General features: G+C 34.5%; 4 protein-coding genes across 6 annotated transcripts; 1 reads left to right on the forward strand and 3 right to left on the reverse strand.

Moving 5' to 3' along the window:
- Positions 1–2,617: 2,617 nt before the first annotated feature.
- On the reverse strand, positions 2,618–33,024 carry LOC133331396 (carbohydrate sulfotransferase 11). Of its 2 annotated transcripts, XM_061539823.1 has the most exons (8): positions 32,878–33,024; positions 19,617–19,745; positions 14,850–14,997; positions 5,739–5,805; positions 5,532–5,676; positions 4,996–5,151; positions 4,592–4,920; positions 2,618–2,781 (listed from the first exon to the last, which is right to left on the reverse strand). In XM_061539823.1, exons 1-8 carry the CDS (start codon positions 33,007–33,009, stop codon positions 2,664–2,666), a joined length of 1,224 nt encoding a protein of 407 aa, XP_061395807.1. In that variant the 5' UTR covers positions 33,010–33,024; the 3' UTR covers positions 2,618–2,663. The 2 variants fall into 2 exon arrangements, with proteins under 2 accessions (XP_061395807.1, XP_061395873.1); XM_061539889.1 differs by lacking the exon at positions 19,617–19,745.
- Positions 33,025–51,426: 18,402 nt separating this feature from the next.
- Positions 51,427–52,631, reverse strand: LOC133331112 (adenine phosphoribosyltransferase). Its single transcript, XM_061539544.1, has 3 exons — positions 52,544–52,631; positions 52,244–52,481; positions 51,427–51,792 (listed from the first exon to the last, which is right to left on the reverse strand). The coding sequence occupies exons 1-3, from the start codon at positions 52,624–52,626 to the stop codon at positions 51,577–51,579; spliced, it is 537 nt and encodes a 178-aa protein (XP_061395528.1). The 5' UTR covers positions 52,627–52,631; the 3' UTR covers positions 51,427–51,576.
- A 7,059-nt stretch (positions 52,632–59,690) lies between these two features.
- Positions 59,691–94,304, forward strand: LOC133331220 (LHFPL tetraspan subfamily member 3 protein). 2 transcript variants are annotated; one of them, XM_061539723.1, is made up of 6 exons: positions 59,691–59,734; positions 86,529–86,700; positions 91,403–91,536; positions 91,626–91,752; positions 93,799–94,041; positions 94,107–94,304. In XM_061539723.1, the coding sequence occupies exons 2-6, from the start codon at positions 86,559–86,561 to the stop codon at positions 94,289–94,291; spliced, it is 831 nt and encodes a 276-aa protein (XP_061395707.1). In that variant the 5' UTR covers positions 59,691–59,734; positions 86,529–86,558; the 3' UTR covers positions 94,292–94,304. The 2 variants fall into 2 exon arrangements, with proteins under 2 accessions (XP_061395707.1, XP_061395639.1); XM_061539655.1 differs by lacking the exon at positions 59,691–59,734 and adding an exon at positions 63,745–63,753.
- A 17,034-nt stretch (positions 94,305–111,338) lies between these two features.
- On the reverse strand, positions 111,339–125,590 carry LOC133331008 (scavenger receptor class B member 1; the record flags this gene model as incomplete). The annotated part of the gene is made up of 7 exons (XM_061539446.1): positions 111,339–111,911; positions 111,987–112,240; positions 114,216–114,471; positions 114,528–114,731; positions 115,374–115,512; positions 125,257–125,414; positions 125,495–125,590. Coding segments are annotated over 7 exons (1,680 nt in total), but the record flags the coding sequence as incomplete, so codon positions are not given.
- Positions 125,591–132,084: the final 6,494 nt, after the last annotated feature.

The raw sequence follows: 132,084 nt of genomic DNA on the forward strand, positions 1-132,084 counted from the left end.
GATACGGTTCAACTTACATCTATCTAGTCGCTCTTCCTCGTTCGCCACCTTAACCATTAATAGTCGATTTCCCTCTAAGTCTTATCAATAGACTTCTCTAGTTAGAATTTGTTATATTTACTTCAATTCCACAATAGAAAAAAAATCGAAATATACTTAGCTAATATGCAATTTCAATAATTCGTTGTGCTCTGTCATGAGCAATCACTTAGGTCCAACAAGAATTGTTCGTCGACCAGAGACTAAATTAGTTGTAAATAGTAAAGAATAACTTCATCGTGTATTCTTTTTGTCAAAATAGTCGAAAAATAGATAATCTCAAATTGAATTATATCCGCTCCTGCTCAATAAAACTGAACTACTATACCTATTCGGATTGTAGGGGAGAGTTCGCTCTCTTCTACTATATCTCCTGGAAGCCACATTCGCTTAGTTCGGATGCAGAGAGGCGCTTTCCAATGCTGTGGTCGTAGTTGTTGATCACGGCCTTGCTGTAGCTTTCTTGCCCATCGCAACATCACTTGCTTTTTAACTCTCGTTGATTAAACTTGCTTTCGAACTCTCGTAGAGTAAACTCTTGCATTATCGTTCTCGTAGAATAAACATCTCTCGCTATCGTCGTTAACGCACGCAAAGGTAAAGTCTTGTTTCTACGAAACCCATTAACTTTACAATAAAGATTGAAAATATTTACTAAACTATCTTTCGTTTTTCTTTTCTTTATTTTTGGGGTTTCACTGCTACACGGTATCACGCCAACACTATACATCATGCCGATGAACCCCTTTTTGTATATGTGAGATTGACTAGTGTATGACAAACTCTTCAATCACTATTCCAAAAAATGAATTTTAAGTCGTAAATTATTTTTTTTGTTCCGTCACAATATACTTCAATATATTTAGAAATATAAAAATTATTTAATAATTTTTGCCACTGAACACATGACATGCGCACATTTCGAAGGACCCTTACGAATTTGGATATATCCTAATACTTTTCGTTCTAAAAGCGTTAAAAATGCAACTCTTACTAACACACAAATTACTAATAACAATCTACCAATAATAAATAATAAATTTTCTAAATAAAACACGTACTATTTGTAATATAAATTACATACATAAATTCTAAATTTATTGCACTAATCTGTTCCGTCACAGGGAACTTCAATATATTTAGAAATATAAAAATTATTTAATAATTTTTGCCACTGAACACATGACATGCGCACATTTCGAAGGAAGATATTTTCATTTAAATTTTGAAAGCTGAATACTGTCAAAGGTAAATTTATGAAAATTTTGAAAACATATGACTGCATGAGACCACCTTGTATAATTATGCCATGACCCTGATTTGCAACCAAAAATTATTTTTAAGCATATTCATTGATTTCTAATTGTGTTTTTTGCTACACAATCAATTAAAGTGTTGATTTTATAAGTATTTTGCCAACTCTAATTAGTTTTGTGAGTTTTTTTTCTAAAGGAAAACCCAAGTTTAAGAGCGTTCATGATACCTACTTCTCTCTATGAGGATTGATTCTACTTGCGCAGTTTATTATTCATGATGGAAGGAAAATGAAAAGAGAAATCTTCCTAACGGATTTGGTATTCATGATTGATCTGTATATTTTAGAAATAAAGTAAAAAAAACGTAATTTATTTTAGTTTTCATAATTTCTTTTTTTATTCATCTACATTCGTGTTTCATTCTTTTACATTACCAATTTAATAAATAAATTAATTAAAAAATAACAATAGTCATATATAAATACATATAAATAACTGGGATTTTCTAGTACATTTTCAATTCAATTTCAAGGTAAGTAAAAAGCGCTATGCGTGATATTTCGTAAATTAATTGTTTTACTTTATTATCTTCTTCTTCTTAAAATGTTAATTTCTACAATTGTTTATTTCATTATTTATTGACGCTTAATAAATATTATTGTAACCATTTGTTGTATTATGTCTTCTGCATGTTTTTTTCTGGGTTTCGACCTTCTATTTGTCACATTTTCATTGTCTACAATTTATTTTCAATTTTCGATATTTGGTTTTAGTATTTTTTTGTTTGTATTGCAATAGTTCGAAAATAGCTAGCATTTGAGATTCGAAAGCTTTTATTTTCGATTAACGCACTACATTTGTTAAATAATATATAAATAATTTAACTACAGTATATGTGTGTATATATATCGATAGAGAGAAATGCATATAAAACTAGCGTTGTTTTAATGGACGATAGCAGTACTTTTTGATCGGGTTTATTCGGATTATATGCTTTAAATGCTAAACGAATCCATATCCAATATTGAATAGGTTGGGCGCCAAAAACATTCTTACGATACCACATGATATCGTTGTTATCGACGCATGTGTCATGTTTCTCAAGAAAATCATATAATGTGAACAACCCTTTTAAAGTGTCATCTGATTAGAGAGCGCGAGAGAGATAGATGTGTTAGCAAAACTATTTGTTTGTTTCCTGGATATTTTTATTTTTATTTGCAAATCCTTTAATAATTCCTCTCTTTAATCAATTGAGAGAAGCGTGTGATATTCACTCTCTTCCAGAGAAGTGTGTTGTAGTCTTTTGTTTTTTTTTTGTAATTTGTGATGCGAGGAAATAGCTAATGCAACGTCTCTTTATATTTTTCAAGGCGCAGAAGGTTTTCCCAATAATAACACGGACTGTTCCGGAGTATCTTCCTCATTCGAGCGGGCTATATTAAAATATGATGTCGCACTATAATTGAAGAGTTCAAAATCGTATCTGTAATGGTAAAAAAAGAAATAAGAAATCTTTAGTTTGATAATACTTTTCAGATGCCTCAAAATAAAATACACATTGACCGAATTTCGGAAGAATCCAAACGTGAAGTTGGGTTGAACGTTGTTTACATCAAAATATAAAGTTATTAGTTGTGTAGTTCCGGAACGAACTAATTCAAAGGAACTATTCCGAAGCAGAACGATTGGTAATTAGGTCCGGTTCTTTCGTTCATTTAGTACCTTTTGATGTAATCTCTCATCTAGATCGTCCCGACCGATCTTCATAGACCGAATGAACTCGCGTGACCGATTGAACTTATTAGTTGTGTAGTTCCGAAACTAATTCAAAGGAACTTTTCCGAAGCAGAACAATTGGTAGTTAGATCCGGCTCTTTCGTTCATCTAGTACCTTTCGATGTAATCTCTCATCTAGATCGTCCCGACCGATCTTCATTGACCGAATGAAATCGCGTGACCGATTGAACTTTGTGGATTGAATTGAAAAATATCGAACCGTTTTAGACATTCGGAAGTGGTGCTATGGAATAATCCAGAAGGGTCAGAATCCCAAAAATTTCCCAAAAACCTATACATCCGGAATTATCAATAACCTACCATTTCCTTATTGTATAACCTTCATATAGAGGAACGATATTACTTAACTTCATATATTGGTCGGGAGTCGAGTACATCGCTAAATGATTCAATCTGTTGATAACCACATACATGGTTTCGAAGCCTGACAAGGTAAAGGTGCCACCAGAGGAGAATAATAGACCTAATTTCATATTTGCCTCCAGTAGCAAAGGCTTTCAAGGCATTATTTTTACTCAGCATCAGGGTTCGTTATTCAGTAGCAAATCATCATCGTAGGTTCCGTAAGCAATACAGTAATCGGCAGCAAAACCAGAACAATCAGTTTCTTCTGGTTTTGCTGCCGATTACTGTATCCATCCAAAATTAAATGCGAATCGTATTAAATCTATTCTCCGAAAATGGGGTATCATTTAAAGCACTGGTTCCGTGCCATATCTTTATGGGACAGTAGGATAAGCGAGTTTTGGATTATCTATCACGAAGGCTGGAAATATGCAAAACTATTTCGCAAATGAAGTCGGGTGGAGGGGAATCATACAGGCAACATCATTATTATCACCAGTAGCAACGAATTCAGAGGCATTACTTCTACCCAGCGTTAGGGATAGTTATCGCAACAACACTGCCCAACCCTGTCTTATGTCATCCTCAAATAATAGAACAGACCCTGATTTTTTTGAACCATCATTCCTTATCGTTTGAGGACATTGAGAATACTTTCTTCCAGACAACTCTAGCGAATAATAGTGTAAGTAGAGTGAACAGCGTATTCTCTAAGCTGAACTGATACATTCGGAAATATCAGACACAAAACCTATGGTCCCCCTTTTTAACACATGGGCTCGAAGATAAACTAGGGACGCAGAGAAAGAAACCTCGTTGACGTCTTAGAATTTGATTGTTCGTTCTGTAAATAGCTACGCGGTGTCTATATGGTTCACGGACAATATAATGAAACTCCGGTTGTTCCATCATATGATATTTACCTAAACTTGGTATTTACCGCAACATACAGAATATTGGGTGGTAATTGGGGGACTATACCAAAACATCATAGGTGTAGTAAAAATGCATATGCAAAATCTATATCAAAATATGGCGGTATCTTTCCGATTTAGATTTAAAACGTCAAAAGTTTATTAATATGGAAAAATCGGTTTCCGCACTAATATGCATTGTATCGAAAAATCGTTTTTAATTTATAAAATATTTACCTATAATAATCATACAGTCCATCGATCTCTGTTCTCGTTAATTTCGAATAGAATTGTTGCAATAGGTCCAATGTATTCTTCCCCTTTCCGGGATTTTGCCATTCGGGCGCTATTATTTGTTTCAGACCAGTCTTTTCGATCAAATATAATTGATCCTCTTCCAGGGTTTCAAATTTCAATATGACATCGAAATGTATGAGGCACGGTGTACAAAATCGAGTATACGAAACAAAATGCATGTCCAGATAATTGTCATGCTTGATTTGATCCAATAGCCAGCGTACGAATTCTTGGAATGTTGGATATTTCGGTGGCTTTAATTGTAGACTCTGAAAAACAGCGAAAGAAGTAAATTAATGCAACATAATTATTGATTTTATTTTGCACATTGTCTTATTACTAACCTTTTTCCTGTATGTTCGCACTATTTTCCGACCGAACTTATCGTGCAGTGAATGTGGTATGGCATACACGAATTTATCGCGATAAGCGCTCAATAGCCTCTCAAAAGGATGGCGAGCTATTAAAAAGGTCACAGAATTGTTTTGGGCCTCGTGTAGCTGTAGTATGTTGGCGTGGCGAGGACAAAGAGGAATCGAAAAAGATGAAAATAAAAAAAGGAAATTGTAATAAAGTGTAATTAAGAGATAATTTACTTTCGAGTACTTTTTACATTCACAATATTAATGAACTGTCAAAGGGCATTTAAGGGCGCATCAAAAATAAAGGGCAACGGAATGTAGAACAGGCAGAGATTGAATGTAAGGATAAAATAAACAATTTGTTATCGGATTGTCAATCAAAAAAAAAAAAAAAAAAAAAACGATAAAGAAAATATTTAAATAAAATGTGATATGGAAATAAGTGAACCTTTGTGTCTTTTAATTTATGGAAAAAAGAAGTCGATTTTAACTTTTGAAAAAGCTATTTCCCAACTCACCTCATCTAAAGTAACCCGTGGGTAACGTTCACGTGCTAAGTGCAAAAATATCTCTTTGGTTTTGCGCAAAAATTCTGGCGAATATCCGGCCAGTACATTAAAATTATACATCCATGAGGAGGAGGCAGCTTTGAAAACGTTACACCTGGGGAGACACAAACGAAAATTTTAGATTAGAAAATATTTAATAGGGATGGGCTAACTTACCATATTATATGATGTTTTTTATTGACCAAAAATTCCCATGGATTGGGTTTATGCCAGGAATCATTACCTGCAATTAAGAAATGGATAAAAATTAATGGTGGAATGTATACAAATTAAAATAAAGAATTAAATAAATACAATCAATAATCTCCCGTAGATGGAGGCTAAAATCCAGTCTATAGAAAACCGAAGTGTGTAGCTTCCAACTCCTGCATATTGATGCGAAACTAAAATTTTTCCTCAATGAGTATGTTCTCTCCGATAACTTCAATCCAAAATACCTGGGCCAAATCCTTGACAGAACCGTTTTGTTTAAGACACGCCTACATATAACAGCCCAACAAATCTAATTAAATCAACATAATCTAGAAAATCACTGGGAGGAATTGTTTGGCAACGGTCAACAACCGATAACGGAGAATCGAAATGGCGCCCAGTTGACAACAGGAATACTAATATCAACACCGACATAATGGTTTCCAAGTCTTTAATACTATATAGCGGCCTTTAAAACTACCTAAGAAACTATATAGCGGGATTGTTTACCAATGACCGATCTATTCCTTTTGAACAGGTCAACGTGGTCTCCTTGTCTACGCCGCAAATAATAGAAAACCAGTAAGGAAAGTAGTAAAGTCGGACTGGGCCGACTATGTGATACCCTTCGCCACTTTGGGTATATTGTGCATATATGTCCTAACAATTGCATGTCTATGATCCCTCTTTCCCCAACCTATCCTAACTTCAATTTCATTCGAGCAGATTTAGAGCCGTCTGCGTAAAATGGGGAAAATTTATGAAAAACGATTTATAGCAAAATTGTTACAGGCTATTCGGTACGCCGTGTTGTTAAAAATATAATCTATATGTGGAAGCTATATCTAAATCTGAACCGATTTCCACGAAACTTGGCACACATCATTCTAGACCTAATTCATTATGCTGCACCAAATTTTGTGCAAATCGAAAGATATTAAGGGTCTTTGGTACACCATCTACCTTAAATCGGACGAAAATATATAGGGAGCTATATCTAAATCTGAACCGATTTTCACGAAACTTAGCACACATCATTCTAGACCTAATTCATTATGCTGTACCAAATTTTGTGCAATTCGAAAGATATTAAGGGTCTTTGGTACACCATCTACGTTAAATCGGACGAAAATATATATGGGATCTATATCTAAATCTGAACCGACTTTCACGAAACTTAGCACTCATTATTCTAGGCCTAATTCATTACGCTGCTCCAAATGTCGTGCAAATCGAATGATATTAAGGGACTTTGTTACACCATTTACCTTAAATCGGACGAAAATATATATGGGAGCTATATTTAAATCTGAACCGATTTCCACGAAACTTTGCGCACATCATTCTATACCTAATTCATTATGCTGTGCCAAATTTCGTGCAAATCAAATGATATTAAGGGACTTTGGTACACCATTTACCTTAAATCGGAAGAAGCAATATATATAAGAGCTATATCTAAATCTGAACCTATTTTATCGAAACTTGACACACACAATTCTGGACCTAATTTAAGATATAGAGGGACTTTGGTTCCCCATTTGGCTTAAATCGGACGAAAATATATATGGGAGCTATATATAAATCTGAACCGATTTTTCCCAATATCAATAAGGTTTGTTCTTGGGCCAAATAAGTGACTTGTGCCAAATTTCATCCAAATCGGGTCGTAAATGCGACCTGTATTTTGTTTAAAATTAAAATCTACAGACAGACGACGGACAGACGGACATGCATAAATCGACTCAGAAAGTGATGGTATGCATATTATCAAAAGGAACCATGTGTCTATCTCGTTTCCTGACTACTGTTCAACTTTACATCCCATATCGTGGGGTAACTGATGGTAGAAATCTCTTTCCATTCAGTTCAGCGGGAACTTAATTTTAGCCACCCATGTGGTGAACGGTGTGCGGATATTTTTTTTTTATATTCTCCAAAAACTCACAGGATCAGCAACGTATGTAATTTATCGTAGACACCATGATCGTATACTCATCCGCATACATTATGATCTATATTTATTGCGGTATTTACTTGCGGTACTATTGCGGAATATAGAAAAGTAGAACTCTCCGAAGAAGAGAGAGTTTCACACAACATATTTTCGAATTCCTGTTTCTGAATTGCATTGATTATTCAACCCTTCCAATGGACGGAAGTTATCTATGTCATCAAAATATTTAGAAAGATCGAAAGCCTTCAATTCGTCAAGAGTCACAATGACTATTCGATTGCGCCGTTCAAAAAGTATGTTGGCAACTTACCACAAATTGGGGGCTCATGATGAACACTCCACTCCTGGTTTATCCTAAGCACCTGGAGTCAATGCATTGGAAAATATCTGCAAAATCTTCTTTCGTAACTTGTGGTGGTAATTCCTCGACTAAGAAACTTCTTCTCTATACTGTCGGTTGAAGGGTACCCTCCATTCTCGGTTTCAAAAAATTGAATTTTTGTTTTCTGTTTAATTCGAATCTAAACTAATTCAATAATTTCAAATTTCTAGTGAAATTCTCAACAAGTGTGCTTCTCAAACAGAGTTACATGAGACTTTCGTATATGTATCTATATTCCCCAAGGATTAACATGGATTCAAAATATCACAAAATTCTTATATGAGAAACATCATCTCAGAGTTCAATGAACAAAAATATTTTACTGCAAGCATTTACTAGTTTTTACTACGATAACAGTATTTCCTTTATGACATCGAAAAACTAGTAAAAAACTAGTAGTTTCATGCAGTACGGGAGTAGACCAAATATTATAGCATGGATAAGCCTATGCATGTTTCCATACAGAATAAGAAATCACGGATTTGTGTCATATTAAATATTAAATATCTTATTAAATATCTTATTAATATTTTATTTCCACATACATGCACATACATTTGCATTCATTCATTGTTTTCTGAATAAGGAAGTACAGTTAAAACTCGCTAATCCGGATAATTGATTGCAGACCCCAATCCGGATTACCGAGATTTCCGGATTATCGAGTTTTATTAATTGGTTTAAATTTATATTAATTTGGTGATAATTTAATTATTTTTATGTTTTTATTAAAAATGAGAATTATTCATTTCAAAAATATGAACTTTGAATATAATAGGTACCATTTTCAATTAAATTTGCAACGATTTTTTCTTAAAATAAAAAGTAACGTATCTTTACAATCCGGATTTTTGAGTCAAATAGGTCAATCAATCCGGATTATAGGATACGCAATGGGTTGTGAAATGCAGTCCTGATTACCGAATAATCCGGATTGTCGAGGTCCGGATTATCAAGTTTATACTGTATTTTAATTCGCTTCGTTCATTGCATCCGAATTTGGGTTAGTTCTTTCAATTTACATTCAGTGTGTAACACATTCACATACTTGTCGCAAAACATATGTATGCATACAGCAACAAACACTCACACATAAATGTGACAAAGAAGAAAAAAAAAAAACACGTAGCTGTATATACATTTCATTCTCATCGTATTCATAAATCCTTTTGCGGATTTAAATGAACAGGATATTTGCATAAGGCCAATATGATGCCTGGCTATGATAATGATGACGATGTTACAGTTTTGTTGCAAAACTATGCCTTCCATATATGTGGACGACAGCAAGGACAAGTGTGTGTGTGTGTAGATTTGTCTGTGCAATGTAACGACAATGTGTAAATATGTGAAATGTAAGTAAGGATGCTCGTTTGCAAATTCAATATCCTCTATTATTGACACATTAAACTTGTCCCCATATAGCAGCTGCATACTCGGTCGTATGCGAGTATACACGGTCGAGTAAATTGAATCTGTGTATTTCCGATGTTATCGTGAATGCTTTCGCAATTGGTAACTAGGGCTGTGGGAACATTTAACCTGTACACAAGAGACAGTTAATTATATTATTGAATGAATTGTAGCTGCATGGTATGGCATGGCATGTTGTGTAAGGTAGGTCACAAACCAACTAACTTATGGCAGGTGGTTGAGATTTCGTATGCAGATGGTAACGGTTGGTGGAGGTGCATACATACGAGGAAATATCATATTTCAGGAAAAGACTAAAACAAATGTAATAAATAAGGAATGGTGTTTGATATACATGGATGACTTCAGGCCTATAAACGATTATTTTAAGAACATATTTTTTTCAAATAATACTTTTCAAGGATTTTGGGAATATATACATACCTGAAAATTTGAAATGAATATTAGGGTTCTGACTTAGATTTGAAAAATAAATATAAATATTTTTCAAGGAATATCGGGACTACAAGCGTGGATTTTTTAATATTTGTTATGAACTGTGAACATTTTTTTTTGAGAACAATCGATGCACAATTTTTATACCCTACACAACTATGTTGTCAGGGTATTATAGCTTTGTGCAGGCCCAAGACCCATCTTTAAGTATACATACACTTTAAGTATATCATATCTCGACCAGCTGAGTCGATTTAGACATGTGTGTCCGTCCGTCTGTCCATTATAATTTGTAAACACGAAATTTTGCATGTAGGATGGGTTCTGGCCAATGATGATCCCTATTGTTTTTGGTAAAGATCGGTTAATATTTAGGGGATGAAATGGACCAACAACTTTATTTTTGTTTGATTTTCTGGTCGCTCCAGAGGCCGCAATTATGGTCCAAACATCGCGGGCCAAAGAATAAGCATGCCTGTTTTGATAAAGATCGGTCAATATTTAGTGAGTCAAATGGACCCTGCCTTTTGTGTGAAAAATTACAAAATTTGTATTCTATAGCGTATATATTTACTCCTGAAGGACATAGACCAGAGAAGTTGATAGTATATCCAAGAGAAGTGTATGACCTTTAAATTGATACAAATTATATTGTCGAATGTTCTCGTATGTGGGAGTTACACTTAAACATGTGCAGGTGCTTACGTATTCAGATATTATTTAATAACCTATTACCACACTAGAGGGCGGAAATATAGCGCTGATCGTTTTTAAATTTTGCATGAGGTTTCAGTTATGGTCAAGGACAACGCCTATAATTTTCGGTGATGATCAGATTATAATATTGGGATGAAGTAGACCAAAAACGTAATTTTTTGTGTTTTTTGAGCCGATACCAATAATAGGCCGAACATCACTACACAGACCACGGTGAAGGGAATCTGGACAGTTTATTAGAATGGCTGTACTGAATATGAATAGTAATATTCGGAAAATATGTCAGTGTAAGAAAAAGGTGCTGTTGACCTCTAATCGGGCCAGATTGATTAAATATCACGAAATATTGCCCAGGCTTGGAATAAACATCCGCAGAAAATTAGAGTTCCGTGGTAGCTGTGTAGGTTATCGTTTGGTCGGCCCCGTCCGACTATACTGCTCCGCTCATTGGTTTTAGATATTTCTACAAGGATATTCAGAAGTACAGATTTTGTAAGGAATGATTTTCAAGGACCTCCAGAATTATTGGTGTTTTAAATAATATATTTTATGGATGCATAGATTTTTAAATAATCTTTTATACTACTATCAGAAGCATAGTGTTGGTAACGACTATTTTTTCGAGGAATAGCACAAGCGTCGATTTTGTCGATTTTGCATTTGGTTTTCTAGATATTGTATTTTAATTTTTCCGAAAGAATGTACTGTATCTCCCGAATGCAAGGATATACCGATGTCAAATTTTGTGCATATCCTATTTACGATAGTTGCATTAAATCTGTGAACAGAAATTTGTTCTAAGTTTGCGGAAAAAAATCGGTGTTCAAAGGGTTAAAGAAAATGTTAAGGACCATCGGAAGCTCAGATTTTTTAAAGAATATTTTTCTCAAAGTTTATCAGAAGCGTAGATATTTTAGAATTCTGTCCAAAAAACATCAGAAGCGTGGTTTTTTAAAGAATATTTTTACAAGGACAATCAGAAGCGTAGTTTTTTAAACGACTTTCAAAAGCGGAATTTTGATATGGAATATTTTTAAGGACAACCAGAAGTGTTGATTTATAGAGAATATTTTTTCAAAGAAAATATCATGTGTAGTTTTTTAAATGAAATTTGTTCAAGGTCTATCAGAAGGACAAACTTAAATTTTTAACCCTTTATGGCCAATGTTGCCCACAGGCAACAAAATGTTTTAGAGCTTATATTTATTATACATCTAGTAGATATACATTCTTTGGATTTCCTATGTCAAGACCTGGTTATTGACTACACACATCATAAAATCTAACAAAATCAAATTGTTGGTAAAGTTATGAGCTTTTTAATATAGAGAAGATTGAAAATATGTGTACAGTACTAATTTGTGTATACAGTCCAAATTATTTAAATCGCTTCGTATTCGTACGAATTCTGCCATCATACATATTTTTGATTCTTGTAAAACAGAATATAGAGAATAATTTAAAATGATTTTTTCGTCGATTTTTCATTTGGTCTTCTTGATATTGGGCCTTTTTTCAGAAAGAATGTAATGTATCTCCCGAATGCAAGGATGTAGTGATGTCAAATTTTGTCCATATCCTATCTAGGATAGTTGCATTAAATCTGCGAACAGAAAATTGTTCTATGATTACTGAAAAAATTGGGTCTCAAAGGGTTAAAGAAGCTTAGTTGTTTGCAGAAAATTAGTTTCAAGGGCTAATAGAAGCAATTTAAAAATATATATTTTAAGGACTATAGGAAGTTAGTTTTTATACCCTTCACCACACTGTGGTACAGGGTATTATGTCTTTGTGCATATGTTTGTAACAGGCAAAAGGAAACGAGATAGACACATGGTTCCTTTTGAGAATATGCATAGAATCACTTTCTGAGTCGATTTATGCATGTCCGTCCGTCTGTCCGTCTGTAAATGTTAAATTGTATACAAAGTACAGGTCGCATTTATGATCCAATTTAGATGAAATTTGGCACAAGTCACTTATTTGGCCCAAGGACGAAGCCTATTGAAATTGGGAAAAATCGGTTCAGATATAGATATATCTCCCATATATATTTTCGTCCGATTTAAGGTAAATGGGGTACCAAAAACCATCTATATCTCTCGATTGGCACGAAATTTAGCACAGAGTACTGAATTAGGTCCAGAATGATTTGTGCCAAGTTTCGAGAAAATCGGTTCAGATTTAAATATAGCTCCCATATATCAAAGTCTCTACATATCATTCGATATGCATGAAATTTGGCACAGAGTATTAAATTAGGTGCAGAATTATGTGTGCCAAGTTTCGAGAAAATCGGTTGAGCTTTAGATATAGCTCCCATATATAGTTTCGTCCGATTTAAGGTAAATGGTGCACCAAAGTCCTTATATATCATTCGATTTGCACGAAACTTGGCATAGGGTACTGAATTAGGTCCAGAATAATGTGTGCTAAGTTTCGTGAAAATCGGTTCAGATTTAGATATAGCTCCCATATATATTTTCGTTCGATTTAATGTAAATCGGTCTTCAAAGTCCCTATATATCTTTCGATTTGCACGAAGTGTGGCATAAAGTACTGAATTAGATCAAGAATGACGTGTGCCAAGTTTCGAGGAAAGCGGTTCAGATTTATATATAGCTCCCATATATATTTTCGTCCGATTTAAGGTAAATGGGTCTCCAAAGTCCCTATATATCTTTCGATTTGCACGAAGGTTGCCATAGGGTACTGAATTGGATCCAGAATGATGTGTTAAAATCGGTTCAGATTTAGATATAGCTCGCATATATATTTTCGTCCGATTTAATGTAAATTGTGCACTAAAGAACCAAAGGTTGGCCGACCCGCACACAATTTTGTACAATGTACTGAAGTTACTATAACCTTTCGTGTGTCAAGTTTTCTTGAAATTGGTTCAGATTTACATATAACCTCTATATATACTTTCGTCCGATTTTAAGTAAATGGTGTACTAAAGACCCATAGCTAGGCCGATTGGCAAAACGTACTGAAATTAATTAAATTAATATCGGCCAAGTTTCCTTTAAATCGGTTTAGATATAGATACAGAATAGCTTCCATATATAATTTCGACCTATTTTTGTTGATTGTAAACCAAATAATCAATGGGTGCTTGATTGATATTACATTTTAAACAGTGAAGCATAAACAGTGAAGTTAGCTTAAAGTCTATTTACAAAATATGGAATAGATTGCAGAATGGCATGTGTAAGGATTGATGTTAGTCGGTTTACTTTTATATAAAGATCGCATTTTTAAGTTCGTTCAATTTCATGTCAATGTTCCTTCAAAAAGACGACATCTGTAAAGATACATATGTAGAATATCCCCAAAGTGGTGAAGGGTTTCATATAGTCGGCCCAGTCCGACTTTACTACTTTCCTTACTGGTTTTAAATAATTTTGTTCAAGGATTGTCAGAGAAGCATAGATGATTATAGAACATGTTTTAAAGGACTATTAGAAATTTAGATGTTTTAAGGAATAATTATAAAGATTATAAATAGCGTAGATTTTTAGCGCTTATTTGTAAAAGGACTTATAGAAGCGTAAATTTCTTGAATGTATTTTTACAGGGACTATAAGAAACGTACATTTTACGGAGTATATACTTACATCAGAGTGTTTTTTAAAGAATGTTTTTTTTTTAAGAAATTACAGAAATGTACATTTTTAAGGACTACTTTTATTTACTATCGGAACTGTAGATTTTTAAAGAATATTTTTTCCAAGCACTATCAGAAGCTTTTTTTTTGTAAATAATTTTGAAGGACTATCAGCAGCTTAAGATGGATTTTAAAAATATATATTGTTAGGCAACTGTCATAGCATGGCTCGTTTAATTTTGTTATAACCTTTTTAGAGGGCTACCATAATGTGCTAAAGTAATGTATTGAAGATCTTTTTGTCAGATACTTGATATGCTTTAAAATATTTCATAAAATTAACTTCTGTGTTTAATTAAGTAATCAGTGGAAGGATTTTTTAATTAAACACAGTTCAAATCGTTATTTAATTCCCTATAATTAAATTAAATTTTATATATATATATAAGTCAACAACAAATGTCCCACTTAATCTTTCATTCATTACATTCGATATGCAATTATTTATTCAGAGTGCATTAAGTGCTTTAGCGTACTTACCCACCACATCCAAACCCAGTTCCGAACATTTCTCCGACAGAAATTTGCGCCTTCTCTCCATGCGCCTCTCCACTTTGAGCATATCACTTTCGGATAGCGATTGTATTGCTTCATCCGGAATTAGTGGTAAATGTGTTTCATTGATGTACTAGCTCGGCAGAGATCAAGATAATGACAAATAACAACAATAAAAACAACAACAGCAATAAATTAAATAAAATAAAAGAGAAGAAAATTGCAATTAAATTACTTTTCAATTCAATTAATAAGTGCCATTCAAATAGCGACGATGGCAGGGTATATTTGTGTGTGTGTGAGTGTTGGGGGTACTGGGGAGAACTTAATAACATACACCTACTATGGTGGATTGGGAGGGAGAGACACAGATGAATACAAACAACCGTAGAATACATTAAATAAATTATTGTTTTAATAACAATTAAAACTAACAATGACAAGAACAACAACATCGATAAAAGTAATTAACAATTTAAGATACATGCAATGTGGACTCAAATCTCCCATCCTTCCCATCGGAGAATGGATATTGAAACCACAGGAAGTAAACATGGAAGACAGTCCCGGAATGTGTACACCAATAGGAAGTTAAATATTTGTGTGAAATTTCGCAATGCAATGGAGTGGTTAAGTAAGTTGAATAGACAGGGTACGGAGGGCAATCTAAATTGTATTAATGTAGAATAAATGACAACAATTAAAATCGAATTTCCAAATAAAATGAAAATAAAACAGCAAGTATTTAAGTCGTTATGGTTTAACATAACTATCTTTAAGAGGTATTGGAGTGGGATTTTCCAAAGAAAAGTTATCAAAGGACTTGCAGCTTTTAATTTAATTTTTACTTTATTAATTTTAATTAATTTAATTAATTTTTACTTTATAGAAAATCATACGCGTATATTTTTTTGAAAAATATTTGCCAATAGACAGATGAGTAGATTTTAAAATTAATTATTTTTAAGGACTTTAGGGCTTTAAATTCTTTAAGATTTTGTTTTCAAGGACAATTAGTAGCTTCGATTTAAAAAAAATATTATTTTAAGCTTATATTTTTTAAAGAATGTTATTCAAGGACAATCAAAAGCGTATATTTTTTTAAAAATGTACTTTAAAATTTTATAAGGAACATACATTTTTAAAATAATATTTTTAAAGGTTTTTCAATGGCCTTTTCAAGAATATTTTCTCAAGGACTATAAGGGGACCTTGGTATTTTAAGATTATTTATTCATGGACTATCAGAAGCATACATTTTTTTAAAGTCTCCCAGAAGCGTAGTGTTTTTCAAATGCTATTGGAAGCGTAGATTTTGTTAAAGAAGGAATATCAGGAGCGTAGATTTTTTAAATAAAATTTTGCAAGGACTATTAGGATCATGGGGTTCTTAAAAATATTTTTCAAAGACTATAAGGAGGGGCCTTGGTTTTTTTAAGAATATTTATTCAAGTGCTATCAGAAGCATAAATTTATTTAAGGACTATCAGGAGCGTAGATTTTTAAATAAAATTTTGCAATGACTATTAGGATCTTTGGGTTCTTAAAAATATTTTCCAATGTCTATTAGTAGGGACCTTGGTTTTTTTAAGGACTATCAGAAGTATCGTTTTTTTAAGAATATGTTTCAAAGACTTTCAGAACCGTAGATTTTTAAAAATTGTTTATGTTTTCAAGGACTATGAATAACGTAGATTTTTTCAAAAAATATTTTTTCAAGGACTATCAATAAGGTAAATTAAAAAAAAATTCAGGGACTATCTATAGCGAAACTTTTTTTAAGTATTATCAGAGGCGTAGGTTTTTACAATAACATTTTTATAATATATTTTTAGATATTTTTAAAAAACATTTCCCAAGCGTAGAATATTTTTCCAAGGACTATCTAAAGCGTAGGGGTTTTAAAGAATATTTTAAATGGACTATATGGAGCGTAGGTTTATTAACAACTACTACCTGAAGCGTAGGTTTTTGAAAGATCGTTTTTTCAAGCACTTTTATAAGCCTAGATTTTTATACCCTACACAACAATGTTGCCAGGGTATTATAGCTTTATGCAGCCCCAAAAGTTTGTAACGCAGCGAAATATTGGTCCTACATCCACCTTTAAGTATACCGATTGTCATATCTCGACTAGCTGAGTAGATCTCGACATGTGTGTGCGTCCGTCGGTCCGCCTGTCCATTATAATTTGTAAACTCGATACAGGCCACAGTTATGGACCAATCTTCACGAAATTTTGCATGTAGGAAGGGTTCAGTAGAATGAAGACCCCTATTGTTATTGGTAAATATCGTTTAATATTTAGGTGATGAAATGGACCAAATACTTAATTTTTTCGGTTTTTGTGGTTGCTCTAGAGGCGCAATTATTGCCCGAACATCGTGAAATTTTACATGAATAAGGGGATCGGGCCAAACAATAAGCATGGCTGTTTTGATGAAGATCGGTCAATATTTAGAGGGTCAAATGGAGCCTGACTTTTGTGTGAAAAATTACAAAATTTGTATTCTATAGCGTATAGATTTACCTCTGATCATAGACCCGAAAAGTTGATAATATATTCAAGAGTAGTGGTTGACCTTTAAATTGATACCATTTATATTGTGGTATGTACTCGAATGTGGGAGTTACGCTTAAATATTTACAGGTGCTTACCTACTCAAATATTATTTAGTAACCCATTACCACACTAGAGGGCGGAAATATAGCGCTGATCGCTTTGAAATTTTCCATGAGGTTCCAGTTATGGTCAAGGACAACGCCTATAACTTTCGGTGATGATCAGATTATAATTATGGGATGAAGTGGACCGAATACTATTTTTTTTTTGTGTTTTTTCGAGACGTTGCCAATAATAGGCCGAAAATCACAACACAACCCACGGTGAACGGAATCTGTACTGAATATGAATAATAATATTCGGAAAATATGTGAGATGCTGTTGACCTCTAATCGGGCAAGAGAGTGCAAATGTCACGAAATATTGCCCAGGCTCGAAATAAACATCTGCGGAAAGTTAGAACTCCGTCGTAGTTTTGTAGGGTGTCACATGGTCGGCCCCGTCCGACTATACTGCTCCGCTCATTGGTTTAAGATTGTTTTTCCACTACTATTGGCAGCGTAGATTTTTAAAGAATATTTTTTTCAAGGTCTATAAAGAGCGTAAATTTTTAAATACAATTTTCAAGGACTAACTAAAACTATTTTGCAATAGGAAGAGAAGATTTAAAAAAAAATATTTTTCAAGAACAATCAGGTTTCTAAAATGTTTTAAAAATATTTTATTCAAGGACTATCAGGTGCGTAAAGTTTTCAAAAATATTTTTTTATGTTTATCAGAAGCGTAGATTTTTTAAAGAACTTCCGAAAGCGTAGATTCCTTAAAGAATATTTTTTCAAGGAATTTCGGAAGCGTAGATTTTTAAAGAATATTTTAGGTAAGGACTTTCGGAAGCGTAGATTTTTAAAGAATATGTTTTCGGAGACCATCAGGATCGGATTTTTCAAGGACTATCGGAAGCGTAGATTTTTAAAGAATATTTTTTGCAAGGACTTTTGGAAGTGTAGATTTTTAAAGAATATGTTTTCGGAGACCATCATGATCGGATTTTTCAAGGACTATCAAGAGACAAGTTTTTTTTTGAAACTATTAGGAGTGTCGATTTTTAACGATATCTTTTTCAAGGACTATCAAAAGCGTAGATTTTAGCGTAGACAATTTAAGATCGTAGATTTCCTACACAATATTTTCCCAAGAACTATCATCAGCGTTGATTTTAATATTTTTTCAAGAACTATCAGCAAGAATTGCAGATTTTTAAAGAAAGTTATTTCAAGTATTTACTATCCGAACGCGTACAATTTTCAAATATTATTATTTTTTATTATTTTTAACGGAACGTATTTTTTTGGTACTAATTGTAAAGAATTTTTTATTTATGCAAAAATTTTCAAAAATATTTTTTTAAGTTTTATCAGAAGTGTAGATTTTTTAAAGAACTTCCGGAAGCGTAGATTCCTTAAAGAATATTTTTTCAAGGACTTTCGGAAGCGTAGATTTTTAAAGAATATTTTTTGCAAGGACTTTTGGAAGTGTAGATTTTTAAAGAATATGTTTTCGGAGACCATCATGATCGGATTTTTCAAGGACTATCAAGAGACAAGTTTTTTTTTGAAACTATTAGGAGTGTCGATTTAGATATTTTTTCAAGGACTATCAAAAGCTTAGATTTTTCGCGTAGACAATTTAAGATCGTAGATTTCCTACACAATATTTTCCCAAGATCTATCAGCAGCGTTGATTTTAATATTTTTTCAAGAACTATCAGAAAGAATTGCAGATTTTTAAAGAAAATTATTTCAAGTATTTACTGTCAGAACGCGTACAATTTTAAAACCTATTTGTTATTTTTTGAAGAAACGTATTTTTTTGGTACTAATTGTAACGAATTTTTTATTCATGCAACCAAAGATAAATATGTGTTTTTTTTTAATATTTGCCATTAAAATTAATATTTGGAAATTCGATTTTATTGTATAGATTAAATAAAGGGGAAACATGATTAATTATTTAGTATGTATGAGGGCCAATTAATAAATACATTTTAGGACCATTTATCAAAACTAAATATTTTTTTTGTTAAAATGGTACATAAGTTTTTCTTTGGCAATTTGTTAGTAAGATTTTCTGGTTTGTGGATTATGTAGACATTTATTTTTTGTTATTTTTTATTATTATTTTATATTTACTTTATCATATTTGGAAAATCTTTTTTTCGAGTTCCCTGTGGCCGCTACAGTTAGATCCTTATTTTTGCCAAGCAACATGACGGGATAACGAAACGATTTATCGGTAAAATGATCCTTGATTTTAGAGGCCTAAAAATTTCAAAAAGTTTTTATTGTAGTGGTAGTTTAGAAGTGGTTAGTTTAGAAGTTAGATGATTTTTTTTTTGTAGGAGCATAGTTGGAGAATTTTTACATATTGAAGTACTAGCAAAGATGTAATAAAAGCAGCCAGCCATTTGTTCTAAAAGGTTTTTGATAAAAGTAAAATTAAAGAAAAAAGAAATCAAAACTACGAACAAATATCCAATTGAATTGAATTAGCAATTGATTTTTTGGGAGGATCATTTTTTGTATTTATTTTCAAAGTTGGGCCGATTATTTAAGCTATATTTGGTTAAGCCTAGCAGTTGTTTTGATTTATTTAATGGATTAGCTATGAATGTTTAATATTTGGGCAAAACCAACTAAAATACTGGGTCAAATAAAAAATATATCTTTGTGCACTCAATAAAATTGTAAAAATTAAAATTGTTATTTACAAATGAAAAAAATATGTTTGAAGGGACCATGAAAAAAATAAGGGAGGATTTCATTAAAAATATTTTTGGAGAGACCATCACAAATATAAGCCTTGATTTCATTATTCATGTCATGCGAATTTTGATTCCATATCAGCTAATAGACGTTTAAAACTTTCACCTACATATCACTTAAGGGGACCCCCCCCATTCTCGGGGTCAAAATTTTTGTTGACTTAATTCCAATCTACACTAATTCAAGAATGTCCCTGCAAAATTTCAAGTAAAAATCTCAAGAACTCTTGAAGATATAGCCGATTTATTGTGTCAGCATCAAGTGACGGCTGAAGGGCTTCTCAAACTTTAAACGCGTTTTTCTCTAAACATTTTTTTGCGAATGGCGGGCACGATAACTCAAAAACTAATAACCCAATGATTTCAAATTTTTACACGTTTCTCTGTGAGTGTATAGCTATCGTATGAACTAGGATAACGCCAATCGGTGAAGATCTTCCTTATTTTTTAAGTTGGTTTTTGGTAAAAAATCGGCGATTTTCCAAAAATATTTTTTCAAAGGTCCGCCATTTTGTTAATTTTAGAGCGAAGTCAATAATCCTAGTTCATACGAGAGCCAGACATGTACTCTTTCTAACACCGTTGGAATTTTCGGATTCCGATGTTCCAGTGAGGAGTTATCATGCCCGCCATCAAAAATAAGGACTTTTCTTTGATCACAAAAAACAACAACAAAACAACAACAAAATTTTTTTGTAAATTATTTTTCTTCCTCTTTAAATCTTCAAATATATATGTGCAAAGTTACAAACCCTAACAAGCATTGGTATTCATTTACCAGCCCATTTAAAATCTTAAAAATAAAAAATCGAGAATGGGGGGGGTTCCCTTAAATCGAATATAATTATTAATAGAAAAGACTTGTGAAATGATGACACGACAAATCACAATTTTCCTTTGATTTTGTTTTTCACACAAATACATACCCACAAATCGCTAACAATCGTTCTTTTATAATGGTTCTGATGAGAGTTGTTGTAACCTTGACATAGACGTCTACGATTGCACACACGTGCATGTATACATACATTATGGCCACTGTAAATATATTCATACACACACACACACACTCTAAATGTATATGTATGTGAATATCATATAAGATGACATATTTATAAACGAATGGTCGTGGTGTGATTGTGTTGGTGTTTTTAGTTCACTTGGCAATTTAGCCTCAAGGAATTAAAGTGGCAGTATAAAAAAAAATGTGCTATTATTTTCTTTTCCGTTTTGCACGTTGTCCGTACGTCAAAAAATAATTGCATGGTTACAGGATATTAATAAAAAATGACGATTTCATTTTACTCTTTTTGTACTCTTTGCGATTAAATGACAGTTGGTTGTTGTGATATTGTAAAATATTTAAATATTTAAAAAATGATTTCCTTTTTTTACATGAAGACCATCAATGCAAATATTGTAGGAAACCACTTTCCCTCTTCACCTGAAATTGGAGTGCCCACATTTCTATAGATTAATTAATGCTTTAATAGCTAATTAAACACTTAAACAATTTACATATTTATTTTTAATTGAGATTATTTCATTTCTCGTACAAAAAACACAATTGCCACTCGAATAATAAAATATTTTCGGAGAACTCATTAAGTTGTGGTGTTGTAATTTCAACAATTATAACACGCACATACCTAAATATACGTAAGTATATGAACTACGAAAGTATGAGTTATTAACATATGACGCATACGCCACATATATTCAGCAGGATCGTCATTATTGTGTACATGGGAATATGAAATGATTTAATTCAATTACTGGAAATATTTGTTACAAAGTATAAAATTCGTATAGAATGTGATTTCAATAGAAATTATTTGCAAAGGTATTATGTGGATATCTAGATTTGTGAATTTTCAAACAAGTATTATTTGTTGAGAAGATAAACGTTATTTGAACACCCTACACAACTATGTTGTAAGGGTATTGTAAATTTGTGTGGCCCCACGAGTTTGTAGTGCCAAGAAATATTGGGTGGCGTAGGGGATGATAGATACCAAGCCACGGCTCTGATTGGCTTTAACATGGCGAAGTCCAGGCTTATCTTGGTCCATCTATCATCTCAATTGTGGACACTGACCTCCCCGCGGTGCCATGGATATAATGGATCGAACATTGCAAGCGGTAACAGCCACCTTTGAACAAATTGAAAAGGAGTCTTCCAAAGTAGGTCTGGCAGTAAACGGCGAGAAGAGCAAGCTGATGGTATCAACGCGCAATACATCCAGTAGACTCGGACCAACTGTGGAACTTGAGAACTACAGCTTCGAGGTAGTCAAAGGCTTTATATACCTTGGTTTCGCTATAAATAAAACGAAAGACATCAGTTTCGAAATTCAGAGAAAGATTGTGATGGCCAACAGATGCTACTATGGTCAAAGTAAGAAGTTTAGAACCAAGGCCACGTCCCGCCAGACCAAACTCACACTTTACAAGACGCTGATACTATTATATGGATCTGATACTATTATATGGATCTGAAGCATGGGTACTTGCGCAAGCAGATGAGGCAGCTCTTGGGGTGTTTGCAAGAAAAATTCTCCGAAAGATCTACGGGCCGATCTGCGTCGACGGTGTATATCGGCGTCAAATGAACCACGAGCTCTACAATTTATACGCGGACATCGACATAGTCAGTCGTATTGAGCTGCAGCGACTACGGTGGCTAGGCCATGTTGTGCGGATGAATGAGAATGCCCCAGCTCAAAACATATATAAAAACGAGCCTACTGATGATTTCCGTAGAAGGGGAACACCACGAATTAGATGGAAAGACCAAATAGAAAACAACAAATTGGAACGTGATCTTCCAAATTGGTGGCTGGGTTTAGGCCATTAATAATTATGATATAGTGAACATTTTTAAATATTTTTTCTAGAAACCAACATAGGCGTGAATTTTAAAAAATATTTTTTCAAATTCCGACATAGTTGTGGATTATTCACACTCCAATATATGCGTGGATTTTTAATATTTTTCCATAAACCGACGGTTTGGACCAATCCTTTGCTATATCCAGACGCAACAGTTGTTGTAAAAATGTTATTAAACTCAAAAATATTCCTAAAAATTCTTAAAAATAGTTTTGAAAAATCCCCGCTTGAAACACTAATCGTCTATTTAAAAAAATGCTGACTCTGTTATAATTTCAACATATTTAAAAAATCAACTGCGGTTTGGATATTTTTCCTTACATGAACCTATGGAAAATACTTTTTGACGTACTATATAGGTGTTTACGTGAAGAGAAAAACATTTTGAAGGACGTTTAGAGATACAAGCACGGATTTAAAATTTTTATTTCTTAAACATATTTTTCCCTGATTTCATATTTTAATAAGGGATTGATATATTAGAAATTGCGACAATGTTCATATTGGGAATGAAAGAGTTTGGAGAGAATCTGAATATGGGAAATTACAAAAACCTTTTAAATTCCTTGAAGCTGAGGTTTGCAAGGTTATAACTCGCGAAATATGAACATATTGCTTATAATTTAAATTCATTTCTATAAAATGAAATGTTCTTGTCAAAATCTCAAAATCAAAATATTGGTAATAAATAATAAGTTGCGTGGAAGCTGTGATGTAAAAACATGGGTGGAAATGTGTTGAAGCCAACGAGTTTTTTTGTGTTCGTTCCTGATTTGTGGCTAAACTACACAACGCACGCACGTGTGATCAGTGACTAAGTTGCAGAATACCCCATGGACAATATGGTTCTAATGTATGATTTTTCGATATAGTCACTACATCCACCCAAAAAGGATGCTGACATTTTGAAGCCGGATTTTCGGTGTTTTTTTTTTTAATTTTTCTTATAATTAGGACTCGCATCCAGATAATGGACTAAACTAATTATAGGATTGTAGAACTCGTGATTTTGCTTCGTTTAGTGTATATCTCATGAATGTGCTCACCATAGCTTCTTTGCAATTGGGTTCCAAAAAAGAAAATTTGGTGCGTAAATTTTTATAAAAAAAATATTTTTTGAGTCTAAAATTAAGAAATTCCATTCAAATTTCTTGGAACCCCGCGTGATTTTAGTTTTTTTTACGTGCCGGATCTAATGAGTCCATCCATGTTCAATTCCACCCAATAAAACGGCGGATATAGGTACCTTAAATGCGGGAAATACTGCAATTGATTTCACATACATTCATTCTTGTGTTATTATAATCGCGAATCTGTGTGAAAATAGGTCAAAAATATATCGATACGCGAATAATATGCGTATGTTATCCAAAATCGATTGAGGAGGCACTTCCGCGGTTCTTAACCGATCCTTTTAAAATAGGTGTATTTGGTGTATTTTCATAGGAGATTACTGAAATCGGATGCGCATAAAAATCGTATACACGTTGCGTGATTTTTAGCCACTTTTACGGTTTTTTCATAGTAAAGTGCATCGAGCGGCACACTTTGACTGCTAAATTAAACATCGAAAAATTCATAATTATTGAAAGACATTGATTCGGTGTATACGAAAACCGCATGCGCATCAACTGATTTCAATTAATATGTGAATTGCATGCTTTGCAATATTGATCATATTTATGTATTGTAACTGTAATATATTTAGTCATTTTTACAGTCGAAACTGTTATCAGATGAATATACCGATATTTAACAATCATCTAAAAGAATTTGAAGAAAAAAGCGTCGCATACTTTAGAAGATTAAGGCAAAATCGTATTCCCTTAACCATACTAAAAAAATAGGGGATATTTTTAACTAAATAATCTGTTTAAATATAATGACACTAGCATATACCCGCTACTTCGTTAGCGAATGTGAAAAGAATTTATAACCCAATACCGACCATTATGAAGACATTTTAGAACCATTTAGTACCTATGTTCCAAATGGTACCAAATCCAAATTTGGTACTATTTAGTACACATTAGTACGAATTTCCAAAACTTTCCACATAGCTCAATCTTACATTCCAACAAAGATCCTAACTCCAAATTTCAGGATCCCAGCACTATCCATTCACCTAAAATTTAAATTGTACCAAATTTAGTACAATTTAGTACCCATTGGTATAAATTTCTAGAACTATATCCATACCGCAATCCTACACTCCAACAGTAACCTTTTTTTCTCCAAATTTTAGGGTTTCCAGCTCTATTGGTCCACCAAAAATTTAAATTGAACCAAATTTAGTACACATTAGCACGAATTTCCAAAACTTTCCACAAATCCCAATCCTACACCCCAACAGTGATCCGAACGTTAATTTTCAAAATTCCAGCTCAATCGGTTGACCCAAATCCGCGTTTGGTACTATTTAGTACAAATTTCAAAAAACTTCATACATCGGTTCACCCAAAATATTAATTGTAGAAAATTTAGTTCACATTAGTAGGAATTTCCAAAACTTACAAAATATCTCAATTGTACCGCAACAACGTCCCTAACTCCAAATGTAAAGATTCCAGCTCTATCGGTTCACCCAAATCCAAATTTGGTACCATATACGCATTGGTACGAATTTTCAAAATTCCCTATATATCATAATCCAATGATCATAACTCCAAATTTCAGGATCCCAGCTCCATTGGTTCAACCAAATCCAAATTGTACCAATTATAGTATGATTTAGTACTTTTCGTACACATAAGTAAAAAAATTCCAAAACTACGTACATATTCTAATCCTACTCTCCGGTGGTAATTTTAATTTTAAATTTCAGGATTCCAGCTCCATTTATACCTGCAATTTAAATAGTACCATATAGTACTTTCCGTATACATGAGTATACGATTTCAAAAACACACCCTTATATCGACCCAACTTCTCAACCTCAATTCGCATTCCAAATTTCAAGTTTTTAGCACAATCCATTCGCAGGCTACCAAATTGTACCACATTTAGTACATTTTAGTACTTTTCGTATACTTCAAGTGCAAAACCCCTTTGCTACATCTCTTTTACACTCCATCAATGACCCTCAATCCAAATTTCAAAGTTCGTCAAAGTTCAATGACCCTCAATCCAAATTACAAAGTTCCGTTTGCCAAATACAAATGGTATCACATTTAGTACTTTTCATAACGTTTTAGTACGATTTTCCAAAAACCCAGCCTTATCTGTAATTTTTGGACAACAGTGACCCTCACCCAAAATTTCAAAATTCTAGCTTCAGCCGTTTCGTCTGGGCGTTGATGAATCGTTAAGTCAGACAGTCAGTCAGTTCGTCAATCACTTTACTCTTTTATTAGTATAGATAATTAACAAAAATTATAGCAATTTTATATGATAGTCAAAAAAACTATTTTTATATACCTCGCACTTCCTCTGTAGTTGTGTCACTATATAAATAGCTTGTCCATTTACGAGAACGTCTACTATCGTTTACACAATTTATGTAATATCATTGTATGCCTTAAAATATTTCAAGAATACACCACCCACTTAACGCTTGACCGCCACCCAGTGGTTTCAATGAAAATGTATTGTGCTTTCCGTCATTTCAATAATTTATGGAATCTAAAGTGTTGCTCATTTTGTTGTAATCGTGAGGCAATTGAACACCTTTAGGATTGCGGGGGAAATGTTTTTTTGTTCGTTTGTTTATTTTCTTTTATCGTGTGTCTGTATTTTGGGTATCAAAGCGGCACAATAAAATTTGTTTCTATAAAAAAAAATAAATAAAAAGTTGTACATATTTACAGTACAGTGTGGCAAAAAAGTATGCGTTATCGAAGCTAATATTAAGAAAGATTAATAAAAAATATATATTTCTTATGATAGAAATATTATATATAAATAAAATATAAGAGCGTTAATTGCTCGTTCCGAAAACATAATTTACCTACTCTTAAACGTTGGTTAATGGTGAAAGTATGGAATTCATTCCCCAGCAAAGTGGGATTTAGATCGACTATTTTAAACTAAAAAAAAAAAAAAATACACCAGGATCCCAAATTATACACTAATTTAAAAAATTTAACATTTTTCAGTATCGAAAATTTTGTAGAATTTGATTATTTTTAAATATATTTAATATCAGTAATTTTTATTGAATACTGTGTGCATTGGAAAATTATTGACTGTCGCCATCATCATAAATTTGTTCCAATTACTAAAAGAAAAAAAAAACTAATCATGTACACGTTCGGACATTAATCGTATCAGTCGGATGAAAATTTATTTTAATTGGGTATGTTAAATAAAACCAGTGAGAGGAGCAGTATAGTCGGACGTGGCTGATCATACGATACCCTACACAATTACCACGGAACTATAAGTACAGTCCTTCTAATTACTTGTCCATATTCCCTTCACCGTTGGTTGTGTGGTGATGTTCGGCTTATAATTGCTACCTATAGATTTTGGGCTCTTGAAGAATGACATGACATTGACTACATATAACAAAGTTCCGATCCATTTTCGGTATTTTCAAAATGATCGCGTTGCTTCAAAAACCCTCTATGAGATCAACAATACGCAGTTTTGAAGGCGGGCTAAAACCAAAATGGTAATCCGTCGTCTTGGCATTCAACGAATTCTTTTTATTATCACACATAAAGAAAAAAGTGCACGACAAACGATTTGTATGGTGAATGCTATCAAAATAATTACTTTCCATTTAACCACTCTTTTTAAAATAACTTGATCATTTGACATTATTACCTATTAAAATTTGATTTCGATTTGCTCATTATACCCTTCACCACACTATGGTACAGGGTATTATGGCTCTGTGCATATGTTTGTAACAGACAAAAGGAAACGAGATAGAAAGATGGTTCCTTTTGAAAATATGCACTTTCTGAGTCGATTTACGCGTCCGTCCGTCCGTCTGCCCATGTTAAATTGTAAACAAAGTACACGTCGCATTTATGATCCGAATTGGATGAAATTTGGCATAGGTCACTTATTTGGTCCAAGGACGAACCCTATTGAAATTGAGAAAAATCGGTTCAGATTTAGATATAGCTCCCATATATATTTTCGTCCGATTTATTGTAAATGGTGTACCAAAGTCCCTATATATCTTTCGATTTGCACGAAATTTGGTACAGCGTACTGAATCCGGTCTAGAATGATGTGTGTTAAGTTTACTGAAAATCGGACCAGATTTAGATATAGCTCCCATATATATTTTCGTCCGATTTAATGTAAATGGTGTACCAAAGTCCCTATATATCTTTCGATTTGCACGAAATTTGGCACAGCGTACTGATTCAGGTCTAGAATGTTGTGTGTTAAGTTTACTGAAAATCGGTCCAGATTTAGATATAGCTCCCATATATATTTTCGTCCGATTTAATGTAAATGGTGTATCAAAGTCAATATATATATTTCGATTTGCACGGCATAGCTTAATGAATTAGGTCTAGAATGATGTGTGTTAAGTGTCGTGAAAATCGGTTCAGATTTAGATATAGCTCCTATATATCTTTAATATAAGTTAATCTCTGGCAAGTCTCATTGAAATCGGTTCACAATGACATGTTTAGGGATCCATTTTCGTGTATGGCCCTTCAACGTCTGTTAGGATTCATCTGTTGAATATACCCAAAGTGGTGAAGGATATCATATAGTCGGCCCCGTCCGACTTTACTACTTTCCTTACTTGTTTACTTCTGCACTCGCACCGTCAAAAGAAATCGAAATATATGTACGATACGCATGTATGTGCACTGTGAAATGCCAAAGTAATCATACCCCGTTCACCGAAATGACACTTTCAATTTGTATCATGACGAATGAAAGTAAAAAAACACACACACACATTCATGACCCTCAGGTCAATTAAAAATGATTGGCGCATTGGGAATTTCTCTGCAGCGAATTTTTTCATTGAGGCTAGTCATTTCTTTTGAAGGAAACCTGAAAAACACTATGGTAATGAAGGGTGACGGGGAATAGGAGATTTTTCTTTATCATGTAAACAAATTGTAATGACGATACTCAGTAATAACTAAACAACTTGTATATTCTGCTTTGTGAAATGTTTATTTATCAATCAATGCAAATTAGTTTTTGGATTTCTTTCATATTACGGCAATACGAGAATCTGAATAGTTGCTGTAATGAAGTGATTTTAATAAACAAATAATTTGGTTATTATTATTTTAGATATTCATAGCTGTCATATACACGTGTGTATTTTCCATCGATTTCATGCAAATGGCTCAACTTCTGCACAAATGATCGTAAATGTTGCAGAATAACGTGATCAGTCGTGTAAGTCGTTATTAAGCCCGGTTGGGAAAATCTTGTTAAATCCTTTTTAAAATGACTTAAGTCGGTGGGAGCCTTATATGGTGGCTATGCCCAGACAAGGATCCCCATATAAAGGGGGTAACTTTCAAGCAATTTTTCAAACATATTGGGCAGTATCTCAGCCATATCTTGACGAATGTTGACTTTTAAGTCCTCAAGAGAGAAGTTTATCTGCATAAAAACGTTCTTTTGCGTAGTCCCACAAAAAAATCGAATGGTGTAAAATCATATGATCTTGATAACGCCACGATGAGAAATTACGCGCCTAGGAAAAAGTTTCTTGCTATAAAGCCTTCTTCACTCGAACTATGTGGCAGCGTCTTGTGAAATCATATATTCTTCATGTCGTATTCTTCAATAGCAGACATGAAAAGGTGGTTATCATATGACCATAACGCTCCGAATTGACGGTGACAGTCGTTACATCGTCGTTTTTGAAGAAGTAAGTTTCAATCATTCCTGCAGACTAAAGAGCAAACCAAACAGTGAATTTTTCTCGATGTAATAGCCTCCTTTTAATTGCTTAAGGGGTTTCAAAACCCAAAAAATTACTAGTTTGTTCATTAACATCGCACCTGGTCAGAAATGTTCTTCATCGCTGGAGAACATTTTGGTCGAAAAACTGTCGTTCAACGCCTGTTGTTCAAGCACCTATTCCGCGTATCTGTGACATTGTGAATGGTCATTTGGTTTCTGTTTTTTCATAACCTGGACTTTATATAGATATATATCTGAATGCAAACTACACCATAATGTGTACAATATTTGTCACCGCTCCAGTATCTTCAAATTTCTTCAGAATGTTGACAATTGCTTGTGTATGTTAATTTAAATCACATCTTATAGCACGATATGTGGCTGTGGCAAACTCACCATTTTTATACCCTCAGCCTTATGGCACTTTGATACGGCAAAAATGTGGCTAATCGACATATTGGTTTTAGGCACCATGTTTCTTGGACCAATTCCGTTTCAGACAATTTAGAGTCGTTTTACAAATGTTAGTCAGTCTGGCCGGATGATGCGCATAATAACACTCAAAGGCAGTAACCGTTTCATCCACTTATTCTGGTACCTACCCCACAAAATGGTCAACATTTCATGGGAGTGGAACTTATAGGTCCCCTCCTTCTGGTACCTGCCCCACTAAATGTCAATCAAGATAATAAAATATCTGATTTGATCCAAATTTTGCAAATCGCAATATTTTCGATTGACCTATAGACTTCATCCTTCGACATTTATATCACCTGTAGGGAAAGTAGTAAAGTCGGACGGTCCGACTATATGATGCCTTTCATCACTAAACGGAGCTATGTAATTCTATGCTCAATTTTGTACGTTGTGCAAAATTTGATGTCAATCTGACTAACATAAGGAATTTGATGCCCAGTTTACTTAAATCGGGCTAAAATATAAATGGAAGCTATATCCAAATATGAACCGATTTCAACGAAACTTCTCACAGGTTAGGTTATACTAATTTCAGTACGTTTTGTTCCTATCAGCCATATATTGGTTCCTTGGTGCGTCAATTACTTAAAATCAATTTACAATATTAGGGAGCTATATCTAAATCTCAACAGATTTTCACGAAACTTGGCAGACATAAATCTAGGCTCAATTCAGTACGTTATGCCAACTTTCGTGCAAATCGAAAGATATATAGAGACTTTGGTGCACCATTTACATTAAATCGGACGAAAATATGTATGGGAGCTATATCTTAATCTGGACCGATTTTCACGAAACTTAGCAGACATCGCTCTAGGCTCAATTCAGTACGTCATGCCAAATGTCGTGCAAATCGAAAGATATATAGAGACTTTGGTGCACCATTTACATTAAATCGGACGAAAATATATATGGGAGCTATATCTAAATCTGGACCGATTTTCACGAAACATGGCAGACATCACTCTAGGCTCTATTCAGTACGTTATGCCAAATTTCGTGCAAATCGAAAGATATTTAGGGACTTTGGTGCACCATTTACATTAAATCGGACGAAAATATATATGGGAGCTACATCTAAATCTGAAGCGATTTTCACGAAAGTTAGCACACATCATTCTAGGCTTAATTCAGTACGCTGTGCCAAATTTCGTGCAAATTGAAAGATATTTAGGGACTTTGGAGCACCAATTGCCTTAAATCGGACGAAAATATATATGGGAGCTATATCTAAATCTGAACCGATTTTTCCCAATTTCAATAGGGTTCGTCCTTGGGCCAAATAAGTGACATATGCCAAATTTCATCCAATTCGGATCATAAATGCGACCTGTACTTTGTTTACAATTTAACATGGACAGACAGACGGACGGACATGCATAAATCGACTTAAAAAGTGATTCTATGTATATTCTCAAAAGGAACCATGTGTCTATCTCGATTCCTTTTGCCTGTTACAAACATATGCACAAAGACATAATACCCTGTATCACAGTGTGGTGAAGGGTATAATAAGATGGAGTCTATAGATCAACCTCTTCAAAGACGAGCAACTCTTTGATAAAAAACATATACCTTATCTGAAGCGAATAATAAAACATGTGTTTTATTCTGTATACCTTCGCAGACCATATCCTGAAGGTATATATCTGTTGGCAACACCGACTGACACTTTTTACTTGTTGTAGTAGGTTTGATCATTTTATGCGTTGTGAGATATTACTTCTGAAACCACGAAATGGATAACCCTTTACTTTAAAATCTCTTCACACCGTAGACCCATTGCAATGTTGACACTCTCTTTTTGCGGAAATTTCTGAAAGCCTTACTAGGCAGTAAATTCAAAACAAGAAAATCTTTTGTTTTCAGTCGACTAATTACTTCAAATCCTATGCATGTCACATTTCACATGCATGTATTTATGTATGTGAGCATGACTGAGCCTGCAAAGTAATCCTTCAATACCTTACACAAAACGCAGGCTAAAAGTATACCTCAATGTTTGCCTCTCTTTGTTTGTCTCAAATTTGTTTGAGGCAATAATTTAAAGCTTGCCTGCAAAGAGTAAAACGCCCACCCGCATACGAAACATAAACAAAACACACATTTTTGTTATTATATGTAAGTAAGTATGTATGAGTGTTAGAATGGCTAGCTTTGTTGGTTGTTTGCTTTTTGAAGCGTCTACAACATCAGACAAGAGCAAAAAGAAAACAAAAACAAAAGAAAACTGAAAAAGCTTCACTTTTTTATAAAAGAAAATTCAAAGAAGCAAAAAAAATCAAAACAAAAGCCAAACAAACAATGCGGCAGTCTACACGGATGGATGGATGGGATCGATAGATGAAAGAATACTTGGTAGGTTCAATGGATGGATGGATGGACGGACGAATAGATGGATAAACTTTAAGACTTACCTCATAACCTTTGATTTTGTAGATTTGTTCACTGCGAACCAAATAGACCAGAGCCAGGGGTAGGAATGCAATTGCCGTGAAAACCAGAAAATAACGCCGTATGGCGCGCCAGTATGTCTTGTTCAGTCGCATTGATGAAATGTCTGCGGAATATGAATGCACACGCCCGCCCACTTCACTACAATTCACTTAGATATGGCACGAACTTCGGCCAGTGCCTTCAAGCGGAATACTCGGAGCTGTGGTGGGACTTTTAAAATGCAACGTTTGTTTGCAATGCAATTCAATACGACCACGTATACGCACGTTTGTACTTCTTCTTCTTCGTGAACACTTGCAGTTCTTCAACAGCTACTCCAGGGGGGAATGGGGTGTGTGTGTATATGTTGGGGATTTTCAAAGTGGATTTTGTTTGTATGTATAATTTTTAACACCTTGATTCCTTTTTCACACCAGACGCACACGTTTCAATATTTTTTTGCATATAAATATAGAAACATGCATACATATGTATGTATGCACCTGTGTGTGTTTGTTTCTATTTCTATATGAGTGTGAATGTTTTCCTAAGTACTTTTATATAATTTTTTTCTACTTTGCAATTTGTTTTTTAGCTTTTTTTATTGTAGTTGTTGTTGTTTATTTTTATTTTACACTCTAGACACAATAACATGCCGGGCCGCTTCGACTGCTACTGCTGGACGGACAAAATGTACAAAGCGAACGATTAATTAACGTTGAGAGATTAAAAAGATTTTGTGTTTGTTGTTATTGTTCTTGTTGTTGCCGTTTTCTTTTTAGCACAACTTGAATTCACAGATTTGCTTTAATTGTTGTTTTTGTTTTTTTATTATTTTTATATTGAGACTGCACTAAAAGCGAAGAAAAATTGCAATTAAACTTAAATATCACTTAGCCGAATTGCCATTTTGAGATAATTCTATTCATTAATTTGCACTTATTTTTAATATCTATGTTTTTTTCGAAAATTAGCTGCAAAAACGACATTGAGTTTGGCCGGATCGACTTTGTTATAAAAAAATTGTATGATATCATATATTTTTGTGCAAGGGGATTTGGAAAACATAACTTCAATGAAAAACCAGTAAGGAAAGTAGTAAAGTCGGACGGGGCCGACTATATGATACCCTTCACCACTATGGGTATAATAAACAGGACTATTAGCATGAAATTGGATGAAATAAAATATGTGATATTTATCTAAATGTGAATCTACCTTGATCTATCCATAAAGTATGTACGTTATGCCAAATTTCGTGCAAATCGAAAGATATATAGGAACTTTGGGGCACCATTTACATGAAATCGGACGAAACTTTATATGGGAGATATATCTAAATCAGGACAGATTTTCATGAAATTTGGCAGACATCATTCTAGGCTCAATTAAGTACGTTATGCCAAATTTCGTGCAAATCGAATGATATATAGGGACTTTGGTGCACCATTTACATGAAATCGGACGAAACTTTATATGGGAGATATATCTAAATCAGGACCGATTTTCATGAAACTTGGCAGACATCACTCTAGGCTTAATTCAGTACGTTATGCCAAATTTCGTGCAAATCGAATGATATATAGGGACTTTGGTGCACCATTTACATGAAATCGGACGAAACTTTATATGGGAGATATATCTAAATCAGGACCGATTTTCATGAAACTTGGCAGACATCACTCTAGGCTTAATTCAGTACGTTATGCCAAATTTCGTGCAAATCGAATGATATATAGGGACTTTGGTGCACCATTTACATGAAATCGGACGAAACTATATATAGAGCTATATCTAAATCTGGACCGATTTTCTCGAAAGTTGGCAGACATCATTCTAGGCTCAGTTCAGTACGTTATGCCAAATTTCGTGCAAATCGAAAGATATATAGGGACTTTGGGGCACCATTTACATGAAATCGGACGAAACTATATATGGGAGCTATATCTAAATCTGGACCGATTTTCACGAAACTTGGCAGACATCATTCTAGACCTAAATGATTAGGCTGTACCAAATTTCGTGCAAATCGAAAGATATATAGGGACCGTTTACATTAAATCGGTTAAATATATATATGGGAGCTATATCTAAATCTGAACCGATTTTTCCCAATTTCAATAGGGTTCGTCCTTGGGCCGAATAAGTGACCTATGCCAAATTTCATCCAATTCGGATCATAAATGCGACCTGTACTTTGTTTACAATTTAACAGACAGACGGACATGCGTAAATCGACTTAGAAAGTGATTCTATGCATATTGTCAAAAGGAATCATGGGTCTATCTCTATTATTTTTGCCTGTTACAAACATATGCACAAAGACATAATACCCTGTACCACAGTGTGGTGAGGGGTATAATTACAGAATGTCTAAAATTAGGCGGCACCATTAAGTTGAGTTTAATTCACAATGCTATTCGAGGTCTAGCATGTTTCCAAAAATATATAGCCACATTGGCCTCTCCTAATCTTCAAAATATTTCAAATTATGCAGGGCATTCAAAATATCAATGTGAGATGAAAAACTACAACCAACTTCAGGCTGCTGTCATTTCTGAACCTCTCGTGCGACAGCTGTTAAAATTATTCGGGTGACAGCTCATTATTGTTTACAAGCGTACAGAAGCATTTTGATGAGAATTTTCCAGAAAAAAAGTTATTAGTGATGGAATCCAAGCGTCATAGTGTGATTTTTTTATATTTGGCTGGAAAATCACTCCAGCATTTAAATGTGAAAAAATCTTTTGTGTCTCGTACCATCGCTCATTGCCGTGATACTGGTAGCATAGCCCGACGGCAAGGAAGTGGACGGAAGAAAACAGCAACATGAGCAGAAATGGTTCGAAAAGTAATGAGTCGACTTGATCGAAACCTACGTCGTAGTGCCGAAAAATGGCTCGTGAGATAACCATATCGCAATATTCCATTCGGCAAATATTGAAGAATGAGCCCAGAAGAATTTACAAAGCAACATAAAGAAAATCGACTCCAAAACTCCTTGTACATTAGAACTTTTTTACCGGGTTAACCTACTTTATGAGGATTTATTTGGCATATATGCAAAGGAAATGACAATTGAAACCCACTGGGTTAACGAAATCTGGTTAAATGTAAACGCACTAAAAAGATCTAAAGAGTTTTTTCGCTTTGCCGAAAGTGGTGAACTGCCGAATTTGGTTTTCTTCGATGAGAAAACATTCGTTATCCAGCAGTTTATAAACAAACAAAATTATCGTGTTTACTTGCCAAGGAGGTCAGCTGAAAATGTGCACCTTTGGCCGCCATAACAGCCGATGGACGCTCTCCGCTCGTATTCATCAAACGATTATCGCGAAAATATTCAGGAGGGTGAATTAAAGCCTTGGGCATGCAAACATTTTGGCCGCAGACCTTGGACATTCCAACAGGACAACAGTACGCCCCATCCAAGAATGGTTACAAAATGAGGTTCCTCGTTTCATTTCTAGCGCACAATGGCCACCAAAATCTCCGGATACCACTCCGGTGGTCTATTGTGTCTGAAGTATTTTTTAAAGCAAAATACCGAAGTGTCGATCACCTCAAGTAAGCGCTTCGCCGGGAATTGGCCAAAATACCGCAGAGCAACATTTGGGCAGCGTCTGATGGTTTTATTGGCCGTTTGAAGGCTGTAATTCGCGCCAAAGGTGACCAATTCGAACAAATCTAAACTAATTCTAAAATTCGATGCTATTTCCGGTATTTTTTTGCCTTCATTCAATAAAATTCAAAACAATTATGGCGTTTTTCTTTTTTTTATTTAACCCTGTATGTGCAAAATTTCAAAACTCTATCCTTAATATTGCGAGCCCTATCGTGATTTCAACAGACGGTAGGACATGCATAAATAAAATACAACCAAGGCGTAATCATGAATTCAAAACAGAAATGGAAACGTAATATAAACATCCATATCAAAAAATATTTAGAAGTCGTAGTGGTTTCAAATACGAAAATGGAATATGTCAGTCCACATTTTGGTATGGAATCAAAATCGCTAAATTTTCGGTATTTTGAAGGTTGCTGTCGCATTTTCACCGCAGGGGCTGAAATTTGACATTCCGATTTTCCACCATAAGTGTTTGCAATTTAGAATTCTAGGTTTTTGGATACTGACATACATCTATGTAGAAAATAATAAATATAGATACATATTTTGTTATAAATCCCATATATTGGTCCAACCCTTTTTTTGGGCATTTTGAAGGGTTTAGCATCATTTTCCCCACCGAAGTGGCTTTAATTTGGAATTTTAGATTTTTGGAAACTGATATATTGCTATGCCGCATATAATCAACTTAAGGGTTATCAATTTCGTGATTGCAAAGTATGAACTGGAAATCGACATCTATTAAATTTTTATTTTGAAAGTCTGCCATTTACGAAAATGGATCACTTAACTACAAAAGCTCGTTTAACTACAAACTACCTTACACCTTCGAAAACAGCGTTGGAACGACTGTCATAGTCCATTTGGAGTGTTATGGTTATATGATAACATACTTTTTTCCTGCTATTGAAGAATACGACTGTTGAATATGTGGTTTCAACAAGGCCACACATGCAACGTGCTTCATAAGTCGATCGAATATGATTTTATAGCAAGAGACCTGTTTTTCCGGCCGTGTAATTTCTCGTGGTGGCGATATAAACTGAACAATATCATGATATTTTTGTGGGACTACGCGAAAATCCGTGTTTATGCAGATAAACCTTCAACTCTGGAGAAAATGAAATGCACAAAAAATGGACAGCACTTTTTTTATGGAGATCCAGATCTGGCATAACCACCATATAAGACTCAATCCGATTTAAGTTATTTCGAATCCACAACTTATTGGGGTGGACCCCAGCCGGGTTTGACAACGTTAACGACTTATACGACTGTAAGTCTATTTTTTCTGATACCACGCCTACTTGACTTGAATTTAATGCAATTCGAGTTCGTTTTTTGAACTTACGTAAAATACAGAGATGAACATAAAAATTAGGTCAGATGAAATGCGATTCCGCCGTGTCGATTTTCAAAATGTTTCTAATAATCCCAGCCTTAGGAAAGGGTATAAACGCTGAGGGCATGATACCAGAAACATGTGTGATCAAAATATCGGGTTTGTACTTCAAGAGTCTTTGGACTAAATCCATTTCAGAAAATATGGAGTCGATTAAGAAATAATAATTATTTTGTTATTTTTTCCTAAAATTAAATATAGTCTAGAGAATATCGGTATACCACATCGGTTACCTCGCCCTCAAAATGATCAAAATTTGTAGTAAAAATGTAGTTAAGTTCGGACGAATGGATAATCCTTCATAATGCCATGACTACCATTAAGTGGCCCACACACGTCAAACATGTGCATTCGATCGGTGTGAATCGAAGCTATGTTTGACGTGTGTGGTACGGTGTTTACACCGATTTGCCGGTGCGCACACCGATCGAAAGAAATTAAATTTTTTTAATTTTTCGTTGGGCGACGCGCACATGTTTGACGTCTGTGGCCTGGTGTGTGGATATTTTCTAATTTGTTGAGAAATTTCGTGGAGTGAGGATCAGCGGACATATGTATTTGGAAGATTTTTTGATGTTTTTACACATATTATACTGTGTGGCAAATAAATATGTTTTTTCCCGGAATAAAATAAAAGTATTTAATATATTTATATTAAATAAAAATATTTCGTCTTTTTCCGTCATCACTATCGCGGTCCATCTTCACGCTTCAAAAATAAATATGAAATGAAGTTTAATGGATCCGTTTGACGTGTGTGGGCTAGGAGCTTCACACCGATCGAACGCACATGTTTGAGGTGTGTGGCCCACTTTACCCCAATCACATATGTCAATTTTCTCTCCATCACAATGCGGATAATTGTTTGCGTTACGTTAGTCATACGCTCCAATGAACTTCAAAACTTTAATTCACATGGCGGCCACAAGTTAGTGAATAGAATCGCCGACACAAAAGGACAAGCCCAACGAACCTCTACCAAAATTGCAATAGAATGTGTGTCATGTCATAATTATAAATGGATATCAGTGGTCGACATTTATGTTAATGGCTAGCACAAATGTGACCGTTATTATAAAACATGCACACTTATTTATTTACATTTATCTATGAACAAAGGAATGTGTTATATATACGCGACATACATACACACACGTTTATTTATTTTAGTTAATTTTTTTTATTTGTTTATAGTCTTAGTTGTATTGAAATATTCGCGTGTCGGCTTTGTTGTTGTTGATATTTACTCTAACAGTAAAACTAGAATGTAATATAAAGTTTCAATTCGTTTCTATGGTCACTGATAAATGTAGATTTATTTGAAATGAAATGAAACATTTTGATGGCCGTAAATATATGTCTGTTCTGTGTTCTACTGTGTAACCAAAAAGTGAATTTGTATTGTTGCTGTTGTTGTTTTTTAGATCATTAGATTGTTATGAATATAGACATTGAGTTGATGACATAATTGTGCATGCTTGATACTTTGGATGGGTATCGTTTTGGCTATGCGTAAAGATTCTTAATGTATCTTATCTTTTATTTGGGGATTAGATACTACCATTCAGATTATGAACCAAAAATATTTATAGTAGTCCTTCATTAAGTATGTCATTATTGAAGTCACAAAGAATATACCCTAACTCTTAATATTTATTACGATAAATACACAATTAAACTTTTGACTTAATAATCCTGATATTTCGAGATTTTATACCCCATGTGTCTTTGGACCAAATCTATTTCACATAATTTAAAGTACATTTATAATAATTCATCCGCCAGTCTGGCTGGTGCGTATGACAACAAAATGTTCAAACATTTTAAGAAAACCACTCATGTATATATCCTGCTAACGGATTATCCTAGGACATGGACCTAAAAACCGGCTAAAACTTCAAAAAATCTAAAATGGGTTGGGCTATGTTAATAGATTAGCCGATATCGGCAATTTTTTACACAGGTGATTATTTCCCTCCAATATCTAGAAATGCTAAATTACAGCCACTTCGGTAGGAAATTTCGGCTAAAACATGCCAAATTACAGCTTTTTTCAGTGGGAAACTGTGAAAATTGGGCGGGAACTTAATATGGGAGCTATGCCAAAATATTGGTCTGTATTAATAATTTCCTACATAGAAATATGTCAACCTGCAAACACGGAATACCTAATTACAGCCACTTTAATGGGAAAATGCTGTTCAAATTGTAAAAATACAGAACATGGGGTGGGACCTATATGGGGGATATTTAAAGATTAAGTCCTACTATATCGAACAGTTTCTACATAGGTGATTATTACCCTTCAAAAACTTCAAATGGCATATTACAGCCGTTTTAGTGAGGAAATTGGTCTAAAACCTTAAAATAGCGAAATTTGGGCGGGATATTTAAATGGGGGCTATGTCCTAACATTAACCCATAATGATAAGTTCCTACGTAAATGTATGTCAGCCTATAAAACTTCGAAATGCCACATTCGGATGGAAAATTCACCTAGAACACCAAAAATATCGAAAATTGCGCGAGACTTTCATATGGGGGTTAAGTGAAAACATGGACTTATTTCGATAATTTTCTACATAAAAATATAGCTGCTTCCAAAAATCGGGAATAGCAAATTAAAGCCACTTTGGTAGGGAAATGCGATTAACCAATGGACCTATATTTATACCTTTCTGTATAGATGTAAGCCAGCCACCAAAAAATCTGGTATGCGAAATTATTGTATTTCTGATTGTGGCAAAAACCCTCAAAATACCGAAAATTCGGCGGGACTTTCACTGATCATTTTTCACATAAAAATATGTCAGCATCCAAAAAACCTAAAATATCTAATTGCAACCACATTGGTGGGTTTACCTAAGTGCACCTAAAATCATCAAAAATTGCCTAAATTGGGCAGTACCCTTGTATGGGAGCTATGACCAAACATTGACCTGTCAACTTCAAAAAAATAAAAAAGGGTATGCTAAATTACAGCACTTTCGATTTAGAACTTTGAACAAAGCCTTAAAAATATCGAAAATAGGCCAGAACCTTTATATACAATAATTTGGATCGATATACCCAAATTGCAATACCAATCATTGTAATAGTAATATCAATGTCAGTGCAAAATTTCAAAGCTATATCTTAAAATTTGCTTTCTCTATTGGAAGTTCAAAAGGCAGACGGACATAGAATTTTATTCTGATCAGAAATATTTGTACTTTATGGGGTCTTCGACACATATTTCGACGTGTGACAAATGTAACACAACACTATAGGTTATACAAATTTGGCAAATATATATATATATATATATATTATTAGGTAGTTTTCCAAGAGATATTTCTTCATAGCTAAAGAAGGCTGAGTACCAGGTTTTTTATGATCAAATTAGCATTTTGTCTACAAAACCCAAATACAGTATTTCAGTCCACAGAGGGCCAGAAGGGGTTCAAAGCAAACATTTACAATACAATAAAAATCTCCAATAGTTTTGGACCACATTGAAACTATTTCCTGCTATTCTCTATACTTCCATCTCTACTTCCTATTTATAAAACTATTTGTCCATGCGTCGATTTTTATTCAACCGCCATTCATGAAAGTTATTATTCTGTGCTCGACTTCATGACCTATTACCGAGAAAAGAATATATTTTCAAATAATTTGTGGAAAAGTTTTTTCTCGGTAAAATGTGATTTAACACCAATTCCCTGGACACTTTACATCACTCCATTACACGACACATTCACAGGAAATGGATAGAATCAATGAACGAATGAATGAATGCAAAGAATTCTAAGGATAAACGTTATCAAGTGTGGTAAAGTAAAAGTAAATACCAATACATGTACATACGTATATTTACATAGAAAAACCACACTCGTACACTCCCACCGACATTCATTGATAAGAGCGAAAACTTATGGTTGAATGAATGATAAAAATGGGAAATTGTTTCGCACAAATGCTATAGGAAATATATAACTGTTGTTATAGGTCACAGTGTGAGTTTATTGATCTTTGGAATGAGATAATGTTTGAAATAGGGGTATTCCAAGAAGTTATTTCAATAAGAATTTTCATGGGATAATATATGTATAGATAAAATTCCTAAATTGAGAGAGAATGCTCTGTTTATAGACATTTTAAGGGTCTTCCTAACCTAATGTAATTAATGAGAATTAAATGTATTAAAAAAATTAATAATTATGAAAATATTTTAGTTGTAAATTTAAAATCATATCGGTTTTGATTCGATTATTCCATGTTTTTTTTTCAAAGAATTGCATAATTGTTATTTTTTTTAACCTACAATTGTAATCATTCGAATTAAAAACTGAATTACAAACACGATAATTCAAAATATTTTAAATATTTATAATCGCAATTGTAATAATTTGAATTCCAAATAAAATATTTCAAAATAAGAATCTTCTAATTAGGAAATTTTCCTTTGTGGGCGAGAGAGGCTATGGGTTCCCAACCCCCTTTACTCTCTCACCCACGAAATACTGAAATGAGGCAATTAAAATTGCCTATTGTAAATCAGGACTCACATAATTAATTACAAAAACAAAAATGATTTGAATTGGATGCCGACATATATACCCTAGACAGATATATTGAACCTTTGTGGTGGAGGTACCAAAATTAAGTAAAATATGACGATAATCAAAGTTTGCATCAAATCGATTACGAATGGATGGACATGCCTAAATCGATTCCAAATTGTTTAAAAAGAATGCCTAATGTAGGACCTTCTATAGGTATTCTATAGAAAAGGCATCTCTAATTTCTCCTATAAAAATAAAACCTTCCTTATTTTTTGTAAACAAAACATCTGAATAATATTTTTATTAGAGTAAAGGCATTCCGAAAAATTTTAGTCAAAATAATTATAAGCAGAGAATCCTCCCAAGGTCTTCTATAGACAGAGGGCGTGGTACACAGAAGAGCTTTGGAAGATTTTCATAGGTAGAAGACACTGCAAAGGTCTTCAACACACAGCGGGCTCTCCAAAGATCTTCTATATACAAAATATTTTTAAAAGCTTTCCTCAGGTTGTCTACAGACAGAGGATGTCATAAAAATGTACATTTTGTCAAAGGATTCTATAAAAATTAGACCTTCTATGGACAGAAGATCTTATATTTTTATCTCTTATTTTAGTCAAATTACCTTCAAACAGGTTCTGTATAGGTCTTATATAGGCAAAGGATCCTCAAAAACGTTTCTAGAGGCCTTCTATAGACAGAAGACCTTTTTTCCATAGAAAGCCAGCCTTTTGAAAGTTGTTGTCTATGATACTCAAAAGATCTACTATAGCTAGGGGACTTTCAAAATTTCTTCTATATACAAAATACCTTCTATAGGTAGAATACCACATAAATCTTTATAGATGGAAGACCTTTATTTTTTATTATTTTAATAGGGTCTTCCCTTGACTGAAGTTATTCTGAAAGTGTTCCATAAACCAAAGACCTTCTCAAAGTTTTCAGAAACGAAAGCACTTCTGAAGATCTCCCTAGAACAAATATTATGGACTTTCATAGGCAGAAAGCCTTCCAAAGAATTTTTCTATAAAAATAAATATTTATAAAGGTCATCTATAAAAATAAGACCTTCGTTAGATCGAAGATCTTGTGGAGTTATTCGATATCTAAAAACCTTTTGAAGACAGAGCTCCCTTTAAAGGTCTTATATAGATATGGATCACCCACTTATAAAAGGTTTTCTAAAAACCTTCCATACACAACAGGTCTATTAAATATCTACATCGATAGAAAATCTCCTAAAAGACCTTAAATAGGCAGAAGATCTACTGTAGGTCCTCAATATACCAAAGTTGTTCTAGAGGTCATGCATACAAAGATTTTATTTAAAAGGTCGTTGGAATACTCTTTATACGCAGAAATCCTTCCAGAGTGTTTTCTATAGGCATCCTCACAGAGGTCCAGTGGGTTTTCTGATATCTAGATGCAAAATTCTAAGGATCATTCATATATAGAAGACCCTCTACATAATTCAATAGAATACAGGTATTTTAAAGGTATATGTACATATATAAAATTGTTAACGGCCTTCCATAGACAGAAGATCTTGGTCCATCTGTAAAAATAATATTTGTATATCCTTCACCACACTGTGGTACAGGATATTATGTCTTTGTGCATAGGTTTGTAACAGGCAAAAGGAAACGACACATGGTTCCTTTTGGGAATATGTATAGAATCACTTTCTAAGTCGATTTATTCATGTCCGTCTGTTCGTCTGTCTGTCTGTCCGTCCATGTTAAATTGTAAACAAAGTACAGGTCGCATTTTTTATCCGATTTTGATGAAATTTGGCACAGCTCATTTATTTGGCCCAAGGACAAATCCTATTGAAATTGGGGGAAATCGGTTCAGATTTACATACAGCTCCCATATATATTTTCGTTCGATTTAAGGTAAATGATGCACCAAAGTCCCTATATATCTTTCGATTTGCACGAAATTTGGCACAGCGTACTGAATTAAGTCTATAGTGATGTGTGCTAAGTTTCGTAAAAATCGGTACAGATTTAGATATAGCTCCCATATATATTTTCGTCCGATTTTAGGTAAATGGTGTACCAAAGTCCCTATATATCTCTCGATATGCACGAAATTTGGCACAGCGTACTGCATTAAGCTAGGCTTAATGTGTGCTAAGTTTCCAGAAAATCGGTTCAGATTTCGATATAGCTCCCACATATATTTTCGTCCGATTTCAGGTAAATGGTGCACCAAAGTACCTATATATCTTTCGATTTGCACGAAATTTGGCACTTCATACTGAATTAAGCCTAGATTGATGTGTGCAAAGTTTCGTGAAAATCGGTTCAGATTTAGATATAGCTCCCACATATATTTTCGTCCGATTTAAGGTAAATGGTAAACCAAACCCAATATATTCTTCGATTTGCACTAAATTTGGCATAACGTACTAAATTGAGTGTAAAATAATGTGGGCTATGTTTTGTGAAAATCAAAAGTTTCGTGAAAATCGGTTCAGATTTATATATAGCCCTTTATATATTTCGTTGGATTTAATGTAAATGTTGCACCAATATATCCGAATATATTTTTCGATTTGCACGAAATTCGGCATAGCGTACCTATTTGAGCCTAGAATTATGTGTGCTGAGTTTCGTGAAGATCGGTTCAAATTTAGATATAGCTCTCACCAAACTCCTAATGTTTGTCCGATTGACACCAAAGTGCGGCATACCGAATAGCGTTTATTAAATTTTCTATAAATCGATTTAATTAAATTTGTCTTATTGTACGCAAACGACTGTAATTCTGCCAAAATGAAATGAAACTTAGCGTAGGTTTCAGAATATATGTACGGATTGTTGTTATTCGATTCACATTTAGATAAAGATCACATACTTGAGATTGTTTAATTTCAATGTTTATTCGAAAAGGCGACGAATTACGATATATATGTAGAAAATACCAAAGTAGTGAAGGGTATTATATAGTCGGCCCAGTCCGACTTTACTACTTTCCTTACTGTTTTTTTTTAAATCACAGGTAAAATATGGCTTAAGGCCCTCTTATAGCAGAAATTCTTCTTTTTTTAGATGGAAACCGTGCTAAAAGCATTCCATAGACAGAAGGTCTTCTCAAGGCCCTCTATATGCAAAACTTCATATAAAGGTCCAAAGGTTTTCCATAGCTCCTCCAAAGGGTTAATATTCAAAAGGCATTCTAAAGATTAACCCTAGAAAAAAAAACCTTCTTAATATCTTCCATAGACAAGAGGTCCTTTAAATGTATACTTAAATAGAACATCCTCTAATAGCCCATCCATAGACCTAATCTTATTGAAGTCTTCAATACACCTAAAGTCTAAAGTCATTTTGTTTAATGAATTTTTTAAAAGACATCCATAGGTAAATGTCATTCTGAAGATCCTGTATAGGCAAACGAACTTCCGAGTTTTACTTCAGTACTTCTGAAACCTTTCATTAATAGCAAGTCCTTCTTAGGCAGCAACCCTTCCAAAGGCTTTAAACATACAGAAGGTCTTCACGAAGAAATAATTTTAAGGGGCATCCACGTTCTGAAGTACTGTCATACATACAAGACTTTGTAGGCAATGAAAATATGTTCCAAGCAGCGAATACCGCCTAAGAATGTTCTAAATAGAAGCAGACTTCCTAGAGGTATTCGATCCATAAAAAAATTCGTCTATAAAAATAATGCCTCTTATTTGAGTGGAATACATTTGTATTGTCTTTATGCATGTACACGGTCTTTATTCTATAAAGAGACCCCTTCTTTATAGAATACCTTTAGATTTCTATCTAACAAATCTTCCGACTGTCTTTAGAAGTCATTCCGTTTCTAAAAGTCTACTCTAGAAGCTATTCTGACTATAAAAAATTGTTTTGGCATATTGTTGGGAATCTGCCCGAAATCGAAATGGACCTCATCGATCTCGATAAATAATTTATCGATGAGGTTCCATCTCCGCAGAAGAAAAAACCTCACTCTTATTCTTGAAGCTTATAAAAAACCGTGGATCGCCTGATCGAATATTTAATTCCATTTTTTAAAACATTGTTTTTAAAACAACAAATAAAAGGACCGACAGTGTCGAATTTTTGAATTGAATTTAAAAGTGTTTAATTTGCAGTCAACAAAGCGTATGTATCGTCTGAATACTCGTCGTGTTGTTGTAGTTGCAAATTTATATTGTTGTCCGTCTGGTTCAACAATAATCTTAGATTCTAAAACTACTCAGTAGATTTAGAATCACTACAAGTCCTTTCAACTGCATCGGAACTTGTACACATATCAATTCCATTTTTCATGAGTTTATTATTTTTATTTACATTTTCCCAAACTCGAATTGAAAAGGAAACACTGTTTAGCTAGAGGGTGGTTGTTTTCCTTGAAATGCCTATAACTCCGGTTTGGGGAAGTGAGTAAGTATGTATGTGTGTGTGTGCCATAGAAATTGTCTCTTCTATTTTTGTTTGGTGGTTTGCGGAAACGAAACGGAGTCAATGTTTTGAACTTTAAGCCAAAAAAAAAAGAAGGAAGAGGACGACGAAAAACTGGGGGAAACAAAATAAACAAATACAACAAAAGTGTAATGTAAGTATCATTGGAATGTGTGTATGTTGTGTGTGTGTTTTTTGTGGAGTTTGCTATAATACAAAGTAATATCGAAAATTGTATAAGGCTGTGGTTATTGATTTTTCTTATTTTTTGAATTTTTGATTTTGTCACACGAAAATAAATTTCTATTCTTTTATAAATATGCACGTTTTATTGCATATGTTTACACATAAGCACATACATACATATGTATTTGGCACATATTTCTTTTTTTGGTTGATATTAATTTTAGCTTTGCTTATTTTTATAAATGAGGAACAATTTATTATTTTTGTTATTCTTTTTTTCTTCTATTGCTGGCACTTTGCTTACATTTTCACCGAATTTTCTAATTTGGCCCTATCATTGGGGTATTTTTTTTTTCTTTTGGAGAAGAAGACCTTCACAATGGCATTTTGTCATATTTTTTCCTTAAACATTGTATTGTTGTTTTAGTTATAGGAGATTATTTTTTCTAATTTTTTGTCACATCTGTATTTTTCTTTTTTGTTTTTTTTTATTTTACAACTATTCTATTTTATTATTATTTTTCACTGACTCGTTCCGTTTTTGTTTTATTTTTTAATTTTTTTCTTTTGTTATTGTGCGTTTTCATCAGCACCTGCCATGTGTTTGGCTTCACGTTTTCACTCGCAATGAATTTTTTTTGGGGAAACATTTTTCATATCAACACGAAACGGAATCTCTCATTTATTGTGTGTTATTGCAGCCAACATACATTTTCCCCAGTAGATTTCAAATATCTGTTGGCTCTCTGGGTTTCTCTCGCATGTGCTATGTTTCTCTTGGCGCTCTTCTATTCTCTGTTTGGGCTCCCCCCATTTCACACAGCCACCCACCCACTCACTCACCTACCCCATAATACGAAGCAATTGTGCAAAAAATAAAGGAGTGGGGCATTGTTTGGCTTTCACTCAGCATAGTGCATGCCATTCGAACCACTTTTAATATTTGTGTGCGTTCTTGTGTGAGTGTTTCAGAATTTTTGTGGTTATTGTTAGTTTTTTTTTCGAAATAACAAATATATTTTAGTGAACAATTTCGTATTCTATGCACAATAGAACAGATATGAACAATACCAGGGTTGCCAATTCTACGGAAAATTAGATTTGTATACCTTCCACTATAATGTGGAAAGAACATAGGACCATATTTCAACACAGCCTTTCCAAACGAAGGGACTGTAATTTAGAAATACGATTTCTTCGCGCAGGAAAAATCTTAATATAGCCCAATTTTCGTAATTTTTTGTGCGCATTTCCTAAAAGTCTTGTTATAGAAGGCTAGAAGGTATTCTCATAAATGAGCAGAAGCTCATCATATAAATGACCAGATTACCACGAAATTATCATATACAAAACCAGAAGGTATTCTTATAGAAGACCAGAAGATAGAAGACCAGAGAGTCTCCTTATAGAAGACCAGAGAGTCTTCTTATAGAATACCAGAAGGTCTTCTTAAAAAAGACCAGAAGATCTTCTTATAGAATACCAGAAGGTCTTCTTATAGAAGACCAGAAGGTCTTCTTATAGAAGACCAGAAGGTCTTCTTAAAGAAGACCAGAAGGTCTTCTTAAAGAAGACCAGAAGGTCTTCTTAAAGAAGACCAGAAGGTCTTCTTATAGAAGACCAGAAGGACTTCTTATAGAAGACCAGAAGGTCTTTTTATAGAAGACCAGAAGGTCTTCTTATAGAAGACCAGAAGGTCTTCTTATAGAAGACCAGAAGGTCTTCTTATAGAAGACCATAAGGTCTTCTTACAGAAGACCAGAAGGTCTTCTTATAGAAGACCAGAAGGTCTCCTTATAGAAGACCAGAAGGTCTTCTTATAGAAGACCATAAGGTCTTCTTATAGAAGAACAGAAGGTCTTCTTATAGAAGACCAGAAGGTCTTCTTATAGAAGACCAGAAGGTCTTCTTATAGAAGACCAGAAGGTCTTCTTATAGAAGACCAGAAGGCCTTCTTATAGAAGATCAGAAGATCTTCTTATAGAAGACCAGAAGGTCTTCTTATAGAAGACCAGAAGGTCTTTTTATAGAAGACCAGAAGGTCTTCTTATAGAAGACCAGAAGGCCTTCTTATAGAAGACCAGAAGGTCTTCTTATAGAAGACCAGAAGGTCTTCTTATAGAAGACCAGAAGATCTTCTTATAGAAGACCAGAAGGTCTTCTTTTAGAAGACCAGAAGGTCTTCATATAGAAGACCAGAAGGCCATCTTATAGAAGACCAGAAGGTCTTCTTATAGAAGACCAGAAGGTCTTCTTATAGAAGACCAGAAGGTCTTCTTATAGAAGACCAGAAGGTCTTCTTATAGAAGACCAGAAGTTCTTCTTATAGAAGACCAGAAAGTCTTATTATGAAAGATCAGTATTTCTTATAAAATGCCGGTTTCATGTTGAATAAAAAAATCTTGCCTCTCTCATGTTGAATAAAAAAATCTTGCCTCTCTCATAGAAGTCCTGCTCTCTATTTGCAAAAAACTCTAGTATGCGATTTTCACAATCCTCCCTAGATACCATTTTTTACCATTAAAGAAATTTTGCAATGCAAGAAAAAGGTGATAATCGATTGGTGCCAATTCCGGATTGTATGGCGGATGTTTTAAAACTTCCCAACTTAGCTCCCGAAGTTTCTGGCGAGTCACTGTAGATGTGTGTGGCCTAGCGTTGTCATGGTGGAACACAAAATAATAGATTACTTTTTCCCCAACCTAATATTTTGATGTTCTTTAACGGATTCTCCAATCGAAGTGAATGTAATTTGACTTCTTCGGAGTAACATTTGCCAACCAAAAAAAAAAAAGCAGGAATTTTGTATTCCGAATTTTTGGTGGACAAAAAACTTCTACATAACTTCAATATAGGTCCAAGTTTTAAAATATAGATGTCCTATACATTTTTCGGTGTGCTGAAGTTTTTAGCCAAGCTGTTCAAGTTGAAAGGTGTAAAGGTAAAAAATTTCTTTGTAACATCATTATAGGTCCATGTTTTGATATATAAAGGCCCAAGTCCATTTTATGGTATCTTGAAGGTCCATGAAGAATTTTTCAAGTTTTTTCCTATTTCTTTATTTTCAGATTATAAAAAACCTCTTCGTTGAACATTTAAGACGGTATATTTTCAGATATATACCCGATCGCTAAAATGTAATCTGTCAATGGAATCATCTTTTGATAGAAGTAGAACTTCAGAAGAAATTCTGTCGATCAAATAATTTTAGAAGTTCTAATGTCTACAGAATTGATCTATATGATATCCTGCCTCCATATGACCTTTAGAATGTCTCTTATCAATACATGCTTTTAAGAAGATATTCTGTATATAGAAAAATATTGTTATAGAGGTATATGGTTATAGAAGGAGTTATCGGTATGTATAAATACATGCAAGTGTCGTTTCCCCAGAAGATATTCGGTATATCAGATATCTTTAGAATGCCTTCGGTCTGTATGGAATCCTTTTAAAATGTATTCAGCATAGAAGGTGTTACACCTATTAAACATAAACATTATAAAGTCTTTTTTTAGAATTTAGAATTTTATGCACACAACACCATTCTACAGAAGACATTTATTAGGTCTGTGGTCTAAAGGAATCCCCCAAAAAAGCATATGTCTATAGAATGCCATTGGAAAGCCTTTTACAAAGTATTCAGTCTAGAAATGACCATTACTTCATCATAAACAAATCATTTTAAAGATCTTCGACGTATTATAATCTCTTAAATATTCTATCTATGGAAGCCCTTTATTACTTCGGCCCAGACCGAATTTTAAGGACTTTCTGTCTATAGACGAATTGGAAAATGTGATATACACTCCAACCACGATGTTTGCTTAAAATCTAGCACTCATTTTTGTATATATATATATATATATATACAAAAACATTAATGATAAATATATCATCTCTTCAAATCAACTCTCTCAGATATATTGCATTTGTGCCCAAGATTAGTTTTATGGTTTTTAAATAACTTAAAAAATATTTACTTGCAATCTTGTTCTATCACATCAATCGTTTCATCACATTTTCACAGACTGAGACAGGTCTAGGGAATACGATGACTGTGTTGTTTTTGTATAAAATTTGGATATATAAACTATGCGTTAGCAGGGATCCGAGTCTATCATGATGCAAACGTAATTTTTAGTGTCCTTTTGTCTTTATCTTTCAAAATTTTAATACGAGTCTATAACACAAAACGACACGAGTTTTACTGATCCTTCCATCGTATTAAAATAATTCGATTACCACAACAACATAATTTCAATAATATTTTAAAATTCCGTTGTAAATGATACCAATCTACGTTTTTTTTTATCAAAAATATACATTTCACTTCTTTTTATTTTAAAACAAGTAAACTTTTCAAAAACTTATTTCTGATAAAAATCGTGTTTGTAATAATTATAATAGTAAATGCTTGATTTCAGGTAACTTCTATTGCTTCGTAGTGCCATATGTATGTCGTCTTTGATCGTTGATTTGTGTTGATTTTAATATTTTAATAACGAATGAACATCGACATCCAATTTCTTACGACCCTCAAGGAATGCTAATTCCATAACAACCAAACATTGTACAACTTCACCGCCAGCTTTGCGTACCAATTCCACAGCAGCACTTAGAGAACCACCGGTGGCCAACAGATCATCAATAATGAGAACTTTTTGTCCAGGTTTAATGGCAGTTTTTTGCATTTCAAAAATGTCCTGAAAAAAGATAGAGGCAATTTTATAAAAAAAATATCAATGTGAATTATAATAAGCAAGGTGTATACATATTTAAGTTTCGGGTGCAACAAGAAGCCAGCCCATTTATAAGTACAGTAGAAATTAATTTATTTTGTACGGAATTGACCATTTGTTCCTTACAACTAATTGAATAGAGTTCTTCTTTAAATACATTTATAATCAAACGTTAACGAAGTTACACAGACCACCAAACTTTAAAAATGTTTCCTCCACAAATATCTCTGGTTTATTATTCAACCTCGCAGGAAAAACATATGCCAACAGCAGTCTTATAATTTAAATCATGTTCAGTTTTATAATTGAAATCAAATGAAAAAGAGATTCCAATCGAAGCTGATACAAACTGCTATCATTATCAATATACTCGTCTTAGATTTCTAGATCTCATCGCATCTCCAAAAACACTCACCGAACCATATTCCAAAGTATATTCCACAGATACACATTCACCCGGCAACTTGCCCTTCTTACGTATGGGTGCACAACCGACTCCCAGTTCAGCGGCTAGCATCAAATTGAAAAGAAAACCACGAGATTCCAAGCCAACGATAATATCAATATTGGGATTGGTCTTACGCACGTGTTCCAGCAGCACTTCTTTTAAATACTGACAAGCTGTGGCATCAGTTAGAGCGCCAAAAATGTCCCTAAGAAAATAAAAAAGTTACGGAAAAACAACAATAACCAAGGGAACATCTTCACAACTTACCGGAAAAGTATGCCCTTTTTTGGGAAATCTGGATAGACACCAATATGTTGATTAATATATTCCAATTTTTGTTCACTGTTCATTGTGCTTATCTGTTGGATGTGCGTGTTTATTGGAAAGGAAAGATGCTGCCGCTCTTTGGGGTTGTTGTCTTCTTAATGATCACTGAGGCCACCAATTCTCACTGATAACACTTCTCAATGTCCAGTCGAAACGATTTGCAGGCGGTATCAGTAAAAAAGTCTCATCTGTTATCATAAAAAGACAACAAAAACAATTAAACATTTTACAGCAAATGGCAACGCTGTAAAACAGCTGTTCTGCTTTACACAGCTGATAAACATATGTTCATGGGAATCAAATGAAATAGCTCGTATTGACAGTTATGTACAGGGATGGCAGTTTTCAATTGTAAACATGAATGTATTGAAAGTACTGTACATATATAATAATGGAATAGAAAAAATTACATTGTTCAGCATAACTACCTGAAAATATGGAAAGTACTGTTTAGACAATTTATGAGAATAATATCAAATACCAACAACACTTTTAGACAATTCTTGCGTTTTTAGAAAACCTCTGTCAATTCGCTTAGATTCTCATACTATTGTTATAAATTATTATGAAATGTTTATCTTTTGTAATTAAATATTATATTTTCAAAAACGGGTTTCAAAGGTCGTTTACATTTAACAGGATTTGGTTAACCCAGTGGGTTTAAATTTTCAATTCCTTTGAATATATGCCAAATAAATCCTCATAAAGTAGGTTAACCCGGTAAAAAGTTATAATGTAAATATTTCAGATGGTATATTCGATATGAAAAATGCCCTTGTCAAATTTCTCAACCTATCTAATTATCTGTAATTGTAATAATAATAGGTATTTAATATTTTTCAGTGAATAAAAACACTTCAGACAATTTACCATGTCTCAGCCTACATATAGGGGTCCTGTTGTTCAGGTTTATGGGTGTACATACGTACGTTTTTCAGTCGTATTGGCTCTAATTTATTATTTTGGGTTCTTATTGAGTCTCAAATCATCTTACGAAAAATTATCAATATATATCCTCGTTTTGGTATGAACTCCATATATGGCATTCCATTATATGTTGACGTTGTTATAACCTTAATTGTGCCCAAATCTACGGGCTTTTCTAAAAAGCCTCTAACTTTCCGAATTTGCAGGAGGACTTTGGAGTATGTCTTTGTTATATATATAAACATTTATTCCCATTCGCTTTTGGCGATCTGTTGATGTTCGACGGAATGATGCCTTGGATTCCTTCTCGATAGCGCGGAAGTTGTCTCGGAGGTGGATCGGACATGTCTAGTCAATAACGCAGTATGTTGCTTGACTAATAGCATATTGGCCTCCTCATGAAGGTGATCGACGCTTGCTTCTAGCTTTCACCTTCTGTTGATGTATTCGGAGGATTTTTGAATTATGGACGGTGGGGATACGTTAACCTTCGATGGAAATTTGACAGTACAGTGGATAATTTAAGATTGAGAAGAAGCGGAAGAATTTGGCGATGGTGGCTACATGGCTGGACATTTGGAAATACATATTGAACAAATTCTCTCCTTCCACTCCTTGCGGTACTCTCTTGTTGATCTTGCGATATTTGAATTAAATTGATTGATTCCGTTGTCAATTTTGCTTGATGCATTATCATCTCGCTTGTTCATTATTTTGTTGGGGTCTCAGATAAGATGCGATTCTGAAATCCCGTTTAGAAACATGGGTCGAGATGTATTTATATTTTCGGCGCGAATCAATAGATAACGAAATGGAAATCCAACAACACGATGTTGTTGACGACACATACATATTTTTTTACATCCGATAATGTGGGTCAAATTTTCATAAAGGAATTCAAAATTATATCACCCAGTATATTGCTACTGCCATGTGATGTAGTCATTATGTAAATTAATTTATATAAAAATTCAAAAATCAAAAACTTTCTAATAAACAAACATACACAGACACACACAAACGCAATATAACAAATTCAAATTTTATTTTCAACAGCGATTCCATAATACTCAAAAGAATTCGTTCTCACACACGTACAGCGGCGAAACAAATTCGATATGACATGGAATTGTGGTTTAAATCGGTTTACGACTGATTCAATTGAAATCAAAAATAATAAAAAAAATTACTTAACAATTTAATAACCTGAGATTGAATAATTCAATTCGTAGAAGTTAAATGGCAACAAAAAAAAAAAAAAAAAAAAAAAACATAACTAACGGCTAACATAGAACAGCAAAAGGTTATGGTGCTACTCCAATTTGGTCATTTCGTTATGTTTTGTGTTTTTGTTGTTCTTTGTGGTTATGGTTTTTTGTTTTGTGTGCCATAAATCGGTTAATTTGTCTTCAAGAACACGACACCACCACATAATAATGATCATGAATTGAAATTGACTGACAGGCTGACTGACTAGTTGATTTTAGCCAAATGCTCTTAGCCATCATGGTGATGTGAGTTGAGATCATAGACAAGAACAGACAAACATTGAAAAGACATTAGCAGAGACAGGTGCTAAACGGCCAAGAAGAATATATAACCGCTCATGACAAAAAAATATCTAGGGAACAATAAACACGATGTGATGCTAGCGGAGTAGCTCATCGGTTTCAATTGGAGAGTCTGGTCTACGGTACGTTGTGAGAGAGGGCATGTGAGAATAAAATGTTTAACTCTCACTAACGAGGTACGGTGTGTAATTTAACGAAAATTGTATGAATTGGGGAAGCTAAACAAAAATAAAAATAACAAGTAAAAAAGCGTTAAGTTCGGCCGGGCCGAACTTTTGATACCCTCCACCATAGAAATACTGACAAATTTTTGAAATGAAAACATAGGGAATATACATATAACTACAATTCTTCCAATCGATTGTTTTAAAAGAAATAGAAAATTCAGCAATTTCAATTCCTAAAATCTCTAAACCCTAAAATGTTGACATATATTATTAACGCATGGTACATGTGTGTAAAATGCTGAAAATACTCCAATTTAGAGGGGAATATTATATATGAGGCATACTAAAGCGGGACCAATATTGACAACATTGTGTAGGAATTAGCAACTAATTGATGTTTTCATTATATAAGGGGTTAGGCCTAATTAAGGGCCGATGTAGCTCAAGTTCCAAGCTAATATTTTAGTTCTGAATCCCAATACCGTCCATCACGCTAAATATTAAATAGGTAGAATGTTTTATATAGGACCTGGTCCTAAATTCGGGTCGATACAGTTCATTCTCAAACCTCACGTTTTAGTTTTTATGTCGATATCCTCCGAGAGAAAAATTATTACAACATATGGCTAAATCGACTAAATCGTTTAAAAATTCCATAATATGAGGGGAATGAACTGAAAATTTCGTTTACCGAATATCCCCCTACTATTGTGGAATACAGCTATATGGGATAACCCCAACACCCGGAAAAAATCAGCTATTTTCAAAATAAAAAAGGGGGTTATAAGGGGACTACCCCTAAAAGTGGGTGAATATTAATAATTTTTGGTTGTGAGATTTGTTACCATATACGACTACAAAATACCAAATTACAGCGAATTCGGTTGAAAACTGTGCTCAAGAACCGCAAAATACCGAAAATTGGAGGGTAACCTTATATGGGGACTACCCGAAAAAATGGACCTATATTTATAATTTTTAGTGGAGAGATTTGCTTCGCAATAAGAACTCAATGTTCCAAATTTCAGTGAATTCGGTTGAAAAACGGACTCAAGAACCCCAAAATACCGAAAATTTGGGTACCCTTATATGAGGGCTACCTGGAAAAATTGACCTATATTTATAATTTTTTGTGGAGAGATTTGCTACCCAATAGGAACTCAAATTACTAAATTACAGTCAATTCGGTAAAAAAATCCGGTCAAAACCCCTCAAAAACTGGAAATTGGGAGGTATCCTTCAATGGGGGCTACCAGAAAAAGTGGACCTATATTTATAATTTTTAGTGGAGACATTTAGTACCCGATAAGAACCCGATGTACAAAATTTCAGCGAATTCGCGCTCAAGAACCCTAAAATACCGAAAATTGGGGGTACCCTTATATGGGGGCTAAACGAAAAAATTGACCTATATTTATAATTTTTAGTATAGAGATTTGCTACCCAATAAGAACTCAAAGTACCGAATTTCAATGAATTCGGTCGAAATATGTGATCAAACCCCCCAAAATACCGCAAAATTGGGGGTACCCTTATATGGGGGCTATCCCAAAATATGGACCTAAATTTATAATTTTTTGTGGAGACATTTAGTACCCAATACGAACCCAATGTAGCAAATTTCAGCGAATTCGGTTGAAAAACGCGCTCAAGAACCCCAAAATACCGAAAATTTTGGGGTACCCTTATATGGGAGCTATGCCTAAACGTGGACCGATATATCCCATCTTCGAACTTGACCTGCCTGCAGACAAAAGACGACTATGTGCAAAATTTTGACGATCTATCTCTATTCGTTTAGACGCTAGAGTGATTACAACAGACGGACAGACAGACGGGCATGCTTAGATCGTCTTAGAATTTTACGCTGATCAATTATATATATTTTATAGGGTCGGAAATGATTATTTCGATGAGTTACAAACGGAAAACCAAAATTAATATACCCTAAATACTATGGTGGAGGGTATAAAAAGCACCCTTATAAATGGTTATACGCGTGGATTTTTTCAGGGTTAAAGCCCTTCATTAAAAAAATTCTAGGTAGGAATATTTTGTGAAGTGTGATTTTTAATATATATTTTCAAGGATATAAACGTGGATTTTTAATGAATATTTTCCGGGCTACAAGCGTTTGTTTTTAAGGGATATTTTTAGGGTTATAAGCGTGGATTTTTAAAAGAATATTTCAGGGCTATAGCATAGATTTTTAAAGAATATTTTCAGGGCTATCAGCGTGGATTTTTTAAAGAATATTTTCATGGCTAAAGCGTGGATTTTTTAAAGAATGTTTTCATGGATATAAGCGTGGATTTTTTAAAGAATATTTTCATGGATATAAGTGTGGATTTTTTAAAGAATATTTTCACGACTATAAGCGTGGATTTTTTAAAGAATATTTTCATGACTATAAGCGTGGATTTTTTAAAGAATATTTTCACGACTATAAGCGTGAATTCTTAAATAATATTTTCACGACTATAAGCGTGAATTTTTTAAGGCATATTTTCACGACTATAAGCGTAGATTTTTTAAAGAATATTTTCACGACTATAAGCGTGAATTTTTTAAAGCCTATTTTCACGACTGTAAGCGTGGATTTTTTAAAGAATATTTTCACGAGTATAAGCGTGAATTTTTTTAATGCCTATTTTCACGACTATAAGCCTGGATTTTTTAAAGAATATTTTCACGACTATAAGCGTGGATTTTTTAAAGAATATTTTCACGTCTATAAGCGAGGATTTTTTAAAGAATATTTTCACGACTATAAGCGTGGATTTTTTAAAGAATATTTTCACGATTATAAGTGTGGATTTTTTAAAGAATATTTTCAGGCCAAATAGCGTGGATTTTTTAAAGAATATTTTCACGACTATAAACGTTGATTTTTAAAGAATATTTTCATGACTATAAGCGTGGATTTTTAAAGAATATTTTCACGACTATAAGCGTGGATTTTTTAAAGAATATTTTCACGACTATAAGCGTGGATTTTTTAAAGAATATTTTCACGATTATAAGCGTGGATTTTTTAAAGAATATTTTCACGATTATAAGTGTGGATTATAAGTGTGGATTTTTTAAAGAATATTTTCACGACTATAAACGTTGATTTTTAAAGAATATTTTCATGGCTATAAGCGTGGATTTTTAAAGAATATTTTCACGACTATAAGCGTGGATTTTTAAAGAATATTTTCACGACTATAAGCGTGGATTTTTAAAGAATATTTTCACGACTATAAGCGTGTATTTTTTAAAGAATATTTTCACGACTATAAGCGTGTATTTTTTAAAAAATATTTCTAGTTCCATAAGCGTTGATTATTTCCGAATATTTCTAGTCCTATAAGCGTTGATTATTTCCGAATATTTTCACGATTATAAGCGTGAATTTTTTAAAGAATATTTCTAGTCCTATAAGCGCGGATTTTTTAAAGCATATTTTCAGGTCTATGAAATTGGATTTTTTAAAGGATAGTTTCAGACCTATAAACTTGTAGTTTTTAAAGGATATTTTGGGGCCTATAAGCGTGAATTTTTTAAAGAATATTTCTAGTCCTATAAGCGTTGATTATTTACGAATATTTTCACGACTATAAGCGTGAATTATTTAAAAAATATTTCTAGTCCTATAAGAGCGGATTTTTTAAAGCATATTTTCAGGTCTATGAAAATGGATTTTTTAAAGGATAGTTTCAGACCGATACACTTGTAGTTTTTAAAGTATATTTTCAGATCTATAAACTTGGAGTTTTTAAATTATATTTTCAGATCTATAAACTTGGAGAATTTAAATGACATTTCCAAGCCTATTAGCGTTGATTTTTAAAGGATATTTTCAGGCCTATTTTCAATGTAAATTAATGAATATTTTCAGGCCTAAAAGAGAGTATTGTTAATGGATATGGATTTGTAATAGATATTTTCAGGGCTATAAGGTGGGTTGTTAATGAATATTTTCAGGGCTATAATCGTGTATTTTTAAGGTATATTTAGGCTTTTCACCGCGAAGTTTTTTTATTAATATTTTCAGTCCTATTACATTGGATTTGTTAATGAACATTTTCATGGCTATGTAATAAGCGAGGATTTTAGTGAATATTTCGATGTTATAAGCTCGGATTATTCATGATGGCTTTTCAAACATTTTCAAAAATAGAGACGTGGATTTGAAACGTGGATATAAAGTTTTTCAAACATTTTCGAAACTTTCATGGTACAGCCCCATATAAAAGAACTGGTCGATATTTAACAATAATTTTATATTCTATAAAATTAAAATTAACGGAACTTATTACTCTGCCCTCGTACACAAGATACATTTTCACCTGAAATCCTCTCATCTTCTCTATTGCGCTCTTCTAACTGAAACAAGCTCACCAGGTGTGAGTTGTTGAAGTTGTACTTCAGTTTAAGACGTGACGGTTTTAGTAACAGACGTGTTCTTCGCATGCGTTAAGGTAAACGAGTGGTGTAATAAAACAACAAAAAAGAAAAAAGCGGATATTAAAAAGAATTGTATTCATGAGACGAGAAAAAAGTGCTAATAAAATTCATGAAAAAACCTGATTATTGAATAAAAATTTTTGGAAGATACGAATTGTTATTATATAAATAGAATATTGAGTGATTGTTGTGAGAAATACACAAAACTGGGTTTGGCCTGGAAGCTACGAAGAAAAAAATTAAAAATCGAATATTATTGATTTATCTCAAAAAAGAAGTGTATGATAATATTGAAACCCGAAACCAGTAAAGAATATCTAAAGGTCACTTGTATTAACGGTTAACAAAAAGCGTGAGAAAGAAACCAGAAAAAAAGCGGTACAAAATATTTCCTCGTCATTTTGAAATCTGTTGATGTACAAAATTTTTTTAAAACTACGTTTTCTGTATGTGTTAAAATAGAAATTTATCTGTGATGCTGAATTTGAGTTTTTTTTTTGCTTTTTAAGAAATAGTCGAAAATAAAAAAAACGCCAATCAAGAAGCCAAAACCAGTCTTGAGTCAACCACACACAAAAAATAAAATAACAAGAAGAAAACGTTAACGGCCATACAAGAAGATCAGATCAGAGCAGGGCTGCTCCCCTCTCAGTGTGTAACATCATCAACAATTTTAGCCAGAAAGCAAAAGAAAAACAAAACAGCCACCAACATAAAGTGAGCATTGGGAGAGTAAGCGGTTCCAATGCGAATCGGCTAAAAAATTCGAAAACAAAGTGAAAAAAAAACAAACCCATCAACCTTCGCAGAATCTTACATCTTAACCAGTCTTGGTTTACACGTTTGTAGTAAAACCACTCTCAAAAAAGAGAGAGGGCCACAACAATGAAACAGAACCGAACATTACTGTCTGCCACCAATGTTGAGCCAGTCGGCCAGTCACTACTACTAGGCAAATACCAGAGTAGACCAGAAATGCAAGGAGAGTCAAGCCAAGTCTAGTTGGGCTATTGGTTGCACTTTTGCGTAAAGTTGTTTGTGAATGTTTGTGGCCAACCTGAGAATCGTGATCTAGTAAAAAAAATAAAAAAACAACAACAACAAGAAACATAAATATGAGACAAAGTCTCTGTATTATCGATATATTACAATGTCTAGAAAATGGGTTTTTTCATTGATTTCACTGACTAGCCAGGCGGCCGGGTATTGAATGTCAACACTAAATATTCCCCTCCCCAGCATTATCATTCCGACATACATATGTAGAAAACATCAATTTCACCCTCAACTTGTTGGATGCTCTACACGACTATTGCAAATGTTTTGATTCGATATCCGAAATGCCGACAATTGTCAATTTAGATGCAATGTGGGTTCGCTTCTACAGAGATTCAAGGCACATTTCGCGTTCTAATTGGAGAAGTATCATATCCAATTAATCCAAACTACATACATTAGGTTGGGGAAAATGAAATCCATTATTTTTATATGAACTAACATGCTTCGGAAAGTCCGATTTGTCCGAAATATGTACCGTTTTGTTGTATGATTTGTTGCCATTTTCATAATGCCTCTCTCATAGAAGCCCTGCTCTCTATTTGCAAAAAAAAAAACTCTAGTAGACGATTTTCGCTATCCTCCCTAGATACCAATTTTTTATCATTAAAGAAATTTAACAATGCAAGAAAAAGATGATAATCGATTGGTGCCAAGTCCGGACTGTATGGCGGATGCATTAAAACTTCCCATCCAAGCTCCCAACATTTCTGGCGAGTCACTGGCCGTTTCTGGTCACTTGTAAATGGTTTAAAACAGTTCTATGGTTGATGTTTAGCTGCTGGTCGAAGTTACGACTGCTAACAATGCCGGTCAACGTCGATCATTTCTCAATTTTATCGAAATTTTCGGCGACCGACCTAATGGACTTCTTTTTTGAAAAACTATTGTTATACCCTTCACCACACTGTGGTACAGGGTATTATGTATTTGTTTATATGTTTGTAACAGGCAAAAGGAAACGAGATAGACCCATAGTTCCTTTTGAGAATATGCATAGAATCACTTTCTGAGTCGATGTATGCATGTCCGCCCGTCTGTTGGTGTTAAATTGTAAACAAAGTACAGGTCGCATTTATAATCCGATTTGGATGAAATTTGGCACAGCTCATTTGTTTGGCCCAAGGACGAAACCTATTGAAATCGGTTCAGATTTAGATATAGCTCCCATATATATTTTCGTCCGATTTAAGGTAAATGGTGCACGATTTGCACGAAATTTGGTATAACGTTCTGAATTGAGCCTAGAATGATGTCTGTCAAGTTTTTTGAAAATCGGTCCAGATTTAGATGTAGCTCCCATATATAGTTTCGTCCGATTTCATGTAAATGGTGCAAAGTCCAAAGTCCCTATATATCATTCGACTTGCACGAAATTTGGCATAGCGTGCACCAATGTCCACATATATCTTTCGATTTACACGAAATTTGGCATAGCTTATTGAATTTAGTCCAGAATGAATTGGCATAGCGTACTGAATTGAGCCTAGAATGATGTCTGCCAAGTTTCGTAAAAATCGGTCAAGATGTAGATATAGCTCCCATACATATTTTCGTCCGATTTAATGTAAATGGTGCACCAATGTCCATATATATCTTTCGATTTACACGAAATTTGGCATAGCTTATTGAATTTAGTCCAGAATGATGTGTGCCAAGTTTCGTGAAAATCGGTTGAGATTTAGATATAGCTTCCTTATATTATAGATTGATTTTAAATAATTGACGCACCAAGGAACCAATATATGGCTGATAGGAACAAAACGTACTGAAATTAGTATAACCTAACTGAAATTAGTATAACCTAACCTAAGATCTGGGTAGATTCACATTTAGATAAATATCACATATTTTATTTCATCCAATTTCATGTTAATAGTCCTGTTTAATATACCCATAGTGGTGAAGGGTATCATATAGTCGGCCCGTCCGACTTTACTACTTTCCTTACTGGTTTTTAATTCCAAAAACTATGTTAGGTTATCTTCGGGACACATAAAATCTCTGGTCTTCGATGAATAACATTACATCTATCCGGTGAACACATTTTAATAACTGCACGGTAAACGGAAAATAAACTGATCACCTAAATTCGAAATTTTTCGGATCAATCCGCTTATTTCGTGTGTAGGACATAATATAATCGACGTCACCGACTACTTTTATTTTACAAGCTTACACAAATCACTAAAAAAAAAATTTGGACCCACGGAACAAACAGTTGTGTGCCATTCCTCAAGAGATAGAAAATAAATGAAAAAGGAAGACAAAACTAGCAATGAAAAAAATAAAAAAAATCACCACACATTAAAAACCCAACCAATATTGAAAATAAAAGAAAACAAACAAAAAATTCCAGATAAAAAGAAAGTTAAATTTTGAATTTCATCTTCGATACCATTTGTTGTTGTTTTTTTTTCTTATTAATTTTTTGTAAACAACAAGACAAATCATAATTTCAAAGTAAACGTGCGAAACAACAAACGACCTCACAGATACACGCTCGTACAATATCCACATCTCTCCAGCATTATTTGCTAAGAGACCCACACACACTCTCTCATTCAGGTTCACATATCGCCGTAGAATATACACAGGTAAATTTCTCAACATCCATTAAACAACGGCCGCCAACCATAACTTTGCACGTCCGCTGCAGAGAGTCAATAACGCAGTAACTGCATACCACAACAACAACAAGAATTTTTACAGCGAGACTTGTTTTTGTTCGGAACATTTTTTGTGGACCCTCAAATATTACACCGCACATTGAACGTAGCATTTTTTGAAAGGTTCTTCCTTCCCATCTTACCTGTTTTCCGCATCACCAATCAATTGACCATATTCACAATTCGCTTACCAGTTATTTTGTTTGTTTTTTTCTTTTTGGCTTCTTCATCCACAATTTGTAAACCATATACGCGTATATCTGTTTGTTGTTGTTGTATTGCCAAATAGCAGAAAGGAAGGAAGAAAGGTAAGCATTTTTCTTATTCTTTTTTTACTTACATTTCCAAGCGGAAGTAAAAGAACAGGCATTCTAAAAAATGTCTTAAATGGTGAATAAAAAGTAACTGTTGCCTCAGTTGGTGACCCTTGGTGTGTAAATGCTTCGAATTGTAATATGTAGTCAGACATTCGGACTTCATATGTAAATCGGACCATCTAAGCTTGTCATATTACTTTTCTTTGAGAACACAGTTTCTCTTCTTCTATGAGAGGACCTTATCGTCACCTATAATACGCGATTCCGTGTACTACGAAAAGAGTTGCTCCTCTGCTATGAAAAGAGGTATTCTTCATCTATGAGAAAAGTTTCTCCTTTTCTATGACAAACTATTATCCATTTCTGTGGGAAATCTTCACAATTTCTGTGAAAGAACAGATCCCTTTTCTATGAGAACAGTGGGTCCTTTCTAGAAGAGCTTTACCTCTTCCATGAGGAGAGCTTGGCCTCTTCTATTACAAGAGTTCGCCCTCTTTCATGAGAAGTGTTCACCCTTTTCTATGAGAAAAGATCATTCTATTCTACGAGAAAAGCTCGTCCTCTTCTCTATAAGAAGAGCTAGTTTTCTCCTTTATGAGAAGAGGTTGTTCTCTTCTATGAGAAGAGTTCGTCTTCTCCTATGAGAAGAACTCGTAATCTTCTATGAGAAAAGCTCGCACTCGTTTATGAGAAGAGTTTGTCCTCCTCTATGAGAAAAGCTCGCCCTCTATTATGAGAAGAGCTCGCCCTCTTCTATGTATAGATTAGTGGTGTGCAAAATAAAGTAAAGAGTAAATGCTCAGAGAGTAAAAGGAAACCGCCATAGGAATTGACTTAGTAAAAGAGAACGCAGAGAACGACGTTATTGATACATGTAAACAAGGGCACCAGTTACCATGCCTGCCTAGCATTAGTATAGATCTCGTCTTCTTCTATGAGAAGATCTCGCCCTTTTCTACAAATAGATCTCGTCCACTTTTACGAGAAGAGCTCTTCTCCTTCTCTGAGAAGAGCAATTACTTTATTGTGAGAAGAGTTCTTCATCTTCTATCAGAAGAGTTCCTCCTCATCTATGAGAAGACCTGATCTCCGAGTATGAGAAGAGTTCATCCTAATATATGAGTAGACCTTCTCCCCTTCTGTGGGAATACCTCCTCCCCTCCTATGTGGAATAGCTCCTCTCCTCCTACGAGAAGAGCTCTTCCCTATATCTGAGAAGACTTCCTTCTCTTCTGCGAGAAGACTTCCTCCTCTTTTGTGAAAAGAGTTTCTCCCTTTTTTGATTTCTGTGAGACGACTTTCTGGTGTTTCTTGAGAATACCTCATGGTCTTCAATTGAAAAATTGTATGCTTCTCTGTAAGGAAATCTTCTCGTTGCCCATTAAAATGCCCTCTGCTGTTCTTCTGAAAGAGAGAGACCCTCAGATCTTGTATTGGAAGAGCCTTTGCATTTCTACGAGGAGAACAACGTGTGTATGGGATGGAAATCTTACTTCATCTATGAACAAAAAAAAAAAAAAAAAAACCATCTTCACTTCTACGTTTTATTATATTCAGTCTGCTGTTCCATTTGGAAGGACCTCTACTTTTCTATGATATGAGATCCTCTGCTCTTCAAGAAAAGAAGACTTTGTTTTCATTTGTAAGAAGGATACCATCTGTTTTTCTTTGAGGATAAGACCATTTGATCATCGATGATAAGACTTCCTGCTCTTCTATGAGAAGACCTTCTGGTATTTTGCAAGAAGAGGACCCACTGCTCTTCTATGAGGAGAAGAAATTTGATCTTCTATGAAACCATATTCTGTTTATGAGAATAAGATATTCTATTTTACTATGAAAAGAAATCCCTATTCTAGGAGAAGAAGACCCTCTGATTATCCATGAAAAGAAAATCCTGTGCTCTTCTATAAGAAAACTATGCTCTGTTGTTTGATAAGAAAGACAAGACCCTCCATTCTGCCATGAGAATAACAAAATATGATGTACTTCAGCGAGAATAATCCCCCTGCTCTTTGTTCGTCTATGAGAAGAGGACCAATAAGATTTTTTATGTAGTGTTGGTTTCCTGAAGGTAGATCTTTTGAACTATAGCTGATTTTTTATGGTTTTATGTTAGGAGATTTTCTGGTCCACAAATGAAAGTAAATACCCATAACAATATCCCGTTTCCGGTGACCAAATTTTAATGGCCATACTTAGTGTTAATATATCATTTAATTTTTTGGAAAACTCATCACAAAAATAATAGCCGAGAAGTCATTCAACAAACAGAAGACTTCGTGGAATTAAAATGAGTTTTCATTTAACAAATTTAACGGAAGTTAAATGTACCTTTCTTGTCCAAAGCCGGTTGAAAAGTGACACGCTCAAAATAGTTTTCGGAGTTTCACACGACAACTTGTTGGGGTTGAAAGTTTTACTTATGCTGTTTGCTTATTTTTAGAGTTTGACTACTCCAATTGTCATTAAAGTGGGTTAAAAAAAGAGATGAGGGTGATGGTAGAAACTAAGGGGAACCCTACAAAAAATACTCAAACAAACATAATGTTTTTTCTAACATACTCATGCCTTGTCTTGTAGTTTGACCACTAGTTATGTAGGGTATTTTCAGGTGGGTACCCCACCCGACGTATATTACACACGAATTCAACGAAGTGTAAAGTTTATGTAATTAAATAAAATTAAATGTTGCCGACGACGATAAGACAGCCAACCACATTTATGTTTGCTGTTTGTTGAGGTTTTGGATGTTGGATTTTTGTGTTTTTTATATTGTTCTTCAGTTTGCTAATGTTTGGTTGTCCGTTTCAAAATTAATATGAAGTTAACAAATAATGTTATCATTAAATTGTACAAATTTGTATTTATGCTGAAAAAGGTGAGGACAATGAGAAGACATAAAACTATAATGTTGAAATTTAACAGGTCATTGACACAGTGGATTTTTGAAAAAATTTTTGAAAAATTAGAGAAATTGTTTGTATAAAGTTGAAGACCAGGAAATGGGTCTTTAATGGGTATACAGGTTACTAGGAAAGTGTTTTATAGATAGGTATCTGTTGATTTTATAGATTGGTATCTGTTGTGGGAGATATGAAGCGAAGGAAGTTTTTATGGACGGACTAGAGCACTTACAGCACTATTCGGGTTAAAAATGTCAAGCTGAAACGTAAGGAGTAAATTGGTGAACAGATCCCGAAAGGTGGGCCAAGATATAAAATCGCCAGAGATAACTTCAATGTCGATTGGTGGAACAACTAGACTATGCTTATCGACAGGTGAGTTGGTGTAGCTATTGTTGGTGGAAGAATTTTGAAATTCTGAAGCAACTATAGGAGTGGTGGACTGTACATTATTCGAAGTTGAAGGTGGAGACAAGGTGATAGGGGGCATATAATTGTGACAATTTGATGGAGATGGTGAAACTGGAGGAGACTGTGTAACTGGTGGAGCTATAGCAGGGGAACAATTACTTACAAGACTTTGAAGGTGATTGAGATGCCGATTTATGGTGGATAGACACCAAGAATACGCAATAAATGCTGTATTGTATTTTTCTTCGACGACATCAATTATATCATCCTGTGGATTCTGAGATGTCGCAAGGTATGTTTTGCACTCATCAAAGGTGCGCATAACTTTATCCCATAACTCTCGAATTTCTGTATTGTGAATTTCGAGGTTGTATGCAGTATACTGGGATTCTGGAATCTTTTCAAAGAATTCCACACTTTTGACGACAATGTCAGTGGCTCTATTGAAGCGGGTGAGAGGAGTTATCGACAAAGAGGGGAGAAAACACAGTAGATAATATAATAATAATGCCGAAAAATAAAAAAAGCTTCTGTATAAACAACAAAGTATGGGAATAGTAATTGAATGACAACAAATGTTGCTATAGCTCAAAATATATTTCAGCAAAAACTCAAAAATATGGACGAAATTTGTAAAATATTGCAAAAGTCTATATTAAAGTAGTACAAAGTGAAGACAATTTTGAAGAATTTCTTCACGATGCCAAACTCGTCAAGGAATGCCTTAATGGAGTTGGACACAAAAATAGGGTCTCATATAGACGTGTCGAGAAAATGATTTTAATATGACCGAATTTAAGTGGAAGGAATATTTTGAAGGTAGTGTCTATTATAAACGAATCGGAGATTATTGTATGAAAGTTGAAGAAGAGGGAACCAGTTGTCTGTAGAAAAGATATTTTGAAGGGTTTTATTTCAGGCAATATAAAGAGGAAGGTCTAGAATCGAAGGGAGAGTATAGTAGCTGCTTCAGAATGAATATTTTATAGAATACGTTTTGTAGACGAATTGAAGTAAAAGGAGGAAGTATTTCAACAAAATCGAACTCATGGACCGAGGAGTGCAAAATTCCCGTCTTGGCGAGTATGTAAAAACCCAGTAGGCAAATTCGGCTTAGGTCAATTTTTGACTTTTTTGCTGGTAACTCTAAAGTTCTTTAGGATTATTTCGGTAAACAGCTTCTTCTTCGCCCTTAATTCCTAGAACCATAAATTAAAACCAGTGAGCCGAGCAGTATAGTCGGACGGGGCCGACCATACGATACCCTACACAGCTACCACTGAACTCAAATTTTCTGCGGATGTTTATTCCGAGCCTGCGCAATATTTCGTGATATTTGCACCCCCTTGCCTGATTAGAGGTAAACAGCACCTCTTCCTCACACTGACATATTTTCCGAATATTACGAGTATTCAGTACAGCTATTTCCCAGATTCCCTACACCGTGGGTTGTGTTGTAATGTTCGGTTTTCATTTGTGGTCTATAGATCGACTCGAAAATAACACAAAAAATTAAGTTTTTGGTCTACTTCATTCTAAAATTATTATCTGATCATCACCGAAAATTATAGGCGTTGTCCATACCTGGAACCTCATGGAACATTTCAAAGCAATCAGCGCTATAGTTCCGCTCTCTAGAGTGATAATGGGTTACTAAAAAATATACGAATACAGAGATAACTGCAAACATTTAGGTGTAACTCCCACATCCGAGCACATACAACAATATAATTAGTCTTAATTTAAAGGTCAACCACTCCTCTTGGATATAATATCAACTTCTCAGCTCTATGTCATTCAGTAGTAAATATATACGCTATAGAATAAAAATTTTGTCATTTTTCACACAAAAGTTAGGATCCATTTGACCCGCTAAATATTGATCGATCTTCATTAAAACAGTCATGCTTACTCTTTGGCCCAATCCCCTTCTCCATGTAGAACTTTAGTTTTTGGTCCATTTCATCCCCTAAGTATTAACCGATATTTACCAAAAACAATAGGGATCTTCATTGGGCAGAATCCATCCTACATGCGAAATTTCGTGAAGATTGGTCCATTACTGTGGCCTGTTTCCTGTTTACAAATTATAATGGACAGACGGACGGACACACATGTCTATATGGACTCAGATAGTCGAGATATGACCGGTATACTTAAAGGTGGGTCTAGGACCAATAGTTCGCGGCGTTACAAACTCTTGGGGCTGCACAAAGCTATAATACCCTGACAACATAGTTGTGTAGGGTATAAAAACACCACGACGAATTTTTATACCTCCAAATATTCTACAGAAATGTTACTCATAAGATTATAGACGAGATTCCATATTCACATGTTTTTGTTTTAAACTTTTACCCGATCCTACCTCAGTAAACAGATAAAGGACTCTAAAACATTTTTTTGTATAAACCCTCCTTTTGTACCGGTTAAACGAATTCGAAAGTAAACCTATTATAATGAGTTCAAGAGGAGGGGACGAACTGATTTGTAGGGATCTTTATTAAATGAGAGCTGGATCGAAGGTATGGAAATAATTACCGATTTATCACGTAGGTTGTCTATATAACGAGATGATTTTTTATAGAGTTTACCTTTAGAAAATATTTTTTTATAAAGAGGGGATATTTCTTAAACAAACTATTTCTATTATAGACACGCTATACTATATACCATATATACGAGCCGTATCGAATGCCCTCTATTTCGGACGAGTAAAATGAAAGGGAGTCCATTATAAAGCTTCATGTAGCCTATTATGAATTTATAAAGGTTAGCAAATGTTTGGAAGACTTTAAAGACTAAATTACGGCTAGAGATTCGAATTTAAGCGGGAATCTGTTGTAGAGGAACAGTTTTCTATGAATGAAAAATATGACAAGAAAGATTTGAAACCTCATGAAAACCTAAAAATTAAATTAAAGCTAATTCGGTTACAAACTTGCCCAAACCCCCAAAAATGCCGAAATTTATAAGGGAGCTATCCAGAATCATTTGCCATCATTGATAATTTTTGGTAGGGGAATTTTCTACCAATTGAGAATCTAGAATATTAAATTGCTTCCAAATTGGTTGCAACACTTGCTCAAGTTTCTCAAAATACGGAACTTTTGGATGTAGCGTAATATAGGGGAGTTTCCCCAAAAGGTGGACAAATGTTGATAATTTTTAGTGGGAAGATTTACTTTCACACCATAACTCAAAATACCACGTTACAGCCAATTAGTTTGAAAATTTTGACCAGAAACCACCCCCAAATATGGTCCAATATTGAAATTCGTAGGTAGATCTGATACTCAACGTGGCCAAATGAGAACCAAACTAGGGATAAGTGAATCGACTTTCAACTAATCGATTTTTTGTATTGAAAAGTCGAAGTCGACTCTTAATCTTTGAGGAAATCTTAAAGTGGACTTTTCAAAATCGACTTTAGATTTTTTTCATATATACTTTATTTATTATCACAAGTCCCAAATTACAGAACATTCCAGAATATTACTTATGATAACAATTCATATAAAAAATCAAATATTTAGTTGATTTTGCATTAGTCAGTCGAAAATAGATTTTTAACAGGTTCGACAAAATCGGAAGATCGAAATGTCGACTTTTTGATCAGAGGCAAAAATCGAAAAGTCTAAAAGTTGACTTTTGCGCTTGACTAAGAATCCTTAAACCAAACATATCAAATTAGAGTCAATTCGGTTGAATGGCGTGCCAAAAATCCCCATAATACTGAATATATGGTGGCTATACCAAAACGTTGATCGATACCAACTATCTTAAGAGCAAATTAATTTAAATTTAAGAGTAAATTAAGTTAATTAAATTTATATTAGACGATTGGATTTTTTATATTATTTATACATATATTCCATGGGAAATTGGTATTAAATTTTAGTTTAAAAATCAGCCATATGGCCTTCTATTGAAGTTTCCAATACCTGAAAACACAAAAACATATATTCATATTATTGCTTCACATATTAACACAATAACATATACCGATTGTTTTTCAATCGAATTATTTAGAGTATATCGGCTATCGGTTTCATTCATTCAGTCAGTCATTCGTACATTATGGTGTAATTGAATATCAATTTCATTGACTGAAATTTCAGATACGTCTGTTCATAATTAGTTGTTTATATACAACAGAGACAAAAACTTTCACACCGGCAAACAACATTATGTATGTATGTACATAAGTATGTATGCCACTGTGCATTTTGTACGAAATGTGCTTCAACTGCAATCAACTTGATCTGACCATTCGAAGTTATACAACTTTGTTTTTAGGCCGTTTTATCAACGGCAACAACAACAACAACGGTAACTGCCATAACAGCAATACGTCTGTCATAAAATTCAAACATAAATAAACTGCAGAGATTCGAAGTAAGATGTGTGTGCGGGGATCATCCATCGTTGCAGTCTGTTGTTGTTTGTGAGTGACGATTGCAATTAAGTGTAAATTGATGGAATGTCTGAAACGAGTATTTTTGTTTTTGGTATTCAGACCAAATCTTAGAGACCAAACCACCAAAATCCGAGGATGCATTATAAGTTAAATGAATGGTTGGCTGGAATGGTCGGACAGCTAAATGAGTGGTTGTTACAATGGACAATAAAACAGGGGAGCAAAATCAAAAGTCATAGTCGTCTACAAAGTTATCGCCCATTTAGTCTGTTGACGTTTTTGGGGAGAAATTAAAAGTAAAATGTTCACATTTCAGATGAGTGATGATCAATCCCCACTGCATGAGGGGAAGGTGGTATACATTTTGAAAACTATTTACTTCAAGTGTGTGTTAACTCTATTTGCTTTCAATAGTATGTGCGAGATTTGGCTTTCAGCAGAGTCATGCCAATAATTCTTTGAAGTCTATAGTCACAGTGGGTAGATTTATTACTGACCAACCAACCAGCCATCATCATCAGTCTCTTGGTTTAGTTTACTTTCTATTTACAGACCAAATAATTGTGTGTATTTATTTCTGTATGTAATATATGTGTATTTGGAAATACTTAGGATCGAGCACACATTGTTGATGAGTATCATAATATAGGGATTCCAATTTTGATTTATACTCACACGGGGAAATTTCTATTCCTAATATTAAAAATTTGAGCTGAAGGTGAAGACTTATCGGATGGGCGATACAAACATCCTCTTCACATTGCCCATAATATTTTAATAATAAACTCCACCCTCTCCAGCTCGAACACAGTCTAAAGAGACTCCCTTCAGCTCGTCTATAGAACCTTCAGCTCGTCTATAGAGACTCCCTGCTTCAGCTCGTCTATAGAGACTCCCTGCTTCAGCTCGTCTATAGAGACTCCCTGCTTCAGCTCGTCTATAGAGACTCCCTGCTCCAGTTCGTCTATAGAGACTCCCTGCTCCAGCTCGTCTATAGAGACTCCCTGCTCCAGCTCGTCTATAGAGACTCCCTGCTCCAGCTCGTCTATAGAGACTCCCTGCTCCAGCTCGTCTATAGAGACTCCCTGACCAGCTCGTCTATAGAGACTCCCTGCCCCAGCTCGTCTATAGAGACTCCCTGCTCCAGCTCGTCTATAGAGACTCCCTGACCAGCTCGTCTATAAAGACTCCCTGCTCCAGCTCGTCTATAGAGACTCCCTGCTCCAGCTCGTCTATAAAGACTCCCTGCTCCAGCTCGTCTATAGAGACTCCCTGCTTCAGCTCGTCTATAGAGACTCCCTGCTTCAGCTCGTCTATAGAGACTCCCTGCTTCAGCTCGTCTATAGAGACTCCCTGCTTCAGCTCGTCTATAGAGACTCCCTGCTCCAGCTCGTCTATAGAGACTCCCTGCTCCAGCTCGTCTATAGAGACTCCCTGCTCCAGCTTGTCTATAGAGACTCCCTGCTCCAGCTCGTCTATAGAGACTCCCTGCCCCAGCTCGTCTATAGAGACTCCCTGCTCCAGCTCGTCTATAGAGACTCCCTGACCAGCTCGTCTATAAAGACTCCCTGCTCCAGCTCGTCTGTAGAGACTCCCTGCTCCAGCTCGTCTATAAAGACTCCCTGCTCCAGCTCGTCTATAGAGACTCCCTGCTTCAGCTCGTCTATAGAGACTCCCTGCTTCAGCTCGTCTATAGAGAATCCCTGCTTCAGCTCGTCTATAGAGACTCCCTGCTTCAGCTCGTCTATAGAGACTCCCTGCTTCAGCTCGTCTATGGAGAGTCCCTGCTTCAGCTCGTCTATAGAGACTCCCTGTTTCAGCTCGTCTATAGAGACTCCCTGCTTCAGCTCGTCTATAGAGAGTCCCTGCTTCAGCTCGTCTATAGAAACTCTCTGCTTCAGCTCGTCTATAGAGACTCCCTGCTTCAGCTCGCCTATAGAGACTCCGTGCTTCAGCTCGTTTATAGAGACTCCTCGTTTATAGAGACTATAGAGACTCCCTGCTTCAGCTCGTCTATAGAGACTCCCTGCTTCAGCTCGTCTATAGAGACTCCCTGCTTCAGCTCGTCTATAGAGACTCCCTGCTTCAGCTCGTCTATAGAGACTCCCTGCTTCAGCTCGTCTATAGAGACTCCCTGCTTCAGCTCGACTATAGAGACTCCCTGCTTCAGCTCGTCTATAGAGACTCAATAAGGCTCTCCTATAAAGAAATCCTCTAGTTCGTCTATAGAGACTTCCTTCAGCTCGTCTATATAGACTTCATTCAGCTATTCTATAGAGGCTCCATTCAGCTCGTCTATAGAGACTCCCTAAGGCTTGTCTATGGAGACCCCCTTCACTACGTTTATAGAGACTTCTTTCAGCTCACAAATAGAGACTCCCTTAGCTCGTCTATTGAGGTTTTCTTCAGCTCGACTATAGAACCTATGATGTCATATAGAAACATTCTTCTTCTATTCCCTGTAACAACTCTCTATAGAGAATTCCTTCATTTTCTAGCAATCCCATACTATTCCAACACAGAATCTCTAATCATTAACAAAATGTAACTCCGCTTCCACTTTTTTCTAAATACAAATAAAGGTTTTTTCTCATCAATAGAGAGTTGTTCGAAACAGAGATGAAAACAAAACGGCAGTTGGAATACAAAAACAACCATCATCCGATCATGGATATGAAAAAATATTACCGCCAATATAGATGAAGATCAGAACATACCTACCTACATTTGTAAAATTGTAAATGTGAATACCCTCCCCCTTTCTCCTTCATCAGTCAGCTATTGAGCAACGAATACATGAGGTGAAATTAATTTTATTTACATGAAATGTAAAGTTTGTTGCTTTTTTATAAATTACCGGCTTTTTCCATGTTTGTCTTCCCGGAGAGACAGACAACCCATAGACGTTGTATGTCGTACAGTTCAATACGTGTGTCTGCCACATAAAGATGCCTTTCCATTGTGTTGGATGTACGTACTCGATTACATGCTACACCACCGCAAATGAGTATCGTTTATGGCCATAAGCTAGCTAGCCAACCAAACAACCCGGCCAACCAAACAGCCGGCCAACCTCCAAGAAAAGTTATGATTTCAATGGAAACTCCAAGACTTACTTTGTGTTTTGATCGCTCATACAATATTTGTCTTTGGGTTGTTGTATGTCCAGTTTTCTTTTGCCATAATCGATCATTTGGTACTGGGCTGGTTAAGGAGATTGGTTGTTGTTGTTGTCTGCCAGCATCTGAATGTGGCACAATTGGAAAAAATTAAGGCAAAATGAGAAAGAGAGATAAACTAAAGTAACACACAAAAATGTCTATACAGTTCTTGTTTCAATGGCTTATGGCGACAGCCATAACTTGGGGAGATGCTCGAAGTTAAAAATTGTTGTGTCTACAACATGGCTTTAGTTGTCGTAATAGAAACACAATATTTATTTCGTTTTGTTTTTATATTCCATATTTGCAGATCATATCTTATTGGTTTTCAATAATTGATTATGGTCTGTTCGCAGATTTGTTGTTGTATGCGATTTCATTCATAGTTTTTTTCATAGAAATTTTCACAAATTTTCCGAATGACTCATTGGGAATGCTGCTGTGTATGTGAACTGGATTTGTGGAGGAAAGTCGATTTCATTCAATATTGAAATTTGCAAAAATAGTAAAACAACAATTTTGTCACATTCAGAAAATATTTAAGTATTTGGTTTGTTTTTGCCAACACATAGAATTTCGTTTTTTTTAATACTTTTTTAGATTGTCTAGAATTAATTTCATTAATAAGTCAATCCGGTTTTCTAGACCGAACAAATTGATCTCTAATTCAGATTCTTCCTCGTACGTACGGAAAGTAGTAAAGTCGGACTGGTCCTACCACTTTGGATATATTCTCCATATGTCTCCTAACAGACTCCGCCTTTTCGAAAGAACATTGACATGAAATTGAACAAACTTGAATATGTGATCTTTCTGAAACCTGTGCTAAATTTCATTTCATTCGGGCAAGTTTAGATTCGTTTGCGTACAATGGGACAAATTTATGTAAATCGATTTTATTTAATTAAATTTAATCTCAATCATATATCCGTTTGTAAGTGCACACTTTGCATAAAATCGAAGGAAAATACATATGTGCGCTATATCTAAATCTAAACCGATTTTCACGAAATTTAACACACACCATTTAAGAGGCAGTTCAGTTTAAATCTGACGAAAACATATATGGGAACTATATCGAAATCTGAACCAATCTTTACCAAACTTAGCAGTCATCATTCTAGACTTAAGGGAACCCCCTCCATTCTCGATTTTAATTTTTCAAGATTATCAATGGGCTGGTAAATGAATACAAATGCTTGTTAAGGTTTGTAACTTTGCACATATATAATTGAAGATTTAAAAGAGAAGAAAAATAATTTACAAAAAATTTTTGTTATTGTTTTGTTGTTGTTTTTTGTAATTAAAGAAAAGTCCTTATTTTTGATGGCGGGCATGATAACTCCTCACTGGAACATCGGAATCCGAAAATTCCAACGGTGTTAGAAAGAGTACATGTCTGGCTCTCGTATGAACTAGGATTATTGACTTCGCTCTAAAATTAACAAAATGGTGGACCTTTGAAAAAATATTTTTGGAAAATCGCCGATTTTTTACCAAAAACCAAGTTAAAAAATAAGGAAGATCTTCACCGATTGGCTTTATCCTAGTTCATACGAGAGCTATACACTCCCAGAGAAATTTGGAACCGATTGGATTATTAGTTTTTGAGTTATCGTGCCCGCCATTCGCAAAAAAATGTTTAGAGAAAAACGCGTTTAAAGTTTGAAAAGCCCTTCAGCCGTCACTTGATGCTGACACAATAAATCGGCTATATCTTCAAGAGTTCTTGAGATTTGCACTTGAAATTTTGTAGAGACATTCTTGAATCAGAGTAAATTCGAATTATATCAACAACAATTTTGACCCCGAGAGTGGGGGGGGTCCTCTTAATTCAGTATATTCGAAAGGTATACGAGACTTTCGTACACAATTTACATAAAATCGGACGAAAATATATATGGAATATATGAATCGATTTTCCCTAATTTCAATAGGGTTCGTCCTTCGGCCAAATTTCATCCAAATCGGATTATAAATGCGACCTGTACTTTGTTTACAATTTAACACCAACAGACGGACGGACATGCATAAATCGACTCAGAGAGTGATTCTCTGCATATTCTCAAAAGAAACCCTGTGTCTATCTCGTTTCCTTTTGCATGCTACAAACATATGCACAAAGACATAGTACCCTGTACCTCAGTGTGGTGAAGGGTATAAAAATCTTAATAAAGAATTTTTAACATAGGTCCCTGTTTCAAAATTTCCCGCATTTAAAAGCCCAAACCCCTAAGTACTTGAAGTATATCCTTACATAGGTCCCGCCCCACACGCTTTTTTAAATATAAATGACTGTAATTTAGCATTCGGTGTTCGTTGTTAGTAAAAGAATTATAAAATCCCTTCGCAGAAAATTATTGATATGGGACCATGTTTAGGCATAGCCACCCTATATAGATCGCATTTTCGGTATGTCGACGGTCCTAGGCATTTCGAATTCTTAGTGGGAGACCTTCGGCTTTGAGCAAGAGTTGGCCACGTTGTGGTTTTTGATGGATGCAGAATAGGATATTGCTTCATCACAACATAAAGATTTAAGGGGGTCTCCATTCTCACTGGAACATGGGAATCGGAAAAACCTTGGGTTTCTGGCTCTCGTATGAACTAGGATTATTAACTTCGCACAAAAATTAAAGCGGACCTTTAAAAAAAATTTGGAAATTCACCTATTTTTGACCACAAACTAAGTTAGAAAATAAGGAAGTTCTTTACCGATTGGCTTTAGTTCATACGAGAGCTATACATTCCCAGAGAAACGTGTTAAAATTTGGAACCAATTGGATTATTTGTTTTTGAGTTATCGTGCCCGCCATTCGTAAAACACTGAGAGAAAAATGCGTTTGAGAATCAAGTTTGCCTTCACTTGATATTAATACAATAAATTGGCTATATCTTCAAGAGTTCTTGAGATTTTCACTTGAAATTTTGAACGACATTTGAAAGGACATCCTAGGATTAGAGTAGATTCGATTTAAATAAAAAATGACACCGGGAATAGGGGGTCCCCTTAAGTCTATCGACCTCTATTTATATTGATCGTCCACATCGAAAGTTATAAAAAATTATCGCCCAGACACACTTTCAAAGGAGACGACAAATCCCGCCCGACAACACTTATTGTTGTTTAGTTCAGATGTCTGTGTTAATTATACCCTACACAACTATGTTGAGTTTGTAACGCCGCGAAATATTGGTCCTAGACCCACCATTAAGTATACCGATCGTCATATCTCGTCTAGCTGAGACGATCTAGACTTGTGTGTCCGTCCGTCTGTCCATTATAATTTGTAAACACGATACAGGCCACAGTTATGGACCAATCTTCATGAAATTTTGCATGCAGGATGAGCTCTGGCCAATGAAGACCCCTACTGTTTTTGGAAAAGATCGGTTCATATTTAGGGGATGAAATGGACCAAAAACTTTATTTTTATCTGATGACCCAAAACAATTATGACCCAAACATCACGAATTTTTACATGGAGAAGGGGGTCGGGCCAAAGAATAAGCATGCATGCTTTGATAAAGATCGGTCAAAATTTAGTGGGTCAAATGGAGCCTGACTTTTGTGTGAAAAATTAAAAAATTGGTATTCTATAGCGAATATATTTACTTATGAAGGGCATGGAGCCGAGAATTTGGTAGTATATCCAAGAGGAATGGTTGACCTTTAAGTTCATACCAATTATATTGTCGTATGTACTCGGATGTGGGATATATCACCACACTAGACGGCGAAAATATAGATGACTTTGAAATTTTCCGTGATGTTTCACTTATGATCAATGACAACGCCTATAATTTTCGGCGATGATCAGATAATAATTTTAGGATGAAATGGACTGAAAAATTAAATTTTTATGTTTTTTTGAGTCGATCTGTAGGCTACAATTGAAAGCCGAACATCACAACACAACCCACGGTGAAAGGAATCTAGACAAGTGATTAGAAAGGCTGTACTGAAAATTAGTAATATTTGTTGACCTTTAATCGGTCAAGAGATTGCAAATATTTCGAAATATTGCCCAAGCTCAGAATATAGAACCACAGAAAGTTAGATTTTCGTGGAAGTTGTGTAGGGTATCATATGGTCGGTCGTCCGACTATACTGCTCCGCTCACTGGTTTTTCTTTAACTCGTTTCATTTTTTTCTATAACAAACTCTTCTTCAGATCATCTATAAATAAGTCCCCCGTCTTAGAAACCCTCTTCTTCTGTTTATAAAAGACTTAAATTTTCGTTCACGATCAGTTTTCCCTTATGTGCGGAAAATAAATAATTTTCCCCCCTTTTTGGTTGGTTCTTTGCCCTTTTCTAGTAGTTATTAAAAGTTATTTATTAAAATGGCAAAAATTTTTAAAAGAATTTTAATTGTTGTCTTATTTTTAATTATGGGAATTGTTAGTGTTTTCATTACGTGGTTGTTGTCCATTGTGGGAGTGCCTGGTCAAGAATGTGGTTTGGCTGACAATTAAAATAACAATGTTGAGAAAAAGACCTTATAAACAATTGTTTTCATAATAAGTTTAATAAAGAATGTGAGTTGAGAATGGAAAGTTACGGTTATTTGTTTGGGTGTAGAGCAGGGGTACTTAAAAAATTCTCAAAAAATAGAAGTGAGATGAACTGCTATGCTTCAAGAAAAAACCCGTAAGGAAAGTAATAAAGTCGGACGGGGCCGACTATATGATACCCTTCACCACTTTGGGTATATTCAACAGATGAATCCTAACAGACGTCACATTTTTAAAGGAATGAAATTGGATCCATAAACATTTCATTCTGCAACCGATATAGAAGCTATATCTAAATCTGAACCGATTTCAGGAAACTTAACACACATCATTCTAGGCCTAATTCAATACGATATATAAGGACTTTGGTGGACCATTTACATTAGATCTGAACCGAGTTTCACGAAACTTTGCACACATCATTCTAGACCTAATTCATTATGCTGTTCCAAATTTCGTGCAAATCGAAAGATATATAGGGGCTTTGGTGCACCAGTTACATTAAATCGGACGAAAATATGTATTGGAGCTATATCTAAATGTGAACCGATTTCCACGAAACTTAACACACATCATTCTATACCTAGTTCATTATTCAATACCTAGTTCATTACGCTGTGCCAAATTTCGTGCAAATCGAAAGATATATAGGGACTTTGGTGCACCATTTACATTAAATCGGACGAAAATATATATGGGAGCTTATCTAAATCTGAACCGATTTTCACGAAACTTGACAGACATAATTCTAGACCTTATTCATTACGCTGTGCCAAATTTCGTGCAAATCAAAAAATTTCCAGGGACTTTAGTGGACTATTTACCTAAAATCGGTCGAAGCTATATATGGGAGCTATATCTAAATCTGAACCGATTTTCACGAAATTTTGCACACACCATTCTAGACCTTATTCATTACGCTGTGCTAAATTTCGTGCAAATCGAAAGATATATAAGGACATTGGTTCACCATTGGTTCACCAAAAGGAACCATGGGTCTATCTCGATTATTTTTGCCTGTTACAAACATATGCACAAAGATATAATACCACAGTGTGGTGAAGGGTATAAAGAGAACTAGTTTACTATTCACCATGCGATAGCAGCACTGGGATAGAAAGATAAAAAAATGTTTCAAATATAATTGTGTTATTAAATTTATGTATAAAGATAGAATGCACACATAAGTAGATATTATTATTAAGATAGATATTATTAATTTATAAATAAATATTTTGACAAATTTTTGGTATTATTCATTATGTAAAAAATGTGGGGAATTGATACTGATATTACTGTATTCGATGTTAATAACTCTCTTTTTCAATCACACCTATTAAACACATAACGAAATTAAAAAAAATCCTCTAGCTATATAAACATAATTAATTATGAATGACTAGATGACTGACTGATGACTGTCTGGCAAAGAAACTAAACAATGCATTGAATAGCTCCTCACACATAAAATACAAATTAATTTTATGTGAAAGTTCGTGGCAACATTCATGGGATGATTACTTTTATTGTTTTCTTTTTTTTTAGTTTATTATTAACAATATATTTCTTTTGTTTTTTTTTTTTTTTGTAATACTCGACTCTTTTCATCCTGTGATTAAAATAATTACAACACCATTATCTTATTTGTTAAGCAAATTTTTATAAATTCCTTTTGAAATACAACTTTTCATTGATTGAAGAAATCATAATTAAATGCATGACAATGCATTTGTGTGTGTGAGAGAGATGATTGTTATATTCAGACACACACATGTACTTTGAAAAAATTAATTATAAAAGTAATAATAATAACCTGAAATATATGTGATGTGAAGTTGCATTTATGGACAAGGTTGTACATGACATTCGAAATTAAAAACTTTAATTGAGTAATGTGAAATAACAGTTACCAGTCGGTCAGCATTACCGAAATTAATGCAATTCCATATATTATATTAGTTTTAATATTTTTTATACACTGTGGGCCACGACAGTGCATCTCTATATTTAGAAAACAAAGACAAATTATTTAAAAAAAAGTTTCAGAAATTTTATGATTATGATTCATTAAGAACTGTAAAACGAACATAAAATGAGCACAAATATATTTGGCATAATTTGTATTTATTTTAAGCTCAGTGGATTTTCTGGAGCTATTAACAAATACAACAACAGATTGTACACTAAAAGAAATAAAATATAAACATGCAGGAAATTTCCGATTTTAGGAAATGTTGGTATGTGTTGTTCTTTGAGATTCGGCATTTCGCAAAGGTTATTATACCGTACTTTTGCATAAAAATGTGGGTCTTAAGTCTTATAAGAAATCAATACAAGATCGTCAACAATGTCGTCGGGTCTTTGAAGACACTTCGTTGGCTGGAAATTTTGCACGTTGTCATCAACGTGCGCCCAGACGAATTGAGAGGACTACACTATCCTGAACGTAGCTGAGCCAAAATTAATTTGGTTTGTGTATGCAGCTGAACACGCTTCAGGCTCCGACGACGAAATTTATTACAGTAGATATCGGATATAAGAAACTCAAAAAAGCCGTAGATTTCTTTCTCATATGCGTTTTTATACCCTTCACCACACTGTGGTACAGGGTATTATGTCTTTGTGCATATGTTTGTAACAGGCAAAAGGAAACGAGATAGACACATGGTTCCTTTTGAGAATATGCATAGAATCACTTTCTAAGTCGATTTATGCATGTCCGTCCGTCCGTCCGTCCGTCTGTATGTCCATGTTAAATTGTAAACAAAGTACAGGTCGCATTTATGACCCGAATTGGATGAAATTTGGCACATGTCACTTATTCGGCCCAAGGACGAAACCTATTGAAATTGGGAAAAATCGGTTCAGATTTAGATATAGCTCCCATATATATTTTTAACCGATTTAATGTAAACGGTCCCTATATATCTTTCGATTTGCACGAAATTTGGTACAGCCTAATCATTTAGGTCTAGAATGATGTCTGCCAAGTTTCGTGAAAATCGGTCCAGATTTAGATATAGCTCCCATATATAGTTTCGTCCGATTTCATGTAAATGGTGCACCAAAGTACTTATATATCTTTTGATTTGCACCAAATTTGGCATATCGTACTGAATTAAGCCTAGAGGGATGTCTGCCAAGTTTCGAGAAAATCGGTCCAGATTGAGATATAGCTCCCATATATAGTTTCGTCCGATTTCATATAAATCGTGCACCAAAGTCCCCATATATCCTTCGATTTGCACAAAATTTGGCATAACGTACTGAATTGAGCCTAGAATTATGTCTGCCAAGTTTCGTGAAAATCGGTCCAGATTTAGATATAGCTCCCATATATAGTTTCGTCCGATTTCATGTAAATGGTGCCCCAAAGTCCCTATATATCATTCGATTTGCACGAAATTTGGCATATCGTACTGAATTAAGCCTAGAGTGATATCTGCCAAGTTTCGAGAAAATCGGTCCAGATTTAGATATAGCTCCCATATATATTTTCGTCCGATTTCATATAAATGGTGCACCAAAGTCCCTATATATCCTTCGATTTGCACTAAATTTGGCATAACTTACTGAATTGAGCCTAGAATGATGTCTGCCAAGTTTCGATCCTGATTTAGATATAGCTCCCATATATAGTTTCGTCCGATTTCATGTAAATGGTACACCAAAGTCGCATATATCTTTCGATTTGCACGAAATTTAGCATAACGTACTGAATTGAGCCTAGAGTGATGTCTGCCTTGTTTCGTGAAAATCGGTCCTGATTTAGATATAGCTCCCTTTTATTATAGATTTATTTTAAGTAATTGACGCACCAAGGAACCAATATGCTGATTGGAAGAAAACGTTCTGAAATTAGTATAATCTAACCTGTGACATGTTTGTTTGAAATCGCTTAATATTTGGATAGAGGTTCCATATATATTTTCGCCAGATTTCAAGTAAATTGGGCATCAAACTCCTCATGTTAGTCAGATTGACATCAAATTTTGCACAACTTACAAAATTGAGCATAGAACTACGTAGTTGCGTTTTCTAGAAGTACAGAAATAGCCCAACGGATGACCTATTTATATTTGTTTGAAGTCGATTTACATACTTTATGGATAGATCTAGGTAGATTCACATTTAGATAAATATCACATATCATCCAATCACATTCATCCAATTTCATGTTAATAGTACTGTTTAATATACCCATAGTGGTGAAGGGTATCATATAGTCGGCCCCGTCCGATTTTACTACTTTCCTTACTGGTTTTCTTATATGGACATATCGGATATAAGAAAGTATAGCCTCGGTGTTTTGATAATCTTTCTTATATGCGATTTTTTTCTTATATCAGATGTGCTTATATCCGATATCTACTGTATATTCAATTAGCCCGTCGGCAACTGCAATAGTGTGAATGCTTTTCAGACCTGCTCGATATGTATTTTTATCTAAATGCTTACTTTTTTACCTACCTCTCTCTAGATCACGATTTTCTCTGAAGCACTGAGGCAGTTACTGCAACGAAGGCGTATTGCTATGTTGAAGTAAGGGAAGGATCTTTGTATCCTCATGTATATGGTGGAGAGGTGTCATGAGGAGGCACCCTGTTGCAGTTTTTAGGGCTACGTTCTGACAGATATCAGTAGCACAAGTATTTGCGGAACACACTTACCAATAACATTTTGAGGGCCTTTTTCCTATTTGTCAACTTGTCACAGATATGCGTCGTTTGCGCGGACAATTTATACATGCTATCGATTGTGATCCCGATAATAATTTTGGGATTGTTGTTGATCGGAATTTTATGTCCCTCTACCTGTACATTCAATGACATTTTCATGTCAGCAGTTGATGTGAAAAAACCAAGCTAATGGTATCAACGCGCAAGACGTTCAGTAGACTCGGACCAACTGTGGAATATTGTTGGCCAACAGATGCTACTATGGTCTGAGTAAGAAACTCAAAAGCCAGGCCACCTCTCGCCAGACCAAACTCACACTCCACAAGAAGTTGATAATATCCGTGGTTCTGCACTTTGAGTGTTTGTGAGACAAATTCTCCGGAAAAAACTATGGGCCGATATGCGTCAACGGTGAATATCGCCGTCGAATGAACCATGAGTTATATCATATATTCTCTGACATTGACATAGTCAAACGTATCAAGATGCAGCGACAGCGTTGGCTAGGCCATGTTGTGAGAATTAATGAAGGTACCCCTGCTCAAAAGGCATATAAAAGCGATCACTTGGTTCGCTTGATGCAGAAGGGGAAGGTCACGAATCCGATGGAAAGATAAGGTAGAAGACAACATCTTGGAAAATGGTCTTTCCAATTGGATGAGATGCGCACAAGACCGACGCGCTTGGAAATTTTTTTAAGTTCGGCTTATGGAACAACCGTTCTGTCATAAGCGAGCTAAGAAGAAGAAGTTCATGTGCTGAACAGTCCTAATGGCGTGGAATACTGTTGTTGTGCTGTGTTGCTTACCGAACCCATGCTGATAGAAACTGGATAGCTTTCCCTAATGATGTGGAGAAGCAGTGCCTCAATAGGTGCCGCTATGGGTGACAAAGTGGGATCGTCCTGTATTAGCCACCTTTGTTAGCATTCTTTAGTCAACTTCTGGCTCGTCCAGCTGTTTCACCATTACTACGTCAGCGTTAGGAAACAGCACATTAGATGATTTAGCGCTACGTTTGAAACTTTCAACATAACCCATTGAAAACTGTGGATATACCTCCTCGACGGGAAGAAATTTTATACGACGTATCGTTTAAAATGAATGGCAGATCTGATCAGTCACAATTTCGTCGTTAAATGGGACCGAGGTCATCATCATCCTTCTTACCAGGGTTCTAGAGGGACTTAACCGTTGCTCACTTTTTGCTTATTCCGGTTCCTACCCATTTCGATTTTCTATTTTTAATGACAGATGATGAAGAATAAAAAAATATGATTTAATAAAGCGGTCTGCTGTTGTAGAAAATTATACGGAGATGGTCTGATCCAAGTGAAAAGACAAGCTGCCAGTCAACCTTTCCCCCTTATTCTGGAGGAGGTATCCCCATTCACCGTGCGAAACATGAAGCTATCAATTTGCTCTGTCAGCTCTGTTCCCTCTGGTTATTACCTTGGACGGTATAACAAAATTCATGGTTTCATGGGCCTTCTATATATATCTAATGTTAGCGGTTAACAGGTTTTTATCGGTGATATATGAACCTGAACTTCGACAGTGCCACACTTAAACATTCCATGAATGGGTCACTAGAGTCTTGCTCAATCGAAATGCTAACCCTCATCTCCATTACGCGATCAATATATCATTCGGACTCATAAAATCCGCTATCTCAAATATTTTCCTCCAAGACAGTTGCAACTAAATTTAAGAACTGATTCACAATCAGGAGTAGAAACTGGAACTTATGGTGTTAAATACTGCAGGTTGTATTCCTTTTGAGGAGACTGCGGTAGACTCGCAACCGAGCCAAACCTGAATAGCTCCTGAAAGGCACTCACTTCCTAATTCCCATTTCATTTCACCGACACGGGCGGTGAGTGATGTTGAAGCAAACAGAACCATGTTGGTCTCAAAACAGATATAACTGGGGTGGCAGCCACTGGCCGTGTAGTATTGGGTCAATTCGAAATCGTAGAACTCGATGCCGTGGGATTGTCTATGTATCTTCAAGGTGTGTCAGTCAACGATTTTCATCTGCAGAAAATGCTGTTGAAGCGTTTTTTTTGCAGACACATCACTAACTAAAAATAATTTTTTATATATGTTGGTCTTGCCGAAAATGAGAAATATATACATCACACTTCAAAATGGGAGCTTCCAGAAGGAATATAATGAAAAGTCCCATCTTCAGAACTAAGAGTGATAAAAATACTACGATGTGTAAAGTTTAAAACAATTTGTATAATATGAGGTTTAAACATTTTCTAAATATTAACAATTCTTTCGAACTTAATTTAAGTCTCTAACTAATAATGTGAAATTAATTTATGATAAATAAATAATCGCATTTTACATTAATATGCCACAAATATATATACTAGCCCTCTTAGTATGTAGGCTATAAAAATCTATGTTAAAAATTACAGTCAGATTTTATATTTTCCTCTTTCGATGTTATACCAAAATACTTATTTAATGTCATTGACTGAGCGGACATTTAAAGCTCCGCACTTAATTAAGCTACTTAAAGGTCATTAACTGTTTCATACCCAACAACAATAGTGGACATAAGAACTTCTTTAAACATTTTCTTCTTCAATTTTATTTTTCTTTAAAAATACTTAATTTATTTATTTTCTCTCTTTTGTTTCTTTTTAGTTGTCGTTCTAGTTTAATTGGAATAGTGGAGCATTACCAAAAATGGGCACAAAGATCGAATACGTGGACACGACGCAAATCTATGCGACGAAATATATCCGGAACTCAAAAGCCATTGCCGTGCTGTGGGCCATATTTACGATATGCTATGCCATTATTGGTATTGTGGCATTTGTAACACCAGGTAAATTGATTGGCTATCTTGGCCGTTTTACTTTTATTGGTGTTTCTCTTGTACATGACCGATATATGATTGTTGCAATTGTTTACATTTTATTTTTTATCTAAACAGACAAATATTTCTGAAATGTATTTTTCTCTTTTTGAATACTTTGTTGAACATAACTTTTGGAATTTTGTGTGCGAATGATTAGCGTTTTTGTGAAATTGTCACGTTTTACAGTTTTATGGATTATTTGGTGTCCGAGCCATTAGGAGTTGTTTTTTTGTACGGAAATCTAAATTTAAAAAAGATCACAGTAAATGTTATATAAATGTGAAACAAATTTATAAATGACCGAAGAAAAAAAAACAACAATCTTAAAAATGATGAGATCATTTGTCATTTTTCTACATTGCGGTGTGTGTGTTGTTATTTGTCTAAATTTGTTAATGTCTTATCTGGGCCATTCGTTAATCTTCGCCATGGGAGATATATACAATCACTTATGTCACATAATGATGTAGTTAATGGTTAACCAAAGATAATTCCTAGTTTTGTTTGCTAAATGATTAACAATTTAAATAAATAATATCCCTTACCTCTTCTCTCTAAAATACCCATTACACTATGCGGCAAAATGGAGGTCATGGTCTGGAGGATCCAGAAGGACAAATTTGCCATAGGTCATGTTATTGTGTTATGGCGAAATACAGTTTTTGCTGAAAAAAACACAAAATCTTGGTCCTATTGCAGGTTATTTTTGAAATGAAATGCATTCTGTCAAATCGAATGGGGAATATTTTTGTGAAATATATTCTCCTTGTACCTTGAATTGTTGTGAGTATTTTCGTCTATATTTTCTTGTATCGTAAACAAATGAAATCAAGACGAGATTTTTTGACATTCAACTACTCTAAAAAATCGAGCTCATATGATTTCAGTTAGAGTCCTCATGTGCACGAAATATTTTTGGGTCCTTAAACTGGAAAACTGGTTATTTCTTCCTCGAAATTAGGTTTTTGGCTTCTTTGGCTTAAGTAATATTTTTCAGCAAAGAATTCGGATGAATTTGACAGTTCTTTATAAAAAATAACGAGGAACATTAAAGAAAAAATACAATTCAAGATGTTGAGCTATCTATTCATGTATAATAGGGTCGCCAGCAAAAAATTAACTCACCATATCTCAGAACTTTAACCCATGTCGAATTTTTCCTTCTGAGTTTCTCATATACTCACCATGTTATTTATCCTCAATAGGAATTTTCCAACCCCTCATACCATATTGAAAATTGGTCGGTATAGAATTTTATACTTATAAAAATGTACATTGGAGCATTTGGAGCTTAAAACATGAATACTGGTAATGAGAATTGAAAATAATTCGAAATTTTAGATCCTCTTTGTTTACAAAAATGTGCCTAATAGAAATTATCAATAGTGGTAAATGGGTAGATTTAGCTTCAAACCAGTGAGCGGAGCAGTATAGTCGGACGGGGCCGACCATACGATACCCTACACAACTACCACGTGGCTTTAACTTTCTGCGGATTTTTATTCCGAGCCTGGGCAATATTTCGTGATAGTTGCACCCTCTTACCCGATTAGAGGTCAACAGAACCTTTTCCATACACTCACATATTTTCCGAATGTTTCTAATATTCGGTACTTGTCCATATTCCATTCCCCGTGGGCTTTGTTTTGATGTTCGGCTTATAATTTTGGCCTATAGATCGACTCGAAAACACAACAAATTAATTTTTCGGTCCACATCATCCCAAAATTATTGTCTGATCATCACAGAACAAATAGGCGCTGTCCTTGACCATAACTGGAACCTCATGGACATTTCAAAGCGATCAGCCAGAGGGCAGACCCTCTGGTGTGGTAATAGGTTAATACATAATATCTGAATACGTAGACACCTGCAAATATTTAAGTGTAACTCCCACATCCGAGAACATACGACAATATAATTGGTATCAATTTATAGGTCAACCGCTCCTCTTGGATATACTATCAACTTCTCGGGCCTATGGCCTTCAGGAGTAAATATATACGCTATAGAACACAAATTTTGTCATATTTCACACAAAAGTCAAGGTCCATTTGACCCGCCAAAACAGGCATGCTTATTCTTTGGCCCGATCCCGTTCTACTTGTGAAAATTCGGGATGTTTGCGCCATAATTGCGGCCTCTGGAGCGGCCAGAAAATCAGACAAAAATAAAGTTTTTGGTCCATTTCATACCCTAAATATTAACCGACCTTTACCAAAAACAAAATTTCGTGAATATTGGTCCATAACTTACAAATTATAATGGGCAGACGGACGGACGGACACACATGTCTAGATCGACTCAGCTAGTCGAGATATGACGATCGGTATACTTAAAGTTGGGTGTAGGACCAATATTTCGCGGCGTTGCAAACATTTGGGGCTGCACAAAGCTATAATACCCTGACAAAATAGTTGTGTAGGGTATAAAAAGATTGTTGAGAATCCGAATTGATTCAAACTTTGCACGTTGTGGTACTTTTATCAAATTTAGATCAAGTCCGATGATAGGACCCATCCACCTCCTCCACAAAATGTAAAACGATTGAAAACTTGTAAATATCATACGGATAGAGTATCCGATGTGATCGATCGATGGCAATATTAATATTTTTAGGAAACCTACATTAAACCTGGAAATGGACCTATGGCGCCACTCCTTATGGAACCTCCTCTTCAGATTGTTAATATTTAAATACAAAAAATGCGAATGGTTAATGCTGTTAGGTTCAAACTTGGCTTAACCTTATATTTATATGAAATACCGATTTAGTGAAAATATCGCCTGTGTGGATCAATCTCCTGTGGTACCTCCCACACAAATTGTAACAATTTTGAAATGTCATAAATCTCGTAAAATGTGAAATGAGTCCCCGAGTCCATTTAGATGTCGAACTTAGCATTTTCATAAACCTTTTATAAAGGACAGGCAGATATGACAGTTAAATTGATCAGTCCCGACAAATGGACTCAGACTGGGCGACATAATTAAAAAGCAAAAAAAAAAAAAAAAACGTAGATTCTTAAAAAGGTCGGGACCATGCACTCATGTGTCAAAACTGGACTAGGAAAATCAACGCACTGAAAATAAAGCGGGATCTTTGTATGAATGTCAACTTACAGTCATTTCGATGCGAAAATGCGACTAAAACCTGTAAAATATGTTAACCCTCCAAGAACACGAAATGAAAAATTGCAACCACTGCGGTTGGAAAATGCGACTAAGACCTTCAAAATATTGAAAATTGAGCGGGACCTTTGTATGGTGGTTATTTCAAAACATGGCTGGAACTAAAATGAGATATTGGGATAAACGAACATAGATAGAAGCATGAGATTAGATTATGCGAATGAAGATTCGATATTGGATGTTGGTAGGAAATCATACTTACTTACTTAGCTGGCTTGTAACAGAACTTTCATTCCATAATCCGAGCTTAGAAAAGATTTCCAGGCGCGTCGGTCTTTTGCCCATTTTTTCCAATTTGAAAGACCATTTTCGGCAATGCTGTCTTCGACTTGATGTTTCCATCGTATTCTTGGCCTTCCCCTTCTGCGTGAACCATCAGCAGGTTCGCTTTTATATGTTTTCTGGGCTGGGACATCTGCCTACTAGAAATGATCCTTTTGTGCATTTTAAGCTGTTATTTATTATAATTTCAGGTGCCCATTGGATTACAAAATCTCCTGGGGAAACATTTTCGCTGTAGGTGTCTTTTTTGTTATATCCCGTATATAACGATGCCATCCTAATTTTAGTACACTGGAAGGTCATACATATGATATGGTTAAATCAATATCTGCAACATAGTATAGATCTAAATGTAACTAGCTGAGACGATCTAGACATGTGTGTCCGTCCGTCCATCCGTCCGTCTGTCTGTCCATTATAATTTGTAAACACAATACAGGCCGCAGTTATGGACCAATCTTCACGAAATTTTGCATGTAGGATGGGTTCGGTCCAATGAAGACCCCTATTGTTTTTGGCAAAGATCGGTTAATATTTAGGGGATGAAATGGACCAAATACTGAATTTTTGTCGGTTTTTCTGGTCGCTCCAGAGGCCGCAATTATTGCCCAAACATCTCGAATTTTTACATGGAGAAGGGGATTGGGTCAAAAAATAGGCATGCCTGTTTTGATAAAGATCGGCCAATATTTAGAGGGTCAAATGGACCCTGACTTTTGTGTGAAAAATGAAAAAAATGTATTGTATGGCGTATATATATACTCCATGAGGCTCCAGTTATGGCCAAGGACAACGCCTATAATTTTCGGTAACGATCAGATAATAATTTTGGGAAGAAGTGGACCGAAAACTAAACTTTTTTGGAATTTTTCGAATATTACAACACAACCCAGGTTGAAGAGAATATGGACAAGTAATTTGAAGGACTGTATTGAATATTTGTAATATTCGGAAAATATGTCAGTGTAAGGAAGAGGTGCTGTATACCTCTAATCGAGCAAGAGGGTTCAACTATCACGAAATGTTGCCTAGGCTCGGAATAAAAATCCGCAGAATGTTAGAGTTCCGTGGTAGTTGTGTAGGGTATCGTATGGTCGCCCCCGTCCGACTATACTGCTCCGCTCACTGGTTTATATTTGAGTTTGTTTTTAAGTTTCAAATTATTAAGCCTATTCTGTAATTAATATTTTTTCAGAATGGATTGGTGATCCCGATAACGAGAGTGCCGGTCGCATTGGTCTGTGGCAAATGTGCCAGAAAGATGAAATTTTCGACAATTGTAAACGTAAATGGGAAAATATATTACAGGTGCCCACATTTTCGTTTCAAGTAAGTTTTGGTCTCTCATGGTATACACCATTATCCATCCATCCATTACCAAATTGATAAATCCTTTCGTTATTTCAACATTTTTCCAGTTGGCTACCCTATTTATGGCGGCTGCAGTTGCTCTGGCCTTATTGACGATATGTTTCCTAATATTTGTAATATTTATGAAATCGACACGAGTCTTTCACATTTGCGGTTGGTTGCAAATCATATCAGGTATGTATGTAGCTATATGTGTGTGTATGTAGACAGTTCGATAGAGACAATTGTAAAATTAGTTGCATGCTGGAATAATGGAGATATTAACAAATTGTGAATGTATTTGGGGTTTTTTGCATTGATTGATTTCAAGTTAGAAGACCTACTTTTATTACTGTAAATGATGTTGGTTTTGTCTTTTTGTTGGAAGTGAAAATTAAACAGAAATGAAGTATGTAAAACAAACACATTAAATTGGGTTACGATTTACTATAATATTTGAGCTCAGCATTTATGGGCACGTAGCCAGAAGTTGTTGTTTTTGTGTCAAGTTTTCTTATTGTTTTTACTTCTTACATTAAGGTTATTAACTTGAAGTTTTCGCAGAATTTGCATAAGGTTGTGTTAATTGAGAAATATATATATATATATATATGCTTTGTAAATACTAGGTTATATCCGAACTTCGAATAGCCCTTATTATTTTTTAAGAAGACTTTTGAATCGGATCATTTCAGAAAAGAATTTCAAGACTTCAATGAGAAGAAGTCCTTCTGGTGATTAATGAGAAAACGAAAACTATGAGAAAACTCTTCTCTAAGACAAGACATTCAGTTCTTCCATAAGAATACCTTCAGTTTTTCCAGAAGAAGGCTATCTGCTCTTCTATGGTAAGACCTTCCGTCCTTCTATAAGAAGTCCTTCATCTCTTTTATAGAAGACCTTCAGCTCCTCTATGAGAAGAACTTCAGCTACTCTATGAGAAGACCTTTAGCTATTCTGTAAAAAGACCTTCACCTCTTCTATGGGAAGACTTTCACCTCTTCTATAGGAAGACCTTCACCTCTCTAAGACAAGACCTTCAGCTCTTCCATAAGAATACCTTCAGTTTTTCCAGATGAAGGCTATCTGCTCTTCTATGGTAAGATCTTCTGTCCTTCTATAAGAAGTCCTTCATCTCTTTTATAGAAGACCTTCAGCTCCTCTATGAGAAGAACTTCAGCTCCTCTATGAGAAGACCTTTAGCTCTTTTGTAAGAAGACCTTCAACTCTTTTATGGGAAGACCTTCACCTCTTCTAAGGGAAGACTTTCACCTCTTCTATAGGAAGACCTTCACCTCTCTATAGGAAGACCTTGAGTTATTCTTCTAAAAAAAGACATTTACATCTTCTATGAGATGATATTTAGCTCTTCTAAGGGAAGAATACCTTTTGCTCTTTAATGATACGACTTCCTGCTCTTCTATTTGAAGACCTCCTGCTGTTCTATTAGACGATCTCCTGTTCCTCTATTAGAAGACCTTCAGCTCCTCTATGAGAAGACCTTCAGCTCATCTATGAGAAGACCTCCTGCTCTTCTATGAGACGACCTTCAGCTCCTCTATGAGAAGACCCTCAGCTCCTCTAAGAGAAGACCTTCAGCTCCTCTAAGAGAAGACCTTCAGCTCCTCTAAGAGAAGACCTTCAGTTCCTCTATGAGAAGATCTTCAGCTCCTCTATGAGAAGACCTTCAGCTCCTCTATGAGAAGACCTTCAGCTCCTCTATGAGAAGACCTCCTGCTCTTCTATGAGACGACCTTCAGCTCCTCTATGAGAAGACCTTCAGTTCCTCTATGAGAAGACCTTCAGTTCCTCTATGAGAAGACCTTCAGCTCCTCTAAGAGAAGACCTTCAGCTCCTCTATGAGAAAACCTTAAGCTCCTCTGTGAGAAAATCTTCTATGAGAAATCCTTCAGATCTTATATGGGAAGACCTGCAGATCTTATATGAATAGACCTTCTCCTCTATGAAAAGACCTTCAGATCTTCAATGTGAAGACCTTCAGCTCTTCTATGAAAATACCTCCTCCTCTATAAAAAGACCTTCAGATCTTCTATGAGAAGATATTCGAAAGTCTAAAGAAATAGTGACAAACTTGTTTTCTTCTATAAGAAGACCTTCTGCTCTTCTATAAGAAAACATTTCTGGTCGTATATGACAGCGAAGTTTTCCAAATTTTTATTCTAAAATAGTTGGTATTTATTTTAAAATAAATTCCTAAACATTTGTTTCCTCTTTTTCTAGCTCTATGTATGATTGTGGCCTGTGGTGCTTTCCCATTCGGTTGGAATTCCGACGATTTCCGCAAGGTATGCGGACCAGATGCCAATCGTTTCGAACTGGGTCTGTGTGGCATTAGATGGGCGTATCCTCTGGCCATTATTGGATGTGTAGATGGCGTTGTGCTGGCGACACTGGCTTTTATATTGGCCACCAGACATGTACGCCTGCAACCCGATCCAATGTATCAAAATTCTTTATTTAAGGGTAAGGGTAACAAAATTTCCTTTTATTAAAAAACAATAATTAATTTGAATTATTCTTCCCAACAGGTGAAATCAACAACAGTTACCTAACAGATGGTGTTAGTTTAGCAGGTTCACGAAAGAATCTCAATCTACAACCAATTCTATTGGTTGCCCCACCCGGTGATGATACCATTTCACAATTCTCAAGTCGAACACCGAATCATCGATACAATCGGCCGGATTATCACAATTCAATGCATCAATTCTAGTAGTGCTTCATACCCTGCTTATTTGGGGGGTATATTGGGGACTAATGGGAGCTCAAGATTAGCTCTTGTGTTTTTTTCGGATACTGAGACAAATAATTAATTAGCTTTTTAAGATCAGTCTGCCTCTCTGTTTCTTTTACTGTCTTATCTTCATCTTCGGAAGACAAGCTATGTAACTGAGTAACTGCCGATGTTTTTCTTGCTAATCTACATACCGTACCGTAGCGATGTAAGTTAATTATTTAAATGTGACCATTTTGATAAATGTAACAAATTTTTTAATAGGTTTATGCAAGTGTTATGACCTTGACTGTTATTAATTTATAAAAAAAAAAACAAATTATTTAAGTTACATAAACGTTTATGTGTATATTTATAAATATATATAATTATGTTTTGTGTGTAAAAAATATATATGTATGTAAAATTTTTTAAAGTGTATAAAATAATATTTTTTTTTGAAATATACAATGAAACAAATATTAAATTGTAGAAAATGTCGATATTCCTTATTTAAATCTTGTAAATTTCAAACACTGGATTGTGTATACGGAAATATGAAGGGCTGGTAAAATAATAAAACTGATACTTTCAGAACTCATTTTTATACCCTACAGCATAAAGTTGTCTGTTTGTTAACATCACAAAATATGGAATATTGAAGATAATGCTTTGAAAGCACTTTCGATTTTTTGGATACTTTTGGATAGGAAGAAATTCGAGCTATAAAATATCTAATAGAAATAGAATAGAGCTTACCGATTATATAAGAGAAAAATGACTATATGGCCATATTTAAGAAGTTTTTCTGCTCTCCGGTGTGAAAGCCTACTGCTCTTCTAGGACAGATTATTCTGCTCCTCTGGGAATCAAAATACTTTCCGCTCGTCTATGAAACCTTTCAATCTTTTATAATGAGGCATTCCCCTTAATTTGCCTTCCGATCTTCTTAGTCATTAGAAGACAAGCAGCTATTCAATGACAAGATCATTAAACATGATCTGAGAAAACCTTCTTCAGCGCCTTTATAAGAAGACCTTCTGGTATTTTTTTTATAAGAAGTCCCTTCTAGAATGTTTGGTGTTTTGTGGACCTGGGACATGTTGTTCAACCAAATTTTCTATAACTTAGTATATTGGGATCTTTATAGCGTGGACTTATGTTCCAAGGTCCCCATATAATGGTACTCCATTATTCGGAATTTTTGAAAAATGTTTCAAACGAATTTACTATAATTTCATATTCCTAGGTTTTCATTGGGTGTCACATCTTCCCCTATTAAAAATATACCACGACATAGCCTCCATATAAAAGTTCGGATCGAATTTAAATATTTTGAATGTTCCACATAAGTGGCTACAATTTTGGGGTTGTTTTTAATCCCTTAGACTTATGGCTATATATACTTTGGGTATATACACTTTGATACAGTGAAAATGTACGTCATCGAAATATTAGATTTAGACCCCATGTTTCTTTTGACAAACCCCGTTTCAGAAAATTCGAAGTCGAATTGCAAATGTCCGTCCGTCCGTCTGTATGGTCGGCTGATGCGCACAATAGCTTTTGAAGAAAGCAACCGATTTCGTCCAAACTTTGACATCGTATTATTTCTTCAAAACTTAGTTTAAGTTCAAAGATGGGGAATATCGGTCCACTTCTTCTGGTACCTCCCCCACAAAATGATCAACATTTTGCTAAAAATTAATTTTATAATATCATGCGAACGGACTATTCGATTTGAACCAAACTTTGTACAACCTATCATCTTTATTAAGCCTACATCAAGTCCGAAGATGGGACCTATTGGTCCACTTCTTCTGGTACCTGCCCCACAAATGGTCACAGTTTTTAAATCCAATATGAGGCGAATGGAATGTCAGATTTGAACCAAATCTTGCAAAACATAATAGGTTGCGCAAGGTTTACCAAGTCTAGATCAAGTCTGAAGATAGGACCTATTGGTCCACTCCTTCCTGCACCTCCCCCTCACAAATGGTCAATATTTTATAAACTTATAAATTTAATTTGAAACGAATTGAATAACCGCTTTGATCAACATTAAATCCGAAACCTCTTCTGATTAAAACATATATCTTATATAAATCTAATAATAAAATCTGTGTGTAATTCCGAAGTCCTCCACAAACCATAGGTTAGGGGTATATATCTGTTGGGAACACCGACTGACACTTTTTTACTTGTTTGTTTATTATAGACACATGTTATGACATAGTCCCCACTTTTCGGTGTTTTTAAGCATCTAGCCACATTTTCCAACGAAGTGGCGTCTAATTAGGTATTCCGGGCTCTTGAGGTAATTTAGTTCTACACTCAATTTTTCCCCGAAGTAAAAATATTTAGCATTTAGCGTTCGGGGATGCTGACAACCTATTTTTAAAAATATTTTATTTTCGTCATCTCTAATATGTAGCTAAAGTAGCCAGAGGGTATCATATAGTCGGCCCGTCCGGCTGATTCTGAGGAACACTACAATTTTCACATAAAACACCCCACAAATAACCATCAACGAATAAATTGTTTTATTCCTGCTTCAGGTAATTTTTTTTGTCTGCTGCACAACATAAAATGTAATATAGATATCTGTATTAGTTACTGGCTAATCCCAGGGCCAAAAGTAAATCGGCCACTGTTTTCGCTAAATCAGCAACAAGTTCAGTTATATGATTGACCAATTCGCCCACATTGGCACCCAACTGGCCATTGAGGAGTACAACCGGATTGACAAGAATTCGACCAACATCACCAAGTATTTTGGATAAATCGCCGACAGCAGTTTCTAAATTCTGAACCAAGGTGTTCTCCTGAGCCTTAATCGTGAAGATACCAAGGAGAGCAGCTGGAAGAGAAATTTTAATTATTTACAAGAAAAATCAGTTTTTGCAAGTACATTTTTTTAGTTTCACTCACCTGAGATAATAAAAACGGCTAAGAGTTTTTTCGAAAACATTTTTAGTGATTTTTAAACAAGCGAACTGTTGTTGAAATATAAAACTCACTGGGCTTTTATATTTAAAACTCAGTTCTAGTTGATTTTAGCAAATTTGAAATAGCTTTCAAGGTGTGGGAAAATTAGATGCCCTGCCTTTGTCGGTGGATTTTTTCTGTAGGAAATTTGTTTTGTCGCTTGTTATTTAATTGGCAAATCTAAAGAAATTGCAAAACAAGGTATTTAATTTGTTCATATGTAGTGTTTTTAACTTTACGATTTGTTTATGACGAAATATAGATTTGTGTTTAGAAATTCTCCTGCTTTTATAGAAACCCATTATGGATGTAACAATTGAAGTGTTACTTAACACAGTCGATAATACGGTTTACTGTTATTGTGAATACTCATTATTAACTTGTGCATGTCTCTGATATATCTTTGCAAAGACAACAACCCGAATATAAAAATATTAAAGACAACAGATGTCGCTATTGGTAATAATACCTTCGAGGACGTTTATATAAATATTTTCTAGCCTATGGGGTCTAGTTGATCAATATTGATCATTTTTAGTAAGTAGGTAGTAGGAAGATGTGTTACCCAATGAGAATCCAAAATACTAAATTAGAGCCAATTCGATTGAAAACTTGTGCCTATACTCAATAAAAATACAGAAATGTCGGTACCTTTGCATGGAGGATGTCGTAAAAAGTGAACCATTATTGATAATTTTTGGTAGGAAGATGTGTTACTCCATGAAAACTCAAAATTCCAAATTATAACTAAATTGATTGAAAAACGTTTTCAAACTCCCTAAAATACCGAATATCGGGGAGTACCGTTATATGGGGGCTATATTAAATGGTGGCACATATCGATAATTTTTATACCCTCAGCCTTATGGCACTTTGCTGCGGCCATGCCAAAATATTGGCCTTAGACCCATGTTTCTTTGGACCAAATTCATTTCAGACAATTTGGAGTCGATTTATGTATATTCGTCCGTCAGTCTGGCCGGTTGGTGCGCTGGATAACTTTCGAAGGGAGTAACCGAGTTTATCCAAACTTTGCACATTGTAATATTTCTCCCAAACTTAGTTTAAGTTCGATGATGGGGAATATCGGTCCACTCCTTCTGGTACCTCCCTCACAAAATGGTCAAAATTGTGCAAACAAAATTATTTTATATTCTTTACCAAGCTTAGATCAAGTACAAAGATGGGACCTATTAGTCCTCTCCTTCTGGTATCTCCCTTACAAATAGTTAAAGTTTTCAATATTTACATATCCAATATTAGGTGACTGGAATTTCCGATTTGAAGCAAACTTTGCACAATCTATTATCTTTAGGAAGCCTGGATCAAGTCCGAAGATGGGACCCATTGTTCCACTCCTTCTGGCATCTCCCCCACAAATGGTCAAAATTCTCAATATTTACAAATCTAATATCAGGCGAATAGAATGTCGGCCCTCTCCTTCTCCCGCACAAGCTTGTGAACTTAATTTGTAGCGAATTTAATAACCGCTTTTATCGATATTAAATCCGAAATCTTTTTGATAAAAATTAGGCTGAGGGTATACATTTGTCGGCAACACCGACAGACACTTTTTTAGATACTTTGTCCACAATTCGGTAAAATCGATCCAATATATATAGATGAGAGTTATATATAAATTTGAACAAGTTTTCACCAATCTCAATACGTTTGGGGAAACTTATTCTATGTATATCCTAAAAAGTTATTAGGGGAATATTTTGATTGATTTTACCTGTTGAAAATATATGCACAAAAACATAAGAACCTACACCACAGTGTGGTGATGAGTATAAATATGTGGTACTCCTTTCGGTACCCTTTGTGGGGTACCGAAAGGAGTACCCCACAAAGGGTAAATATTTCAAAAACATGTAAAGTTAATGTGAATCGAATTGAATAGCCGATTTGATCAACATTAAATCCGAAACCTATTTGATAAACCTATATATAAAGTGAATAAGTGAGTAATTCCGAAGACCTCTGCAAACCACAGGCTGTCTGTCGGCAACACCGATTGATACTTTTTTACTTGTTGGTAGGGAAATTCCCTACTAATATGCCCACGCTTATAGAGTTTGTTGAGCGTCCGTATTACCCAAATACGCAAGGACCTTATTTGTAATGTTGTTAATTGATCGAACATATTTTATCTTTATAGAAATACAATTTTTTCTGTGACTGGAATACTATTTTCAACAAATCTAAAATATTCAATTTCAATGTTGAAAATGTTAAATTTTCGGTCTTGATACTCAATTTTATGTTTTGATATGCATATTATTGTAACATTTATTGCAATACATGTATTTAATTGTTGAGATGAATAAAATCTTACGCATGAATTTGGGTATGGGCCTCATAGGTTGAACTGATTGCGAATCGATTCAATTTTGAATAAGGCTTCTTTATACTTCATCAATGCTATATGTTCTTGATACAATCCTTTTTGTCTTAAAAACAAAACTACTATCCTACTATTTATCTATAGACTACTTTAAAGAACATAGGTATTTTTTATCTATAATATTTGGAAAATATATGTATGTGATTGTGTTCCCAATTATTATATCACTATCGATTTGTATGTATAGGTGTTTATTTCGATTAGCCAACACTCTATTAAAGCTTTAGAAGTTTGTTTTGTTATTGTTGTTGTAACTCAGATGTTTGTTATGGTCCTTAACTGAATTGACTTTTCACGTTCGCTAACTTCATTGCGTGTTCTGGGTGGTTTCGGTGGTGGGGAGGGTGGATTTGTTGGTAATAGAAAAGTGTTAGCAGCCAAGGTCTTGTATTAGGGGTTGCTTTCATATTTTTTGTTGTCACGCTTCCTTATTCACTCGTGCGTTTTGTTTTTTTTTTCGTTTCTTAAGACAATTCAATATAAAAATGCCAATATATAGGGCGTCAGCTGGTTGGCCACTTAGATTATGTTAACGCATTATAAATGCGTTGATAGAATAACTTATGAATTATATGGATTTGTTGGTGTGTTTTTTTAGGAAAATAGAATGGAATTTTATAACACCCTACATTAGGATTAAATGGAAAATTGTAGTTTTGAAAAAGATGATAGAGTAGAAGATGATATATAAAGTGAGTAAAATCAATATGTTTTGTTAATAAAAGTGGGCTGATATTTATAAAAAATCCGAATAAAATCAAATCGTATATCCATTATTGGAGGTTTTGGGTACAATGTCAAATATCAAAAGATTGGCGACGCGTGAGTTCATAACGCAAGATCGTCGTGGGACATACATTGAGATTGAGGTATCCTTATGCATTTCTTTCGCCAACATGCATGCTATATTGTATTAAAACTTGGCCGTATAAATAGATGTGTTCTCGTTGGATCCCACCACGACCTAAGTATGCTCTTGGGGTTCATAACTGGTAGATTTATGGTTAAAACGTGGAAACCAAAACATAATCAAACTAAATTTCACCGAATTGAGAACAGAACAAGTAAAAAAGTTTTAGTCGGTGTTTGCGACAGATTTATACCCTCATTCTATGGTTTACGGAGGTCTTCGAAGTTACACACATGTTTTATTATTCACTTTATATACGATATATGTTTTTATTAAAGATCTTCGGATTTAATGTTGATCAAATCGGTTTTAAAATTCGATTCAAATTAAGTTCACAAGTTTATAATATATTGATCCTTTGATTGAAGGAGAGGCCTAATATTGGATTAGTAAATACTGAAATTGTTGACCATGTGTGTGGGAGGAACCAGAAGTAGTGGACCAATGGGTCTCATCTTTGGATTTGATCTAGGATTGGTAAAGATAGTAGGTTGTGAAAATTATGTTCGAATTGGACATTCCATTCGTCTAATATTGGATTTGTAAGTTTTGACCCCTACTGGAGGAGGATCCAGAAGGAGTGAACCAATGGATCCCATCTTCGGACGTGATCTGGGCTTGGTAAAATAAAAGATTGTACAAATTCAAACCGGATAGTCCGTTCACATGATATTATTAAATTTTTTTTGCATAATTTTGATCAATTTATGGGGGAGGTACCAGAAGGAGTGGACTTATATTCACCATCTTCGAACTTGAACTGAGGTTGGAAGAAATATTACCATGTGCAATGTTTGGATGAAATGCGCACCAACCGGCCAGACAGACAGACAGAGGGACGGAAAATTGTAAATCGACTCCAAATTGTCTGAAACGGATTTGGTCCAAAGAAATGGAATGGAGATTTAGATGGAGGCTGATATTGAGTTTATATATATATTCGTCCGATTTCATTGAAATTGTGCACCAAATAACCAACGTTCTTTTTATTAAAATGGCATTTTAATCGCTCTGCTGTAAATCATCTCATGTATGTACTCAAAGTGGTGAAGGGTGTCATATACTCGGCCCGTCCAATTTTGTTTCTTTACCTCTTTGTTGACATTGGTGGAGATTTCATATTTTTTTCATATAATTGGTGAATTTAAGCCCACAGGTCTTGTTCGATTGAAATGATATTTTGCATATACTATGGGAATACCCAAAGCAACATAGAATATCATATAGTCGGTCTCGTCCGACGTAGGTTTTAAGCTTGAATTGTGGTTTTGGTTTCACATGTTCCAGTCAGCATAAGTCGCATCCGCCGAGAAAACGATTTATAGAATTATCGATGTCGTCTTTGCTCGGAAGTGGAATTCAGGCCAAAATTTCAGGACGATCGGCTTATAACTGCGACCTGTAAAATAAATTATATTGATTCAACTAATCAATTTATGATCGTCGATGTCTAAAAAGTGGGTCGAGGGTCAATATTTCGTGGCATTACAAACTCGTGGGACCACTTAATGTTATTATATCACAACGTAGTTGAGTAGGGTGTAAATATTTCCATGGTATTTTGGCAATAACATTTTCATAATATTTTTCTACCCCAAAAAATTTTTATTGTGAATTAAGATGTCTGTTGGCATACCGTAGTAAGGTGGCAGCATATGGTGCCAAACCCATTTCGGCGAACTTTGTTTCCTTTTTCCGCATATATTCGCTCTATGCTTTTACCCAGTTTTTGTGTCTAGTCTCGTCGCATTGTTGGTTTGCAATACGATAGAGTCTAGTTCTCAAATCCTTAGCACCCTGCCCCCAACTCCACTATGACCACCACATCTTGAACCAAATTGTTATTGGCATTAGTAAATTGCTGCGTTTTATTGATTTGAATTTGGTGGTTGATGTTCATCGTCTTCATTTATTGGGAAGGCATCTTTTGAAATTGGGCGCTAAACGTTCGGGAAATTTGTTGTTTGTTATAGCCATGGGCTTTTAGTGCTATTATGGTATGGTGGAAGCTATTCTCGTAGTAGTTGTTGTTGTTGCCAAGGCTACTGCTTGTGATATTTTATACGAATTACATTTGTTGTTGATGGTTATTTGATATGTTGCCAATGAAGAATAATTTCCCTTTAGATGGCTGGCTATTTGAAATAAATGGTCGACAAGTGTTCCACAAGGGAAGCCGGAGGAGGAGGAGAACGGCATTGGTCATGTGTTTTGTGTTTAACTAATGGGCATGAGATTTGGAATCTATGATTTGATGATGATTTTTATTCTTATGAAATTGTTCTAATAGCCTTTTATTGGTGTCGTAAATATGTATTTATGGAAGTTTTATTTGTTAAGTTTCTTTGGTGGAATTGAAAGATTATATTTTGTAGATTAAAAACTAATTTTTCAATACATCTGATTTACAAGAAAATGATTTTAAAAACATAATTTGTTTGCCAAATTGTTTGCAATTTCCCATTCCGTGATTGTTTTTTTTTTTTTTTGGTTTTTTCGGCCATCAAAAGTAAAAACTTAAGTGAGTTAAGATTCTGCAACATTTTTTTACAAGGCCAATAACAGTTTGGTCCGACAACCCACAACCCATATTACATTTCGTAGCTTCATATTTTATAGTCGGGATTTGTGTGTGTGTGCGCGCGCTGTATTCGTATTGGCTGTCTTGCCTACAAAACAACCAGAGGACGCCTTAAAGGTTTCACATTTAGTAAATGTCAGGAACAGAAATTGAAATTTTATAAATGTTAAAAAAATAAAATTCAGTTAAACAAAGAGGGAATGAAATCAAGTAAACTACCCACAATAACGAAAAAGAAAAACAATACACAGAAGTAAAGAATGGAAAATGTAATCAGAATACACACATAGTTTTTTAAGCGTATAATTTATTTGCTTGTTACAATGGTATATAGGAGTAAAACGTTGAAGGTCAATGTGAACTAAATCCGGTAAAGGAAGGATTAAAGTAGGAATCGACCAATTTATGTATATGAAAGCTTCATACTTGTAGGACGTATTGGAATCACTTTCTGAGTCGATGAATGCAGGTCCGTTCGTATCTCTGTCTGCCTATATATTTTTGTAAACATACCCTGCCGAAATAGCTCCGTTATATAATTTAGTCCGATTTAATGATGATGCACTAGAGAACCGCCGTTTGTCCTTGAAATTTAGCATATCTTTCTGAATTGATTCTAGAATTGTGCGTATCAAGTTAACTTTAAATCGGTTTAGCTTTAGATAGAGTTTTCATATATATTTTTGTCCGGTTTCTTGTAAAAGGCGCACCAGAGACCCCACGATTGTTCGATAAATACAAAATTTTACGAAATGATGTACCATACATTATACGAAAAAACTCATATATATTTTTTATGCTTTACGGTAACTAGAAAAGATTTACCAAATATTTATAAAAACAAAGTAAAAATGTCAGTCGGTGTTGTCGATATTTACCCTCACCCTATGGTTTGCCAAGGATGATTTCGGAATTACGCATATGTTTTATTATTCGTTTTATATAAGGTATATGTTTTTATCAAAGATGTTTCGCTTTTAATGTTGATCAAATCGGTTATTCAAATAAAATTTATAAGTTTATATAATATTGACCCTTTTTGGGGGGAGGTACCAGAGGAGAAGGCAAACAGGCCCCAAATTCTAGCCTGATCTAAGCTTGGTAGAGATAATAGGTTGTGCCAAGTTTGGTTCAAACCGGACATTCTATTCACCTAATATTAGAGTTAGAATCATTTGTGTGGGAGGTACCAGAAGGAGTGGACCAATGGGTTTTACTTCAAACTTGATCTAGGCTTGGTAAACATACTAGGTTGTGCAAAGTTTGGTTCAAAGCGGACAGTAGTGGCCAATGGGTCCTATCTTCGAACTTGATCTAGCTTGTAAAATCGGATAATCTGTTCGCATGATAAATAAATCATTTTTTACACAATTTTTATCATTTTGTGAGGGAGGTACCAGAAGGAGGGGACCGATATTCCCCATCTTCGAAATTGAACTGAGATTTGAAGAAATATTAAGATTTGCAATATTTGAATTAAATCAGACAGACGGTCGGACGGACGGACATTTGTAAATCGACTCCAAATTGTCTAAAATGGGATTGGTCAAAAAAAAAAAAAAAAAAAAAACATAGGGTCTAAAACCAATATTTCTATGAGGCACATTTTCATCGTATCAACTATTACAGAATTCTAACTTTGTACAGATCTATGTGCCAAATCTGGGCAATATTTCGCAATATTTGCACCCTCTTAACAGTTTCTTTAAACATAGCGCGTAATTTACGCGTAAGTATTTACGTATAACATCCATATCCGGAGACATACACCAATATAGGCAGAACCCGTCTTGTATGGAAAATTTCGTGACGATCGGTCTATAACTGTATCGTGTTTACAAAGTATAATGGACAGACGGACGGACGGACACGCATGTCTCGATCGACTCAGCTAACTGAGATATGACGATCAGTATACTAAAAGGACCAATATTTCACAATATTTCACTAGGACCAATATTTCACAGCGTTAGCAACTCTTGTAGCCACACAATACTATAATACCCTTATAACATAGTTGTGTAGGGTATAAATACAGGACCATTGATAGTCTTTACAAGCATATTAAAAATATCCACGAAACACAAAATGATGCACAAATCTGAATATTAATCACTCATATTTGGGTATAGCTCTATTAAAAAAGGTATTTTGAGTGTCACCTTTTCCAATGAAAGTGGCTGTAGTTAGCATTCCGTGATCGCTACCAACATTTTCACTATAAGCACATGTTTCTAAATATCCCATTTACAAAATTCACGCCTTGTTTGTAGTATGTTCAAGTTTATTGCCAAATTTTCCAACCTTAGTGTTTGCAGATTGTTTATTTGGTGGTATGACACCCATATATTTAGTCCCGATCGATTTTATGCATTTTGAATGTCCATCTCATGGTAAAGAAGGTATAAAATGAGGTTTTTACTTGTTTTTATATTTAAGTCGATATTATTCTCAATGCAGCATACATACATATGCCTTTTATTCATACATATATGTATGTGATTTTTTATGGCAATTTCTTCTTTTTTTATTTTTCAATTCAAACGAATTCTTACAATTCACTGCTTTTTGATTTGAAGTTATTTATGGTCCATTTATGACGAGGCTGTGCAAACAGAAGTGAAAATATTTCATTGTGAACAAATGAATCCTTGAACTAAAAATAAGAAAAAAAATTGCATGTCAAGGCGGACATCAATCGGAACTTGTAATGTTGGCTATGTACACAATATACGACGTCTTGTGTTTTATGAACTACTTATGTTGTTTTTTTGTAGGTGACACATGTTAGAACGTTTATGATTTACTTTTCTGAAAGGTTTTCTATTCAATTAGAAATCGATCAATTGTAAGCCAATTTAGTTGAAAAAGGTGGTCGAAATGTGGCATCATAATATTTAATATCTTTTAATTTTTTTTAATATGTTCTAGGCTTTTATGCCCAAGTCAACTATGTTGTGACTGACGTAATATTGGCCCTAGACAAACCTTTTGAGTATACCGATCGACATATATTGACTAGTTGAACTTGCAATCAACGTTATTCTCTGGTCGTCACGAAATCACACAATTTTACGCGGGGAGGTGTACATACAAAAGCGTTTCGGGGCCGACTATATGATACCACTTTGGGTACATAGAAGAGATGTTCATATGTACAATATCCTGTAGAAAGACATAAAATCTTTGGAGCACCATTAAAATGGAATCGGACGAAATAATATTTAGACATTTGGTACGTTGTGCTCAAATTCGTCCCTAAGGGACAAACTTTAGTTTTGTTTAAAATGAAATCGGATGGAAATAAATGGAAGCTATGTGTAAATCTGAACCGATTTCAATCTAATACGTTAGGTGAAAAAACAGGTTCCTCGGTGGATCATTTGTATAAAATCGCACGGAAATCTATATGGGAGCTATATCTAAATCTAAACCGATTACAACAAACCTTAACATAGAACATTCTAGAATAAGTTCCATACCCTCTGCCAAATTTCGTGTATATGTAACAAAAGTATGCTCTTCGGTACACAATTTACATAAAATCAGATTACATATTTTTATAAAACTTAATACACATCACTAAACTCAATACGCTGTGCAAAATGTTGTCTGGTTGTTTGTGCATGATTCACATAAAATCTGACGAAACTATATATGAGAGCTATATCTTAATCTGAACCGATTTGAACAAAACTTCACATGCACCAATATATAATACCCTGTACGACAATGTAGTGAAGGGTATAAAAAGGTCCGACATTTTTGACGGGGGGAATTTTATTCTCTGAGCGAACGAATTACCAAATGGCAGGCAATCTGAGTGTCTGCAATTTAGAAATTTCAGAAATACAATATACAAACTATGAACGTAGAACTTAGTTGACACATTTTTACGAAGACCTTTTTACGCCTCAGGAACCTTGAACACTGAATTACAGCCACATCGCCTGAATATGTGCCTAGGATGATGAAAATACCAATTTATGGTGGTTGACGTTCATAATACCTGCCTTTTTATACTCTACACAATGAAGGTGAAATCGATTAGGGCTTTCAGGAGAAAAGAACATATCAAACTACCGCTAGCGGGGTTACGTACGTGGTGCGCACGATAACTCTCGAAGGGAATAATCGATTTCATCCAAACTTTGTACATCTTAATACTTCTTCTGAACTTAGTTTAAGTTCGAAGATGGGGAATATAGGTCCACTCCTTCTCGTAACTCCTCCACAAAATGGTCAAAATTGTGCTAAAAATAAATTTTATAATAAAATGCAAATGGACTATCCCATTTTAACGAAACTTTGTACAACCTATTATCTTTACCAAGCCTAGATCTACACCTTTTTCAAATGTTATTCAAAACATTTCAATTGCAATTTCAGAATTTCATTTGTAATTCGAAAACTCAATTTGCAATTCATAACATTTCACTTGTAATTCTAGTATGTAATTTGTAATTCACAACATTTCATTTGTAATTTTAAACTTTTCGTATGAAATTTAAAAAATTTCATTCGTAATTCGAATATTTCAATTTGAATTTCGTAGAGTTTCATTTGAAATTCAAAAAAATCCATTTGAAATTCACAGAATCCAATTTGAAATTCATAACATTTCTCTTGTAATTCATAAATTTTCAGTTGTAATTCATAACAATTCATTTCAAATTCATACATATTCCTTGTGTGTTACCAATAATATTTTTTGAATTTAAAATTGAATGTTATGAAAAACAAATGGAATGTTATGTATTTCAAATCAATTGTTAAGAATTTCAAATGGAATTTTATTAATTTCAAGTGGAATTTTATGAATTTCAAATGCACATATTTGGAATTTCAAATGGAAGTTTATGAATTTCAAATGGAATTCTATGAATTCCGAACGGTATTCTAGGAATTACAAATAAAATTCTCGAATTACAGCTGATATGTTGTGAATTGCAAATGGAATTCTCGAATTGCAAATTATATGTTGTGAATTACAAATGGAATTCTCGAATTACATTTGATATGTTTTGAATAACATGTGAAAAAGGTGTAGTAAGAAGATGGGACCCATTAGTCCACTGATTCTGGTACCTCCCCCACAGAGGGTCAATATTTTCAATATTTATACCCTACACAACTATGTTGTCAGGGTATTATAGCATTGTCCAGCCCCAAAATTTTTTAACGCCGCGAAATATGGATCCTAGACCTAGACCCACCTTTAAGTATACCGATCGTCATATCTAGACTAGCTGAGTCGATCTAGACATGTGTGTCCGTCCGTCCGTCTGTCCATTATAATATGTAAACACGATACAGGCCATAGTTATAGACCAATCTTCACGAAATTTTGCATGTAGGATAGGTTCTGGTCAATGAAGACCCCTATTGTTTTTGGAAAAGATCGATTAATATTTAGGGGATGAAATGGACCAAAAACTTTATTTTTGTCGAATTTTTGCATGAAGAATCGGTCAATATTTAGCGGGTCAAATGGACCCTGACTTTTGTGTGAAAAAATACAAAATCTTTATTCTGGGGCATTTATACTTGCGCCTGGAGAACATATACCCGAGAAGGAGTTTTTGACCTTCAAATTAATACCAATTATATGGCTGTATGTACTCTGATGTGGGAGTTATCCGTTACTGCATTAGAGGACGGAAATGTCGCGCTGACCGCTTTGAAATTGTACATGAAGTTCCGATTATGGTCAAGGACGACGCCTATAGTTTTCGGTGAAGTTAAGATTTCATTCAGGGGGTGCAATGAACAGAAAACTTTAATTTTGTCAGATTTTCTAGTCGCTCTAGATGCAATTATTATAGCAGAACATCACATATTTTACATGGTGAAGGGGATCTGACCAAATACTTAGAGCGGCTGTTTACATGATGATCGGTCAATATTCCGAGGGTCAAATTAACAAAAACCTAAAGAGACCAATTTGTTATTTTATGGCGTCAAAATTCACTTCAAGAAAAGACATTTTGGAAAATATGCTAGGATTAGAAAGTGAAGTATTTAACCTATAATCGGCAAAAAGGGTGCAAATATCACGAAATATTGCCCAGGCTCAGAATATAGAACCGCAGAATGTTTGCTTTTCGTGGTAGTTGTGTAGGATATCATATGGTCGGCCCGGTCCGACCATACTTGAAATCGGTTCAGATTAGCTTCCATATATTATTTCGATATATTCATGTTGACTGTACACCAAATAATCAATGGGTACATTTGAAACAGTGCGTGTGCTTTAAACCTATTTACAAAATTTAGAATAGATTGCAGAATGGCATGTGTTGGAATTTATGTTAGTCGGTTTACTTATAGATAAAGATCCCATATTTAATTTCTTTCAATTTCATGTCAATGTTCCTTAGAAAAGGCGACGTCTGTTAGGATCCATATGTAGAATATCCCCAAATTGGTGAAGGGTATCATATAGTGGGTTCAGTCCGACTTAACTACTTTCCTTACTGGTTTTACTTGATTGTAGTGAAATTTGACATCCAATGAGCATCTAAAATATAATATTACAGAAAATTTGGATGAAAAATTTACCCCTACTCGCCAAAATACAGATTTGCCATTTCGGTTGAATAACGTGCCTCACATTCCAAAATATGGAATAAAGGGTTCGTTATATGGAATGGTCAATATTAATAATTTTTGGTAGGGAGATTTACTATACAGTGAGATACCAAATTACAGCATATTCGGTTGAAAAACGTTCTCCAAAATCCTAAATATGGGGATGTACTGTTATATGTGGGGGCTGAAGTACTAACAATGGCTGTGCAAAATTTCAGGGCTCTTTCTTAAATATTGCAATCTGTATAGTGAATTCAACAGACGGATATGGTTAAATCGACATACAATTTTATTCTTATTAACAGTATGAATACTTTATAGGGTCTCCGGCGAATCATTCCAGGTGTTCCAAATGGTGTGGCACATGTATTATAAAGTATACCTTATGGATCATCTGAAACCACTTAAAATATTTATACAAACCTTATACTTATAAAATCAATTCTGGAATTGTTATATATATTTCAAGTCATATACATAGACATATGCCCCTTAAGGATCAATGGATCATTTAGTATACCTTACACACTCAAACAAAAATGCATTTTTTTTTTAACAAAAATAACAACGATATTTATTTGTGTAAAAAATTCAAATTCTTTACTCTAATAAAAATATATAAACCCGTTTTGTTTTGTAACCACAGTTGTAAAGATTTGTGAACAGTTTTGTATTTGTAAATTAGATGATTGAAAGAAAATGGATGGACTTAACAATGAGAGTGGAATTGATTTGGCTGAGTTATATTTGTTTGTGTAGTTTTTTACAAAATTATGAATGGAAAGGTGGATGGATTTATGACAATGTGTCTTTGTTTTCTTCTGCGTTTTCTTCATACATACTTTCTTACCTAGTTTCTTTGTGTTTTTGGCATGAAAATGGATAAATTTCAAGACTACATATATAATAATAACAACAATATTTAACCTAACCTAATGGAATACTTCTAGTGAGTACAAAACGTATCAAAAAAGCTTAGCAGATATTTACTAGACAAAATTAAATTATAAAAAAATAGAAAATATTTATAATATCTATATTTAAAAGATTAATAAAAAATATTTAACAAATATCTTGAGTGTAAAATTCGAAAGTGCCAAGTCCAGTTTTTACATCTATTTGCAATTATTACAAAATACGTAAAAAGTGGACTTGCCACTTTTGAACTCTAAGTGGTTGATTTGATTTTTTACGATGCTGAGATTCATGTAATCTCTATGACAGACACGCAAATACTCACACATGCAAACATCCACGTACACACAAACTTTCTATCATATCGTGCTAACAGGATTACTGCCTTAAACTAAGACTTTGTTAAAAAGAAGTTCTTTAACACTAAAAATATTGTCATTTTTTAAAAATTACATCACAATTAATTGCTGTTGTCTGCTCCTACGTGCACAAAAAATTGTTCTTAACTAGATAAACTAACATATTTCAGTTATACATATGTACATTGTTCTTTCTGATTTAGGTCCATAAATACCCAAATCATAAATATACATTTAAACGAATGTCTTTTGATTTCTGTTTTCTCGTTTTCCTAATTCTCTAACCATTCTATCTACTATGAACTAGAATCGCTGCTATTGGTCGTTAAAATGAGCACTTCATTGTCTGTTGTTGGTTCAGCGGAAATATCCACCCGACTCCCCCTCCTATTATTACTATTACAACCAACCCCACCACTATGTTCTGTGCTGGCATTATTTGTATTGCTGCTATTTGTCGATGTCGCCCTGAGCAGGGTATATGATTCGCGATGCATAAAGCGATGTTGATGATGAGCTATAAATGTACTGCTACGTCTTAATGAACGTCTGCCCATCTCCAATATTTCCAAGGTCGGATCATGGGCAAACACATAATTCTGATAGGCACGCAGGAACACATAAATTATGGCAATTGCCCCACCAGCTATCATCAGATACGAGCCAATGGGTATAACGGTTGGTGCGAAAACGGTGGCCAAATAAATCCATCGTCGTATCGGTGGTGTCAGATCAGAAATTCCCTCCTCCAGCCACATAACGGGAAACATAAAACTGCGAAAATCCTTGACGGGGAAAATGTGTTTCGCCTGGGTAACTCTCAGATTCAATTGGATGCGAACTTTACCCTCCAAGGGTACACCGAGTTTCTGTAAGAAAATACAAACAACAATAACAAATTAATATTTTACAAATTATATAACATCAAAAAAGTTGTTTCATACCGGTTGTATTTTAAAATAAGTTTCATGCTCATCGGGATTTGGTGACAAACCTTCTACAGTCTCCAATAATTGTGGGTCCGCCTGATAGAAATGTGGATTCGATAGATAGACGGGAGCACCATACTGGCAAGGACTAATATTTTGTAAACCCTTCAAGGCATTATAGTCTTTGGTATCATAACATTTATTTTCGGGATTACTCTCCGCATCTCCATAACTGTTTTCGGGTAATTTATATAAATCAGCATTTAAACCTGGGAAAATAAATATAGATATAAAAGAACATAAAAAATACATTTTTAAAAAAAATCTACGATTATAGCATCAAGCAATTAAAAACATAATTAATTAAGTTCGTCCGGGCTGAAAATTTTATACTCTATTCAGCAAGAATCCGATTTCGGTTGGAACCTAATAATACCTTTATGTGAGGGCTATAATAAAACTTGAACCTATATAGAAAAAAATCCAAAAATGTGTTTTACCCTCCAATATCCTGGAATGCCAAATTACTGTCCTTACATAGGGAATATGTGGCTAAAACCTTCAAAATTCTGACAATGAGACTCTACCCTTATATGGAGGCTATGTCAATACATTGACCTATATTGATAATTTTCTGTATATATGTAAGTCAGCTTTCCAGGACACTTTATAGCAATGATATTGTACGCGATCTGAAGACGGCTGCAGAAACTTTCAAACTTAGGCTACCCATCATTGGATATCTAAGAAATCCGAGCGGTATGTAGATAGCTTTAATCATAAGATTTGATTTAAAGGTCATCTTGGCTTTCTAATTGGAGGACTAAGAGGTCTTCTACTTACCTCTGATATTCTGATCTTCTTATTGGGATTCTAAATGGATGGTCTTATGTGGTTCTAATACGAAGTTATATTGGTCTTCTAATAAGAATATTTATGGGTTTTCCAATAAGAACTCATCCTGGCCTCCAGTAATAAGCTATTTTTCGTATATTAATCTTCTAATTGGAAGATATTTTGGTTTTCAGATAAGAAGTTTTAATAAGTTGGCCTCTTTATATTTTAATAAGACGGTTCCTTGGTATACTTGAAAGAAGACATATTCGTCCTCCGTGAAGACCTATTTGTCGCCTAATAAGAAACCCCATTGTTCCTCTAATAAGAACACCCAATGGACATCTTATTGGCCTTTTAATAAATTGGTCTTCTAACAAGACATTTTAATAAGAAGTCTCCTAACATAAAGACAAATTGGTCTTCTAATTAGATCTCTTAGTCTTATGTTGAAAAAGACTTCTTGACATTCTAAAAAGAAATTCTAATAAGTACACCTCTTTATATTTTAATAAGAAGGTCCCTTGGTATTCTTTAAAGAAAACGTATTCGTCGTCCGAGAAGACCTATTGGTCGCCTAATAAGAAAATCCATTGTTCCACTAATAAGAATACTTAATGGTCTTCTTATTGGAGGACATATTAGCCTTGTCAAATTGGTATTGTAACATAAAGATCAATTGGTCTTCAAATAACAAGACCTCTTGTTCTTCTAATCTTAACTCTTATTTTTCTATTAAGAATACTTCTTGGTATTCTAATAAGAAGAGTTCCTGATCTTCTAATAAGAAAACCCCCTAATCTTCGAATTAGAAGTCCTTTGGATCTTCCTTTTTTAATGTTCCTTTTGAGCGTCACTGGACGAAATCAAAACTATTTTAGTTCGTAAATTATTTCAAGACGAGACCATCCTGTAAGGAGGCGAATACCTTTTCTGAGGACATTTCCAATTCGTTAATGGAAATTTCGTCGCAAGCCACCTCGAAGCTATATGGGGTCTAATTCCGGTTTTCTCACCGAAGTGGAAATAATATGTCATTTCGATAATGATGCAGGCCAATTTTTTTAAGTTTATAGCTTTAGGCACATTTTTCTACCTAAGAGGCTGTAATTTAGCATTACAGATACCTGGTAAATAAAAAATATATTCTCAAAAAATTTAAAATTTTGTTTAAGGTATTTTTTTAATTTGTTTTTTTACGAATTCCTGTTTTGAAATGTTGCTGAATAATCATTAAATTCAAATCAGACCCTTGATAGTCCGGTAGACCTAAAATTTGTTTTTAAAAAGCCATGTTAGAGCCACGACTGTCGGATAGTCTCCAATACTTCTTTCATCGACGATTATCTAAAAGTCATGTAATTGATAGTTCTTAAAAATATTGATATTTTATTTTTTCCGCCAACTTACCATCCTTTTCAACTGACTTCTCATATTTCAATGGTATGACACGGCACAAATCCTTATCGTAGACATAAACCATATCCGATTTTGTTAGATCTCGTGGTGGGAAGAAAGAACCCTCCGAACCGGCAATTCGGGTGCATGGTTCTTCGTCCCATTGGGGAAAATGATCGTTACCATTTAGACGATCAATATAACCGAAATCCTGCATACCCAAGTAACCAGTCTTAATCGAGGACACTTCTGATAAGGTACCGTTGCGCTACAAGGTAAATATAATTAGTTTTATTTATAATGAAAACAAATGCAATTACTTACTGCAATTAATAATCCCATTCGTTCGCCAGGTCTCAAATGTTTCGGATAGAATTTGTGTGCCAGCGTTACCAGCGGATCATCATAGCCGAACACCAGTTGTTCAGCTGTTACATTAATAAATGGTTTAAATTTGGCAGCCGTCAATATGACAGATATTGTTTTCGATAATACGTAACCCAATTTGGGACTTAAGCTGGTTAATGTCTGGAAAAAAGAGGATTTCGAATATTTAGGATATAGGGAAAATTTTGCAGATTTGCCCACACTTTTATATCCAAAAAACTATTCTCGATTTTTTCTTAACTGTTTATTTTTGTAAACTTTTCATTATTTCTTATAATGTATGATACTGAAATTTTAAATTTTTTAAAATTTAAAATTTTTAATATCAAAAAAATCGATGTCTTCTGATTTATTTTCCTATTAGTATGTAATTGTTATTTTTTTCAACTTATTGAATAATTCTAATAAATTAATGACAAGCTATCAATCTACAAAAAATTAACTACAGAAACAACATCATTACTATAAGGTCATTTAAGATTTATAGTTTTTTTTTTTTTGAAAGTGTGCTAATATTGTTTTTATGTCCCATTAATAAAACTTCTCAAATTAAATAAAAACATCATTTCAGTTCAGCCTTGTCGCTGTCAAATACCTGTCAACACACTCAAATGATGATTGAGATGATTTTTAGGATGATAAATACGAGACAACTACGCCTATTTTACTTAATTCAATGACTGTTCGGCCCTACACGTCATTCGACATATGACGAAAAGACAAATAACCTGCAACTCATTTCGCGGCTATGTGGGTGTGTTCATTCGTCGATGGGTTACTTACCAGTAGAGGTATGTTAGGTGTGACAATTGGTGTATTCTTGTCAATACTTAATTCAGGAACAAATTCTAAGATTTTTTTGTGCTGATATGACACTGTGAAATTGTCGTGAAACTTAACGTTCACCTTTTGCATGTCTTCCCTGAAAAATAAAAAAATTGTATAATTATATTATTATTAAAATTTTCAGTAAAACTAAAAATAACATTTTCTATTTTGTTTCTTGAAATAAAAACAACAACATATTAATTTAAATCGAAAACTGAAATGTTTCTAAAAATAAATATAAATGCCAGTTTGTGACATGATGGTATGTAAAACCCTTTATGATGCTATTTTGTAATGTCAAAGAAAAATAAAAAATCGTGATAAGCTAAGATAATTGCTTAAGTAAAGCATGGCAGCAGGTCGACATTGATATACTCCCTACCATATGGAAGTAAGATGTGACTTCTCTTCCGGGATGCCTCATGAATACGAAATGTATATTTATCAAAATTATCTAATTCATGCCAAATGTTGGGGGGGTTTCGACCCCAACAATAAAAAAAATTCGAATTGCACTACAAACCTAATGACAAACGCAATATAACCGCCTTTTCGATATAAAGCTTAACATACAACACATCAGCGCGTACGAATGTCAAGTTCATTTAAACAAAAAAATAAAAATTAAATAAAAAATTCATTTAAAGGCCATTACGTATCCAGATGTTTATGTTTTAATTATTTCAGCTCTTGATTCGTAGCAACAAGACCGAGGCGGGATTTTAATATTTTTCGTTTCCATTTGAAACAAGTCGTATTGTTGGTGTTAAATCTAGCAATTGAGGTACTTATTGTTGGAATGGCCGGAATCCATTTACATTTGTTGGTAGGGTCATGTAAACGTTTTTTTCTTCTTTTTTTTGTAACGAACCTTGATATGTGCATAATATTTTTGATAAAAATTTTAATATTTTGTATACACAAGTACTATTGAAGGGAAGTTTTAAGGTTAAATTCTTGACAAAAGTAAAATGGACGATAGCGAAATGTGATATAGAAAAAATGTGGTCAGTTGCAATCTGTGTAACCCACTTCGCACCAATTCAGTAAAAAAGCCTCGAAATTCTAATAACAAGTTTACCTTTTTTTGGCTTAAGTCTAGTTTAGGGGCCCCACTTGGATCGCTTTGACCGGACTACCGTTAGTAGTCCTCGTTGAGCTGATTACAGTGATATATATATATATTTTATGTGGGGGAAATGCATACTTCCCGCGATATGGGCCTTGAGCATTCGGAGCATATCTTGGTTAAAACGGCAGTTTTACTAATGCCACCAAAGCAATATGGGTATCATTTTAAAAGGATTTGGATAGTGCTTTAAAACTAAATAAAGAATATATCAATAGAATCTATATGTATGCGCCTGTCCATAGGTGAAAGTCTACTTAAAAACCATAATTTTGATTCTGAAATTACTCTTAAAAAGGATTTGGATTGCGTAGCCATGTATGCACCTGTCCATAGGTGAAAGTCTTAACCCCCGGCCAAATGTCGGCTACTTAAAAACCATAAATTTGATTCGGAAATTGCTCTTGAAAAAGGATAGCTCTAAAAAATTGATCTAAAAAAGGCGCATACATGGCTACGCAGCCATATATGCGCCTGTCCATAGGTGAAAGTCTTAAGCCCCGGCCGAAGGCCGCCTACTTAAAAACCATAAATTTGATTCTGAAATTGCTCTTAAAAAAGGATTTGAATTGCGTAGCCATGTATGCGCTTGTCCATAGGTGAAAGTCTTAAGCCGGCTACTTAAATTGGAAACACGAGAAATCATGCCCGGCTTTCTATGTTTATGCTTTTTTGGGAAAGTTCTCTTTATAAGCTTTAAAATGATACCCATATTGCCTTTGTGGGATTAGTAAAACTGCCGTTTTAATCAAGATATGCTCCGAACTTTCAAGGCCCATATCTCGGAAAGTACGCATTTCCCCCACATGAAATATATATATCACTGTAATCAGCTGAACAAGGACTACTTACGGTAAAAATTTCAAAGCGATCCGAGTGGAGCCCCTAAACTAGACTTGTTCCGCGAACACATTACCTGGTCCTGAGTTTTAGGTCTGATTTTTCATACGAATTTTTTACTCTTATAGTGAATTACGGATATAGCGAACTTTTTTCATAACGAACTATTTACACTCTCAGTTTTCATTTAGTTTAATTCGGTTATAACGAACTTGATGCAAACTATATGATACCCTTCACTACTTTGGGTATATTCAATAGATGAATCCTAACAGATGTCGCGTTTTTGAAGGACCATTAATATGAAAATGGATCCATAAACATTTTATTCTGCAACCTATACTTCTTGTTCTTCTTCTTATAATGGGACAAAATTATGTAAATCAATTTAAAGCAAATATCAATACGGGTGTCCGATTGGATAAAAATGAGTAGTTTGGTACACCATTCGGACGGACGGAAATATATATCTTAATCTGGACCGATTTTTAGACCTAATTCAGTACGCTGTGCCAAATTCTGTGTAAATCGACAGATATATAGGGACATTGGTACACCATTTGGATTAAATCGGATGAACATATATATGGAAGCTATATCTAAATCTGGGCCGATTTTCGGGAAACTCAACACACATAATTCTAGACCTAATTCATTACGCTATGCCAAATTTCGTGCAAATCGAAAGATATATAGGGACTTTGATACACCGTTTATATAAAATCGGACGAAAATATAAATGGGAGCTATATCTAAATCTGGACCGATTTTCAGGAAACTTGACACACATCATTCTAGACCTTATTCAATACGCTAAGCCACATTTCGTACAAATCGGGCATTGGTACACCATTTACATTAATTCGGACGAAAATATATATGGGAGCTATATCTAAATCTGGACCGATTTTCAGGAACCTTGACACAGATCATTCTAGACCTAATTCAGTACGCTATGCCAAATTTCGTGTAAATCGAAAGATATATAGGGACATTGGACACCATTTACATTAAATCGGACGATAATATATATGGGAGCTATATCTAAATCTTAAGCGATTTTTTCCAATTTCAATAGGGTTCGTTCTTGGGCCAAATAAGTAACCTGTGCCAAATTTCATCCAATTCGAATCATAACTGCGACCTGTACTTTGTTTACAATTTGACATGGGCAGACAGAAGGACGGACATGCATAAATCGACTTAAAAAGTGCTTCTATGCATATTCTCAAAATAAACCATGTGTCTATCTCGTTTCCTTTTGCATGTTACAAACATATGCACAAAGACATAATACCCTGTACCACAGTGTGGTTTTGAAAAATTTCGAGCGAAGTCAATAATAATAGTTCATACCGGAGCCAGATATGTACTCTTTCTAATTGCGATCGTATTTTGAGATTCGGATTCGGAAAAGATGGAGCCAACAACAAAGTTTTGTCAATGTATTTTGTTCTTTTTATACCCTACACAACTATGTTGTCAGGGTATTATAGCTTTGTGCAGCCCCAAAAGTTTGTAACGCCGCGAAATATTGGTCCTAGACCCACCTTTAAGTATACCGATCGTCATATCTCGACTAGCTGAGTCGATCTAGACATGTGTGTCCGTCCGTCCGTCCGTCCGTCTGTCCATTATAATTTGTAAACACGATACAAGCCACAGTTATGGACCAATCTTCACGAAATTTTGCATGTAGGATGGGTTCTGGCCAATGAAGACCCCTATTGTTTTTGATAAAGATCGGTTAATATTTAGGGGATGAAATGGACCAAATACTAATTTTTTGTCGGTTTTTCTGGTCGCTCCAGAGGCCGCAATTACGGCGCGAACATCGTGAAATTTTACATGGAGAAGGGGATCGGGGCTAAGAATAAGCATACCTGTTTTGATAAAGATCGGTCAATATTTAGCGGGTCAAATGGACCCTGACTTTTGTGTGAAAAATTACAAAATTTTTATTCTGGGACGTATATACTTGCTCCTGAAGGACATATATTCGAGATGTTGATAGTATGTCCAAGATGAGTTGTTGACCTTCAAATTGAACCCAATTATATGGCTGTATGTACTCCGATGCGGGAGTTATACGTAATTAAGTAAAGGTGACTATGTGCATATTATTACTATTACTCCATTAGAGGACGGAAATGTCTCGCTGATCGCTTTGAAATTGTACATGAAGTTCCGATTATGGTCAAGGACGACGCTTATAGTTTTCGGTGAAGTTGAGATTTCATTTAGGGGGTGCAATGAACCGAAAACTTTAATTTTGTCAGATTTTCTAGTCGCTTTAGAGGCAATTATTATATACAGAACATCATATATTTTACAAGGTGAAGGGGATCTGACCAAATACTTAGAGCGGCTTTTTAGATGATGATCGGTCAATTTTCGGAGGGTCAAATCAACCAAAACCTAAAGTGACCAATTTTTTATTCTATTTATTCTTTTTATTCTCTCCAAGAAAAAAACATTTTGGAAAATATGCAAGGCTTAGAAATAGTTGTTGATCTATAATCTGTGAAAAGGGTGCAAATATCACGAAATATTGCCCAGGCTCAGAATATAGAACCGCCGAAAGTGTGATTTTCGTGGTAGTTGTGTAGGGTATCGTATGGTCGGCCCTGTCCGACTATACTGCTCCGCTCACTGGTTTATTTAAATATTTAAATACATGTATGCAAAGTTTTTTTGTCGACCGATTGAAAATTGCCGAAATTTTAATTCGAGAATGAGTTGAGTCCCCTTAAATTGGATCAGATTCAGATATAGCTCCCGGATATGGTCTAATATATATTTTTTAAATTACTTCCAATATACCCAAAGTGGTGTATTGTGCCATATTGCCTGATCACCTGACATTTTTATGTACTGTTGTACATTATGTATAAATGTCAAGGTCAAAATAATAATAGTTTTGACGCAAGCAATTACAATTACTGCGACATACATATTAACAATAGTATGTAATTTTTTTTGATGCCCACGATTAAAAACAAAACACTACTCCTGTGGATTTCTTAATGGCTAAATAATAATATTTTTATAAAAAAAATTAAAATTAAATAAAAAAATGTTTACGATCCTTTAGCCAATTACAAAACTAAAACTATGAATGCTGGAATATTTTGTAAAACGCAAAGCACATGCCGTTATGGCAATAACTGTCAACATTTATATATCACTATGACTCAGTAGGTTGTCATCCTTCCTCCATTCGGGTAAATCACCATAATCACTAAGGCAATATCCACAGTGTGTATGTGCGTGTGTCGCCATGAGTCAGTAGATTTATCTGTTGAAGGCGAGCATATGCGCATGCGCCCATCACCAACCATCGTTCATCATCAACACCATCCTCAGTTATGTATGAGAGTGAGCGCGAGTGTGTCCGTGATTATTTAAATGTCTTAATAAAAATCATATTAAATCACTCGAAGTACTGCTGTTGCTGCTGCGCCCCAAAGGTAAAGCACATGTAAACAAACAAAACTGTCAAGCGCCAATTGCCCAGCGTTTGTTAACAACTTCGTTTTGTTTTTTTTTTTTATGTGATACCTAGCCGGGCATTAAATGTTTTCTAGTTAAACTCGTGGTGGTGGTGGCTTTTAAACGTTTGTGGTTCATAACTTAGTTTTACTATTTAACTGCCCTGCTATTGTTGTGGATCGAGTGTTTGCTTGTTTGGCCATTTGTCTGTCTTTTGAGGCTTTTTTGTTTGAGATATTTGTACTCTGGTTTGTTGTGGTTAAATTATGCTAACCAAAAACAACAAAAACTAAACAATTTGTTTCTTATAAGATCGCAATTGTTTTGTGGGTGTTAAGGCGACTATTTGACACCTTTTGTTTTGTTTTTAAAAGTAAATATTTTTTGTCACATTAATCTTATTGGGTTGGCTATTACAGGAAATATTGTCAATATTGTGTTGCGATAATTAATTATACAAAAACGTGCTAAAATTAATATATGATGTTGGTGGGGATATTTCCCAAAAGGTGTTTATATTTAGAAACAAAAATGTGGAGAAGACGTGTGACGTATATTCTAGTATCTTTATTTTTAATGCCTTATTTGGAAATAGTAAGGAAAGGACTAATCAAGTGATTTTTTTTTATTTTCGTTTAATTGAAATGTTGTTTAACTAAATCCGGGTTACCTTTAACCCATTTTGTCGTTGAATATTAACTATATGTCATTCTATGTAAATTTAATTTGCAAATAAATTTTGCATTTAACCGCATCACATATAATCTCAATGAGGTTAGAGAATAAATTTCCATTGCACTGGAAAATTTTGAATCTCTTATGATTACTATAAATCATTTCTTAGTTCTATTAGAAATGCCATTCAAAAAGTCGAGAAACTGTTATTAAGTAATGATAACAAATTAACATTTTTATGCAGCTAGTAATAGGGAGAGGAAATAAAATTACAAACTACTAACTTTATAAATTATTCAATATTCAGTTGTAAATGAATTGCCGGTGCCATGTTATAATTTATCGTTCAAATGCAAAAAAAGTTCTGTAATTGTAATTACAATAGGTTTTAGTATTCTACGAATAGTGCTGGAATCAAGAAATTGGATTAAGAAAGGGAAATACGTTTCTGAATAATTATTTATCTGTTTAGTATGTTGTTACAGAAATATAATTAATTCAAATCGGTATCACTAATTTAGAGTAAAGTTGAAGGTATCTTTCTTACAAACAAATATTTCTCTCGTAAAATGATCGGAAGCTTTATCATTAAAAATTGTGATCGCAAATTTAATGTAGCGAAAATTAAGCGAGAACTTTGCCAAAGACCTCTTCAATTGGTCAATTAAGAGTTAAGATTTTAGACAAAAATATTCCTCTTTTTTTTGCAAAAAAATAACTATCTAAAATGCAAGGATTTCCAGATTTCATGAGAAACCAAGAAACCAAACCCCACACTATAAAAAATTATTTTTTTTCTTAAGGGAACCCCCTCCATTCACGATTTTTTTTAAGATTTTAAATAAGCTGGTAAATGAATACCAATGCTTGTTAAGGTTTGCAACTTTGCACATATCGACGCCTCCGAAGAATAGTATGCTAAGTCTGAAAAGTGAGTTTTTCAGCAGAAGCTCTCAAAGTATGGAAGTTTCTTAAATCTTACGTGCCATGCTAAGTACATTTTTGCCTATAACTTTGGTTTGGATTGGCCGATGATTACCAAAATTTCAGAGAATTTAAATTAAGGACCGTAGTATCTAAAACATGCTAAAACAGGCTAAGTCGACTTAGCACACTATGGTTCGGAGGCGTCGATATATATTTGAAGATTTAAAAAGGAAGAAAAATAATTTACAAAAAAATTTGTTCTTGTTTTGTTGTTGTCTTTTGTGATCAAAGAAAAGTCTTTATTTTTACTGGCTCCTCGCTGGAACATCGGAATCCGAAAATTCCAACGGTGTTAGAAAGATTACATATCTGATTCTCGTATGAACTAAGATTATTGACATCGCACAACGATTAAAAAAATGGCGGAACTTTGAATTTTTGTTTTTTGGAAAATCACCTATTTTTGACCACAAACTAAGTTCAAAAATAAGGAAGATCTCCACCGAGTGGCTTTATCTTAGCTACATGAGAAGCCATCTTGCTGTCACTTGATGCTAATGCAATAAATCGGCTATATTTTCAAAAATTGTTGAGATTTTCACTTATATGGACATTCTTGAATTAGTGTAGGTTCGAATTAAAACAAAATAAAAAAACCAGTGAGCGGAGCAGTATAGTCGGACGGGGGCGACCATACGATACCCTACACAACTTCCACGAAAATCTAATTCTGATCTTGGGCAATATTTGCACTCTCTTGACCTTCACCGTGGGTTGTGTTGTTATGCTTTGATTTCAATTGTGGCCTATATATCGACTCAAAAAAACCCAAAAAGATTAAGTTTTCGGTTCACTTTATCCCAATTTTATTATCTGATCATCACCGAAAACTACAGGCGTTGTCCTTAACTCATAGAAAATTTCAAAGCGATCAGCGCTATATTTTCGCCCTCTAGGGTGGTAATGGGTTACTAAATAATATTTGAATACGTAAGCACCTGAAAATATTTAAAGGTAACTCCCACATCTGAGTACATACGGTCAGGGTCCATTTGACACGTTAAATATTGACCAATCTTTATCAAAACAGGCACGGTTATTCTTTGGCCCAATCCCCATTCTCCATGTAAAAATTCGATATGTTTGGGCCATAATTGCGTCCTCTGGAGCGACCAGAAAATCAGACAAAAATAAAGTTTTTGGTCCATTTCACCCCCTAAATATTAATTAAATCTTTACCAGAAACAATAGGGGTCTTTATTGGCCAGAACCCATCCTACATGCAAAATTTCGTGAAGATTGGTCCATAACTGTGGCCTGTATCGTGTTTACAAATTATAATGGACAGACGGACGGACGGACACACATGTCTAGATCGACTCAGCTAGTCGAGATATGACGATCGGTATACTTAAAGGTGGGTCTAGGACCAATATTTCGCGGCGTTACAAACTCTTGGGGCTGCACAAAGCTATAATACCCTGACAACATAGTTGTGTAGGGTATAATTAAATTTTTTGAAACCGAGAATGGGTGGGGTCCCCTTAAATATTCAATATTCCGTTGTAAATGAATTGCTGTAATTTCTTGATTCCAACATTATTCATAGAATATTAGTATTCTAAGAATAATGTTGGAATCAAGAAATTAACGAAAGCGAAAAAAGTTTCCGAATAATTAATTATCTGCTTTAGTTTGTTTTTTTACAGAAATATAAATAAATAAAATCTGTATCACTAATTTAGAGGTATCTTTTTTTTTTAAATGTAAACAAATATGAATCGTTTATTTTGAAAGTGGCTTAAGTCCATTTAGGTTTGATAAAAAAAAATTCTAAAAAAAACGACCTTAAGTTCGACCAGGCCAATCATTTTGTACTTTCTGTCATTTGGAGTGCAAATAAACTGTGATTGGAACTTTAATGTAGCGAAAATTAAGCGACAACTTTATATAGGGTCAATTTAAAACCATCGAAAATGTTTAGCTTCCAAGAACTGTAATGCCAAGACATCTTTAATTGGTCGATTGAGGGCTAAGATTTTAGATTTAATTTTTATTTATCCCGGCATACGTATTAAGACTATGAAATTGAACAGTTATTATTAAATAAATATTACAATCAGCACTAAATGTTCACCTTTTGTTTAAGTTCCGAAAGTGTTGTTTTTATTACAACAAACCGTCCGTCCATTGTTTACCCATTTATTCCTGATTCAGCAATTAATTGGCCTAAATACTGGCATTGGCTAATTGTGATTTACGAAGTGCTATAACAGCAGATTACTTAGTTAAATAATGATAGGGGTGTGTGTGTAGTTTTCTGGTAATTTATTGACTACATTTTAGTGCAATGCGATGTGGGACCTAATCCATACTTTAATGACCAGCCATTTTGCCAGCAAAGTGGAAAACAACAAAAACAACGAAGTTTTAGTTTCATAGAAATGCCATTTAAAACAGAACTAAATAGAAGGCAATTATTTATACGTGTTTCTCCTTAATTTCTTTTAATAAGTTATAACGAATAATTAAAAATTGTATTTTCATATATTTAAATGTTTTTGTTGTCAAAATGAAACTCATAGAACAATAAATTGTGACATCATAAACAGTTTTTTATGTTGAGAAAACGTTTACATTTTCCACATCAGTGAAGATCAGTTCTAGAACCTACTTAGTATAAAGTTTATTTTAACTCAAATTCAGAATAATAAACATAACTACGCTATCGGTTAATTACTTTTAGACTTTGTGCACACACACACACACACTCACCTATAAACAAAAGGTCCAACCTCTTGTAGCTTTGGTTTTTCGCCACTTAGAAACCCCTCGGGATTTGTGACATTATAAATGTAGACTTTAGTTAGACGAATGACCCCTGGTCTCTGCCAATAATGATAACTGAGCGTATCGTTCCACAGCCTTAAATTCTGTAATGATAGCAAAGCAAAAATATATTTAAAATAGTAACAAGGAAATAAAACTAGAATTATATTTATTGGATATTTACCTTTAATATGAAATAATCTAACCATGGTATTGTGGTTAGGAGAATGCCTAAAATTAATGTTATTATACCAATAATTATCACAGCTAGTCTATCTGAAATGAAACAAATTGAAAAAAGTTTCACAATTCATTAGTTTTACGAATTTTTAAAATTATTTTAATTAAAGAAAATAATAATAAAATAAGTAAGCGTACATTGGAGTATGAGTTAAACAAAGTACAGGTCGCATTTATGATTCCAATTGGATGAAATTTGGCACAAATCACTTATTTGGCCCAAGGACGAACCCTATTGAAATTGGAAAAAATCGCTTGAGATTTAGATATAGCTCCCATATGTATATTATCGTCCGATTTAATGTAAATGGTGGAAATTTGGTAAAGCGTACTGAATTAGGTCTAGAATGATGTGTGTCAAATTTCCTGAAAAACGGTTCAGATTTAGATATAGCTCCCATATATATTGTCGTCCGATTTAATGTAAATGGTGTACCAATGTCCCTATATATTTTTCGATTTACACGAAATTTGGCATAGGGTACTGAATTAGGTCTAGAATGATGTGTGTCAAATTTCCTGAAAATCGGTCCAGATTTAGATATAGCTTCCATATATATTGTCGTCCGATTTAGTGTAAATGTTGTACCAATGCCCCTATATATTTTCGATTTTCACGAAATTTGGCATAGCGTAATGAATTAGGTCTAAAATGATGTGTATTAAGTTTCCTGAAAATCGCTTCAGATTTATATATAGCTCCCATATATATTTTCGTCCGATTTAATGTAAATGGTGTACCAATGCAGCTATATATCATTCGATTTACACGAAATTTGGCATAGCGTACTGAATTATGTATAGAATGGTGTGTGTCAAGTTTTCTGAAAATCGGTCCAGATTTAGATATAGCTCCCATATATATTATCGTCCGATTTAATGTAAATGGTGTACCAATGCCCGTATATATCTTTCGATTTGCACGAAATTTTGCATAGCGTACTGGATTAGATCTAGAATGAAGTGTGTTAAGTTTCCTGTAAAATCGGTTCAGATTTAGATATAGCTCCCATATATATTATCGTCCGCCCCATATATCTTTCCATTTACACGAAATTTGACATAGCGTACTGAATTAGGTCTAGAATGATGTGTGTTAAGTTTCCTGAAAATCGGCCCAGATTTAGATATAGCTTCCATATATATTTCCGTCCGATTTTTAGTAAATGGTGTACCAAACTGCTCATTTTTATCCAATCGGACACCCGTATTGATATTTGCTTTAAATTGATTTACATAATTTTGTCCCATTATAAGAAGAATAAGAAGAACAAGAAGTATAGGTTGCAGAATAAAATGTTTATGGATCCATTTTCATATTAATGGTCCTTCAAAAACGCGACATTCATTTATTGAATATACCCATAGTGGTGAAGGATAAGGACTCAGAAATATTTCTATAGACATATTTTGAGCCTTGGAGAACTTAGAAAACAATCTATAGAAGTATATTGAACACTGGAGGCCTGAGAAAATTTTCTATAGAAATCTATTTTGCCTGAAAGGCTCAGAAAAATTCTAAAGAAATCTATTGAGCCCTATAGAGTCTATTGAACACTGGAGGCCTGAGAAAATTTTCTCTAAAAATCTATTGAGCCCTGGAGAGCTGTTGTTCTGTACAATTTTTCTAGCTCTCATTTTGAAATATCATTGAGGTGAATATAATTTTTTGAAATATAACAAATTTCATATAATTTTTTGTTGCTTTTATTTTGACCATCTACGACGTGTATTAATTTTTTTTAGGTTCTTCCAGGAAATTGTTTATGTGGGTTCCAATATAAAGGTCAAGTTTATGTTTTCTTTATTTTTGATGTGGCAATCGGTGTTTTTGGTGGGTTATATATTTTTCGCAGAAAATTATCAATATTTCGTGGATGCAGTTTTGAAATTCGCCCCTGTGCCAATTTTTCACATTTTTCAGTACCACTATAATCTTATAAAAGTGAAAGTATTTTTTTATTTAACATTTACCATTATTACAAATTCGTATAGCCTTTCGATTTGTAGAAATTTCTGTAAATAGCACATAGGACTTTCCACATAGCACACACTTAAAAATGTCCGAACATATAATATTTTTAAATGGTAAATATGTCGTTTCATTTTCATCGAAATATTTTCCACTATTCGAAATATAACATAAATATTTGAAGAAAGAAAGCATTTTATTAGAATTTTCACTTCTTCGCTTGAATGTAACATTTTAAACAACTATCACGCTTTTCGATTGATATCTATGATCGAAAATATATATTTTCCTACTTTCGAATCTATATGTAACGCTCTGATTTTGACATTTTTCTGACGCCGCACGCTAAAATCGACACAAGTTATACGATACTTGTTAAACACTCTTTAAGTTCGACTTTTCATTTTGACTTGATATTTCCGTATAGTTTTGTTTGAATTTTGAAAAAGTAATAAAGATGCACACTGACATTCATACTCATACATACAACGAATTTTTCAATTGCAAGCCATTGGCAAATTGTTTACGTTTGCAATGTCTTTCATAAATATGTATATGTATATTTTGCAGAATCAGTAAAAATCATGGCAATTCGGTAGGTAATGACAACAAAGAAAACTAGCTAAGATTAAGGTAAACTGACAACTTGCACGACGGTCGGAGTAGTTGTATTTCAAAGTCCCCAAATATGGCTAGCTATGGAAAGAACTTTTGAGTTTCTATAAGAAAACTCATGAAGGTGTCATGACCTTCTGTAAAGATCACAATTGATATTATTTAAAATGTTTCCATTTCTAAAAAAATCTCTCCACTTTCAACTTCTCCTTTCCTTTGAAGACCAGAAGGTCTTCTTATAGGATGGTATTCTTATAAAAGGCTAGATGGTTTTCTTATGGAAAAGCAGAATATCTCTTTCTAGAAGCCATACTCTAGAAAGTCTTTTTATAGAAGACCAGTAGGTCTACTCCGTAACATTTTAACAACATTCGATATTGTTTATTTTGCAACAATTTCATTTGTTTGTTTTGTTGTTTTTACTATAACAAAAGAAAACTAGTAAGGAAAGTAGTAAAGTCGGACTGGGCCGACTATATGATACCCTTCACCACTTTGGGTATATTCAACATATGTATCCTAAAAGACGTCAATTTTTCGAAGGAAAATTGACATGAACTTGGACGATGTCAATCGGCCTAGCTATGGATATTTAGTGCACCTTTTACCTAAAATCGGGCGAAACTATATATGGGAGCTATATCTAAATCTGAACTTAGCACACATCTTTCTAGACTCAATTCAGTACGCTATGCCAAAATTCGTGCAAATCGAAAGATTTTGAAGGACTATTGGTAAATCTGAACCGATTTTCACAAAACTTAGCACACACTATATATAGGAGCTATATCGTGCAAATCGAAAGATTTTCCGAATTTCACAAAACCTAGCACACGTCTATATATGGGAGACTTAATTCAGTACGCTATGCACAAAATCTCGCCTAATGCAAATCGAAAGATTTTCAGGGACTTTGGTGCACCATTTACCAAATATATATATATATATATATATATGGGAGCTATATCTAAATCTGAAACGATTTTTCCGATTTTCCCTTAGGCCAAATTGAGCTGTAGCACACATCGGATTGTCGACTTAATTTGTTTACAATTTAACATCAATGCGGACGGACAAATTCGTGAAAATCTAATGATTTTCAAAAGGAACCATGGGCTATCTCGATTCCTTTTGCCTGTTACAAACATATCAAAGACATAATAATATATGTGGTGAGGGTATACAAGTTGCAGTATAAGTCTAAAAGTTACAGTATTTTCTACCAATTTCAATACGGTATTTTTCCTTATGTCTTTTTATTATAAAAAACAAATCAATGGGATGTGTCAAATTTCATCCAATTCGGATCATAAATGCGACCTGTACTTTGCTCACAAAAATACATGGACGAACGGACATGGGTCTATCGCGATTCTTTTGCCTGTTACAAAATATGCACAATGATATAAGAATATTTTGTGTTTTTAATACCCTGTACCACAGTGTGGTGAAGGGTATGAAATCCTTTTGGTCTTTTACCACCTTATCTTCTTGTTAAAAGTTACAGAACTTCTTCAAGAATATCTCTTATATGAATGCCTTCTTATGGAGACCTTCTGATATTCTATAAGAAGGCCTTCTTGTTTTCTATAAGAACGCCTTCTGGACTTCCATAAAAAGGCTCTTCTATAAAAAAATAGCCTTTTGTTTTCTATAATAAGACCTTCTGCATTTCGATAAAATCACCTTATCGAACTTACAGAAGAACAATCAAAATTTCATATTTATTTCTATGAAAAATTTTGTGGTCTTCTTTAAGGGAACCTGTGGCCTTCAATAAAAGGGAACCTGTGGCCTTCAATTGGATGAAATTTGGCTCAGCTCGTTTATTTGGCCCAAGGACGAACCCTATTGAAATTGGGAAAAATCGGTTCAGATTTTTCGTCCGATAGTCTAGAATGATGTGTGCAAAGTTTCTTGAAAATCGGTTCAGATTTAGATATAGCTCCCATATATAGTTTAGGCCGATTTTAGGTAAATAGTCCACTAAAGTCCCTATATATCTTTCGATTTGCACGAAAATTGGCACAGCGTAATGAATAAGGTCTAGAATGATGTGTGTAAAGTTTCGTGAAAATCAGTTCAGATTTAGATATAGCTCCCATATATAGTTTCGCCCGATTTAAGGTAAATGGTCTACCAAAGTCCCTAATTATCTTTCGATTTGCATGAAATTTGGCATAGAGTACTGAATTAAGTCTGGAATGATGTGTGCAGAGTTTCGTGAAAATGGGTTCAGATTTAGATGTAGCTCCCATATACATTTTCGTCCGATTTTTTGTAATTGGTGCTCAAAGTCCCATATATCTTTCGATTTGCACGAATTTTGGTATAGGGTACTGAATTAAGTCTAGAATGATGTTGCTAGGCCGATTATCACAACTTACTGAAGTAATAAAAATTATCTCTGGCAAGTTTCCGTGAAATCAGTTCAGATAGAGATATATAATAAACACGTTACATACGTCTGTTAGGATACATATCATATACATATCATATAGTCGGCCCAGTCCGACTTTACTACTTTCCTTACTGGTTTTATTCCGATTTTAAAATTTACATACATAGTCGATCTCTGTCTGATTTTGATATTTTACATACATTCAGTTGACCGACATTCTTCCTTTTGTCACAAATTGGCATTGCCATAAATTTTGCTCGGTATAGAACAACAGTTGCTTTTAAGATTTGCATATACTTGTAAGAAAAGCTCGCAAAAAATTTAGATTTAATCGTTCTATTCTAAATCGTTAAAACGTGAATTAAAGAGAACAAAAAAAAAATAAATAAATAAATAAATAAATGAATAAAGAAGGCGGGTGCTGTCATTGAATGTCTGATGTTTATTGGTTACAGCAAATTAAGTCGTCACTGCCACCGCCACTGAAAGGTTGGTAAACATATTTATATATGCATTTGCATGTATGTGTATAGTATAGATTTAGCATCAAAACAAAACCGAACAACAAACAAGTGAAAAAGCGTTAAGTTCGGCCGGGCCGAACTTTGTATACCCTTCACCATAGATATACTGACAGGTACTAGAAATGAAAATAAATGAAACAAACCAAAAAGTGGACCTATACCGACATGTCTAAAATCGGATTATGTAAACCATAATACAAATTTCAGAAATTTTTAATTGATAATTCAAATTCGAAGATGGGGAATATCGGTCCACTCCTTCTGAAACCTCCACAGAGGCTAGGTCTAAATGCGACTATAGGTCATTATCGAACCTTACGTTCTAATTTTTTACCTCGCTATCCTCTGCAGGTGAAATGATTACACTAGAGTCTTAGAACCAAACTCAAAACGCGGAACATATCAGATAACTATATTAATATAAAAAAGGGGGTTATATGGGGACTACCCCAAAAAGGGGGCGAATATTAATAATTTTTGGTAGAGAGATTTGGTACCTATTAAGAACTCAAAATACTAAATTACAGCTAATTCGGCGGAAAAATACGATCAAAACCCCCAAAATTCTAAAAATTGGGAGGTACCATTATATAGGGGCTACCAGAAAAAGTGGACCTATATTTATAATTTTTTGTGGAGACATTAAGGACCCAATAAGAACCCAATGTAGCAAAGTTCAGCGAAAAACGTGCTCAAGAACCCCAAAATACCGAAAATTGGGGGCTACCCGAAAAAATTTACCTATATACATAATTTTTTTTTAGAGAGGTTTGGTACCTATTAAGAACTCAAAACTTTAAATTACAGCCAATTCGGCGGTAAAATACGACCAAAACCCCCAAAATACTGAAAATTAGGAGGTTCCGTTATATGGGGGCTACCAGAAAATATGGACCTATACTTATAATTTTTTGTGGAGACATTTAGTATCCAATAAGAACCCAATGTACCAAGTTTCAGCGAATTCGGCTGAAAAAGGCGCTCAAGAACCCTAAAATACCGAAATTTGCCGGGTACCCTTA

Source organism: Musca vetustissima, unplaced genomic scaffold (assembly GCF_032173495.1).
Source record: "Musca vetustissima isolate MV318-11 ecotype Yass unplaced genomic scaffold, APGP_CSIRO_Mvet_v1 utg80434, whole genome shotgun sequence".
Lineage (NCBI taxonomy): Eukaryota > Metazoa > Arthropoda > Insecta > Diptera > Muscidae > Musca > Musca vetustissima.

Bases quoted from the DNA above. Each gene is read 5' to 3' on its own strand.
- LOC133331396 (XM_061539823.1), bottom strand. From the start codon at position 33,009: ATGCGACTGAACAAGACATACTGGCGCGCCATACGGCGTTATTTTCTG. The intron at 4,921-4,995 runs GTTAGTAATAAG...GCTGTTTTTCAG, and splicing joins TGCGAACATACAGGAAAAAG to AGTCTACAATTAAAGCCACC. The intron at 2,782-4,591 runs GTAAATATTTTA...TTACCATTACAG, and splicing joins GGACTGTATGATTATTATAG to ATACGATTTTGAACTCTTCA.
- LOC133331112 (XM_061539544.1), bottom strand. From the start codon at position 52,626: ATGAACAGTGAACAAAAATTGGAATATATTAATCAACATATTGGTGTC. The intron at 52,482-52,543 runs GTAAGTTGTGAA...TTATTTTCTTAG, and splicing joins AAAAAGGGCATACTTTTCCG to GGACATTTTTGGCGCTCTAA. The intron at 51,793-52,243 runs GTGAGTGTTTTT...ATCTTTTTTCAG, and splicing joins ATACTTTGGAATATGGTTCG to GACATTTTTGAAATGCAAAA.
- LOC133331220 (XM_061539723.1), top strand. From the start codon at position 86,559: ATGGGCACAAAGATCGAATACGTGGACACGACGCAAATCTATGCGACG. The intron at 91,537-91,625 runs GTAAGTTTTGGT...ACATTTTTCCAG, and splicing joins TGCCCACATTTTCGTTTCAA to TTGGCTACCCTATTTATGGC. The intron at 91,753-93,798 runs GTATGTATGTAG...CTCTTTTTCTAG, and splicing joins TTGGTTGCAAATCATATCAG to CTCTATGTATGATTGTGGCC.